Raw genomic sequence first — 118,401 nt, forward strand, 5'->3', positions numbered from 1 at the left:
GTTTAATTACATTTACATTTACATTTTAGTCATTTAGCAGACGCTCTTATCCAGAGCGACTTACAGGAGCAATTAGGGTTAAGTGCCTTGCTCAAGGGCACATTTACGTCATTTAGCAGACGCTCTTATCCAGAGCGACTTACAAATTGGTGCATTCACCCTATAGCCAGTGGGATAACCACTTTACAATTTTTTTTTATTTTTTTTATTATTATTATATTTTTTTTTTTTTGGGGGGGGGGGGGGGGGAGAAGGATTACTTTATCCTATCCCAGGTATTCCTTAAAGAGGTGGGGTTTCAAATGTCTCCGGAAGGTGGTGAGTGACTACGCTGTCCTGGCGTCGTGAGGGAGCTTGTTCCACCATTGGGGTGCCAGAGCAGCGAACAGTTTTGACTGGGCTGAGCGGGAACTATGCTTCCGCAGAGGAAGGGGAGCCAGCAGGCCAGAGGTGGATGAACGCAATGCCCTCGTTTGGGTGTAGGGACTGATCAGAGGCTGAAGGTACGGAGGTGCCGTTCCCCTCACTGCTCCATAGGCAAGCGCCATGGTCTTATAACGGATGCGAGCTTCAACTGGAAGCCAGTGGAGTGTGCGGAGGAGGGGGGTGACGTGAGAGAACTTGGGAAGGTTGAACACCAGACGGGCTGCGGCATTCTGGATGAGTTGTAGGGGTTTAATGGCACAGGCAGGGAGCCCAGCCAACAGCGAGTTGCAGTAATCCAGACGGGAGATGACAAGTGCCTGGATTAGGACCTGTGCCGCTTCCTGTGTAAGGCAGGGTCGTACTCTCCGAATGTTGTAGAGCATGAACCTGCAGGATCGGGTCACCGCCTTGATGTTAGCGGAGAACGACAGGGTGTTGTCCAGGGTCACGCCAAGGCTCTTCGCACTCTGGGAGGAGGACACAACGGAGTTGTCAACCGTGATGGCGAGATCATGGAACGGGCAGTCCTTCCCCGGGAGGAAGAGCAGCTCCGTCTTGCCAGGGTTCAGCTTGAGGTGGTGATCCGTCATCCACACTGATATGTCTGCCAGACATGCAGAGATGCGATTCGCCACCTGGTTATCAGAAGGGGGAAAGGAGAAGATTAGTTGTGTATCGTCAGCGTAGCAATGATAGGAGAGGCCATGTGAGGATATGACAGAGCCAAGTGACTTGGTGTATAGGGAGAATAGGAGAGGGCCTAGAACTGAGCCCTGGGGGACACCAGTGGTGAGAGCACGTGGTGCGGAGACAGCTTCTCGCCACGCCACTTGGTAGGAGCGACCGGTCAGGTAGGACGCAATCCAGGAGTGAGCCGCGCCGGAGATGCCCAGCTCGGAGAGGGTGGAGAGGAGGATCTGATGGTTCACAGTATCAAAGGCAGCAGACAGGTCTAGAAGGACAAGAGCAGAGGAGAGAGAGTTAGCTTTAGCAGTGCGGAGAGCCTCCGTGACACAGAGAAGAGCAGTCTCAGTTGAATGACCAGTCCTGAAACCTGACTGGTTTGGATCAAGAAGGTCATTCTGAGAGAGATAGCAAGAGAGTTGGCTAAAGACGGCACGCTCAATAGTTTTGGAAAGAAAAGAAAGAAGGGATACTGGTCTGTAGTTGTTGACATCAGTGGGATCGAGTGTTGGTTTTTTGAGAAGGGGTGCAACTCTCGCTCTCTTGAAGACGGAAGGGACATAGCCAGCGGTCAAGGATGAGTTGATCAGCGAGGTGAGGTAGGGGAGAAGGTCACCGGAGATGGTCTGGAGAAGAGAGGAGGGGATGGGGTCAAGCGGGCAGGTTGTTGGGCGGCCTGCAGTCACAAGTCGCAGGATTTTATCTGGAGAGAGAGGGGAGAAAGAAGTCAAAGCATAGGGTAGGGCAGTGTGAGTAGGACCAGCAGTGTCATTAGACTTAACAAACGAGGATCGGATGTCGTCAACCTTCTTTTCAAAGTGGTTGACGAAGTCATCCACAGAGAGAGAGGAGGGGGGGGGGGGGGGGAGGGAGGAGAGGAGGGTTGAGGAGGCAGAATCAGGAGATTGGAGGGAGAAGGAATGAGCAGAGGGAAGAGATGAAAGGATGGAAGAGGAGAGAGTAGTGGGAGAGAGAGAGCGAAGGTTGCGGCGGCACATTACCATCTGTGTAGGGGCAGAGTGAGTAGTGTTGGAGGAGAGCGAGAGAGAAAAGGAAACAAAGTAGTGGTCGGAGACATGGAGGGGAGTTGCAGTGAGATTAGTAGAAGAGCAGCATCTAGTAAAGATGAGGTCAAGCGTATTGCCTGCCTTGTGAGTAGGGGGGGACGGTGAGAGGGTGAGGTCAAAAGAGGAGAGGAGTGGAAAGAAGGAGGCAGAGAGAAATGAGTCAAATGTAGACGTAGGGAGGTTGAAATCCCCCAAAACTGTGAGGGGTGAGCCATCCTCAGGAAAGGAACTTATCAAGGCGTCAAGCTCATTGATGAACTCTCCAAGGGAACCTGGAGGGCGATAGATGACAAGGATATTAAGCTTAAATGGGATAGTGACTGTGACAGCATGGAATTCAAATGAGGAGATAGACAGATGGGTTAGGGGAAAAATTGAGAATGTCCACTTGGGAGAGATGAGGATTCCTGTGCCACCACCCCTCTGACCAGATGCTCTCGGGGTATGCGAGAACACATGGTCAGACGAGGAGAGAGCAGTAGGAGTAGCAGTGTTTTCAGTGGTAATCCATGTTTCCGTCAGCGCCAGGAAGTCGAGGGACTGGAGGTTAGCATAGGCTGGGATGAAGTCAGCTTTGTTGGCAGCAGAACGGCAGTTCCAGAGGCTGCCTGAGACCTGGAACTCCAGGTGTGGGGTGCGTGCAGGGACCACCAGGTTAGAGAGGCAGCAGCCACGCGGTGTGAGGCGTTTGTGTAGCCTGTGCGGAGAGGAGAGAACAGGGATAGGCAGAGACATAGTTGACAGGCTGTAGCAAATGGCTACAATAATGCAGAGGAGATCGGAATGAAATGAACTAAACATCTGGCAAAGGAGAGAGTAGGGCCTCCCTCACCAAAACTTCCACCTCAGAAACTATAATTGTTTCACTGAACCACCCGAACAAAAACTCTCCCAACTTCCACTTTTAGAAATTAGAATTGTTGTGAACTACAGCGGTTCAATGTTTCAAGGAATAGACTCAACTTACTTTATTCAGCTAGCTAACTATGACACCATAGCTAACTAGCATGCTAGCATCCAATAACACACAGTTTAGCACCAATACTTGGTTACAACAAGCTACCAATAGTGTGATAGAATTAGATATGTTATTATTATTATTGTTGTTGTTGTTGTTGTTGTTTAATGTCACTATAGTCTGTACAATATATTACCTAATAGATATTGCAAAGGTGACAGCTGCATGTTTACCGTATATACAGATACCAGTTGTTTTGACAAGACAATACTTATTATCTGACTGTTAGATTGTCATATTGTGGGTTCGTAGCAAAGGAGGTTGGTGGCACCTTAATTGGTGAGGACGGGCTCGTGGTAATGGCTGGAGCGGATTAGGTGGAAAGGTATCAAATAATCAAACACATGGTTTGATGCCATTACATTAGCTCCATTTCAGCCATTATTAAGAGCCGTCCTCCCCTCAGCAGCCTCCACTGGTTGGTAGTATTGTGCATACACCCCTGAGCCTGAGCCTTAGTTTCTGTCTGGAGCAGGCAGAGTGAAACCTAACTGTAAGTTTTGGTTCTGTTGCCTGGCCACTCTCCATAATGGGAATGACAAATAGAAACTGCTGGTAGTTGTGGGTGGAGTCCATTTCAACACTATCAACCTGCACTTTGATCCAGCAAGCCATGTCAACATACATTGGCATGTTGATTGATTCTGACATCGAACTAAGAGGAGGAGGGCATTTTGGGATAAACACTGGGCACTAGCACCCTCTCCTCTCCCCAGGACACTTGGGGGAAGTGCACAGCACACTGACACTCCGTACTGTCAGCTCCGTAACACCCTGAGAGTGGTGTGAGACTGGTGGAGGGGTCTTGATACTCTCCAGAAGGCATCCGTCACTGAGACGAGTCCCAGGGAGGATAGTAAGAGAGAACACTGCATGTCAAACTGCCCAAACTCATTAGAACCTAGAGGGATTGACAGCCATCCTCAGCCCCAATGAGGCTCCTAGTTGCCTGGCTGCCTGGGACAACATTGAACAGTATGAGAGAAATAATGAATCACTAAGCCTGTGTCTGTCGCACTGCCTGCCTGCCATTCTCCATCTTAGAGAGAGGGAGAGAGAGAGAGAGAGAGAGAGAGAGAGAGAGAGAGAGAGAGAGAGAGAGAGAGAGAGAGAGAGAGAGAGAGCAAGAGAGAGAGAGAAAGAAAAAAGAAAGAAAGAAAGAAAGAAAGAGAAAGACAGAGAGAAAGACAGAGAGAGAGAGACACTGCAGACAATAATATTTTGTTGAGGCTGTTGGAATTGCTTGCTAATAAAATGACAGTAAAAATTGGTGTCTTAAAGGACATATTTGGATTTACTGTAGGACATTACATTACATATAATAACAGCATATCTCATTGGGTGCCCATGTCTGTACACTTATACACTATTAAGGAATACTGTCATGTCTTCACCAGCAGTAAGTTACAGTCTACAATGTAGTTTTACAATGATTTTCACAGTAATAACCATTGCTCATTGCAATGTCTGGACATTTACTGATATCTAGTGGTAAAGTACTGTTCTCACAACACAGGTACTAGTAGGCATGTCACTAGTTTAATAAATTAAAAAATGTCACTCTAGTTTGTACAGTGTATTTCCTAATAGATATTTGAAAGGTGACAGCTGCATATTTACTATATACATGTATTACATTATATGGGTAAAAGCTGCTATGACAGCATTAATACATGTCTGCGTTAGATCACTCATTATTGTGGGTTGGTACACTACACACACCTGGGTTTCTGCCAGGATGCAGAGGGACATGTGATAGTTCTGGTTTAGGTTTCATTTCCTGGAATATGAAAACTTCATTGTGGGTGGAGTTTCATGCCTTTATAAATCAGTATAACCTCTCCCTTGAGCCACAACCCAGTTAACCTGCTTGATGGATTCTAGTCTTAACCAAGACAGAATAGCACACTGAGTGACACATAATAATGGAAGCCAGCTTGTCTCTCCTGGAGGAACACCTCTCTTGTCCCGTGTGTTGTGACATATTCAGCAACCCTGTGGTCCTCAAATGCAGCCACAGCTTCTGTGAGGAGTGTCTACGGAAATACTGGAAGGACATGGATATGTTCCTGTGTCCTGTATGCAGGAAAGAGTGTTCTTCTGAGGAACCGAGCCGAAGTTTGGCCTTAAAGAGTCTCTGTGAATCGTTCCAGAGAGGGAGTGAAAAGGAGAAAGGACGTGAGGATAACTGCCAGCTGCATGGAGAGAAACTCAAACTCTTCTGTTTGAATGACAAACAGCCCATCTGTGTTGTCTGTCACACATCAAAGAAACATAAAGGCCATGACTGCTATCCCATTGAGGAGGCTGTGCCTGAATTGAAGGTGAGACAAATTTATAAACATGTTTGCCTATATTTAACTGATCATTTTGTAATTTGATTTGTTAACTTTGCCTTTGTTTAAAGACAAGTGTATCCCTCTGTGACTGAATAAAGACATGACTAGCTGAGTACGGTACAATGAACGCCCAACTGACTCCGTTTTGAGTAATCTACGTAAACATTTGGCAAGGTTGACAAGTTCCCTTCTTATGTCATTCTAGAGTGAAATCAAGGCTCCTTTGCAGAACAATTTGAACAAAATGACCACAGCCAAACTGGACCATGAAAACTGTGTGGAACACTTAATGGTAGTACACAATAATACAGACATATTTTTCTAGTATAGATATAAACACTTGAGCAATGTTTAAAGGGATAGTTTACACAATTTACAAAATTACACATTGGTTTCCTTACCCTGTAAGCTGTTTATGGACAAGGTATGACAGCAATCCATGCTTTGGTTTAGTTTCCCTGGTGCTGTTTCAACATTAACATTTGTGGCACAAATTCCATTCAAATCATGGGACTGATATTAGAATTGTTCCTGTCCAAATCAATCCGAATGTATCAATAATGTATTTTTAAGCTCAACAAAGTCAACTATAGATGTTTTGATGCGCAATAAATGATAATATCGGTCCCATGATTTGAATGGGATTTGTTCCACAAATGTTAAATTGTTAGCATGTGGAAACAGTGCCAGGGAAACTAAAACAAAGCATGGATTGCTGTCATACTTTGTCCATAGACTGCTTACAGGGTAAGGAAAACAATATGTCATTTTGTAATTTGGGTGAACTATCCTTTTAAGTTTCCTTCTTGTCTATGGTAGGTCCAGGCCCAACTTGGAGAGGAGCAGATAAGGGGGGTGTTTAAGAAATTTTACCAGTTCCTGGAAGAAGAAGAGGCTGCCAGGATAGCTGCTCTGAAAAAGGAACAACAGCTGAAATATGAAGTGATGAGAGAAAGAACGGAGATGTTGACCAAGAATATCTCAATGCTTTCTGAGACTATTGGAGTTATCAAAACAGACATGGAGACTGATGATATCACATTCCTGCAGGTATGTGGGCCTTAAGTTAATGGCTAGTCAAGGTATTTTTTGTTGGTGAATACAAAGGTTTCACAACTGTCAGTGTACACACCTGTAAACTATGAGGCACAGAAGCATATTTGCAGTGATTGACAGGTTTATGGCCTTCTATCTCAATGCCACCTCATACTGTAACAGTGTCATTTGTCCTTGTTTTTTCTATAGAACTACGAGGCCATACTTATCAGGTAAGTCTCATTTTATTTTATCTCCATACTTTTCCATTCCATTGAATGGAATCACTAATGTTTAATTATGACCCTAGAGCCGATTGTACACCTCCAGACACTTCTGCAAAAGATGAGATGGGGCCAGGAGCATTCATTGACATGGCCAAGCATGTTGGATGTCTGACATTCAAAGTCTGGGACAGTCTGATTAAGATTGTTGACTACAGTAAGTCCAGGGTTTTTCACAATTCAATTCACCAACTCTCCAACACTTGTGAACAGAATATATCTTTCAATAGTTCTGTGAAATGGTCTATCTGTATCTCTCTAGATCCTGTAACCATGGATCCAAACACAGTGTCCACAAGGCTCATCCTCACTGATGACCTCACCACTGTGACGTGCTGTGAGGAAAAGCAGAGTCTCCCAGACAATCCTGAGAGGTTTAATGTAGGAGTGTTGGGGTCTGAGGGCTTCAATAAAGGCAAACATTACTGGGACGTAGAGGTAGGAGACAGCGATAACTGGTCTCTGGGAGTAGCCAAAGAGTCCATCGTGCGCAAGAAGCTAGTAAAACTGGTTCCTCAGAGTGGATTGTGGAGCATCAGATATATTAGTGGGAAATACAAAGCAGGTGTGAAATCACGCACAGAGATCAAGGTAGATGAACGCCCACGAGTGATCAGAGTACATCTGGACTGTGACAAGGGGGAGCTGACATTCTGGGATCCCACTAAGGGCACTACTCTGTACACCTTCAACGATACATTCACTGAAAAAGTGTTCCCATACTTTAGTATAGGCAGTCTTAAAAGCCCACTTCACCTTTGTAAGAGACCACTCACTAAGGTAACTGTGAACTGAGACGTGAGCTGGGGCATGAGTCATATCTGCTCATCGGGCGCTGCACTGCGGATTCCCTCTTCTCCAGCCTCTCCAACCTAATGTGTGTTTGTGTATATTTGTGTGTGTATATCGGAGGGGTTGTGGAAAAAAGCAGAAGAAACATTTCCATCTCATATGGACTAATAAAGTATATATTATCTTATCTTATTAAATCATTACTAAACATAATAGAACATTACACAGTATCATCACAATCATTGTTATGTGTATTCAACATATTCTGTATAATGCAATTGATTATTAGTGTGTTCAGTATGTGCATTCTAAATAATACAAATTCCAATTGAACGTCATGTTGTGCTGTCCATATCAATTTAATATTGTTTTCCCAATGTCCTATCAACCTGTTCAAGTTAATTGAACTCCTATAAACGTGCTTGATTGACAGATGATACATTTTTTTGCATCTACTGCCATTTCAAGTTCTCACCACTAGATGGGTATATCAATCTACACAGAGGATGTACTACAAAGTAGTTTATACAGAAGATCTATACAGAGACAGCCATTCAAACCCAAATGGACTCTAAACTGAACACTTGCCAACTGGAAATGACATCATTTTGATCTGAATCACCAGAGTCCAGATTGAAGAATTCCCTTCAACACATAATGCATCATTGATGTTTCAAAGAGGCAACGTATTGTGAAATCCAACCATTACAATCATTTAAAGGATATACTGATGGATGGAGAAAATGGTCAAGATATGAATAAAAAATACTGTGCATTCATCGCACTGCCTGCCACTCCATCTTAGAGAGAGAGAGAGAGAGAGAGAGAGAGAGAGAGAGAGAGAGAGAGAGAGAGAGAGAGAGAGAGAGAGAGAGAGAGACTGCAATACCATTTGGTTGAGGCTGTTGGAATTGTTTGTTTATAGGATGACACATACCTTGGTGTCTTGAAGGAAAGGTTCAAAGTAAATGGGATTTACTGTAGGACTATTTTCTGTCTATATTTAAAAGTAAATTACACATAATAACAGCATATCTCATTGGGTGACCATGTCTGTATACGTATACACTATTAAGTAATACTGCCATGTCTTCACCAGCAGTAAATTACAATCTACAATGTAGTTTTGCAGTGCTTTTCACAGTATTGACCGTTGCTCTTTGCAATGGCTGGATACCTACTGGCATCTAGTGGTAAAGTACTGTTCTCACAACACATAAGTAATTACTAGTTTGATGTAACCTTTATTTAAATGTTGTTTTATATCCCTCTACTCTGTGTTAGATCACTCATTATTGTTGGTTGATACAGTACACACACCTGGGTTTCTGCCAGGATGCAGAGGGAAATGTGATAGTTTGGATTTGGTTTCATTTCCTGGAATATTAAGTTTGTGAAAGTATTTGTTCACTTTGCTTTTATTTTAACAATCCCATTATGTGACTGAGTAGAGAGTGACTGGCTGGATTAAAGACTGGTCTGTATAACATACATTCCTGAATTAGTTTTACCAGGTTTACAATAATCACTTTTAATTTATCTTTAGAGTGAAATTCAGCATGTGCATTCCACTTTGAAGAAGTAATTAGAAAACATGAACACAGCCAAGATGTGCCATCAAACCTGGGAGGAGCATATACAGGTATCTGTCATAAAAAATTTAAATTAATTTAATACAGAAACATTTGAGCAGTGTTCAAGTTTAATCTTGTCTATTAGGGTCAAGCCCAGCATGGAGAGGAACAGATAAGGGGGGAGTTTAAGAAACTCCACCAGTTCCTGGAAGAGGAAGAGACCGCCAGGATAGCTGCCCTGAGAAAGGAAGAGGAACAGAAATGTCAAGTGATGCGAGAAAGAGTTGAGCCGTTGACCAAGGAGATTTCAACCCTAATAGAGACTATTCAAATGATCAAGGACATGGAAGTTGACAATATCACATTCCATCAGGTAAGGGTAAAGACTTTTTAAATTACAAAGATGTAAATTTCCAACATGATCTCATGAACTCACTGCAAAAACTGATGTTCAGCCAAAAGATGGCAGCATCACACTGCTAGGCTGCTGTCAAATGTCGCATAACGCCTTGAAATTCACAACAAGGTTGGAAATTGCTGGTGAATAATTTCACAACTGTAAATGTGTTATTCCTCTGTGAGTTTTTTCTAAATTATCTCAGTATCATCTGATATAACATAGTGACATATGTCCTTCTTTTTGTAGAATTACAAGGCCATACTTAATAGGTATGTCGTAAATTATGTCCCATTTCATCCCTACTAAATACATGTTACGCTCCATTTACAACAGCACTGATGTTTAATTATTCCCATAGAGCCGAATCCACACCAACAGACACTGCAGATGCTGAGATAGTGTCAGGAGCATTCACTGACATAGCCAAGCATGTGGGATTTCTGAAATTCAAGGTCTGGAAGAAGATGCTTGGGATCGTTTACTATAGTAAGTCCAAGTTTTTCACAAATGTTGTTTTTTAATATCTTGAATATTTTACTGTAGCAAATAAATGTATTTTTCAACAGTTATTTGAAATGGTTTTATCTCCCAACACACCCACACACTTCAGTATTAAAGTACAATATTAAAGTACAATCAACTTTCCCCTTAAGCTTCAGTGACCATGGATCCAAACACAGTGTCTGCAAGGCTCATACTGACTCATGACCTGACCACTGTGACGTACAGTGAGGAGAGGCAGAACCTTCCAGAAAATCCTGAGAGGTTTAAAATGGGAGTGTTGGGTTCTGAAGGGTACAGTAAAGGCAGACATTTTTGGGATGTAGAGGTATGAGACAGCGATAACTGGACGCTGGGAGTAGCCAAAGAGTCAATTGTGCGCAAAAGCCACTCAAAATGGAGCCTCAGAGTGGATTGTGGAGCATCAGATATATTAGTGGGAAATATAGAGTATGTGTAAAACCACGCATCCAGGTCAAGGTGGATGAGAGCCCACGAGTGATCAGAGTACATCTGGACTGTGACAAGGGGGAGCTGACATTCTGCGATCCCACTAAGGGCACTACTAAAAGTGTTCCCATACTTTTACAGTACCAATCAGTTTGTCCCACTGCGCCTTTTGTCAGTTAGCCCCAACTTTCATGGGCAAAATATAAACATGAGTGGAGACAGGTTGCCAGATGTATAATATGTGGGGACAAATATCTACTAACATGCTAATTAGTTGATGTATGAACTGGAGGGACCCCATTGTGTGAACTTTAGTTGAATCCAGCTCCATGTAAATATCTGTAAGACTTGCCTCTTAAAACAAAGCATACTATGGGTATAAGTAGTGCAATTTCATTGATGCCAATAGAATGCATATATATACAAGTTTATATCTCATAATTCTTGTACAAGTGTTTAAAGCAGTTGTTACAGACCCTACACCCAAACGAGGGCACTACGTTCATCCACCTCTGGCCTGCTAGCTCCCCTACCTCTACGGAAGCACAGTTCCCGCTCAGCCCAGTCAAAGCTATTTGCTGCTCTGGCACCCCAATGGTGGAACAAACTCCCCCACGACGCCAGTACAGCGGAGTCACTGACCACCTTCCGGAGACACTTGAAACCCTACCTCTTTAAGGAATACCTGGAATAGTATAAAGTAATCCTTCTACCCCCCTCCCAATGGTTGTCCCACTGGCTATCATAAGTTGAATGCACCAATTTGTAAGTCGCTCTGGATAAGAGCGTCTGCTAAATGATGTAAATGTAAATGTTACTGTATGTAAAAGCGAATAATAATATGCCATTTAGCAGACGCTTCTATCCAAAGCGACTTACAGTCATGTGTGCATACATTTTACGTATGGGTGGTCCCGGGGATCGAACCCACTACCCTGGCGTTACAAGCGCCATGCTCTACCAATTGAGCTACAGAGGACCACAAGATCTACAGTAGTGTCAATAATTAAAATAAATATGCAATGTTTTATTGCATTTCATGTTGTGCTTTTTTATTTAACTGACTGGACCATCCTAATTATTTAAGTGGGTTTAAGTCATTACTCATTTATACATTATAAAATAAAGTTTCAATTTGCTGCCATTGCAGATATTTACCACTAGATGGGGATTTCCAACTACCAGTATACAGTAGAGACCACTGTTGCTGAATGCCACACTGTCAGATTGGCATATAGTCAGAGTGGGCCTACAACAAAAATGTAAACATCAATGGCGTAAATACATTCCCACCGCTATGACATTTTCACATTCAAATAGTAGTGCTCAAGGCATGACAACTCATTACTGAAACATTACTTTTAATTTGAATACATAATTTGTTTACAAAGTCAACAATGACAACAAACACAAACAATGGAGTAACATTCTAGTACCACCAAATAATGAAACCAATGTGAACACAAAGTGGAACTGGTGGTAAAGGGTTAAAGAATGGTCTGTCTGGCTCCACCCCTATAAGGAAGTGTCACACCATAACAGGAAGAAGGAAGTCAAAACAGCTCTTGGCGTCGCAGATAAAAGAAGAGCTTTACGTGTCTTTGGTGGCGGTTCCCTTTAGACGTGCCTTAAATATCAGGAGAGTGTCACTGTAACTTGTGCTATTAAAGCACTCCCAAACTAAACACCGACTTGTCCTTGGACCCAGGCAGTAAGTATGGCCATTTTGAAGTTCAGACAGTATGTTGTTGAGCCCAAATATCCATATATATTCTGTTGGGTAAAGTAAAAGTAAATACTGTACCTTAGCTTACTGAGGCCATTAGCTAACTAGAACACAAACAAGGGCTGGCTCTGGCTCTGGCTCTGTGTTTGTCTAATGCCTGCATCACTGTGCCTTCCTTTGCCCTACATTCCCTTCCAGAGGAGGGGTTACTTTCGTGTGAAGAAGGCATGGCCGCCCGATTCTCTCTCCCAGAGGACGACCTCTGTTGCCCTGTGTGCTGTGACGTCTTCAGGGACCCCGTAGTCCTCAAGTGCAGCCACAGTTTCTGTGCAGTCTGCCTACAGCAGTACTGGTCTGGGAAGGGCTCGAGCCGGGACTGCCCTCTCTGTAGGAGGGAGTTTGTGGACGAGCCAGTGGCCAGCCTCACTTTGAAGAACCTGTGTGACTCCTACATCCAGGAGAGTGGAGCGCTCAGGCCTACAGGGGAGCTGTGTGAGCCAGGTGAGCTGTGCTCCCTGCACGGGGAGAAGCTGAAGCTGTTCTGTCTGCAGGACAAGGAGCCCATCTGTGTGGTCTGTCACACCTCCAGGAAGCATAAAAACCATGAGTGCTGCCCGGTGGAAGAGGCTATAGGCGACATGAAGGTAATCTGATGTTGTGATAGACAGCCCTATAAATATAAATGGAGTTATCTCTAGCTAGTGTTTTATGAGTTCAGAGATTAACATGAAGGTAAAGGGGAACATGCTGGGAGTTTGAGCTAATCTGTTTTATGCCTCTGCAACTGTTTGCCTTTGAAGAACTGATATGTTTTGTTTACTCAATTCTTAGTCCAATTATCTCTCTAATGTTCTTTGTAGGAGGAGGTGAAGTCTGTGCTTACTTGTTTGCAAGAGAAGAGGGAGGCTTTTGACAAAATGAAGCAAAACTACGAAAATACAGTGGCACACATTCAGGTAGTGTTGGTGGTTGGCCATATTATGAAATCAAAATCTCTCATGCTAACACACAATCTAAACAAAGGTCTCATTTCAGGTCCAGGCCCAGTTTGCGGCGAAGAGGATTCATGAGGAGTTTGAGAAGCTCCACCATTTCCTCCAAGCTGAAGAGGCTGCTAGGCTTGCAGCTCTGAAAGAGGAGGAGGAGAGTAAGAGTGAGATGTTGAGGCAGAGTATGAGGGAGATGGACAGAACCCTGGCCTCCCTCTCTGACACAATTAGAGCCATGGAGGAGGAGATGGCTTTGGAGGATATCGCTCTCCTTCATGTAAGCTTTTCTACTTGTGTATTATCTGATACATGAACTGAAGGTGTACAGTGAGGGGAAAAAAGTATTTGATCCCCTGCTGATTTTGTACGTTTGCCCACTGACAAAGAAATGATCAGTCTATAATTTTAATGGTAGGTTTATTTGAACAGTGAGAGACAGAATAACAACAACAAAAATCCAGAAAAACGCATGTCAAAAATGTTATAAATTGATTTGCATTTTAATGAGGGAAATAAGTATTTGACCCCCTCTCAATCAGAAAGATTTCTGGCTCCCAGGTGTCTTTTATACAGGTAACGAGCTCAGATTAGGTGCACACTCTTAAAGGGAGTGCTCCTAATCTCAGTTTGTTACCTGTATAAAAGACACCTGTCCACAGAAGCAATCAATCAATCAGATTCCAAACTCTCCACCATGGCCAAGACCAAATAGCTCTCCAAGGATGTCAGGGACAAGATTGTAGACCTACACAAGGCTGGAATGGGCTACAAGACCATCACCAAGCAGCTTTGTGAGAAGGTGACAACAGTTGGTGCGATTATTCGCAAATGGAAGAAACACAAAATAACTGTCAATCTCCCTCGGCCTGGGGCTCCATGCAAGATCTCACCTCGTGGAGTTGCAATGATCATGAGAACGGTGAGGAATCAGCCCAGAACTACGCGGGAGGATCTTGTCAATTATCTCAAGGCAGCTGGGATCATAGTCACCAAGAAAACAATTGGTAACACACTATGCCGTGAAGGACTGAAATCCTGCAGCGCCCGGAAGGTCCCCCTGCTCAAGAAAGCACATATACAGGCCCGTCTGAAGTTTGCCAATGAACATCTGAATGATTCAGAGGAGAACTGGGTGAAAGTGTTGTGGTCAGATGAGACCAAAATCGAGCTCTTTGGCATCAACTCAACTCGCCGTGTTTGGAGGAGGAGGAATGCTGCCTATGACCCCAAGAACACCATCCCCACCGTCAAACTTGGAGGTGGAAACATTATGCTTTGGGGGTGTTTTTCTGCTAAGGGGACAGGACAACTTCACCGCATCAAAGGGACGATGGACGGGGCCATGTACCGTCAAATCTTGGGTGAGAACCTCCTTCCCTCAGCCAGGGCATTGAAAATGGGTCGTGGATGGGTATTCCAGCATGACAATGACCCAAAACACACGGCCAAGGCAACAAAGGAGTGGCTCAAGAAGATGCACATTAAGGTCCTGGAGTGGCCTAGCCAGTCTCCAGACCTTAATCCCATAGAAAATCTGTGGAGGGAGCTGAAGGTACGAGTTGCCAAACGTCAGCCTCGAAACCTTAATGACTTGGAGAAGATCTGCAAAGAGGAGTGGGACAAAATTCCTCCTGAGATGTGTGCAAACCTGGTGGCTAACTACAAGAAACGTCTGACCTCTGTGATTGCCAACAAGGATTTTGCCACCAAGTACTAAGTCATGTTTTGCAGAGGGGTCAAATATTTATTTCCCTCATTAAAATGCAAATCAATTTATAACATTTTTGACATGCATTTTTCTGGATTTTGTTGTTGTTATTTTGTCTCTCACTGTTCAAATAAACCTACCATTAAAATTATAGACTGATCATGTCTTTGTCAGTGGGCAAACATACAAAATCAGCAGGGGATCAAATACTTTTTTCCCTCACTGTATATCATCAAACTGCCTAAAAACAATGTTTTTGTGTGTTTTTTTAGAAATGCAAGCAGACAATGAGAAGGTGAGTACATTACAACCCCTGGTGGTTTCACTGTCTACAGAACATGAAATGATGAGTACTAACTCCTGCTTGTTCTGGCTGTATAGTGCTCAGTGCAGCACACTGCAGGACCCAGTTATGGTCTCGGGAGCACTCATCGATGTGGCCAAGTACTTGGGCTCACTTCAATACAAAGTGTGGGAGAAGATGCAAGGGATTGTTAAATACAGTGAGTACTGAGTACTAACTGCAGAGTGTTGAACATCACTCGGTGTCAAGACTAGTCTATTTTATTACATGAGACTGAAACGTTAACCTTTTAAGCACTTAAAGTGCTTCTTAATGTGTATTGACACACACAATTACAGTGGTGAGAACCACTACATCATGGTAACTGGCTGGACTTTCTCCTCAGCTCCAGTGACTCTGGACCCCAACACGGCTGCCCCCTGGCTCCTGCTGTCTGAAGACCTCACCAGTGTGAGGGACAGCGATGACAAACGGAAGCTTCCAGACAACCCCGAGAGGTTCGACCCCGACACAGGCGTACTGGGCTCTGAGGGTTTCAGCTCAGGGAAGCATGTCTGGGACGTTGAGGTTGGAGAAAACAGCGCCTGGGTCCTCGGCGTAGCGAAAGAGTCCATCCAGAGGAAAGACAAGGTCTCCTCCGTGCTGAAGAATGGATACCTGTCCGTGTACTTTTACCACAAGATGTACTTTGCAGGGACCTCACCGCTGACGCGACTCAATCTGAAGAAGAGCCCTCAGAGGATCAGAGTACAGCTAGACTGGGAGAAGGGGAGAGTGTGCTTCTCTGACCCAACTGACAACACACAGATCTACACTTTCAAACACACCTTTTCTGAGAGGGTCTTCCCCTATTTCTGGGTTGGCTGTAAGCAGTGTCCTCTGAGGATTGAGCCATTAGAGGTTTCAGTGAAAGCTGTAGATCACACCTGAGAATGTGTTGATACATGATAATGTTATGGCATTTTCTGTCAATCTAAAAACTGTCTTTCTTGACGTTTTATCTGTCATAAGACAAAATCTAATAGGTAAATAACATTTAAATATATGCCACTCGTTGCCTTTACATAAACACTGACATTTGATTTTCTAATGGACAAGTGTTTACATGTATTCTGTGGCGTATGGAATAAAAGTTATTATTATTGTTTTCTGTGTGGAATAAAAATGGAATATACCAGACTTGCTGTGGTGATTTCTTTTAGTATTTTCTAATAAGGTAACTTAGTATTTGTCTGTTACGTTAGTCGTCATCAATTTCAAATAGGTGGGCTAAACCATTTCTGTAATAAGACCTTCAGATGGTATCCCCTGAAATCTACAAACGATCCTGTAAGAATATTGTTTGAAAAATACTTCCAGATCAGTTTTAGGCTTAACTATAAATGCTTTATTTAGTAACTCACCAATCAATTTTTACGAGTAAAACAAAACGTGGACGGATTCATTAAGCCTGAAACACTGCAAGTTAACAGGTAAAAAGTAAGTTCATGTTCTGCTGATGTATCATGCGATGCAAGTCATTTAGCTAGCAAGTCGGCAGAAATTCGAGGACAGGAGAAACACAACAAAAATCATAGGTAAAGTCGCAAAAGCATTTGTATTAATTAGTAACTTTACATTAAATGTCTATTACATGATATCTCTATTCGCGTTTTTAGGATTCCAGCAAATTGGATTTTGGTTATGTGATAAGGAGTGTTTTGCTTTTGTTAAAATTATTAGGCTTTTGTCAGACTGGGAATAGGATTGGGTCATTTATTTAGTCCTTCAAGTACCATGCTATACCAACATAAACTGACTATTTACCCTCAAAAGATATTGAAGATGACAGACCTTTCATCAAACAAAAGGAGGAAGAGGGGGCCTACAACCGTGATCACAGAGGCCTCGCCAAAGTCTGCCAAGGTCAGCTTCCTCACTCCTACTCTACTGGTTATGGAGGTCCCTTCTGACACCAACACCAGTCTGCCAGTGTGGGACGCCATGCACTCCCAACAGGTGGACGTCGTCTGGACTGTGACACCATACAGTATCAATGTTCGCATCACGCCTCTCCTCTCCAAGTCAGGGCAGACTACTTGTACCAGCAATACTCCTATCTGCTCTTCTGGCGAAAGCAGCAGCACCACCAGGATCATCCAGACATCATCAGGCCCATCCTCAGCCCTAAGCCCGACCCAAATGATCATCCAACCTCTACCACAACAAATGACCCCAACCAAAAGCACCCCCAGTGTGCTCCTCACCTTTCCTCAACCTGGAGCGGTCACCATCTCGCCTCACAAGCCCCAGAATATGGCACCAGGCCCAGTCAAAACCACCTCTCTCATCCTCCCCCTGCCTGTCATCATCACCCAGCCCCAGCCTGTCCACCAGCCTACCACCCCAGCCCAAACCCAAGCCGCTAGCACTAATCAGTCCCCTGGTCCATCCAAGACAGCAGTCAGTCTGCCATTCCACACAAACACCTCCGGCAACATCCAGATCTGCGACCACTTTCTCACTTACTTCTGCTGGATGGGGAGCAAGTGCAAGCAGCACCACACGCCATACCCCTTCCACTGGCAGCTATGGTGCGTCAACAGTCACCAGTGGGTAGACTTCACCCCGCACGCCCAGGTTAAACTAGAGAGGGCCTACTGCAATGTAAACTGGGAAGAGATTGGAGTCAAGGAAGGGTGAGTAGTACAGGTAGTAGATGTAAATAATAAAACTGTCCCTCAGTCCTCAAAGTCTGTGATTTCCATGCTTGTTGTTCCTCATAACTCCACCGAGTGGCGCAGCGGTCTAAGGCACTGCATCGTAGTGCTAGAGGCGTCACTACAGACCCGGGTTCGATCCCGGGCTGTATCACAACCAGCCGTGATCGGGAGTCCCATAGGGCGGCGCACAATTGGCCCAGCGTCGTCCGGGTTAGGGGAGGGTTTGGCCGGGGTAGGCTGTCATTGTAAATAAGAGTTTATTCTTAACTGACTTGCCTAGTTAAATAAACGTTAAAAATAATAATAATTACACTAGTTTATCAATGTATAAAATATTGCGCATTTACGGAGTATATGAAGAAGAAAAATATGAAGACGAAAAATACAGGAACTGAGACACACACACACACACACAGGGAAGTGCCAGAGATGACATCCAGGATTTGATACCTGTCTTTTTAACATAGCGCTGCCTGCTACTACACCATAACTCTTAATGGGTTTTTTTCTTCTATGTTTCTGTCAGTACTGATTAGAGCTGGGAATTGCCAGGTACCTCACGATACGACACTTAGGTGCCGATACAATATTTATTTTTATCCCAAAAAACTCCCTAGTCCTTGCCGATGACAAGCATACCCATAACATGATGCAGCCACCACCATGCTTAAAAATATGAAGAGTGATGTGTTGTGTTGGATTTGCCCCAAACATAACCCTTTGTATTCAGGATATACAGTGGGGAGAACACGTATTTGATACACTGCCGATTTTGCAGGTTTTCCTACTTACAAATCCAGAAAATCACATTGTATGATTTTTAAGTAATTAATTTGCATTTTATTGCATGACATAAGTATTTGATACATCAGAAAAGCTTAACTTAATATTTGGTACAGAAACCTTTGTTTGCAATTACAGAGATCATACGTTTCCTGTAGGTCTTGACCAGGTTTGCACACACTGCAGCAGGGATTTTGGCCCACTCCTCCATACAGACCTTCTCCAGATCCTTCAGGTTTCGGGGCTGTCGCTGGGCAATACAGACTTTCAGCTCCCTCCAAAGATTTTCTATTGGGTTCAGGTCTGGAGACTGGCTAGGCCACTCCAGGACCTTGAGATGCTTCTTACGGAGCCACTCCTTAGTTGCCCTGGCTGTGTGTTTCGGGTCGTTGTCATGCTGGAAGACCCAGCCACGACCCATCTTCAATGCTCTTACTGAGGGAAGGAGGTTGTTGGCCAAGACCTCGCGATACATGGCCCCATCCATCCTCCCCTCAATACGGTGCAGTCGTCCTGTCCCCTTTGCAGAAAAGCATCCCCAAAAAATTATTTTTCCACCTCCATGCTTCACGGTTGGGATGGTGTTCTTGGGGTTGTACTCATCCTTCTTCTTCCTCCAAACACGGCGAGTGGAGTTTAGACCAAAAAGCTCTATTTTTGTCTCATCAGACCACATGACCTTCTCCCATTCCTCCTCTGGATCATCCAGATGGTCATTGGCAAACTTCAGACGGGCCTGGACATGCGCTGGCTTGAGCAGGGGGACCTTGCGTGCGCTGCAGGATTTTAATCCATGACGGCGTAGTGAGTTACAAATGGTTTTCTTTGAGACTGTGGTCCCAGCTCTCTTCAGGTCATTGACCAGGTCCTGCCGTGTAGTTCTGGGCTGATCCCTCACCTTCCTCATGATCATTTATGCCCCACGAGGTGAGATCTTGCATGGAGCCCCAAACCGAGGGTGATTGACCGTCATCTTGAACTTCTTCCATTTTCTAATAATTGCGCCAACAGTTGTTGCCTTCTCACCAAGCTGCTTGCCTATTGTCCTGATAAAAATTACAGACCTCTACATGCTTTGTAAGTAGGAAAACCTGCAAAATCGGCAGTGTATCAAATACTTGTTCTCCCCACTGTAAAGTTAATTTCTTTGCCACATTTTTTGCAGTTTTACTTTAGTGCCTTTTTGCAAACAGGATGCATGTTTTGGAATATTTTTATTCTGTACAGGCTTCCTTCTTTTCACTCTGTCATTTAGGTTAGTATTGTGGAGTAACTACAATGTTGGATCTATCCTCAGTTTTCTATCACAGCCATCAACTCTTAACTGTTTTAGTCAGCTTTGGCCTTATGGTTTCCTTCCTCTCCAGCAACTGAGTTAGGAAGGATGCCTGTATATTTGTAGTGCCTGGGTGTATTGATACACCATCCAAAGTTTAATTAATTATTTCACCATGCTCAAAGGGATATTCAATGTCTGCGTTTTTTATTTGGACCCATCAACCAATAGGTGCTCTTCTTTGTGAGGCATTGGAAAACCTCCCTGGTCTTTGTGGTTGAATCTGCATTTGAAATTCACTGCTCGACTGAGGGACCTTACAGATAATTGTATGTGTGGGGTACAGAGATGAGGTAGTCATTCAAAAATAATGTAAAACACTATTATTGCACACAGTGATTCCATGCAACGTATTATGCCACTTGTTAAGCAAATGTTTACTCCTGATCTTATTTAGGCTTGCCATAACAAAGGGTTTGAATACTTATTGACTCGAGACATTTCAGCTTTTCATTTTTGTTTAATTTATAAACATTTCTAAAAACATAATTCCACTTTGACATTATGGGGTATTGTGTGTAGGCCAGTAACACAAAATCTCAATTTAATGCATTTTGAATTCAGGCTGTAACACAACAAAATGTGGAAAAATTCAAGGGGTGTGAAAAAACTTCTGAAAGCACTGTATAATTTTATATCCCGATATGTAACTGTATCAAATGTTTTCCCCATCACTAGCACGGATGTGTTCACCCTGCACTTTGACACCATGACGTTAATGGACGGGGAGAAATACGATCAGGTCAGAAGACTCCAGAACACCACCGACCCAACCAAGAACCCTCACCTCTACACCAGGTGGTGTTTCTTCTGGTGGAATAACCTCAGCTGGACAAAGTACAAAGATGTGAGTGCTTCAAACCTCTCTCTCATACCCTTAGATTTTCACTGAACTTTCACTATGGCTGAATGTGTTTTGTTCATTGCAAAATATAATTCCCTCACAAATGGTCACCTCTCATGTTGGGCGATGTAGGCTTTGACTTACCGGGTTGTCTTGTTGTTAAGGATGTGTCCAAGATCCTTCTGGACAAGATGGATGCTGGGAAGCTGGAGTGTCGTTTCCACATCTTAGAGGTGGAATACAAGGTGGACTTCATCAGTAGGATCCAGACCAACGTCACCACAGGGTTTCAGCGGGCCATCCGATGCAGACCCTACTACCGTTCCCTTAAGTCTCTGAGAAAACATTTGAGGCACGCTTCCATGTTTTGTTTTAACCTTCAGGTGGTTGATTGGTTCAGGTACCTTCCTTTCTAGGCTCTTTTAAACTGTGTTCAATTATCTTAAATCTAATTTACATGCACTTGTTTATGTTATACACAACCTGCTCGTCAAACATCTCATTTCAAAATCATGGGCATTAAAATGGAGTTGGTCCCCCCTTTGCTGCAATAACAGCCTCCACTCTTCTGGGAAGGCTTTCCACTAGATGTTGGAATATTGTTGCGGGGACTTGCTTCCATTCAGCCACAAGACCATTAGTGAGGTCGGGCACTGATGTTGGGCGATTAGGCCTGGCTCGCAGTCGGCGTTCCAATTCATCCCAAAGATGTTCGATGGGGTTGAGGTCAGGGCTCTGTGCAGGCCAGTCAAGTTCTTCCACACCGATCTCGACAAACCATTTCTGTATGGACCTCGCTTTGTGCATGGGGGCATTGTTATGCTGAAACAGGAAAGTCCTTCCCCAAACTGTTGCCACAAAGTTGGAAGCACAGAATAGTCTAGAATGTCATTGTATGCTGTAGCGTTAAGGTTTCCCTTTACTGGAACTAAGGGGCCTAGCCCGAAACATGAAAAGCAGCCCCAGACCATTATTCCTCCTCCACCAAACTTTACAGTTGGCATGATGCATTCGGGCAGGTAGCGTTCTCCTGGCATCCGCCAAACCCAGATTCGACCATCGGACTGTCAGATGGTGAAGCATGATTCATCACTCCAGAGAACGCGTTTCCACTACTCCAGAGTGCAATGGCGGCGAGCTTTACACCCCTCCAGAGGCAGTTTGGAACTCGGTAGTGAGTGTTGCAACCGAGAACAGGCGATTTATATGCGCTTCAGCACTCGCCGGTCCCGTTCTGTGAGCATGTGTGGCCTACCACTTCGCGGCTGGGCCATTGTTGCTCTTAGACGTTTCCACTTCACAATAACGGCAGTTACAGTTGACCAGGGCAGCTCTAGCAGGGCAGACATTTTACAAACTGACTTGTTGGAAAGGTGGCATCTTATGACAGTGCAACATTGAAAGTCACTGAGCTCTTCAGTACGGGCCATTCTACTGTCAATGTTTGTCTATGGAGATTGCATGGCTATGTGCTCGATTTTATACACCTGTCAGCAACAGGTGTCGCTGAAATAGCTGAGTCCACTAATTTGAAGGGGTGTCCACATACTTTTGGTCATGTAGTGTATCTCATAATTGGGGCCAGGAGAAATTCTCCACTCTTTTTCTAACCAGTGGTTCTGTCCTACAGCACCAAAATGTTGATAGTGTCATCTCAAGCCACCTGTTGGCATTTAGACCCTAAAGGGGACGCACCTGTGTGGGAGGGGCTAGAAAGACACTCCTGAACTGTAAAACGACTAACCATGTGTTCATTATGTTGAAATGTATTTGAAAGAGGCTGTATTGTCACCAGTAAAATGATTGAGCTGCAGGTTAATGTCATAGGTCAGGTGGTAGAGAATTATTCAGGGTCCTACCCATAATGCTGGAATCACACCATATTAGTTCTACTTCATCAATAATAACATCAACTACATTCACTAAAACAATCATCTACTTGTCTTGTATAGGACAGGTATCCTGGCCGGCACATCCACTGAGCCTTCCCCGGCTAACTTCAGTGTAGACCCCCTGGAGGAGTTCAGAACCTGGTACCCCCCAGTGTGGACCCCTAGCCCCGCCCCAGACCAGGACTACAGCATGGTGGAGGTGCCAGCCAGCACCCAGGCCTTCCAGAAGGTCCACAGCCTCTTCCACAAGACCCTGTTAGAGACCCGGGTGGAGATAGTCAGCATCCACCAGATCCAGAACGTCCTCCACTGGGACAAATTCCAAAGGTGTGGGTGGGGACTCCCTCTGTCCTTCTTTGATATGGATTCTATCTTTGTCAGAATATACATTTATTTTCCTCATGTACTGTATATGACTGTCATGTGGGAAAGGAAAGGAAAAATGTTGATAAGATGGTGCAACGTTACATCACACAACAGATCAACATAATTGTTATCCAAATGAGATGGAGGCGTTTTATTATTCTGCCCCATTTGACCATGAATAAATGTAATACTGATAAAAAACCTATAGAATTGAAGATGAATACATACATTAGGTGGCATTGTTTGTGTTGTAGGTACAAGGAGCACATGCAGAAGCGCGGCGACACAAAGAAGGACGAGGCTCTGGAGAGGCACCTGTTTCACGGGACCGTCAGGGACTTCATCGAGGACATCTGCCACAACAACTTCGACCCACGCGTCTCCGGAGTCAACGGGTTCACGTACGGCTATGGCTCCTACTTCGCCGGCGACGCGTCCTACTCCAACACGTTCGCTGCGATGTCACCTGACACCGGGGTGCGTCACATGTTCCTGGCCAAGGTGCTGGTGGGAAAGGTGAGCGTGGGCAAGCGCACATACCGCCGGCCGCCACCAGTCAAATCCACGAAGGAGGACTACAACCTGTACGACACCTGTGTGGACCAGCTGGTCAACCCCACCATCTTTGTAGTTTTTGACCGGTGCCAGTGCTACCCCTACTACCTGATCAAATACAAAGACCTGATAGAGGTGGACATCAATGAGTAGGTTTGCCCTGAGGGTGCTAGTGTTTCTGCCTGTGACCGTAACTGTTGTTGTTCACTGGATGTTCATTCCACACCAGACCGTCCTGCAGCACTTTGCATTAAGAATAGATCAGTCAAAACTGTATCAAACAAAATGTTTATGTGGATCCAGTCCAAAGGATAATGTTCAAAGCCTTCCAAAGACTTGGAATGTTTTTAGAATAGATGGGTTTTATAAAGCTTTACAATTACGTTTTTTACAGTAAGATAGTTTGTACAACGTCCCATTTTAAAATGGAATTCTGAATGTAACACTAAAACAAGTTTGATCTGCTTTCAAAATGTTTTAACAATCGAAGCAATTATAGCACTTGGTAATGTAGAAAGAAGAAATTATAAGTTCTAGTTATTGCTTTCAAAACGGTTCTTAATCAACTGTAAAGTTGTTATGTTGTTGAAAATAAATGGATTTTACAAAAAAAAAGTATTAGCCCCCTTTCTGATTTTCTCTATTTTTGCATATTTTTTATACTGAATGTTATCAGATCTTCAACCAAAACCTAATATTACATGAAGGGAACCTGACTTTACAAATAACCCCCAAAAAGTATACTTATTTTATTTATTTAATTAACAAAGTTATGAAACACCCAATTCCCCTGTGTGAAAAAGTAATTGCCCCCTTACACTCAATAACTGCTTGTGCCACCTTTAGCTGCAATGACTGCAACCAAATGCTTCCTGTAGTTGTTGATCAGTCTCACATCGCTGTGGAGGAATTTTGGCCCACTCTTGCATGCAGAACTGCTTTAACTCAGTGACATTTGTGGGTTTTCAAGCATGAACTGCTCGTTTTATAGTCCTGCCACAACATCTCAATTAGGATTAGGTCTAGACTTTGACTAGGCCATTACATTTCAAATGTGTTGCTTTTCAACCATTTTCATGTAGACTTGATTGTGTGTTTTGGATCATTGTCTTGCTGCATGACCCAACTGCGCTTCAGCTTCAGCTCACAGACGGATGTCCTGACATTCTCGTGTAGAATTCTCTGATACAGAGCAGAATTTAAGGTGCCTTCTATTAAGGCAAGTCGTCCAGGTCCTGAGGCAGCAAAGCATCCCCAAACCACCACCATGCTTGACCGTTGGTATGAGGTTCTTACTGTGGAATGCAGTGTTTGGTTTTCGCCAGACATAATGTGACCCATCAAGTCTACATGAAAGTGGCTAAAAAGCAACACATTTGAAGTTTTGGAATGGCCTAGTCAAAGTCCAGACCTAATCCCAATTGAGATGTTGTGGCAGGACTTGAAACGTGCAGTTCATGCTTGAAAACCCACAAATGTCACTGAGTTACAGCAGTTCTGCATGGAAGAGTGGGCCACAATTCCTCCACAGCGACGTGAGAGACTGATCAACAACAGGTAGCGTTTGTTTGGAGTCATTGCAGCTGAAGGTGGCACAACCAGTTATTGAGTGTAAGGGGGCAATTCCTTTTTCACACAGGGGCATTGGGTGTTGCATAACTTTGTTTATGAAATAAATGTAATAAGTATGTAATTGTTGTGTTAGTTGTTCACTCAGGTTCCCTTTATTTAATATTAGGTTTTGGTTGAAGATATAACATTTAGTATAAAAAATATTCAAAAGGTGCAAATAAATGGGTTTTAATGAATACATTCATGCTTCATTACTTCAAAAAACTTACAAGGGGAGTCTTGTTCACTTTACAATATTTACAGTCATATTTCTGAAATTAAATCTAAAAAAATAAAATGTCAGAAAGGTAAGTTATGAATGGAATGCAATTCCCCAAAAGTATCTTGTAGTAAAATTGTATATTTCTCTCTTTTATACAAACAAACCCTTTCCCTCTTTCAAACAGTACATCTTGTGAATTAACTTTGTTTCCTGACACTGACACACATAATCAGTGTTTGTCTTTTTTGGACAGGAATCAAACGCATCCTGCAGGTTCCCCGGGAATGTTCCTAATCGTCCAAGAACAATAATCACAGTCCTAGACAGAAGTGTCTCTTGCACATCCATCCATCTGAAACTTTAATCAAGGGTGACTTTTTCATGGTGTAAAAAATACTGTAAAAGTAATAATCTGGCATTGTTATGTAATTTGAAACTTTTCTTCAGCAACGAGCGTTGTAAAAAAGGCCACTATTTATGCATTTATCAATGAACTAAACTCTACTTAAATAACTTTTTTATGGTCACCTTTTTATTTATTTTTGCACAGATTTGAACTATTTTGCGCCTTGAAAATGTTGCCCCAAAAGTAATTTCCCACGTCTAGTTTTGATTTACATTTGTCAACTAACGTGAATTCAAAGTGAAATCAACCAAACATTTCACCCGGCCATTGGATTTAAAAGTTGGGTATAAAAAAAGACTCCATTTCCTTACGATTTGAGAAAATGAATTGCAATTTTTAAAGGAACCGGTTGACTTTGTCTTTTAGCAAGCTAGGTCTTTTTATTTTGTCTACATTTGCACTTATGGCATAATCAAGTTATCCAATCAGTGTTCCACGTTGATTCAAAGTCATCACCTCAAATTTTGGGGTTGAAATGACAGTGCAAGTGTAGTCTTCTGAACAGAGTAACACTTCCAGTTACAGTACATCTTTTTTTACTTTACCTTTATTTAACTAGGCAAGTCAGTTAAGAACAAATTCTTATTTACAATGACGGCCTCCACCGGCCAAACCCAGACGACGCTGTGCCAATTGTGCGCCGCCCTATGGGACTCCCAATCACGGCCGGTTGTGATACAGCCTGAAATCGAACCGGGGGTCTGTAGTGACGCCTCAAGCACTGAGATGCAGTGCCTTAGACCGCTGCGCCACTCGGGAGCCCATATAAAATGTAGTGTTATTATTCAATCTGCTGTCATTTTAAATGGGTAGACAAATTTGGCATATAATGTAGACTGAGTATAGGGCAACTGAATATTTCTCCATTGTTTGGATTGCTCAGTTTGGATTCCAGGCTAACTCTTTTGTATTCCACACAATGAAATGACATTTAGGCTGACATTTCATGATATTTGAAAATGAGAAGTATGTCCAAACATTAAGGCAAAACTTATAGAACACTATAATAAAATCCTTTCATTGTGCTTGCTGAGCAACTTTATTGACTTTCCCGTGAGGTTTTAACTTGACATGGGGCTAAGACATCACAAAATGTACAAAGGAATTGCAGTAAGAAATGTTCTGTTCCAAACTCCTCAGAATGCTACTGAGATACGTTAGTAAAAGTGTGTTTTTAAAACCAGAAAATAGGGACACATTGGATGGATATGCATGACTTCAAGACTTTCTGATATGCAAATCAATTTGATTACGAGAAATTAATCTTCAACAGGAAGAAAATAAAAAGGGTTGAAATTGTTTTTTAACGTTACAATTATTAAACATCTTGATGCTGCAAAATGGCTGGAAACAAAAGCAACGTGACCATTTGAAGACAGTGAGTTGAATGTTATGATATAGACCATAACGTTTCCAGTTGGTCAAAAGAATTGCATCACAGTGATTGTGGAAGGCAACAGAATGTAAAATGGGGTAAAATAACTATTGGAATCAACATTAAAAGCAACTTTAAAAACATCTGCTAAAAACTAAATACTCATAAGTCCATTAGACATGATTTGAGGCCTATAAAACATTCAATTCTGATATAAATCAAAGACACCATCCCCTGTGACCAGGTCTAGTCTGTTAGAAGTCCCTAACAGGAAGTGCCCACGACAGTCTGGTCTTTGATGCTTGGTGTCCTTCTTCCCTTTCAATCAATGTCAATACACATAAAATCACTAATATACAACAGATAAAGCAAAAAAAAGCAATACAAACAAATTGAAACAGAACTACAGATAAATACAAATAAAAACAAAGGTGCCTTGATTATTTGTGACAAGTTTCCCTTTGCGGATTTCTCTGCTGACAAGGAAAAACCCTATATCCTCCGCCCAAATCCATTTGCTTTTGTCCTCTCTCTCTCTCTCTCACACACCCACTCTCTTTTCCGCTCTCCAAGTCAGCGTGATTCGGGTGCCGTGATTGGACGTACCACATAGGGGTGAGAGGTCATAGTTCATGATTATTTCCATAGTGGCAGACTGCTGGTGAGCTGACCGCTGACTGTACAAGGAAGGCGCTGAGTCCTGTGAGGGGGGAGGTGGAGTGGCGGGTGTTGTGGAGTTGACATTGTCCTGGAGGGGGAGGGAGTGGGTTGAAAAGGCCATGGAGGGAATGGCGAGTTAGGAGTCGTGATGGGGTTGGTCACTCGCAGGCCAGTTTGCTGTCGAAACTGGACAGGCCAATAGCGAAGGCTTGCAGGGCACACATGGGGTAGTTGTAGTCTAAGGTGAATACGTCCTCGGCCACTCTGCCAAACTGCATCACGATGTAGTCCGCTGAGGGAAGAGAGAAGAGATGATTCAATAATGTGAAATCATTATTCCATTCTACCCAAGGAGCGAGAGATAGAGGGAGGGAGAGAGGGAGAAATAGAGAGTGTGAAAAAGAGAAAGAGAGGAAAGAAAGAGTCGAGAGAAGCACTGACGGATCGACTCACGGTCGTTGTCGTGGACGATCTGAAAGTTCTTGACGGAGGCCTGTGTCACGCGGCCGTGGAAATTGAGCACGTAGGACTGGGTGTCGTCATTCCACACGGGGGCCTTGTTGTGCAGCTCGATCAGGTTTTCCAGTGAGTGGTTCTGCCACTTACTTAGAAGGCTGTCCTGCTCCTGGAAACACACACAGCCAACACAGTCATATCATTAGACACCAAACGGAAGAAATAGGACTGAAACAGGGAGGGACAACCTTGACTTGTCCAATAAGAACGCTCAATTTAGTTTTCAGTTGCAAAGCGTTTAAAAAAGGCTTTCCATTGCGTGCCCTAATGAATATGACCCAGACATCCAAACCATCTGATCTGACGTCACTGACCAGTGACCACATCTCACAGCCCTTAGTGGGTTAGCCTCAGTTTCCATTACATTGTTGACTTCAATACTCACTCCATTATTCAGATTGTGCTAAATTATTTTCTATTTCAAGTTGTAAGAATGCCAGAGTCTTAAATCAATCATGCCCTCTGACACGCTCCTCTCCCTTCCTGTGCATAACAAGTACAGTGACTACAAATATTAGGAGAAGTGCATAGAGTTGTACAGTCCCCTGGGACTGACACTTACACTGTTTGGGTGGACAGGGACCCTCTCAAAGTTCATGTTCATGCCTGGGATGATGACGGTCATCTTGCGGGGACCTTTGAACCCCAGAACGTTGGTCTCCTGTAGAGAGAACACAGGAGATCAGAATGTCACAACCTGACAGGGTTCAATTCTATTAGTGTGTGTGTGTGTGTGTGTGTGTGTGTGTGTGTGTGTGTGTGTGTGTGTGTGTGTGTGTACACTCACATAGCAGATGGCTGCGAGTTCCTGTCGTGTGTTGCTCTCCTCCAGCAGAGCTCCAGGGTTCTTACAGGGGTTGGTGCCGTGGTCATACACCGTGAACTTGGTCCCCATCAGGTTGGACCTGCAGGATGACCAGACCAATCACATTAGAGTCTACAGTGTCCCTCCAGCACTCACAATCCCAATAGGGTTATCAGATGCAGCCGAGGGCTCAAAACTATATGGAAATTGTTTATCAGCAAGGACTTAGAATTATATTTAGCAGAGTTGTGACAGAGTGAGATATGGTTGTCACGCCCTGGCTCTGGGGACACTGTTATGTTGAGCCAGGGTGTGTAGATCTATGTTCCCTATTTCTATGTTGGCCTGAGTGACTCCCAATCAGAGGCAACGAGTGTCAGCTGTTTGCTGGTTGTCTCTGATTGGGAGCCATATTTAAACTGTCGGTTTTTCCTTTGGTTTTGTGGGTTCTTGTTTCAAGTTGGTTTAGTTTGACCGTGAACTGTCACGTTACCGTCTTTGTTGTTTTGATCGTGTTTACGCTCAATAAAGAGTATGTTTGCCTGCAACGCTGCGCCTTGGTCCTCATCTGTTCCTGACGATCGTAACAGAAGAACCCACCAAAACTGGACCAAGCAGCGAGTCGAGGAGCCATCACCAGGGAAATCCCTAGCAGATCTCCGTGGCAGCCTCGACTGGGTCAAGCCGAGTGAAGAGCGGAGAGAGTGGACTTGGGAACAATGGATTAAGAGTCTCGACTGGGCCAAGCCAAGTGAAGAGCAGAGAGGTTGGACTTTGAAGCAGTGGGGTGAGAGTCTGGCGAGAACTAGGGAGGCCTGGTCCACGGGGAGGAGAGAACCCCAGAAAATTTTTAGGGGGGGGCTCACGACGTGGACGACGGGGCAGCAGGATGCCGCGATGGAGCGGTCCAGCGGGTGTGCAGAGGAGGCCGCCAGGTTAAGGGGGCCACTGGTCACAGAGGAGAGGGAAAGTGTGGAGGCACGGCGAGAGGTACTGGGGTGTGTTACCAGTCCGGTCCGGCCCGTTCCTGATCCCTGCGTAGGGCCAGTGGTGTGTGTCCCCAGTACGGTCCGGCCTGTTCCTGTTCCTCGCATCGAGCCTGTGGTGCGTGTCGTCAGCCCGGCCCGGCCTGTTCCTGCTCCCCGCACCAAACCTATGGTGCGCGTCGCCAGCCCGGTCCGGCCCGTTCCTGCTCCCCGCACCAAATCTGGGGTGCGTTTCGTCAGCCCTGTCCGGCCCGTTCCTGCTCCCCGCACCAAGCCAATGGTGCGCGTCGCCAGCCCGGCCCGGCCTGTTCCTGCTCCATGCACCAAACCTGTGGTGCGCGTCGCCAGCCCGGTCCGGCCTGTTCCTGCTCCCCGCACCAAATCTGTGGTGCGTTTCGTCAGCCCTGTCCGGCCCGTTCCTGCTCTCCGCACCAAGTCTGTGGTGCGCGTCGCCAGCCCGGTCCAGCCTGTTCCTGCTCCCCGCACCAAGTCTGTGGTGCGCGTCGCCAGCCCGGTCCGGCCCGTTCCTGCTCTACGCATCAAGTCTGTGGTGCGCGTCGCCAGCCCAGTCCGGCCCATTCCTGCTCCACGCACCAAGCCAGGGGTGCGTATCGTCAGCCCGGTCCGACCAGTTGCTACTCCACGCACCAAGCCAGGGGTGCGCATCGTCAGCCCGGTCCGGTCCGTTCCTGTTCCACGCACCAAGCCAGGGGTGTGTATCGTCAGCCCGGTCCGGTCCATTCCTGCTCCACGCACCAAGCCAGGGGTGTGTATCGTCAGCCCGGTCCGGCCAGTTGCTACTCCACGCACCAAGCCAGGGGTGCGCATCGTCAGCCCGGTCCGGTCCGTTCCTGTTCCACGCACCAAGCCAGGGGTGCGTGTCGTCAGTCCGGCTCCGGCCAGCGGGGCCAGACCGGACCAGGGGTACTTTGGGGGGTTGGAGAGGAAGTGGGGATCGGGCCCAGAGCCGGATCCGCCGCCAAGGCGGAGTGCCCACCCGGTCCCTCCCCTGTGGTATGTAGTTGGCTCGGTCGGAGTCCGCGCCTTTAGGGGGGGGTACTGTCACGCCCTGGCTCTGGGGACACTGTTATGTTGAGCCAGGGTGTGTAGATCTATGTTCCCTATTTCTATGTTGGCCTGAGTGACTCCCAATCAGAGGCAACGAGTGTCAGCTGTTTGCTGGTTGTCTCTGATTGGGAGCCATATTTAAACTGTCGGTTTTTCCTTTGGTTTTGTGGGTTCTTGTTTCAAGTTGGTTTAGTTTGACCGTGAACTGTCACGTTACTGTCTTTGTTGTTTTGATCGTGTTTTCGCTCAATAAAGAGTATGTTTGCCTGCAACGCTGCGCCTTGGTCCTCATCTGTTCCTGACGATCGTGACAATGGTCCTACCTCAGTTTCCCCATGAAGCTCTCTCCCTCGCGTGACAGGTCCGTGGGGTCCACTGAGATCAGGTAGTTGGACGTCTTGCTCTTTTTCCTCTTCCTCCCAGCCAGCAGAAACAGCTGAGTGAAACAGAGAGAGTAAACTCAGGGTGAGAGGGAAACTAACAAACCATCATTTTAATCACTATCAAAAAAGGCGTTACTTTTCCTTCATATTCTCATACCATTTAAAATGTAGCTATTGAGGAAAAGAAAATTAAACAGGCCCGTGGAATAAGATGGTAAAAGAAACCTATCTTGACTGTAAATCTATCTAGGTGTTGTCTCCATGTTAATCCACCATGACAGGATGTGAGGTCATACGTACCTTCCTGCCGTCCTCTCTCTCCAGGTGCATAAAGTAGGTGGGGTACAGGCCGCGGTCCATTCCCTTCTTGTCCCGGGATATGCGGCACTTGACGGTGATGCCGCGGGGGGCGGGACGCACCACAAACTGCTCCAGGTTGTCCACTTCGATCAGGGCGCTCTCCGCCGTGGGCGACCCCGGTGTCACGTACTCCTGAGAGGCGGAAAAAGACACACACTGCTACATCACAAAACATACCGGCCAATCACTGTTATAAAGGAGATACGGTCCAGGAGTAAGGGGGACAACATTCATCTGCCATCTTGTTGTTTCAGTGTCTTCATGCATTTCTATGCGTCTTCAAGTGACAACTTTATTTGTCATGTGTAATGAATACATTAGAAGTCTTACTCACAAGCCATAGACACATAGCTATGTAAGTGCGTCTAATGATATGGTTGGACTCACTGTGTTGGACTTGGTGCTGGAGGCAGACGCAGGCCGGGTTGACTCTGTGTTGGGGGACAGCGAGCGGGTCCGGTCTTTATCACCATCTTCCTCACTGGCCTCTTCGTAGTTCATACTGCCTGACAGACCTGGTCAAGGGAGAAAGAATGCGCTATGGGAGGTGTGGCCTACATCTTACACGCCATTGGTTGAGATCAGAGGACCCAGGGTTCTATGCAGACAGGAGAGATCATCTCAGATGCCAAGCCAAGCTGAAAACACCTCCATATCTCCTCAGTAATCCCATAGGTTCTTATTGCCATGACTCAAGGAGAGATTTTTTCTCCTGGGACCCAAAGGGATTAATTTGCATGTAATGGATATGGGCAACGTATTTCTTCAAATGTATTCAGATTTAGTTTTTGATCACATAGCCTTTGATTTGTTCCAACTAAGTCATCATACTACCCCAGTTGAAAATATGAACTGATGCAATATTTCTGCAATCGGAAAAGGACACATATTACAGTATGCAGCTGAAACTGCTCTCTAAAATATTTAGGAGACAGCCTGACCTCAAAACAGCTGGCAGAGGATAGGAAGGAAAGCAGAAGCGAAATAGTGCTGAGTAACTGTTGAGACCCATTGAGGAATAACTTTTCTGTATAGAACAGATGAGACTACCCAGTAACCAGGTTAGAACAGATGAGACTACCCAGTAACCAGGTTAGAACAGATGAGACTACCCAGTAACCAGGTTAGAACAGATGAGACTACCCAGTAACCAGGTTAGAACAGATGAGACTACCCAGTAACCAGGTTAGAACAGATGAGACTACCCAGTAACCAGGTTAGAACAGATGAGACTACCCAGTAACCAGGTTAGAACAGATGAGACTACCCAGTAACCAGGTTAGAACAGATGAGACTACCCAGTAACCAGGTTAGAACAGATGAGACTACCCAGTAACCAGGTTAGAACAGATGAGACTACCCAGTAACCAGGTTAGAACAGATGAGACTACCCAGTAACCAGGTTAGAACAGATGAGACTACCCAGTAACCAGGTTACGATAGAAGAGACCTGTTATGAACCTCTAGCCATCCCAGCAGCTGTCATTATGCCCAGACACCACTGTTAGTCGACTACTGAGCCCTGTATATTTCCACATTGGAAAGAATACTGTAAAATACAAGACAATAGATTCTCCATCTTCAATGTGTTTTATCCATCACTGAGAGCTGGTTTCCTGGAACCAGATTAAGCCTTGTACTAAAAGCACGTCTGGTTCAGTCCGGGAGTATTCGGTGTCCGCGAAACCGGCCCTGATAGTCCAATGTAAAGGGGTTAGTTAGGAAAGAGGGAAATTAGAGAGATGAAGCAGAAATCGTACTGAGAGCTGCCAGCCAGACAGAACCAGCACGGTGTGATCAGACAGGCCTCTGTGGGAGCTGCTCTGGACAGGTGTCAGTAATGCTGCTAATTGGATTGACCAGCTGTGACTCTGGCTGGTGCTGGCTGGCGCTGTGGAATATTTAAATGAGAAAGCATCTTTTAGGTGCGAAAGTAGAATTCAAAGTGAGCAGGGGGAAAATGTTCGCTCTCAAAGTGTTCCATCATTGATGATACATGAAATACTAAATGTTGTGATGCCAGTTTTTCTTCTAATGTGTATTAAAGTCACTTACTCAGCGTATCTTGAAGCCAGAATATGATATCTAGCACTTTACACCCAATGACTAGGTTACTATCAGTAACTATGTCATTCACTGTTGTTGTATCCTACCTCAGTTTCACCTGTGCTCCATAGAGTTAGTGCTGCAGAGAGAGAGAGGAAAGGAGAGAGAGACAGAAACCCAGCAACCTTCACTCCGGCCCCGTAACCATGGGAACGGCAGGCTGCTCTCTACTACCTGACTGGAGTAGTTTCTCCCTGGCAGACAGCGGGCGCTCTGGCCCCTCCTCCGGGCCCTCCTCCAGCCCCTCCTCCACTGCACCTATCAACTGGACCACCCTGCCGCGGGTGGGGTCAGTCAGAGAGGGGGAGGGGCTGAGTGAGATGTCCCACGCCTCTGCGGATAAACGCATATGTATTGGCCAACGTGGCTAGAAACAATATGTACACAGTGGTGTTCACTCCATCTAGCCCCGGAGATGTGTCTAAATGTCAGGGTACTGCCAAACATGAAATACAGATCGTAAATGTCAGCTACACTCTAATAGTGACTCCAAGGCATCAATTAAAACAACACACAAAGTTTTGCAGACTCACTGCTTTTACTAATCAGCCAAATGAAAATGTCAAAGCGTGCTGATAATACAACTTTTATAAAAAAAGATAGAGCTCAATGCTCATGTTGTAAATGGGATAATTTCAAACAACCAATTTCTCTCAGTCTCACAGCACATAAAGTTCTTTACCCTGGAAACTCACTAACCAGTTTTGATTGAATAGCGTCCCCAAGTCAAATCAAAATGGAGGCAGAAGGCTATTATTAATCCTTTGCCGTTTCCATTTCAATTCGTTTCCACTGGGAAATCAAAAATGCAGCCAGGCAGATAGATTCTATCTAAGGCACCGGAGGACAGGCTGTATCTCAGTAGCACTAAGCAGACCCGACATTCATTCATGATGAAGGTTTGCATTATAGAGAGGGGAGTGTCACCTGCCATCTTGTTGCTGTCCAGGAGAAGATCCTTAAAAAACGGAGGCTAATGCAGTAATATACTGCCCTCAATCTGTGTCTCAGGTTTAACTATGTAATACATCTCCCTCCCGGATATAGACCTGGCTATCTTTATTTAGCTTGTCATTTAGCACAGTAACAGTACAAAATGATATTGAATTAGTCTCAGGAAATGAAAGAGACTTCAACACTCATCGTGGACCAGCCAGAAGGAGGTGAGGTGGCATATAGGGGTACTGTGGTAGGTGGATGCTACTCTTGCCTCTTACACGTGATAAAATGATCCATTTCTCACTGCGTCACCATCAATCTCGCCCTCCGCCGGCCGGCTCTATAACTGCACACTGCAGCCCCACAGCCCTGGGAGGAAGTAGTATCCAGAGCAGGGAAAAGGTTTTAGCACTGCGCAATGGCTTTTAACGAGGACAACCGAAAGGACAGCATCAACAGGTTGTGGACCTGCCAGAAGGAGGTGAGGTGGCATATAGGGGTACTGTGGTAGGTGGATGCTACTCTTGCCTCTTACACATGATAAAATGATCCATTTCTCACTAAGACTGTCTCTGAACAAGGATGTTGACCAGATATGCTCCCACGCTCCAATTTCTCACCTGTCCTCCTTTGCTTTCTTTTTCTTCTCACCCCCTGCCTCTCACTCTATCCTGTCTCCTGAGTGGCGAAGTGGTCTAAGGCACTGCATCGCAGTGCTAACTGTGCCACTAGAGATCCTGGTTCGAATCCAGGCTCTGTCGCAGCCGGCCACGACCGGGAGACTCATGGGCGGCGCACAATTGGTCCAGGGTAGGGGAGGGAATGGCCGGCAGGGATGTAGCTCAGTTGATAGAGCATGGCATTTGCAATGCCAGGGTTGTGGGTTCGATTCCCACGGGGGGCCAATAAAAAATAAAAAAAATGTATTCACTAACTGTAAGTCGCTCTGGATAAGAGCGTCTGCTAAATGACTAAAATGTAAATGTATTTCTCTCTCTCTCTCAGTTCAGCCTGTCCTCTCACTAGACTACAAAGTGCCTCTACCAGCCCAGAGGTGTGAAAGTGACACTTATATTGAGTGCCCTGTCTGTGTAGCCGTGAGGCCCGCCAGATCAGCAGACGGGATGTGATCTCTGAAGCTGCTTGGTATTCGTGTGCTGAGGCGACCCAGAGGATTTATCAGGGTAGATGATGATGGGGATATAACTGACTGACTCGCATGTCTATAGCACTACTGCGTATGAGACATTGTCTGTGCTGTGTAGGCCATAGGGTTAGGACTATTTCCTGGTCACATGGTCTGACCATAACTAGGCCCCGGAGTATTTCCTGGTCACATGGTCTGACCATAACTAGGCCCCGGAGTATTTCCTGGTCACATGGTCTGACCATAACTAGGCCCCGGAGTATTTCCTGGTCAGGTAAGGTGTTCAGGAAACCCCCCAGCCTTACCTATTGACAGAACTCTTTAACACTCCACTTTAGCACTCCTGACTCCCTGTCTGACCCCCTTCTCAAGCCCCCCCGGCTCACCTCGTTTCTGCAGCAGCTCGTGGATATCCGTCTTGGGCTCCAGCAGAGTCTCTGTGTCCCCGTCCCGGTCTGGCTCCTCGGCGGGGGGAGACTGGGGCAGCGGCTGGGACAGGGACAGGGGCTGGGACTGGCTCACAGACAGAATCTGGATCTTGGTACCCAGGTCTGGGGCCTCAGAGCCCATGAAGGCAGCAGGGCCGTCGATACCTGCAGGGTGGGGCGCATTCAAAATTATGTTAATGACTTTGTCCTGCTTGTCTGTGTGTTTGAGCACCCAGCTGTCTACTTCTCCAAGAGCTGTCCTGTATTCCTGTGCTTCTATCTGTGCTTCCCTGAGGTGATTTGATTACTTATGCCTTATTACTTAGCCGTCTGCTTGCAGCTGTGTTTCTCTGTAGTACCTCTCCTCTATGTTCATGTCAGAGCTCCTCTTTATAGTTAGCCTTGTGCTATGGAGTGATATGCTGCACTGAGCAGGTGGCTTCAGCTTGCCCTTTTCTTGCCTGGGAGTCTGAATGCTGCTCTGCCTCTCTGAATGTGACTCTCTCCTCCCCATCTGAAGGCCCATCTGGGCATCAGAGAGAACAGCTTCCTGGGTGTCTCCTCAACTACCTTGACTGAGGGAGGCGTTATTAGACACGCACGTGCACGCACGCACACACACACCTCAACATATTCGTTTCCTGACTGTTTGTAGGAACATTTTATAACATTGTATCCCAGTATGTGAGAGACTAACATATGCAGCATGCCAATGTACAGGCGATTGGTGTCAGAAGTGGGATGCACCAATGTTTATAATCCTATTCTATATAAGCACTTTTTCTATAGCCTTGTATTTCCTGACTGGTCTATTCTACCTCGATCTGGAAGGCCACTCTGCTCCTCCAGAGTGAGCTCCATGACTGGCCCTCTCCCTGCTTTCCTGGGCAACATGGGGCCTGGCCCCACCTTCTGCCACCACTCCCTCTCACTATCCTCACCTGACGTACTGCCCTCACTCTGGACTGGAAAGAAAATGGATCATTAGAGTATGCTTCTTCATAGCCAACACCAACAACTGTCTATCTCTGACTGTGGACTTGGGTTCAATCACTCAGCACTGCTTCCTTTTTCCCGATCGTGTGATCTGACCCCGGAAAAATTCAGGGACTTCCTGAACAGGAAAAACTCTTGCCCTTAATCATGCTAGCTAGTACAGTAGCTAACCCCAAGAACCAAGGCTCACCGTCCATGATGACATCGCTGGTGATGCTGAGGCGTGACTCCACTAGCGGGGCCTGCTCATCACTGCGCCGGGGCCTTGAGCGCCTGGGCCGGGCCTCTGGGTTGGGCTGCACCATCAGAGGCTCCTGCCGCTTCCGCCGCTGCTTCTGCTCCAACAGCGCCCTCTTTGGACGGGAGGGGAACAACGACAGTGAGAGTCAGTGACGGGAGTATGGCGTTATACCATGCAAATATTGTCCATCCGTCCCTCCCTGCCCCGGACTGACAGCTGGACTGACAGCTGGTGATAAGGCTCTAGTGATCCTCCTGTATTTGTCCAGGTATATCTGGCCTCTCTTCCCCACAGTCCATGAGGACGCCATCCCTTTCCCTCATTAAAACACTCTTTAATCATAAAGAGCTGGACTGGCTAGCGGTCTGGCTGCTATGTAATGCTACCGTACCTGTAGACTGTGTACTTCCAGTCATTGCGCGAACACTAGTTAGCATTGGCTCGTGAAACTACTGCTAACTTCCTTCCTACTGCATGCAGAGACATAAAAATGTTATCCACGAGTTCATCTGACTCTGGGAAGTAGAACAAGGGCAGTATCCCTTTAAATCCCCCCAGACACTAATCTACATTCAACTTTATACAGACAGCCTTAGACATTTTCCAGATCACTCAAAATGCTGAGTACCAGACAATCAGTAATGACTCTGTCCTTATCAGACATTTGGGACAATTTGATCAAAAGCCACCGGTGGTGGTGTTGTTGTTGTGAAAAACGGTGCTCTCTCTCAGAGTTATCTTCAACAATAAGACAAAACAAATTAGGAAAAAACTCATTATGGTGGCTTGCCAGCTTCGTTTGAGGGGTGTCAAACAAGATACACATGTTTCTACTGTATGGTAACCGTGTCAGAGTGTCCTTGATAGACTCCACATTCTTTGTTGTTGTCTTTTCACCACTCCCACTGTTGTTGGGGGAGAGGACAGACCTTTATTTAACTATTTATCTCTGGCACTTCCCTATGTATGTGTGTGTGAGTGTGTGTGTGTGTGTGTGTCTCAGTTCCTGTATTTTTCTTCTTCATATACTCTGTAAATGCGCAATATTTTATACATTGATAAACTAGTGTAATTATTATTATACCTTTATTTTACTAGGCAAGTCAGTTAAGAACACATTCTTATTTACAATAAATAAATAATTGGTCATTTAGCAGACGCTCTTATCCAGAGCGACTTACAGGAGCAATTAGGGTTAAGTGCCTTGCTCAAGGGCACATCGACAGATTTTTCACCTAGTGGGCTCGGGGATTAGAACCAGCGACCTTTCGGTTACTGGCACAACGCTCTTAACCACTAAGCTACCTGCCGCCCATACAATGACGTCCTACCCCGGCCAAACCTGGAGGACGCTGGGCCAATTGTGCGCCGCCCTATGGGACTCCCAATCACGGCCGGATTGTGATACCGCCTGGAATCGAACCGGGGGTCTGTAGTGACGCCTCTAGCACTGAGATGCAGTGCCTTAGACCGCTGCGCCACTCGGGAGCCCATTCAATGTGAATCTCAAAATGGAACCCCAGATGGCTTTTTAAACAACACACACACATAAGCGTCATGACCCGACCTGGCAAATCATTTAGCCACAGTAAAATGTCATGCTTTTTTCCATCGGTATCTTTGAGACTAAATTGGCAGGCAGAATATGCAACTCTCATAGAAACAGGACAGGTGAGGTATGGTTGGCTAGGCTACATTTATGTCATAATAAAGGTCACAGAATAATGGATCTTTGTATCCTAGCAAAACCAGAGAAAATGGGACATAGGAGAGTAAGCTACTCAGTGAAGGACCTTCAGCAACAAAAGCATCCATTGAAATCACTTTTGAAAAACCTTTTACATGGGTCCTGGAAAAGTAAGTCTAGACCATCATAAAAGATGCTATGAGACAAAGTAATAGACTGCTTCACATACAGCGCAAACAACTCCAATTATAACTACTTAGTAAACCTAGAGTTGGAAATGCTGCTTCCTGTGGAACCCTATGATAACTATGTGCTATGCTGGCTAAGGCTCTGTTCAGTAGGGGGACAGAGAGACTGGGGACATGGGACAGTGACAAGGCAGTGGGCTCATTAGAGCTGACATTGTCACAGCCATCACAAACGTGCTGGGAAACTAGGGACAACAGCAACAAGGGTTGGCCCCCTTTAGATTTCTGGCTAGACAATGCAAAGCACAATGTCTCTATGAATATAAAAATGCTTCACACTAGAGAAATTGTCAATTTCCATGAATTATAGTGACATTCGTCAGCTGGCCCTCCAGTCCTGGTCTCTGGTCAAAGCAGGCGATGGGTTACGTAACTGCATCAATTAGTGGGGAGCATCAAAACAACAAGCGGTGTTTAGTGATGAACTGGGCTGGAAAGAGACGAGAGGTCCTTGTCTCCCTGAAGGCTCATTGGGCTGATTAACCACCACTACAGAAAGGTTTTATTACTCAGGGCCAACGCAACACACACATTCAGGGCCAACGCAACACAGGCGCAAACACACACAAAAGCACTGACACATACACGCACGCATGCTCATGCACTCACACGCAGACTCGTGCACACACACACAAAAGCATAGACACACACGCATGATCATACGTACACACACACACGCACGTGCACACACACACACACACACACCCATGGCCTATTTCTATTTGACACCTGAATCTCAAGGTACACCTGAAAAATATGATTCATTACATACCCAGACTTTGTCTTTGATTAAAATGCAAATAAGACCAGATGAAAGGCCTCTGGGGGCTTAATTGTTTCAGCTTGGATACTGATGGTTTACATTTCAAACAGGCTTTGTTTTAAAGGGATACTTTGGGATTTTGGCAATGAGGTCCTTTATCTACTTCCCCAGAGTCAGATGAACTCATGTCTCTGCACCCAGTATGAAGGAAGTTAGAGGTAGTTTCGCGAGCCAATGCTAACTGTCGTTAGCGCAATAACTGGACGTCTATGGCATCTACTAGCATGCTAGCAATTACCATAGACTTCCAGTCATTGCGTTAACACTAGTTAGCAATTGCGATAACGCTAGTTAGCAACTTCCTTCAAACTGCACGCAGAGACATAAAAATGGTATCTACGAGTTCATCTGACTGGGGAAGTATCCCTTTAAGAGGGGAACAGGGCCCGCCTCCTCGTTTTCTTCTAAGGCTAAAAATAGCAGACATCTGAATGGATTATCATAATGAAACAGACTGTTAATTTGGACACAGGATACAGATTCCATGTAAATAAGAAACAAAAGCCCCACAATGCTTCACGATGAGATCCTATTTTAAAATGTTATCACGAGCCACACATCTGACCCAGGACCGGATGACTTTGAAACCCTTTTGCCTCGCTTAGTCTTCTCTCTTTGCTCTGGGCAGCAGTAGTCTTCCTGTGTAAACTGGCTGGGAAATTCTTGCTAGCCCTATTTGTGTAATCTGTTTTTATCTCACTGGTGTGATATTGCTCTGTAACTAAGATGCTACTGCTGCTGGCATCTTAGCAACGGCCACTCCTGGATTTCACTCATATTAACATTTTTACAGAACGGTTACCTCACAAGAAGTGACAGTAGTAGAGCAGACGTTGAACTGTCTCTCTCACTGACAGAACTCATCAGTGGCAACGACACTTCACTGAGCCAGCTGTAAACAACTGAGTTAACCCTGTCTAAACTGAACAGAACTCAAACCTAGTTCATAGCTTGCTTGCTTGGACTACACTCTTAGAAAAAAAGGTGCTATCTAGAATGCAAAACAGTTATTTGGCTGTCCCCATAAGAGAACCCTTTAAAGAACCCTTTTTGGTTCCAGGTATAGAAGGAACCCTTTTGGGTTCCATGTAGAACCTTTTCTACCTGGAACCAAAAAGGGTTATCCTATGGGGACAGCCAAAGAACCCTTTTGGAACCCTTTTTTCTAAGAGTGTATAACCAGAACATGGAGTATGGCCAAAAAAGCCACAGAGACTGAGCGGGAAATTAGGAATATTTATGCTTTAGGCTACTCATTGTTCAACTATTTGCATAATCAAACAGCAACATAAAGAGTTGATAGAATCTGTTGAATAGGCTACTAGTTCCCAGTGCACCACCATCACACAGATCATATCTCTAAATGATAGAATATCAGAATCATTTTTTTTTTTAAACAGGAGAAAATAGTGTAGGATCCTAGAAACAAAACTGCCCTATAATTAAAACAATCCATTGTATTATTGTCCATTTAAACAAAAGACTGGCACTTGAAAGATTTCAGAGGATAAGATATGAGAAAAGGATATGACTCAATACACTGTTTCATGCACCGTCCTGAGGCTATGGGAGCAAGATATTGTCCAGGCCTAAAACAAGACACAGGAGGCTAATGAAAATATCAGACAATGAGATATCCCACATCCACGGAAGTGTGTCCCACCAGAGACAGGCTATAACAATGATATCACCAGGATGAGCTGAAATCAAATGCTAGCACACATGCACAGTACACACACGCAAGCACGCACATATGCCCACACAACTTCCCATGTTACTCTCAGATCAAAATAGTCAACCATAAAGGACATAAACAGACCAGAGAAAAAGAGGTGCTGACCCACCCTGTCCATTGGCGTCCGGAGTGAGACAGAAAGTGAAAGTGAAGTGCAGAAGTTTCTCTGTGGAGCTCAGGGTTCCATGCTCTGTGAGACCCCGTCACGTCTAAACTCTCCCCCACCTAGCAGCACTCGTGCTGGGCATGCCTCTGTCTCCCTGCCCCCCCCTCTACCCCTGGATTCTGGATCAGGCTTTCAGATCAGACAACTAACACGAGGATAACCACGCAACACCAGCTTCCCTCTCCCTCTGAGTCCGTGTCTCGTCCTCAGCCTGTGAGAGAGTGTGTGTGAGAGAGAACTAGAGTGTATGTGAGTGTGTCTGGGTGGTCACTGTCGCTAACTGAATCAGCGGTCTTAAGCACCCCGGGGCAGAGTGGGGAAGAGAGAGAGAATGAGTGAGATGGAGACAAACAAACAAACCAAAAGTCTTCTCATGCTTTGTTGATTTCAAAAAAGCTTTTGACTTAATTTGGCATGAGGGTCTGCTATACAAATTGATGGAAAGTGGGGTTGGGGAAAAACATACGACATTATAAAATCCATGTACACAAACAACAAGTATGCGGTTAAAATTGTCAAAAAACACACACATTTCTTTCCACAGGGCCGTGGGACGAGACAGGGATGCAGTTTAAGCCCCACCCTCTTCAACATATATATCAACGAATTGGCGAGGGCACTAGAACAGTCTGCAGCACCCGGCCTCACCCTACTAGAATCTGAAGTCAAATGTCTACTGTTTGCTGATGATCTGGTGCTTCTGTCACCAACCAAGGAGGGCCTACAGCAGCACCTAGATCTTCTGCACAGATTCTGTCAGACCTGGGCCCTGACAGTAAATCTCAGTAAGACAAAAATAATGGTGTTCCAAAAAAGGTCCAGTTGCCAGGACCACAAATACAAATTCCATCTAGACACCGTTGCCCTAGAGCACACAAAAAACTATACATACCTCGGCCTAAACATCAGCACCACAGGTAACTTCCACAAAGCTGTGAGCGATCTGAGAGACAAGGCAAGAAGGGCCTTCTATGCCATCAAAAGGAACATAAAATTTGACATACCAATTAGGATCTGACTAAAAATAATTGAATCAGTTATAGAACCCATTGCCCTTTATGGTTGTGAGGTCTGGGGTCCACTCACCAACCAATAATTCACAAAATGGGACAAACACCAAATTGAGACTCTGCATGCAGAATTCTGCAAAAACATCCTCCTTGTGCAACGAAAAACACCCAATAATACATGCAGAGCAGAATTAGGCCGATACCCGCTAATGATCAAAATCCAGAAAAGAGCCATTAAATTCTATAACCACTTAAAAGGAAGCGATTCCCAAACCTTCCATAACAAAGCCATCACCTACAGAGAGATGAACTTGGAGAAGAGTCCCCTAAGTAAGCTGGTCCTGGGGCTCTGTTCACAAACACAAACAGACCCCACAGAGCCCCAGGACAACAACAACAACACAATTAGACCCAACCAAATCATGAGAAAACAAAAAGAGAATTACTTGACACATTGGAAAGAACTAACAAAAAAACAGAGCAAACTAGAATGCTATTTGGCTCTAAACAGAGTACACAGTGGCAGAATACCTGACCACTGTGACTGACCCAAACTTAAGGAAAGCTTTGACTATGTACAGACTCAGTGAGCATAGCCTTGCTATTGAGAAAGGCTGCCGTAGGCAGACCTGGCTCTCAAGAGAAGACAGGCTATGTGCACACTGCCCACAAAATGAGGTGGAAACTTAGCTGCACTTCCTAACCTCCTGCCAAATGTATGACTATATTAGAGACACATATTTCCCTCAGATTACAGAGATCCACAAAGAATTTGAAAACAAACCCAATTTTGATAAACTCCCTTATCTACTGGGTGAAAAACCACAGTGTGACATCACAGCAGCAAGATTTGTGACCTGTTGCCACAAGAAAAGGGCAACCAGTGAAGAACAAACACCATTGTAAATACAACCCATATTTATGTTTATTTATTTTCCCATTTGTACTTTAACTCTTTGCACATTGTTACAACACTGTATATATATACATAATATGACATTTGAAATGTCTTTATTCTTTTGGAACTTCTGAGTGTAATGTTTACTGTTAATATTGATTGTTTATTTCACTTTTGTTTACTATCTACTTCACTTGCTTTGGCAATGTTAACATACGTTTCCCATGCCAATAAAGCCCTTAAATTGAAATTGAATTGAGAGAGAGGGAGGGGGATAGAGGTGCTGCAAGTGTCAGACAGCAATAGAGGTAGGAGCAATGTGTGTGTGGGGGGTTGGTTTTTCTATCCTTGTGGGGACCTAAAATCCCCCAAAGTCCCCACAAGGATAGTAAAACAAGGGGGAAGTTCTCCCTTGTGGGGACATTTCCCACATCCTCATGAGGACAAAGGCTATTTTAAACTTAGGGGTTAGGTTTAGGATTAGGGTTAGAATTAAGGTTAGGGTAAGGGGTTAGTGGTTAGGTTTAGGGTTAGGAGTTAGGTTTAGGGTTTGGGTTATGGTTACGGGTTAAGGTTAGGGTTAGGTTTAGGGTTAAGGTTACAAACTTTAGAAGCCTTTTCAAATACACTACAAGTGTGCTTTTCCTGCTGTACAGGAAAATTCTCAGCAACAAAAGTGATCAAATTAAGATCCTACATCTGTAGGCATAAAGCGCACTACACAGACTCCATCTACTGAAACCTTTCTATGGCTATGTCCCGAATGGCATCCTATTCCCTATATAGTGCACTACTTCGGTAGGCTCTGGTCAAAAGTAGTGCACTATGTAGGGAACAGGGTGCCATTTGGGACACACACATTGAGTCAGTCTATGTGCCTACCAATCATCTCATCCATCTTTTACTCCATTGTGTGACTGTTGCTTAAGTCTGGTTTCTTTAACCAAATCAGTCCGTTTCACTTTAAAGGAGCATGGGTGGTGATAAGGATACTGCAGGCAGGGGGGATTGTAAGGGACAATCATCAGACACACAGACCAGGAAGAACTGTTGGCTGAGAAAGGAGCAGATTGGTGCTTTATCTCTACTATGAGTGCTAAAACAATTCCCTTATGGAAAAATACTTTTCTTTCTGCTAATTGTGCAAACTGTACTTCCTTCGAAAATAAAAGAGTTCAAACACACCCTGTTTTCCCTCTGTTTCATGACAATCAGCCTTATTGTGCTGATGGTCGGTAATACAAATGCTATTACAAAGCCAACAAAATTCATAGCCTGAGTGACACCGGAGGCAGAAAACAAGGTCATTTATACACTCGCTGCCAGTCAAATGTTCAAGCTTGACAGGCTCACAGCTATAAACATGGACTGAGACAAGCCCTCAAAAACTATTCTGACAAAACATGAAAAGACACCAAAAACAACCAAAACATCAAACGCAAAATGCCTCTACATATACAGTTGAAGTCGGAAGTTTACATACACTTAGGTTGGAGTCGTTAAAACTAGTTTTTCAACCATTCCACAAATGTCTTGTTAATAAACTATAGTTTTGGCAAGTCGGTTAGAACATCTACTTTGTGCATGACACAAGTAATTTTTCCAACAATTGTTTACAGACAGATTATTTCACTTATAATTCACTGTATCACAATCCCAGTGGGTCAGAAGTTTACATACACTAAGTTGACTGTGCCTTTAAACAGCTTGGAAAACTCCAGAAAATGATGTAATGGCTTTAGAAGCTTCTGATAGGCTAATTTACCTAATTTGAGTCAATTGGAGGTGTACCTGTGGATGTATTTTAAGGCCTACCTTCGAACTCAGTGCCTCTTTGCTTGACATCATGGGAAAATCAAAAGAAATCAGCCAAGACCTCACAAAAACAATTGTAGACCTCCACAAGTCTGGAAATTGCTCCCAAGGATGAACCAAACGCCTGAAGGAACCACGTTCGTCTGTACAAACAATAGTACGCAAGTATAAACACAATGGGACCACGCAGCCATCATACCGCTCAGGAAGGAGACGCGTTCTGTCTCCTAGAGATTAACGTACTTTGGTGCGAAAAGTGCAAATCAATCCCAGAACAACAGCAAAGGACCTTGTGAAGATGCTGGAGGAAACAGGTACAAAAGTATCTATATCCACAGTAAAACGAGTCCTATAATCGACATAACCTGAAAGGCCGCTCAGCAAGGAAGAAGCCACGGCTCCAAAACCGCCATAAAAAAGCCAGACTACGGTTTGCAACTGCACATGGGGACAAAGATCATACTTTTTGGAGAAATGTCCTTTGGTCTGATTAAACAAAATGTATCTGTTTGGCCATAATGACCATCGTTATGTTTGGAGGAAAAAGGGGGACGCTTGCATGCTGAAGAACACCATCCCAACCGTGAAGCACGGGGGTGGAAGCATCATGCTGTGGGGGTGCTTTGCTGCAGGAGGGCCTGGTGCACTTCACAAAATAGATGGCATCATGAGGAAGGAAAAGTATGTGGATATATTGAAGTAACATCTGAAGACATCAGTCAGGAAGTTAAAGCTTGGTCGCAAATGGATCTTCCAAATGGACAATGACCCCAAGCACACTTCCAAATTTGTGGCAAAATGGCTTAAGGACAACAAAGTCAAGGTATTGGAGTGGCCATCACAAAGCCCTGACCTCAATCCTATAGAAAATGTGTGGGCAGAACTGAAAAAGCGTGTGCGAGCAAGGAGGCCTACAAACCTGACTCAGTTACACCAGCTCTGTCAGGAGGAATGGGCCAAAATTCACCCAACTTATTGTGGGAAGCTTGTGGAAGGCTACCCGAAACGTTTGACCCAAGTTAAACAATTTACAGGCAATGCTACCAAATACTAATTGAGTGTATGTAAACTTCTGACCCACTGGGAATGTGATGAAAGGAATAAAAGCTTAAATAAATCACTCTCTACTATTATTCTGACATTTCACATTCTTAAAATAAAGTGGTGATCCTATCTGACGTAAGACAGGGAATTTTTACTAGGATTAAATATCAGGAATTGTGAAAAACTGAGTTGAAATGTATTTGGCTAAGGTGTATGTAAACTTCCGACTTCAACTGTATATAATATGGACTAGTCTGGTCATTTCTGCATCAGAAATAGAATCCTCATGACATATACCCTGAACAAGTCTCTGGGAGCCGTAGGGTCTGTTGAGTGGATATGATGTTGAACAGGTGCTGTATGTGGCGTAACTAGTTTAATGTGTTTAATAAGGGTAGTCATTACCTGCTTTTCCAGCTTCTGCTGCCTGAGGCTGGTGCTGTCATCATCAAGGGCACTGGGAAGAGACGAAAGACAAAATGGTTACTATCCACTCATAACTCACATCTGACTGAGACATAATACAAGTGGTTCTGTGGTTAATACGAATCTGTTATCTGGATCTCATCTGTTATCTGTTATTTTTCCAATAAGAAACAATTTGCTACAGTGGTCACTAATGAATGCACCCCCGATTGAGATTGGGTGGTATCCAGATTTTCATAACGTTTCTGTTCCATACCGGGGTATACAATATTACCGGAAGTGCACACAAGGGGCCTTATTTCTTTTTTTAAAAGGTATTGAAAATCACACCGTCAGTATGTCTAAATACCCCGGTATATGGTATATAGGGTAAGCCTACCCGGATGTCACTTACATCAATGACACTAATGATTTTCAATGGGATTCCACCAGGGGGCATCACTGCTGTGAATAAGAACTGCGGACAATGCACTGAAATATCCTCGCTGAGCTGGAATTGAACGTTACCAAGGTGTTCGCTTGAAAAAGCAGTTGCACTGCTGCGCATAAATAAGACTGTCATACAGGATTACAGTCATACCTTAGGCTATAACTGTTTGAGCTCAGCCTGAGTGCATGATCTGCATACAAAAAAAAACAAATAAAAAAAGACTGCAACAGAAGGAAATAAAAATGTAGTTGTTAATAGATATCATTTTGGCCACGTAGGCTAACCTGACCAAGAAACGCTTAGGGCTCTAGTTATAAAACTCCTCACTTTCCTGGTGAGGTCAAATATGATATCAGGACTGTATAATGCAGCAAAGCAACAGACAGCAGCACTACAGTGCTACAAAGCAACAGCAAGTCTACATCTAAGACACAGTTCTCCATAGAGTCCTGTCTCTGGCCGTCAGAGTGGTGGCTGTTGTTTGGGACTACTTTTCCTGGACTCCTGTGAAAAGGCCTGCTGGGTACATGTTGCTAAGCTACAGTGGAGAGGGAGAAGAAGGTGGGAGTAGCAGTGGGAGTCTATTCAGAGGCACAGAGAGTTAGAGGAACCCACCTCTACTCTCCCCAGCCACAACAAACCACTCTCACTGCAAGAGCACAGCATGTGGGGAAGTGTGTGATGGAGAAATGGGGAAGTGTGTGATGGAGGAATGGGGAAGTGTGTGATGGAGGGATGGTTGGAGATTGGGAGAAGAAAAAAAAAGGTTCTGCTATCACCTGCTGAAATCTCTCAGAACAATTTTACATCTCTGGGATTCACTCATTTCTCTGTCAGTCCACATGCTCATACCATCTGTTGCTGTAAAACAGCCTGGGCTGTATTATACCAATACATCTCCCATTCAGACAGAGAGTGTTACAGGAGTAGGATAGGAAGAACTTCATTAAGCACATCTCTCTCTCTATATATATATATATCATCTACTCTCTCTATATATATATATCATCTTCTCTCTGTCTCTGTCTCTCTCTCTCTCTCTCTCTCTCTCTCTCTCTCTCTCTCTCTCTCTCTCTCTCTCTCTAAATAAACATAAATATGGGTTGTATTTACAATGGTGTTTGTTCTTCACTGGTTGCCCTTTTCTTGTGGCAACAGGTCACAAATCTTGCAGCTGTGATGGCACACTGTGGTTTTTCACCCAGTAGATGAGGGAGTTTATCAAAATTGGGTTTATTTTCGAATTCTTTGTGGCTCGCTGTAATCTGAGGGAAATATGTGTCTCTAATATGGTCATACATTTGGCAGGAGGTTAAGAAGTGCAGCTCAGTTTCCACCTCATTTTGTGGGCAGTGTGCACATAGCCTGTCTTCTCTTGAGAGCCAGGTCTGCCTACGGCAGCCTTTCTCAATAGCAAGGCTATGCTCACTGAGTCTGTACATAGTCAAAGCTTTCCTTAAGTTTGGGTCAGTCACAGTGGTCAGGTATTCTGCCACTGTGTACTCTCTGTTTAGGGCCAAATAGCATTCTAGTTTGCTCTGTTTTTTTGTTAGTTCTTTCCAATGTGTCAAGTAATTCTCTTTTGGTTTTCTCATGATTTGGTTGGGTCTAATTGTGTTGTTGTTGTTGTTGTTGTCCTGGGGCTCTGTGGGGTCTGTTTGTGTTTGTGGACCAGTTTGTGGACCAGCTTACTTAGGGGACTCTTCTCCAAGTTCATCTCTCTGTAGGTGATGGCTTTGTTATGGAAGGTTTGGGAATCGCTTCCTTTTAAGTGGTTATAGAATTTAACAGCTCTTTTCTGGATTTTGATAATTAGCGGGTATTGGCCTAATTCTGCTCTGCATGCATTATTTGGTGTTTTACGTTGTACACTGAGGATGTTTTTGCAGAATTCTGCACGCAGAGTCTCAATTTGGTGTTTGTCCCATTTTGTGAATTCTTGGTTGGTGAGTGGACCCCAGACCTCACAACCATAAAGGGCAATGGGTTCTATAACTGATTCAAGTATTTTTAGCCAGATCCTAATTGATATGTCAAATGTTATGTTCCTTTTGAGGGCATAGAAGGCCCTTCTTGCCTTGTCTCTCAGATCGCTCACAGCTTTGTGGAAGTTACCTGTGGCGCTGATGTTTAGGCCGAGGTATGTATAGTTTTTTGTGTGCTCTAGGGCAACGGTGTCTAGATGGAATTTGTATTTGTGGTCCTGGCAACTGGACCTTTTTTGGAACACCATTATTTTTGTCTTACTGAGATTTACTGTCAGGGCCCAGGTCTGACAGAATCTGTGCATAAGATCTAGGTGCTGCTGTAGGCCCTCCTTGGTTGGTGACAGAAGCACCAGATCATCAGCAAACAGTAGACATTTGACTTCAGATTCTAGTAGGGTGAGGCCGGGTGCTGCAGACTGTTCTAGTGCCCTCGCCAATTCGTTGATATATATGTTGAAGAGGGTGGGGCTTAAACTGCATCCGTGTCTCACCCCACGGCCCTGTGGAAAGAAATGTGTGTGTTTTTGCCAATTTTAACCATGGATTTTATATTGTCATATGTTTTTCCCCCAACCCCACTTTCCATCAATTTGTATAGTAGACCCTCATGCCTGTCACGGTTTCGGCCGAGGCTGCCTCTCTCCCTTGCTCGGGCAGGCTTCGGCGTTCGTCGTCTCCGGAATACTAGCTGCCACCGTTGTATGTTTCGATGTTCGTTTGCTTTTGTCTGATTGTTGTACACCTGTTATCGTTTAGTGTAATTAGTGTCCTATAAGTTCTCGTTGTGTTTGTCTAGTGTTGTGTGTGATTGTTTTTCTGTCGTGCCGGTAGGCTGGATTATTACTGTTTGCTCGGTTGAGCTATTTTGCACCTTAGTTGTGGAGTATTTTGTCGCACCTGTTTGTGCGCTTGTGTTTTCGCCTACGTGCGGAGCTTTTGCCTCAGGGCAGTTATTTCGTGTTTGTTTTGCTGTGCATCACTAAAGTCTGTTGCCAAATTGAGTCAAAAGCTTTTTTTAAATCAACAAAGCATGAGAAGACTTTGCCTTTGTTTTGGTTTGTTTGTTTGTCAATTAGGGTGTGCAGGGTGAATACGTGGTCTGTCGTACGGTAATTTGGTAAAAAGCCAATTTGACATTTGCTCAGTAAAATTTTTTCACTGAGGAAATGAACTAGTCTGCTGTTAATGATAATGCAGAGGATTTACCCAAGGTTGCTGTTGACGCATATCCCACAGTAGTTATTGGGGTCAAATTTGTCTCCACTTTTGTGGATTGGGGTGACCTTGGTTCCAAATATTGGGGAAGATGCCAGAGCTAAGGATGATGTTAAAGAGTTTAAGTATAGCTAATTGAAATTTGTGGTCTGTATATTTTATCATTTCATTGAGGATACCATCAACAACACAGGCCTTTTTGGGTTGGAGGGTTTGTATTTTGTCCTGTAGTTCATTCAATGTAATTGGAGAATCCAGTGGGTTCTGGTAGTCTTTAATAGTTGATTCTAAGATTTGCATTTGATCATGTATATTTTTTTGCTGTTTGTTCTCTGTTATAGGGCCAAAAAGATTGGAGAAGTGGTTTACCCATACATCTCAGTTTTGGATAGATAGCTCTTCATGTTGTTGTTTGTTTAGTGTTTTCCAATTTTCCCAGAAGTGGTTAGAGTCTATGGATTCTTCAATTACATTGAGCTGATTTCTGACATGCTGTTCCTTCTTTTTCCGTAGTGTATTTCTGTATTGTTTTAGTGATTCACCATAGTGAAGGCATAGGCTCAGGTTTTCTGGGTCTCTATGTTTTTGGTTGGATAGGTTTCTCAATTTCTTTCTTAGGTTTTTGCATTCTTCATCAAACCATTTATCACTGTTGTTACTTTTCTTCGGTTTTCTGTTAGAGATTTTTAGATTTGATAGGGAAGCTGAGAGGTCAAATATACTGTTTAGGTTTTCTACTGCCAAGTTTACACCTTCACTATTACAGTGGAACGTTTTGTCCAGGAAGTTGTCTAGAATGGATTGAATTTGTTGTTGCCTAATTGTTTTTTTGGTAGGTTTCAACACTACTTTCCTTCCATCTCTATCTCTCTCTCTCTCTCCTCGTGTCTGGGATAAGGTCCGTGACACATCACTCTGCTGGAGGATATAAGGGCCTCATTACGTCATCATCACTGCTTCTGAAGGACAGTCACCAAAGGCCAAGAGGAATAGAAAGCAGGACATCATCTATTACATCAACTCAGATTATTACAGACAACAACGACTTGGCCATGTCCTCAGATATCCTCAGAATTATGGATGAAAATCATTAGTAAGTCAAGTTATTACAGATTGAAATTCCACATTCTGTGGCAATAAGAAATGCTACCAATGTCATCGAACCAATGAGTTTTGGACCTGACTTTGCCAGTTGCTTGTCTATTCACTCAACAACAACCCCTGTTAGGTCAACTCAACATTAATGATCAGTCATCTCAGAGACTGCAGAGCACTCTGTTTTAGTGTACTGATTGTTACAGCCCTCTTCAAGTGTAATCAGCCCAGTGCAGTGCTATCCATACAGGCGTGCAGATCTGTCCACAGGGAAGCCATTACATGGCCATGAGACAGTAGTGACGAGTGAAGGATGATAGGGAGGTGTTAATTACACATCCGGGATGGTCATTACACTCTTAGAAAAAAAGGTGCTACCTTAAAGGGTTCTTCGGCTGTCCCCATAGGAAAACCCTTTGAAGAACCATTTTTGGTTACGGGTAGAACCCTTTTGGTTCCAGGTAGAACCCTTTTGTGTTCCATGTAGAACCCTTTCTACAGAGGGTTCAACATGGAACCAAAAAGGGTGCTACCTGGAACCAAAATGGGTTCTACCTGGAACCACAAAAGGTTATCCTATGGGGACAGCCGAAGAACCCTTTTAGAACCCTTTTTTCTCAGAGTGTAGGGTGGCCAGAGGAGGGCAGGGCCAGGGGGAGGAGAGGTAGACTAATTGTCCAGCTAGGGACCTGGGAGGAGACGTAATGGGACTACTCTCCACTGGGAAAAGGCTGGAGACTTGGTGGGTATGGTTACTACCAAAGGGTGTTTGACCTCTTTTGGAATGGGGGGAAAAACATAGTTGGGATACTGTCATTAAACGTACCTGCCTGTAAAACTTACCATTTTTAGGTGGCTCTACCACCCAAAAAGTGTCCCCATTCAACCCTAGAGGTAGAAGAGTGACTGTGTGTGGCCACTGTGGACATTCCTTGATTTCATCCATCTACTTGACACCACAATCAATATGACTATCCGTCTCCCAACACTCAACCTAGTCTCTCTGACAACACAACAGGACAGCTCTTTCTAGTAGACCCTTACACAGACAGTTCTGCGCAAATTTCACTTCAACGGTTGCACTACAGGTTCTTTACCTGGCACTCACCAAAGCAGAGCATTTCTGAAGTCGTCTGTCAACTGACCTATTGGAGCGTACTATGAATAGAAAAAGTATCCTTTGACCATGAAATGACTAGTTGATGGAAGCTGTGGGTGCCTTGGTGGATGGTTAATTACAGGTATTCTAATGGATGGGTGCTAAATGTAGGATCTTAATTTGAGCCAGTTTGCTACAGCAGGAGAATAATCTTGCAGCAACAGGAAATGTGAATTATTATGTGGATTATAATTAATGGACATTTACACAGGGAAAATCAAGTCTGAAATTTCAAAGTGGAAATGACAAACTTCAGAAGCCTTTATAAACCTCAAATACACTCCAAGTTTAACATTTCCTGGGTGATCAAATTAAGATCCAACATCCGTGCTGCTTACATTTGGGTCATTTAGCAGACACTCTTATCCAGAGCGACTTACAGGAGCAATTAGGGTTAAGTGCCTTGCTCAAGGGCACATCGACAGATTTTTCACCTAGTTGGCTCGGGGATTAGAACCAGCAACCTTTCGGTTACTGGCACAACGCTCTTAACCACTAAGCTACCTGCCGCCCCGCTTACCTTGCTGTTGAGGTAGAGGAGAAGCTGGCGGAGCTGGAGGGTCTTCAGGGCCATGGGGTTTTGGAACAGGAAACACAGGACACAGAGAAGAATAGAGTTAGCAAGAGATTTGTGATACCAAAAAAAAAACTAGGCTAAAATGGGATGCTTTGGTACTGTTCTGATACTCTGTGTCAACGCTGGTGTAGTCCTTCAGTTTGAGAAGCACGTGATCTTTCTATTTTACAGGGAAATGTAAATCGATCCTCAGTCCATAACACATATCAAGCAATCTATTTTCATTTGTCTAAATAGGCCTATTTGAGCTAACAGACATAGAACAGACAGTGGCCTGTACAGTAGTACTACGAATGAACACCTATATGACCGTGGCGTGGTGACAGTCACCCAGACAGTGAATGACCATTGATCAGGTGCTGTGTATTTGCTTGATCTGCCACAGGGTATCATCATTCTATACTTTAATCTAGGAATATACTGAGTGTCCTCCACCTCTATCCAACTTGGAGGACACCGTATTTCTGTTCCCTTCACAGGTCTCTACACGGTAATCAATGTTTCATAACACTGACACTGTGCTGTAAAGATTTACTGACTGACAAGCAAACAGAATGCAGGCTAGTAATAGTGTATTACGTTGTCACAAACAAGCTTTAGAATACTCTCCATGTCATCGCATTGTCCTCAGTCTTTTGGTGAAAAGGCTTGAGAATAGGATGAGACTACTGCATTAAGATGAAAATATGATGCAGTTCAAAACGTGTCTCTGGCATTTAGCATAACATTTGAGACTTTATTATCAGACGAGAGACAACAGAGAAGCGTATTATCAAACTGCAATAAAAGGATTCTCATTAATATACTTCACAGCTTTGAATTAATTTAAATCATGTTTTAAAGTTCATCGAATAAAGTCAATTTAATTTCCCCTTCAGCAAATGACTTTCCGGGGTTAAAAAGAAAGACTGAATGAGAGGTAGACTAATTAAACTTCTAATTCCACGGAGGATGGAGAGAATGGCTTCAGTTCCAGTTCAGTGAATGAAATCGCGAGAGGGATTATTCAAAACAGGGTGATGACATGGGTGAGATTAGGCCGTTTTTGATTCCCTGGCAGTCAGATCAGCTCTGCGCCATGTTAAAACTAGAATTTGGCATTTGTTTTTTGTGTGAAACGGCAGCCCTGCTATATACAAAGAATTGAAATGACCATTAAACAGATTGCCAGATCGCAGATTGTGCCTTTAAGGAAACCAGATGAAAAGACACCAGCTGAATAAATGATCAACGCATGGTGAGGTGTAGAGCGTGAACAACACTGTTTAACTAGGCCTAGGATATTAATATAATAATAATAATATGCCATTTAGCAGACGCTTTTATCCAAAGCGACTTACAGTCATGCGTGCATACATTTTTGTGTATGGGTGGTCCCGGGGATCGAACCCACTACCTTGGCGTTAAAAGCGCCGTGCTCTACCAGCTGAGCTACAGAGGACCACATTATAGACTCATACAAGCTAAACGACAGTCTTTTCAACACAAGCAACTTCAATCAAATTCTTTCATGTCAGCTACTTGGTCAAATACTCTTAGCACGTCCTTAGTTACAGCAAACCTCACAATATAACATGTTAGAAAGAAAGAAACTCTAGTTACAGTACAAGAGATGGAGCTCTGAATAAGTAACGACGATGCAACTGACGAAACATGAGCGAGGAAGAGATCCTTAGATCCTTTGTTCCCATTAGTCCACTGTTGACACTGCATTTTACATCATCATGATGATGTGGCCGGTGACACTTTGCTTCTTGAAATTCCAATATCTTGAAAACTTGACTGCTGACATACAAAACATTTTGGAGCTGTGTCAACAGTGGACTAATGAAAAAAAACACCAAAAGATTGTTTTTGAGTGGTTTCCCTTTAACAGCAGGTAAGCCATTCAGCCCAAGGAGAACAGAGAACAGGAGTGTGGGTAGGAGGTAAGAGCAGTGGGAGGAGGAAGAGATGCTCCAAGCCTCTCTGTCGGTCACAGGCACAACAAACATCTGACTCACAGGACACAGACCCATTCACTCTCTCAGTTCCTCTATCATCCTATTTCTCACGCTACAGTACACATTTTGGAAAAATCAAGCACACAGTGTGTGTGTGTGTGTGTGTGTGTGTGTGTGTGTGTGTGCGCCCACGTAGGCCTGCTGTATACCTGTAGGACCAGCGGCTGTAGACAGGCTGGGAGACACCACTCTTTACACTGTCCATGATGCTGTAGCAGCCAGTCTAGGTGTGTGATAGATAAGACAGTCCAGCAGCAGCTCTGGTAATGTATGGTACTCCCAACCCGGTCCAGAGTCAATCTGAAGCTCTACCTGAAGCTCCCACTACAACCCTGCTACCCTGCAGCCTGAAGGGAGTCCCACCCCCGGGAGTGACAGCGCCACACAGCTGAGTGTGAGGTCTCTGAGTAGCAGCCGTTGCCATGACGCCACACTGGAGGCTAGCCTCTGAACACAACACAACACAGTGAACGCACAGGGATTTGTTAGGGGAGTCTAAATGTGGTGTGAGTTCATGCCAAGACAAAATACCTGGCATGAAATCCCTAAGCTTGGTCCTCTGGCTTAGGTACATGTCTCAGTTTCAAAGATGTATCAGCTACATGCTAAAGCTGGACATGACTGTATCAGAAAATGTTTTCTGCTGATTGGGTCTCTAATATATAAAGATGCTTTCAGCAGAATTCCACAGACGTCATTTCCTCTTACTTAGAGGGAGATATTGCACATATCAAAACCGCAGACCATTGACACAAACTGAACGTAACACTATTGGGAAGGTTTACATTTTGTGTGCTTTAGCCTAACCACAGTATCTTAAGTAAAATATTCCAACACTTTTATTTTGACAGAAAATGCCAGAACATGGAATTTGCTTAGTCATAGTAAAATGAACCAAACTGTTTCTTGTCAATGTGAAACCATATTATTCTGGTTTTCTGCCTTTCTACATAGGCTATCCTTATATGCTCCTTGAATCCGTGTCAGTAGAGCTGTTTCTGGATGACAACCGCAGTTACTCCCAATTAATGGAAGTACAAACAAACAACCCTCTCATTGCTAAAACTGGCAAGACGTGGGGCACCTTGGTCCTGTTGCTAGGAGACCACAGGACCTTTAAGTCATATTGTCTTCTGTTAGTGTATGTGTGTGCCAGCGAAGGGAAAATGGCATTCTCCTCAGCTGAGGGAAATCTGGGGAATGATTCACCTGGGAGTAATTAAACATTGTCAAAACAAATGATGGAAACAAGCGCTGTTTGTCGACTGATAAGCACTCGAAGCACCGCCTTATGTCCATATAACCAATGATGAAAACCCAAAGACTGGAACTACTGAAGCTCGTTATCTCATGCATCCAATTCAGTCACAGCAGATTCTTCGGTCTACAAATGGAGTAGCCTACATGATACAGTTGTGAACTAGCCTACCTATTGCAAATACCAGATTTGTTTTCTCTGTCTGTCAGTCCCTGACTCAATTGGGTGGATTGTCCAAGCCACTGCTGAGCCATGTGTTTGGAATGTGCTGGAAAACAGGAAGTAAATTGCACCTCATTTTCACCCCTGTTGAAACAGCTTTCTCACCCACACGTCTTGTACAGTTAGATACTTGAGGTCCAGGTGGTTTGTTATAGGCCTGCCGAGCCATCGTGACATAGGGATACAACAACCACACCTTTATGGAACATGAATTATTGTAAAAGCTTTATTTAAGCTGAAGACACATTGTATTAAGCCAGGAACAATTTTCCTACAGTAGACTGCATGGTAACTGATTTTGAGTGAGACTGAGTGCATGATTATCTTTGATCATTGATCATGTGCACTCTACCTTACAGACACCCTGATTTTCATTTGTCCATCCATGCGCTTGTTCAGTACAGTTTCATGTGCTGTATTTTTCCCTCCACTCTGAGGTGTGTGGTATCAGCCTCTGATGCTGCTGTGATGAGGTCACTTTCAACCTCTCTGTTCAGCTCTTAAAACAGACGCTCGCATCCTCTGCCAATTGAGTCACCCAAGCATGAAACCCACAGCAGAGAGAGAAGAGAGCCTCAGTAGCCTACTCACTGTCTATGCCCTTCCACAGAAAGAGAGGGATAGGCTGCTGGAAAGGGCTTGAGAGATAGGTGAGATGTTTTACATGCCAGGATTTAAAACTCCCTTGTTTCCTCTCTGAATAGACCTTGCAGCTGTGCCATCTGTGTGCATGACTGCTGGACACAAACAAACAGTGTCTGGGTTTGGACATGGTGGCGAACCTGGAATGTTGTTTATGCCTGCCAAACCCCAGGCTCTGGGTTTCCGTTAGCCGGTAAATGACGGCTTTCGGCCCCAAATAAAAGAAAATGAATAGCCAATAAATACAATTGTTACCGGGCAAATTGTCCGGAAATGTTTTTGAATAATCTATTGCAAAATAATGCTTTTTATTTATTGATGGAGATACCAGTCGATGTACTCCAACTTCAAAGGCAACTATACTTCAAAGGCTAATAAATCATCAAGCTGCTGGGACAGTAGTGTCAGTGTGTTTCTATAATAAATCATCAAGCTGCTGGGACAGTAGTGTCAGTGTGTTTCTATAATAAATCATCAAGCTGCTGGGACAGTAGTGTCAGTGTGTTTCTATAATAAATCATCAAGCTGCTGGGACAGTAGTGTCAGTGTGTTTCTATAATAAATCATCAAGCTGCTGGGACAGTAGTGTCAGTGTGTTTCTATAATAAATCATCAAGCTGCTGGGACAGTAGTGTCAGTGTGTTTCTATAATAAATCCTCAAGCTGCTGGGACAGTAGTGTCAGTGTGTTTCTATAATAAATCATCAAGCTGCTGGGACAGTAGTGTCAGTGTGTTTCTATAATAAATCATCAAGCTGCTGGGACAGTAGTGTCAGTGTGTTTCTATAATAAATCATCAAGCTGCTGGGACAGTAGTGTCAGTGTGTTTCTATAATAAATCATCAAGCTGCTGGGACAGTAGTGTCAGTGTGTTTCTATAATAAATAATCAAGCTGCTGGGACAGTAGTGTTGGTTGTGTTTATATTTTAACTCAAGTTAAAGGCGCGAGGTCCTCACAAGGGACTTCAGCTAAGTGTACCCCTACTGGGCAAAATTGGCGAAGATTGTGTTGATTATCCCTGTTTCCAGAGTGCCCGTCGAGAGAGGATTCTTGCTCCAAATCAGAGTAAAGACGGCCTTAAGAACGCACCTTCTTGAGGACAAAGTAACGAGGCTGATGTGCATCAAGCTGCTCCAAGGAGTTGGACAGTTTTGACTTCCCAACAGCAACGGCTCACTTTGAGCAGGCCAAGGTCTGCCGCAAACGCAAGTAAATTAGAGGCAAATTATTGTGTTTGTCAGGCCCGGTCCTAGCAGTTCTGCTGCTTCCCTAGGCAAGATCAACATGTATAGTAGGTCAGACCTATATAGATTTGGAATGGATTGATAGACTAGAGTAGAGTGATGATGTGTATCATACACTATTTGTGCATTTCAGTTGAGCTTATTCAGTAGCACTTTGAAACGAAACATTGAGCTTTGGAAAGAAGTGCTTTTATAAATGCATGGCGCAGGCCTCGTTTCACAGGAGCATTGTAAAATAAGCCTTCTCTCAATGAACCAGCCTTAACTCATTTTGTTTATTTACATATCGAATTTGATTGTCCAACATCAGTTTGATAATTTCTTCATTTTGTGGCCGCCTAGAATGGCCTCTTTCCACTGCTGTGGTGCTGAATGGCAGCTGGAATAGGGAGTGAGGCGGGCCAGCTCTGGTGTCAATAGACAGCCATGTTTTGTTATTAGGCCTAATTAAAATGTTCATGCATTGGCTAAATTAAATTAGAGGCCTAGATTGTATTTGAAACCAGCTGTGGTTTGTTATTTATTAATTAAAATGTTCATACAAATAGCCTATAGGACAGGTCGTTCACAAAATATATTATACAAATATTATATTTTGAAGTTTATTACTGTGTAGGCGACTTGTTCATCTAGTCTAAAGAAATATATAGAAAAAATAATGATATTCATTTATGATTTATAGCAGCGATGTAGACCCAATGGGAAATGTTTTGCTTTTCGATAAAACCTTTCATGTTGGTATAAGAACAGCATTGTACTTTATTTTATAATAACTTTACAGGCTAATTTCTATTCTGCTAAGATTAATTACAATAATCTAAATGTGCGTTTGAGCGCCATGGGATGACTGGATGTTCGGTAAATTAAAATCTTGCCGTTCACGTTGTCTGGCGCCAAATTTTCCTGACGGAAACCCTGCCCAGGCTATATGTCTGTTCCTCACACTAATCCTCCACACACATCCTCTGAAAGACTACACATGCACATAGTTCCTAGTTCCCATCACAATGACGTCACCTCACTGTAGGACAACTTCCCTGCTCTTAGCCCCTAGCTATAACCTACTGATGGCCTGGGGTCTAACTTTCTAAAAAGAGAAAGAAAGATAAAACAGACATCCTTGAAGAGACTTTGAAACACTGCAGTCAATTCTGTTTATTTTTTCTGACTACCCATGGTTTTGTTCCTGCCTTCCTAGTGCGGCGTGCCTACCCATTTTGAAGTGCTCCTTGAACTACAACAGTACATGGTGTGGAACTCAAGCAGATTACATCAAATAATCACAGTCCACATTTGAACAGGAAAGGGTGGGAACTGCTCTCTGATTTTAATCTCCTCTCAGGGTAAAAATGGACCTATGGATTTCACTCTCTGCAGAGCTTACGGTAACCTCCTACGCACACAGCAACGTGCTCTGCTCTCAGGGCACCTCTGGTCAGCACAGTCCTAATGCACAGACATCAAACAGACATCAATAGGAGTGTTGACGGACCATAGGGAGAGTTGATTTCCCTCAGACAAGCCATTACATTAAGCCCAGTGCCCTCAGTTGTGAAACTGATTGAGAAGCTTTAGTGTAGGAGGAGACAGGGAGAGGCATGCTCCAACGTGTCATGTCAGTGTTTCCCCTATATTCATAAAACCTTTTCAGTGTAAACTTAAAACGACTAAAACCAGATATAAAGTATGTAGAAAAGATAATGAGGCTATATATTTTTAAATAAGATCATCTTTGAGAACTAGCATGGGGCCTCCATTGATTTTGTTATAATGTTTGAGTCACTCAGATAGCATAAGAACACAGCATAAGCCATGGCAAAATGTGTAGAATTGCAGGAAATTTGCCTGTCCAGTGTTTCCAGATTAATATGAAATATGACCTATAATTAATTACAATATGAGTACAATTGTTTTCCTTCCAAAAATGTTTAATTAAGTATGCACAGCAGCTTTTCTGTGTTGGAATGGTTTGGGCGTACCCCAACAACAGAATGGTGTGGGCGTATACCGGTCATTAAAAATATTAATACGAGTAGACCACTGATTGGCCAGCTCATTTTTTTAAACGGTCTGTTTGAGATACAAGTTTGAGGTGGGGTTTTTGATTTGTTTTTTTCTCCAATTTATGCTTTGGCCACAAATATGAGTATAGAACGAGTCAACAACATTATTTGGGTATGAGTTAACAGAACATAAACTTTTTAAAGTTAGATTTTCACTGGCCAGTTACTTTAAAATGGTAAATGTTATCTCATTGTCACGGTTTCGGCCGAGGCTGCTCCTCTTCCTTGTTCGGGCAGGCTTCGGCGGTCGTCGTCTCCGGAGTACTAGCTGCCACCGTTCTATGTTTCTTGTTCGTTTTGTTTTGTCTCTTTGTAACACCTGTCCCTTGTTTGTGTTTGATGATGTTCCCTATTTAGTTTCGTTTGGTTGGGTCAGGTGTTATGCGTGATTGTTTATTGTCAGACTGCCTCTGTATGGTATTATTCTCTCGTTATTGCTTGTCCCGAGAGTTCGCACTGCGTGCGCTTTTCTTGTGTATTTCGCACTGTGTTTGTGCGTAATTGTTTTGCGCCACCCGGTTGGGTTGGCGACTATTGTTGTTCACGTGTTTTGAACGTTACTAAAAAGACGGTTGAAGTCATCCTGGTTCCTGCGCTTGATTCCTTCCACTCATCTACACACACCACTCTGACAGAATCACGCATCATCCATGGAATCAGCAGGAGCGACCGCGCAAACAGCCGGGATGGAGGAACGTCTTCGTGGGCAGGAGGATCGTATTAACCAGGTCTGTCATGCCCTGGAGGGGGTGATGAACACTCTTCACCGATGGGAAACCAGCGGGGTACCCACGCCCCCACGAGCCGAACCATCCCCATCGGTCAGTCCTCCTGCCTCATCTCCGGAACCCAGTGGGATTCGGCTCTCGCTCCCGAGGGCGTACGACGGCTCCACTGCCAGGTGTCAAGGGTTCCTGCTGCAAGTGGAGCTCTACCTCGCCACCGTACACCCGGCGCCCTCGGGACACGAGAGCGTCTCAGCCCTCATCTCCTGTCTCACCGGCAAGGCGTTGGAGTGGGCCAACGCTGAATGGAGGAGAATGGACGCCGCTACCACTAACTATGCGGAGTTCTCCCGCCGCTTCCGTGCTGTGTTTGACCATCCACCAGAGGGGAAGGCGGCGGGGGAGCGTCTGTTCTACCTCCGACAGGGGATGAGGAGCGCCCAGGACTTTGCCTTGGAGTTCCGGACCCTAGCGGCCGATGCAGGGTGGAATGAGCGGGCCCATATCGACCACTTCCGCTGCAGCCTCCGGGAGGACGTCCAGCGAGAGTTGGCGTGCAGGGACACCTCGTTGACCTTTGACCAGCTTGTCGACATGGCCATTCGGCTGGATACCCTGCTCGCCACCCGTGGACGTCCCGGGGGGGGTTTGCCCATTCCACTCTCCAGCACCTCCGAGCCGAGCCCTATGGAGCTCGGGGGTGCTGGCGCTAGGGAACGGAGGAGTAGGAACCCGAGGGGGCCCGTTCCCTGCACTAACTGTGGCCGTGGAGGGCACACCGCGGCTAGGTGTTGGGGAAGGTCCCCCGGTGAAGGAGAAGGCAGGTCACGCATTGGGGGGTCCCCCCAGGTGAGTAGGCGCCCTACTTACCCAGAGCTTTCTGTCGTGCACCTAACCTTGCCTGTTTGTTTTCCACAGGTTGCACCTCGTTCCCAGCATAAGGCGCTGGTAGATTCAGGCGCAGCTGGGAATTTTGTAGATCGCCAGTTCAGTATAGAGTTAGGGATTCCCCTCCTTCCAGTTGATAAGCCTTTTCCCGTTCATGCCCTAGATAGCCGTCCGTTAGGGTCTGGGTTGATTAGGGAGGTCACAGCACCCCTTCAGATGATGGCGCAGGAGGGTCATGAGGAGATAATTCAGCTCTATCTGATTGACTCTCCTGCGTATCCGGTAGTGCTGGGTCTTCCCTGGTTGATGACCCATGACCCTACTATTATGTGGCGACAGAAAGCTCTTAAAGGGTGGTCTGCCCAGTGTGAGGGGCGGTGTCTGGGTGTTTCCATAGGGGCGACCTCGGTGGAAAGTCCGAATCTAATGACAGCACTGCATATTCCCCCCGAATATGAGGATTTGAAACTGGTGTTTAGTAAGACTAGGGCGGCGCAGCTGCCGCCTCATAGACGGGGGGATTGTGCGATAGATCTCCAGTCAGGAGCAGCTCTCCCGCGGAGCCATGTGTATCCCTTGTCTCAAGAGGAGAGGAAGGCAATGGAGACGTACATCGCTGAGTCTCTTAGACAGGGATACATACGGGCCTCCACTTCACCCGCTTCCTCGAGTTTCTTTTTTGTGAAGAAAAAGGATGGAGGTCTGCGCCCGTGTATTGATTACCGCGGTCTCAATCAGATCACAGTGAAGTACAGCTATCCACTTCCTCTGATTGCGACTATGACGGAGTCACTGCACGGTGCGCAGTTCTTTACAAAATTGGATCTCAGGAGCGCATATAACTTGGTGCGCATTAGAGAGGGCGATGAATGGAAGACAGCGTGTAGCACGACTTCCGGACACTACGAGTATCTAGTCATGCCATATGGGTTAATGAATGCTCCCTCAGTCTTCCAATCCTTCGTCGATGAGATTTTCCGGGACATGCAGGGACAGGGAGTAGTTGTGTACATCGACGACATTCTGGTGTACAGTCCTACCCGTGCAGAGCATGTAGCCCTGGTGCGCCGAGTATTGAGGAGGCTGTTGGAGCATGACCTATATGTCAAGGCAGAGAAATGTCTGTTTTTTCAGAAGTCGGTCTCCTTTCTGGGTTACCAGTTGTCTGCGTCAGGGGTGAAGATGGAGGTAGACCGGGTGTCAGCTGTGCGTAATTGGCAGACCCCAACCACTGTGAAGGAGGTGCAACAGTTCTTGGGTTTTGCGAATTATTACCGGAGATTTATCCGGGGTTTTGGACAGGTGGCAGCTCCCATAACGTCTCTGTTAAAGGGGGGTCCGGTGCGCTTGCGGTGGTCAGCTGAGGCGGACAGGGCATTTGGGAGACTGAAGGACCTGTTTACCTCGGCGCCGGTGTTGGCGCATCCAGATCCCTCTTTACCGTTCCAGGTAGAGGTGGACGCGTCAGAGGCCGGGATAGGGGCCGTTCTTTCCCAGCGTTCTGGCACTCCACCTAAACTCCGTCCCTGTGCGTTTTATTCAAAGAAGCTCAGTCCGGCGGAGCGGAATTATGACGTAGGAGACAGGGAGCTGTTAGCCGTGGTACAGGCCCTAAAGGTGTGGCGGCATTGGCTCGAGGGGGCTCAACACCCTTTCCTCATTCTAACTGACCATCGTAACCTGGAGTACATCCGGGCAGCTAGGAGACTGAATCCTCGCCAGGCCCGCTGGACTATGTTTCTAGCCCGGTTTGTGTTTAAGATCACATACATCCCTGGGTCCCAGAACGGGAAGGCAGATGCTCTGTCTCGGCGGTATGACGCGGAGGAGAGGTCCGTTGAGCCCACGCCCATACTACCAGAGTCTTGTCTGGTTGCACCGGTGGTGTGGGAGGTTGATGGCGAGATCGAGCGGGCGTTACGCACCGACCCGAGTCCTCCACAGTGTCCAGTGGGTCGGACGTACGTTCCGCTCGAGGTACGCGATCGCCTCATTTGTTGGGCTCATACGTCCCCCTCCTCTGGCCATCCGGGTATCGGCCGGACAGTGCACTGCCTTAGCACGAAGTACTGGTGGCCAACGTTAGCTAGGGATGTGAGGATTTATGTCTCCTCCTGTTCGGTGTGTGCCCAGTGTAAGGCGCCCAGACATTTGCCCAGGGGTAAGTTACAACCCCTGCCTATTCCACAACGACCCTGGTCCCACCTCTCGGTGGATTTTGTTACCGACCTTCCCCCCTCACAGGGGAATACTACCATCCTGGTCGTTGTGGATCGGTTCTCGAAGGCCTGTCGTCTTCTTCCCATGCCGGGTCTACCCACTGCCCTACAGACCGCAGAGGCTCTGTTCACCCATGTCTTCCGGCATTACGGGGTACCCGAGGATATAGTGTCTGACCGAGGCCCCCAGTTCACCTCCAGAGTGTGGAGAGCATTTATGGAACGGTTGGGGGTTTCGGTAAGCCTTACCTCGGGTTACCACCCGGAGAGTAATGGGCAGGTTGAACGTGTGAACCAGGATGTGGGTAGGTTTCTGAGGTCATACTGTCAGGGCCGGCCGGAGGAGTGGGCGAGATATGTGCCCTGGGCCGAGATGGCACAGAACTCTCTTCGCCACTCCTCCACCCAACTAACCCCTTTTCAGTGTGTATTAGGGTACCAGCCGGTTCTGGCACCATGGCATGAGAGCCAGATCGAGGCCCCCGCTGTGGATGAGTGGGTGCGGCGCTCGGAGGAGACGTGGGACGCTGCACACGTCCATCTGCAGCGTGCCATACGTCGACAGAAGACGAGCGCCGACCTACACCGCAGTGAGGGGCCAGTGTACGCACCTGGAGATCGAGTCTGGCTCTCAACCAGAAACCTGCCCCTCCGCCTGCCCTGCCGGAAGCTGGGTCGGCGGTTTGTGGGGCCCTTTAAAGTCCTGAGGAGATTGAACGAGGTGAGTTACAGGTTAGAACTACCTATTGATTACAAGAATATTAACCCCTCGTTCCATGTGTCTCTCCTCAGGCCGGTGGTAGCTGGTCCACTCCAGGACTTTGAGATTGAGGAGACTCCTCCACCCCCGTTGGACATCGAGGGCGCTCCGGCGTACACCGTGAGGTCCATCCTTGATTCGAGACGCCGGATGGGGGGTCTTCAATATCTCGTGGAGTGGGAGGGGTACGGTCCGGAGGAGCGGTGCTGGGTGCCAAGGAGGGACATATTGGACCAGTCCCTGCTGACCGAGTTCCATCGGGGTCATTCTGCGCGCCCTGCTCCGCGTCGTCCGGGTCGTCCCCGAGCCCCGGGTCGGCGCACGGCTGGAGCCGCGCGTCAAGGGGGGGGTACTGTCACGGTTTCGGCCGAGGCTGCTCCTCTTCCTTGTTCGGGCAGGCTTCGGCGGTCGTCGTCTCCGGAGTACTAGCTGCCACCGTTCTATGTTTCTTGTTCGTTTGGTTTTGTCTCTTTGTAACACCTGTCCCTTGTTTGTGTTTGATGATGTTCCCTATTTAGTTTCGTTTGGTTGGGTCAGGTGTTATGCGTGATTGTTTATTGTCAGACTGCCTCTGTATGGTATTATTCTCTCGTTATTGCTTGTCCCGAGAGTTCGCACTGCGTGCGCTTTTCTTGTGTATTTCGCACTGTGTTTGTGCGTAATTGTTTTGCGCCACCCGGTTGGGTTGGCGACTATTGTTGTTCACGTGTTTTGAACGTTACTAAAAAGACGGTTGAAGTCATCCTGGTTCCTGCGCTTGATTCCTTCCACTCATCTACACACACCACTCTGACACTCATCCCCATGGCAAAGTGTGTAGAATTGTAGGAAATGTGCTTTAAAACTGCAACATTTCGTCTCAGCATCCAAGAGGGCCTCTAAAATGTTCGGTGGAAATCCTAGAGGAAACACTGCACGTCTTGTGTCAACATGTTTGCCTATTAATTTTCCTGAGTCATTGTCCAGTGTGCATTGATGTCACAAAGCGAATAGCCAATAATATTGTTTGTTGTGGGTGCAATGGTAATGCAACATTCGTGGGCACGCTTTAAAAATCAAAGACTGTGGAATTCTCTATTGCCTCCAGATAGTCACATAACATTCAGCCATCCTACATTTCAACCCACAATCATATCGGGGGTGGAATGTCATTATTTTGACCAGGAATGCACAGCATAAGGAAAACGTTTGCTAGTGCAATAAACAGTAAGAATCCCTAAATGAAATTCAATTTCACAGGGTGAAATGAGGTTGCAAAAGCAATGCAGGGGATTTCACTTGTGGGTGCTAGCATAACACCCTTAGCTGATCAAAATAACATTGTTTGTGTCTTAATAACAGGGTCATAAACTTTATACTGTTTATGACCCAGTTACTATGACACAAACAATGTTCTTTTGATCAGCTAAGGGTGTTATACTAGCATCCATTTTGATGACAAACTTTCATGACTTTGTTTATGCCTGTTATGATGACGGGTTCAGATAGTGTTAAATAAGAATCGTACTCTGACTGACACATTGTCATGTGTCTATTGCCTCCATGTAGCTTATCACATAACTACCACATCATTAACCATGAACTAAAACATCCATGAACTGAACCATCCAACACCCTTTTCAACATCGGATTGTCTGTCTCATGTTAGGCCTCAACACAGTTCCATACCATCACCATGCTATGATATTAGCTTGATTCACCTGCTTTTGTTAACGTTGTTCATCCTGTCACTTCTTCCGTTTGGGGAGACTTATTTGGTGGTGACCGTGCAGAGTGATGTTGCCGAGATTGCCCCCCTCATAGGCCCCAATATTGTATTTTTTAGCAAGCTGCTACAGTACCCACATTTCTGCGGTGCCGTCTCCAAGGACAATGGTGCAAGCTCCTATGACAAAGCCACAGTAACTCGAGAAATCTAGGGTAATATATGCCCCATCTGATGGCTTTCGTGACGCAATAATGTAACGTTAGCAACCCAAAATATTTAAGGCTCGAGCCTGGCCAGATGGGCTATTTATAACGTCGTTATAGCGTCGTGGATGTTCATGCAATTTGGACATATTTGCATTTTTCAGATGGAACGTTATAGCTAGCTAGCAAGTTAAAATAAAAAAATGTCCAACCCATTCCCGTTACAAAACATTAATCAAAAAGTTAACGAGCAACCCATGACGAATTGTGCGCTTTCTGTTTTACTGTTAACAAGCACGCTAGCTAGCTAGCAATCAATGTAGTTTTCCTAGCTACAATTCACTGACCAGCTCACGCTTCTTTTTCGTGATAAAACGATGCCCAAATGGTTAATGATAAGCGTTTAACTCTGCTTGATTATTGACAAGAAAAATTGAATAGCTAGCTATATTTCAAGTTGTGAAAAATATGTATTTTAGTTTGTGCTTGGTGTTATCTTCTATTGTTGATTCATCACCCTGCCTCTGCTCGTCTCTTCACGGAGCTCGCTATCTTCAGGCAATCAAGAAACGTTAACTAGCTAGGCTAACATTTGCCAAACTAGCATCATAGTCTTCTCGAGCAACAGTGCCTTCTGAAAAAGTGAAGTGACAGACTAGTCTCGCACACCACCACCAGACATACTTCACCCATCCAATTTTGACACAGCATTACTACATGATATCATGGGCAAAGAACTATATATATATATATATATATATATATATTGCTTACCTTATGCTGTAGTAACTCATGTTTATCCACGGTTGCTATGGATCCCCAGCTGGTGGTGGCCTCCTGGTGCAGCAGACCACTTTCCTTGACACGCTTGTAGAATTGTTCCCCAGCCCTAGTTACCGCATATGACTACAACGAACTATGCTATTGGATGGCAGGTTATATAGACTTGAGTGATTGGACAGATTTCTTTGCTTCTGCATTCTATGTTACCACAAATGTAGCTAGTAAATAGACCCCTATATTTATACCAAAGATACTACAGTATTGTAAATCTCACAACGGTACTCATTATGCATGTTCACTACCGGTCAAAAGTTTTAGAACACCTACTCATTCAAGGTTTTTTCTTTATTTTTACTATTTTCTACATTGTGAAATAATAGTGAAGACATCAAAACTATGAAATAATACATATGGAATCATGTAGTAACCAAAAAAGTGTATTTTATATTTAAGATTCTTCAAATAGCCACCCTTTGCCTTCAGGACAGCTTTGCACACTCTTGGCATTCTCTCAACCAGCTTCACCTGGAATGCTTTTCCAACAGTCTTGAAGGAGTTCCCACATATGCTGAGCACTTGTTGGCTGCTTTTCCTTCACTCTGCGGTCCGACTCATCCCAAACCATCTCAATTTGGTTGAGGTCGGGGGATTGTGGAGGCCAGGTCATCTGATGCAGCACTCCATCACTCCTCCTTCTTGGAGAGCCTGGAGGTGTGTTGGTCATTGTCCTGTTGAAAAACAAATGATAGTCCCACTAAGTCCAAACCAGATCGGATGGCGTATCGCTGCAGAATGCTGTGGTAGCCATGCTGGTTAAGTGTGCCTTGAATTCTAAATAAATCACAGTGTCACCAGCAAAGCACCCCCACACCATAACACCTCCTTCTCCATGCTTTACGATGGGAAATACACATGCGGAGATCATCCGTTCACCCACACCACGTCTCACAAAGACACAGCGGTTGGAACCAAAAATCTCAAATTTGGACTCCAGACCAAAGGACACATTTCCACCGGTCGAATGTCCATTGCTCGTGTTTCTTGGCCCAAGCAAGTCTCTTCTTATTATTGGTGTCCTTTAGTAGGGGTTTCTTTGCAGCAATTCGACCATGAAGGCCTGATTCACACAGTCTCTTCTGAACAGTTGATGTTGAGATGTGTCTGTTACTTCATCTCTGTGAAGCATTTATTTGGGCTGCAATTTCTGAGGCTAGTAACACTAATGAACTTATCCACTGCAGCAGAGGTAACTCTGGGTCTTCCATTCCTGTGGCGGTCCTCATGAGAGCCAGTTTCATCGTAGCACTTTATGGTTTTTGCGACTGCACTTGAAGAAACTTTAAAAGTTCTTGAAATGTTCCGTATTGACTGACCTTCATGTCTTAAAGTAATGATGGACTGTTGTTTCTCTTTGCTTATTTGAGCTTTTCTTGCCATAATATGGACTTGGTCTTTTACCAAATAGGGCTATCTTCTGTATACCACCCCTACCTTGTCACAACACAACTGATTGGCTCAAACACATTAAGAAGGAAAGAAATTCCACAAATTAACATTTAAGAAGGCACACATGTTAATTGAAATGCATTCCAGGTGACCTCATGAAGCTGGTTGAGAGAATGCTAAGAGTGTGCAAAGCTGTCATCAAGGCAAAGGGTGGCAATTTGAAGAATCTCAAATATAAAATATATTTTGATTTGTTTAACACTTTTTTGGTTACTACATGATTCCACGTGTTATTTCATAGTTTTGATGTCTTCACTATTATTATACAATGTAGAAAATAGTACAAATAAAGAAAAACCCTTGAATGAGTAGGTGTTCTAAAACTTTTGACAGGTAGTGTACGTTCAATTGAAAAACAACCTATATATTTTTTTTAATTGAATGTGGACCCAGGGTACAAAGAAAACAAGAAGCTAGATAGAGCCACATCCATAACAGGCGCTGAACTACCAACTGCACATGGACAACATGCCAAGTTAACCTGAGCAGCAAAACAATTAAGAGGACTCGATAATATTATGGTCATTGCAACATATCACTTTCAATCAGTGGACCAATTTATTAATGTGGTGTTAACTACAATGTTAACTACAATTCAGTGTTAATTGCAGAACATGATAATAAAATGTCAACATTTACAGTTAAGTTGATTAGATGCTAATCAGTGCCTCGGCACTTGTAAGTTGACCTCTGTCCCTCAGCAACCTCATCAGCCCTTTCCTCCTCCTCCATGTAACCTTGACTCCATAGTCCCTCTCTGGGGTGTCTGTTGCTAAAATCTCTGAAGTCACGGTGTGTGGCGGGGTCAACGGCTGTGACACAGGCAACAGCATGCAAAGAAAGGAGATAGAGGAGGAACCACCATCATGGTGTAACTGTGGAGTCTCTACATCAGGTGGGGAGAAGACATTGTCCGTGCCAGGGGTGTGGTGTGTTACTGAGGCAGGAGTCCAAGCAGAGCATGACGCTGGGCTCGTGTCATGTCTGGCAACATTGGCAGCTGACGTTCTAAGGGGTTCCACACATCTGCTGGAGGTTGATGCTGCACCTTCAGGTGTTATCTCTGACAACCCTCTCCTCTCAGCTGTCCCTTTCCTGAGAGAAGTTCTCAGTTTTGGTGTCTCCGTTTCATCTTGGTTACTTAGGTACTCGGTACATAGAGAACCGACCTTATGCACTTGCAAGCCCTGCTGATCCTCATTGGCCCCAACAGCAGATTCTACAGCTTTCTTTCCACGTGCATGCTTTTGATGGAGAGTTTGGGCTGTTGACCTTCTCTGAAAGGATAAGGATTTGAACTTGCAAACACTACTTTTTCTGGATAATTGAGAACTCCTGTCAAGAATGCTTGTTGCAGAGAGGCACTTCTTCCTCCCTCGCCTTCCTCTGGGTGCAGGGGGCGGTAGTTGATCAAACTGTGGACTCACCTGAAATTGAGTGACAGAGACGTGACATCTTTGAACATGTTTGTTATACATTATTTATAGTCTATGGTTTGAACGGACAACGTTCAGAAGATAGTAAATAATTACATTAATAACATATGATTGATTATGATAACTTTTGATGTGTATGATGATAAACTGTGATTACCCAAGAACAACAGGCTGTGCTGCTGCTCTGTCGTTGCTCCTCAAACAGAAAAGACTTGGGATTGAGTGCGCCTCTCACTTGAGGCACGGTGTGGTATCTGGCACCATCAAGTGGTGGCTCAAAAAACAACAGAGGCGGCTTCTGTGAGTTTGGCAAATATTTTTTCCTTGTTTTACGGGGCATCAGAGATCATGGCTGAGGAGCTGATGGGATAAAGAGAAGGTGAAATATAACGTGACGCAGCAAAGGAATGCAGTATGAAACAGAGTTGGCATATAAGCAACGTTATAACGCTATAGCCTATAACTTGCCTTTGGTTAACTACTAGCTAGTTAACTACAAACACAAAATAACACAACAGAGCGAAGTACCCTTCCATGAACACAGTAAGCCATGCAGCTTATATCACACGACGTACCTGGGTGTATATTGCATGCCAGAAGCAGCTAGCTATCAATGTTTTCAAGAAATAATGTCAGAATCAGAAAGGACAAACATTTAGCAATCGCTTTTCTTCCCTGTCCTTCTCCACTCTTCCTGGTTAACATAATGGTTAACGCTGATTGGTTTTCACATCCACTGGCTTCATCCATTGGATATGCAAAGGTCACATAACCGGAATCGCAAATACTGCGCCAAAATTCAAAATCCCATTCACTTTCACACTGAATGAAAGGAAGTGGAGATATGCCTAGTATATTACATCTACAAACTACCTGTCAACTTTAATTTTCGATTATTGTCATTGTTTAATTAAGGAGTCAAGTAACCCAGGACAAAAGCGCATTGCATCACCATAATATGAAGGTTTGTTGTTTTCAACTTGGTTAAAGTTGCTAACGTTAGCAGCTAGCTGGGAAACTAAACGCGCGACTCGCTAACTACTACAGCTAGCTAGCTAGCTAGCTAGATAACTAGCTATTAGCTAGTTCTGGGAATATTTTTTTTTACATTCTTTGGGTGTTAGCTAGCTAACTATAAACCAGTGGATTAGCAGCTAGCTAATAGCATCATGTTCTAGAAGACGGTGCGTCATAACCATAACGTTAGCTGATATTTGAAAGACTGGTATTTCTATTCTAAAATCATTAGCTAGCTAATATTTAGCTGGCTATTTTTTATTTGTTTATTGCTACAATCAAATATATTAGAGTATAGTTAGGTTAGCAAGTTACAATACTAGAGTAACGTCAGCACAACTATGGAAAACATCAGTTCATGATGTGATCAATATCCGATATAAATTTAATTCGGCGTTGTTACCAGGTTACGCTTGCTAGCTAACGCTACTTTCATTTGCCTATCAAAAGAACCTTGGATAATTTTTGAACTAACTACTTTTGTATCGACAGTCTTGCTTACTTAGTTGCAGCCCATCAACTCCGGTAGAAAGTTGTCATCAGCTCAGTTTAGCTATCATTTAGCCATTTATAGTTAACTAGTTCTAACCTAACCAGCGTTTTCTGCCCCTGGGAAAATGTCGTTGTGGCTGTAACGCTACATTCTAACTTTAATAATGTTACCTTCTAACTGTAACGTTACTTGTTATCTCTTCAGACATCAAGTGAAGTCAAAGGGCCAGCCTCTGTAATCTGAGCAGAATGAGACAGAGCCCAAGAAGGCCCCTGATCCTCAAGAGGAGGAAGCTGCCTTTCCAGGGAAATGAACCAGCAATTGATGAGCCCGATGGACTACGGCGCAAGGAAGCATCCACATCCAAACCCTCAGGTGGCCAGTGTTTTCCTGATGGCATCCGTATCATGGACCATCCCACTATGCCTGGCACACAAGTGGTTGTCATCCCCAAAACTGCAGACCTTCAGAGTGTAATTGGGGCCCTCACTGCCAAGGGGAAGGAGTGTGGCTCTCAAGGACCAAACAAATTCATCCTTCTAAGTGGTGGCGGCTCTATCAAGGATGGTGCAGATTCTTCCTGTCAATCTACCTATATGGGAGGTCGCAGCTCTGGTAGGAGTAGCATAGCTCTTGTCACAGAGAAAGCAACAACAATGGACTGCCTACAGGATACTAAGACTTTAACTACAATTAAACCATGTACGTTTATTTGCTTTCATGATTTTGAGTGAAATGACCCTCCACTTTTCAGGTGTTGTTTAACTGTTTGATGATGAACATTGTTGATGCGCACAGTTTTTATTATTTCACAGTGAATAGGGACCTTGATTGCAGTCCACTAGATGACAGCCTTACTAACATTCAGTGGCTTGGGAGGATGAATACAGACAGTCTTGGACCAGATCCTGGACCAGATCCTGCTAAGAAAGCTGCCAACAAAGAGAATCATGATGCTTGCCAACAGATTCTCCAGGTTTGTCTCCTCTTTTAGCATCTCAGTGTGATTGTCAACGGACGTACGTAAACAGTGATGCTCAAGGAGGGTGTCACCGGCGACATGTTATAATTTTATCTAGTATGTTTCAACAGTGTTGCACTCAAGTGTGATATTAGTGCTGCATGCTTGCTGCATTTGTTGAGTCTTAAAAGAGTAGTGTCTAAATGGGCCAAACAAAACCAACCTCTCTTTTGTTCTGTTTTGCACACAGTCACAAAGTGAGCGAATGGAAGCACACAGGGTTGTCAAAGACCCCTTGTCAGAGAGACCACCCTACTCATACATGGCGATGATTCAGTTTGCCATCAACAGTAAGAAGAGCAGGAGGATGACATTGAAAGAGATCTACACTTGGATTGAGGACCACTTTCCATATTTCAGAAAGGTGGCCAAGCCAGGCTGGAAGGTAAACAGCCACAATAAGCCCTTGGTCACAGATAAAGATTTTATTGGTGCCACTGTAATAGTTGAGGACAAGATCATGTTAAAATAGAAGCAGAAAAATACCCCTTAACTACCCAACAAAAACGTGTATAATTGCCAATGCCATAAGCCACATCCTCTTAGTTTGATATTGTCTATGCTCCTCTGCCAGAATTCCATCCGCCACAATCTCTCCCTGCATGACATGTTCATCCGTGAGACGACACAAGATGGCAAGGTCTCCTACTGGACCATCCGCCCAGAGGCCAATCGCTGCCTTACTCTTGACCAGGTTTACAAGGTCGGCATGTTACCCACTTTTTCTGTTCTAAGTCATATTTTGTCACCAGCCAATCACAACTCTATGGGACTCCACAAAATGACAAATCCCTGCATATAACTGTCTAACTCTGCAATCTACTTTTTGATTCTTATCTTTATGATAACTCTGTCCCTTTTGACCAATTTTCCACCCCACCCCCACAGACTGAGTCTGATCCAACTTCCATCTCGCCTCGGACCATGCAGGTCTATGACCAACACGTAAGATTGTTTTACCCTTTTCCTCTGGGGCAGTCGTCAGAGCAGTCAGTCAGGGAGGACAGGACATGCTTTCCATCTGCTCTTGTTTAGCTCATTAAGCTGACATTTAATTTCAGGGAAGAGATGCGAGGTGTAGGCAGAGAGAGGCAGACATCACAGGACCACCGTACATAGTCAGTAACTTCTCCTACACAGGTCTAACTGATGCTGTCTTCATATGTTGTCTTTGAGAAGACAAAGGGACCATTTAGATTAGAATAGCTCTGTTGTGAATAAGAAGTTAATGTCTCAATTGTCTCCCGCAGCAACAGAAGAGAATTGCTCCTGAAATCAAGAAAACATCTGGCGGTGCCCCTGGTGAGTGAGTGAAAGACATGGGGGGAAACAAGCAGCTGGCCGATTACCAAACCTTTGAGAGTTGGACATTATTGATGTGTAGCTGTTGCCTCATGACTTTCTTTTTTCTCTCTTACATATGTTCAGAGAGGAAGATGAAGCCCCTTCTTCCTCGTGCAGACTCCTACCTAGTCCCCATCCAGCTGCCTTTCACCCAGTCACTCTTCCTGTCCTCGTCCACACAGCTTCCTCTCTCTGCCCCCCAGCAGAAATCTAGCTCCTCAGGAGGGGGCAAGAGGGTCCGTATAGCTCCCAAGGTAAAGTCTCACCATCACCCAGACCTTTTTATTGTGAAGTGCCGGGAGGTTACTTGATTCTCTATAATTACTAAATCAATACATGTTGTGACTGTGTGTTTGGCAGGTTACGTACAGTGATGCCTCCACAGTGATGCTGTATGCTCCTCCCATTGAGGAGATGAAGGAGGAGCAGGTCTGTGTGCCCCTGACCCCCGTTACCCCTAGGGCTGTTCTGACCAACGCCAGGAGGGAAGTCAGCAGCTCCCGTCGCAAGCAGCGCCTCGTCCTACCTTCCAACGAAGAGCCCGTGCTCCTCTTCCCCGACAGCACCTTCTTCGACTCGGGCCTGGCCTCCGACGGCTCCGCGTTCCAGGACGCAGAGCTCGACCCCCGGCCGGAGCCTAACAGCCCCTGCAGGGAGTACTCTTTCAAGACCCCCGTCAAGAGCAGCCAGCCAGCCTCCTCCACCCCCAGCAAGCCACCCACTGTGCTGCTAGAGCCCTGGAGGGTGACCCCGCTGGGCAAGGAGAGAGGTGGCATGCTGGACTTCAGCCCCATCCGCACCCCAGGCTCCAGCTTCACCCCGCACCACCATGACCACACCCCCTTCAGCTTCAGTAGCACTCCTTTTAAGGACCTGCCCTTGTTCAACTCCCCTTGTGAGCTGCTCACCTCGGCACGCTCCTCATCCGCGGCTGGCCCCACCGACACCTACTCCCCGGGGCCAGAGCGTCTGCAGGGCTGCTCCAGAGAGCTCCAGATCGGGGGTCCCTCCACAGCCAACCGCTCCCTTACGGAGGGCCTGGTCCTGGACACCATGAATGACAGCCTGAGCAAAATCTTAGTGGATATCAGCTTCTCTGGCCTGGAGGATGATGATCTGGGTATGGGGAACATCAGCTGGTCTCAGCTCATCCCTGAACTCAAGTAGCCACTGCCGAGCAGAGAGCGCGACCCTTTCCAAGTTCTTTGCTAGATGAGAAGGATGCCATAGTCTCATCATTACCCAAGCTGCTCACATATCGTCTTCCAATCTGTAAATGTGGGAGTTTTCTTTCTTAGGTTTTTCCTTTGTCATTGGTTGCCTTTGTCACTACTAACCTGTCTTCTTCCACTCCTTTTTTCTTTCGCTTGGTTGTGTTTCATGCCACAAGCTTAAGCTACCATATTTTGATAACAATTCACTGCCTCCCACGATAGTCTTCAAGGAACTGCTAGAGAACAGAAAAGTATGTCTGAGTTGTATGTTGATGTTTGTAGCCTACATTTAATATGTATGTTTAATTTGCACATTTTGTAATATGTTTTGCTCTTTCAAATGTAAATGTAAACATAGATTCATCAAACTATCCAGTGAGACTGACACTACCATGCTAGAATATAAGACCTGGTGCCTCCTCTGAAAGTGAGCGAGTCTCCATTTGATGGGATCTCTAAAAGGACGTACAGATGACCAACCACCAATGAGAAATTAATCAAATGACTAACAACAAGGACTGTCTACAGCCAAAGGAGATGCCATTTTTTGATTGACCAAGTCAACACTTATTCTAGTGCACTTTTATAATTTATTCTGGGTATGACACATCAATGTCCAATCTGCTTTGTGAACTTTAAGACTGTTAGTAGTGAGTGATCAACTATGTAAAAGCGTAAAGTAATATGGTGAAGTCTATATTCCTATCTTACTCCCTCTGTGTAGAAAGGAAATATTTGAATAAAGAAAATGTATGTTTGAATTGTCATTGGAAGTTTTTGGGCTAGAAGATTCAACATTTAATGCACAGTTGTTACTTTGTTATGGGAGAGGAAGACTGCATCATTTTTATATGAACAATTCTAAACGATGTATGGCTTTCTACAGTTATTCTCAGTTCCTTTGTTAGCAGTGGTGGACACATTCAGGTTAAAGTTTGAGTAGCATCCTGCCTCCTTGCTAGTGTTTAATATCATGGCATGGGATTGCTGGTGATTGACTTGGCTTCATATTTTTACAGTATTGGTGTCTTTTAAACGTTTAATGTGCCTTCTCTCTTTTTGGGTGGGTGTGCCGACTGTACAATGAAGCCCGGTGACTGCTGCTCCTTTTAAAACATTGGTTGGGTTTAGATGTTTGAATGGTCTTAACTTTGACTAGATTCACAAAGCCTTGGGTTTCATGGCCCCTATAATAATTAAAAGTATGATAAACTGGAAGAGGCATGAACACCACATAATATACAATAACTTTTACATTCTTGTTCAGTATTTATCACACGACCAGTACAGCAGACCCCAGAGCAAGGTTTGGGGAAAAGCTGACATGGGTAAATCTGCCAATTTAGGATGTTTTAAGAAAACCATGTCTGTTTTATGAATCCTATGTACATTTAATAAATTAATAATAATACAGTTTCTCTTGTTTTATTTAAGTACCAAATACCAGTATGTCAACATTTGTTGATGAACCTCATTTTAAATGTAAATAATCCACACAAAACTATCTTGTATTCAAAGCGTAAAAAGCACACCTCCTTAATTCAAGTAAACTAACTTTCCCAGCAGTGAATGTTGTAGAGTTAACAGCTCATTATTTTCCTAATCTAACTAACATGCCTTGGTATTCACATCCATATACAATATGGAGGGCACAGCAATAGGTGTCTGTCTGGTCAGTGTGAGTGAAGAGGTGTCTTCAGTAGGTCTGGACTTCCTGCTGAGCCACCTCCAGCAATATCTGAAGCTGCTTACTGCAGTAGTCTGGAGAATAGAGAGACAGTCCCTTCAGTGACTCGCAACAGCCATTACTATCCCCCACAACACCACCCTCACCTGACATTTCTGCTATCAGTAATTCAGTATGATGACAATGGCATTATAGTGGCATGATAAGGGTGTGTGACTCACTGAAGAGCTTTCTCCATCTGGTGGGCAGGCGTGAGCGGTGGACGGTCAGGTAGTAGACAGGGACTCCAGATAGGGTGAGAGCACAGCTGCCCCCTGTGTTCCAGGGGTCTGAGTACAGAGACAGCCCAACGATGAAGAAGCACACCACTGTGAAGGTGACTGCGATGGCCAGTGGCACCTAGTAGACAGAATAGAATTATGAGCTGATCATAGGAATAAAACCATAGGTAAACTGTAAAGAAACAGCCAACTAGTAAGTACCAAACAAGTGACATAAGTTAATTATAGTAGTCATAGCAACCTTGAAGGGTCTTGGGTGGAGGGGGAAGCGGTAGCGATGGATGAGCATCCCCATGGTCGCCATGGCAATGAAGAGCCACCGAGAGAAGGAAGCAAAGTTGATCAGCTGGAAGATCTCTCCTCTGGCCACCATCACTACCACCAATGGATACTGCAGGAAGGACAACACAAACATCTCAACTGGACCATGAAAGCATAGACCTACCTCATCAAACCAATAAGGACATACCCACAATACAGATGTCTATAAAGGGACTCTAATAGGGTTGACAAGGTAGACTATGGGCAGTAGTATTAGACTATACCAGCAGCAGCACAGCAGGCAGGGGCGTATTTCTACGGATGTGGATCATTGAGAAGAGGACTGGCCAGTGTCCCTCCCTGGCCCCCACGAACAGCATCCTGCACCACGGACAGACAGACGTCTCGTGAATAGAACCAGCCAAGCGTACATTAAGGTGTACGTTTCTGAATTACGAGAGTGCAGCTTTATTACCTGGGTGCTCCAAAGAAGCCACCATTCAGCGCCCCAAGACAGGATACAGCAACCAGTACAGGAATCACAGAGGCCAAGCCGTGAAGAGCACGGTTGGCAAACGTCTGCGATAAACAGACAGCATATATGAGGCTGACATGCAGTTCATTTCACATGTAGTTATTTTCCTTCTCTTGGCTTTGACCATCTGATGCCACAGTACTGACCACAGCCACCGCGTCAGACACAAGAAGCTCCTCTGCTGTCATCATGGTGTAATAGGCCACGTTGACAAGAACATAGCACACAGTCACCGTCACCATGGAGAAGATGATTGCCAGTGGGATGTTTCTGACAAAATAGAGCAGACAAACACAGACATGAGGGTACTTGATTTTTTTGTGTGGAAATAAATGGTCAATCACATCGTTTTTTTTTTTTTTTTAATACCTATTTGGGTTAATGACCTCCTCTGTGACAAAATTCAGATAAAACCTGCAAAGAAAGTAAAAGATGTCAATTTAACAGTTAACAGTTCTTTATGGATAACACAACAATGGTATGACATTTGATTTTCTTGTGCACTGCTTACCATCCACCATAGGCATATAGACCAGAATAAAAGGCCAATGGTAGCTTATCCAGTGTTAGTGTATCAATCTCAAAGCCATTCTGGAAGTTCTCTGTCTGTCCTAGAGAGGGGAGAGAGAAAGACGAGTTAGCTGGTTTGATTGAATAGGGTCCTGGGTATATTGTATGTATCATGTATCATGTTACTATACCAAAACCACTACCCCACCTCTGGCTAATGCCATGATGCCAGGAACGATGATTAGGACCAGGGCAAACATCTTGATGAATGTCAGTGTGACCTGGGTGCGAGAGGCCAGGGTCACACTCCAGCAGTTTATCGCCACCACAAATGCTACAGGGAGAGGGGGAAGATAGGCCTAGTTGAAACAGCGTTCCATTGTAATTATACCATTCACAAAGTCATATAGATTGTATTTTATCACTCACTCACTCCAAGGATGCTGACCAGTTTAATCAGCGCTGTGGGAGGAGCACAAGGGCTGAAAAAGGGTTCCACCACATAACGTCCAAACGCCAGGGACACGTAGGAGGCTACAGCTGGCCTTTACAGTCCACATGGAGTACAGTAAAAGCATTAGACAAACTTGTACTAAACTATACTGTCTCCTAAACTATTCTAAGAGTGTATGAAAAGAGACACAGAGATACAGGCTGCTGACCTGATAAATAAAAACTCTGCCCAGAGTCGCAGGAACGCAGGCAAGGGTCCTAATGTCTCCAGCAGATAGGTGTAGTGGCCCCCTGACTTTGTAAAAGTGGTTCCCAGCTCAGCATAGCACAAGGCCCCTGGACAAAGGACAGAGACAGATGACACATCTCCCACAGGGCACAGGCGTCAGTTCAACGTCTAGTTTTGATTTACATTTGGTTGAGTTGTCAACTAACGTGAATTCAACGTGAAATCAACAAAAAATGTCACCATGTCTTTGGATTTAGGTGAAAAGTTGGGTGAAAAAAAGACTACATTCCCTTACGTTGATTACTTTTTTCAAATACAGTCAGTTTTCCATGTTGACTCAACGTCATCACATTGAATTTCTTGGTTGAAATGATGTGGAAACAATGTTGATTCAACAAATTTTTGCTCAGTGGGCTGGGATATTTTATATTGTATCACTATCTCTATACATTCAGGAAACTGATTTTTTTTTAATATTCACTATTCCGTGCATATCATTAGTTATTGCTGTGCTTATAACTGTGGTATAATAAAGTTAAAAACTTGGGGGAAACTTGGGAAATATCAGCCAGACATCCACCCCCTGCTTTCAGCCCATGCTACCCTTTTGATCTGTTTATTTGGTCAGCCATAGGCTATTACCCTATAAACAGTCTTTATGAATAGTACAGATCTTAATTTGATCACTTTTGTTGCTGAGAATTTTCCTGCACAGCAGGAAATGCAAACTTGTAGTGTATTTGAGGTTTAAAAAGGCTTCTAAAGTTTGTAATTTCCACATTTCAGACTTGATTTGCCCTAATGAAAAATGCATCAACCCCTACAAAAATTGCCATTAATTGTAATCACATAATAATTCATATTTCCTGTTCCTGCAGGCTCCTTTTCCTGCTGTAGCAAACTGGCTCAAATGAAGATCCTATATCTGTATATTAAACCATCAGTTTAATAGTAAACATTGTTAATGTGCGTTAATGATACAAGTAATAGTGGAGGCATGTATGACAATAACCTGTACAGGGAACTGTTATCTTAATTAAATAAGATAAGTCAAAGTTACTTTATAGTTGCAAAGGTTGATCGCATGTGCAAATACCAGAGGATTGTGGACCCTGGCCAGATGATTCAGCTAAGTGTCACGAATGTCGGTGGAATGCGGTAGGCCAGAGTCAAGCGCAGGATACAGAATGAGATGAAGAACCACTTTACTGAGAAGTAAAGAAATACAAGAAAACCTCCAACAACAAGGGAGGAGCAAAACCCGCTCACAAAATGACACTCGTACAATCCAATAAACACGCACACCACACAGTGGACGTGAACAGGTTAAATAGGGAAGACAAAATAACATAATAGGGAACAGGTGTGCAACAACAGACAACAATCAAATGAACATAGAAACATAAAACATAGAGCGGCAGCAGCTAGTACTCCGGTGACGAAGAACACCGAAGCCTGCCCGAGCCAGAAGGAAGGGCAGTCTCGGCAGAATCCGTGACACTAAGTGAATACACAGTTTACTGACAAAGAAAATACAGAAAGTACTAGATTACACTTCTGGGGTAGCCTACACTTCCATTTGGGGAGTGAATGTTGTGTGCTGCCTGTGAATTAAAGGGGCAGTGCAGTCAACAACATGATTTACCAGTGTTTTATATATATTTCCACACTATGAGGTTGGAAAAATACTGTGAAATTTGGAAAATTATGATAATGCCCTTTTAGTGTAAGATTTTAGTGTAAGAGCTGTTTGAAAAGACTGCCAGAAATGTCAGCTCGTTTTGCATGGGTGGAGTTTTGGCCTACCTGGCGACATCACCAGGCAGTATAAGTTAATAGACCAATAACAATAATAGACCTCTCTGCCAATAACAGCTAGTTTTTAGGTTACCTATCTCTCCCATTAGGCTCCTCCAATTAGGTTCCTCATTCAGACCTCTCCCAGACAGAGTGAGAAATTGCTTTTAGCTAAGAAGCTCTTTTTGTATATTTTTGACAATTTTTAATTGAAAACAATCACAGTAAGGTACTTAATTGTTACCAAGAAATGATTTGATATTGAGATAAAAACGGCTGCATTGGACCTTTAACAATACTGAATCAGCCTGATGTGTGAATTCTTAATAAAAATGTTTCAGGATGGATATTATGTTAGCAACTGCCACTCTCAAACATCACAATTATACACCTCCTGCCTTCATAGGTACCCACTACCTCTTTTAAAATGACAGTTGGTACTTACCGAAGGTCGAGAGGACCCCACACAGTGCCCACACCACCAGTGACAGCCCCACACTACCACTGTTAATCAGAACCCCTTTTGGTGCAATGAAGATGCCGCTGCCCACCACGGTACCGATGATGAAGGAGATAGCCGGAAGCAGACCTATCGTCCTTCTCAGGTGGATCACCTTATCTTCTTTCTTCTCCTTCACCTCATCCCCCTCTTCCTTTGACTGAACTCCATCTATGCCCATGCCTCAGCAGCCTTGAAGGTGTGCATACACCTTGTTTAGACAGCCAGCAGACACCAACACCTTCCAGTGAATAAATCAAATACCAAAAGTTACTTTTAAGCAGCAAAAATCCTTTCACATTCCAGTTTTAAGAAAACAGAGAAGTAGTCCCTTTAAGTGAACAAAAAGTATTCTCTCTTTATGAACATAAAAGTATTATCATTCCTTCTATGGATAAACTATAACATTCATATCACTCTTCTTATACTGAAACTACTTGTATGTATCCAATGAAGACTGCTGTATGTAGAGGACGAGTATAGAAGACAAGCTGAGAGACGAGACAAGCTGAGTGGAGCTGTAGGAGCTGAACGGGTAGACTAGTATACCCCTCACACTTGCACAAGGCCCTCTCCCCTGAACTTGTTTTTTACCCCCTCATTGGCTCTTGCAAATCAGATCAGTCAGTAACCACGGAAACTCACCAATCCTGCACAAGCTGGGAACAAAGCCAGCAGTCTTCCCAAGCTTCAACAACATGAGTAATGAAGGCAGTTTAGACGGGTCAAAGCCATGCTGCATTCATTGGACTGAGTGTGAGTGTGTGTGTGTGTACGTGCGTGCATGCATGCATGTGCGTGCGCACTAAAGTTTTTGTGGTCTTTGCGTGTGTGTGTGCCTGTGTGTGTGAAGTTTTGCTTGTGTGCACAGCTTTAAACACGGAATTCCATGGGGCGAGAACCCAAACCCCCCTTGTAGCGGCAGCTGTACAGATGACAGGGGGGTTGCTTTCAACAACAACTTCACAACAGAGAAAGTATACGCGCTATAGGAGCAGATGGCCTTATTGATGTTCTCTCTAATATCCAGAAAATATCAGTATAATTCATTCATAACCAAATCATAACCAAATAACATCAAATGTGGCACAAATTTCAACACTAAAATGGGGTTGAATGCATCGTCAAACAATTGGCTTCTCATTTCTGTCGCTCTGCACACACTCCTGATGAATAACAGCAAGGTCATGTAGTTTGCCCCTGTGTGTGAACTGTGAAGTATTTCTGTCATGAGCAAAGAAACTTCAGAGTGAGACCTCATGTGAGGATTCAACAGTAAACTGTTAAAAAATGTATCTGCTCTCTCATTTCATAACGCTTGGGAGACTGTGGCTGTCCATTTCAGTTCATCCGTCGCTTGGCTGCCTATTGTTAAAAATGTGTCAACACAGCAGGTAACAAAGGCATTATAGCTGCTTTATTTTCATTTGACATGTTTTGTTGTAATTGCATGTGTTGACAATGGGTGCCGGCATTTCTGGGAAACTAAGTGTTGTATTCACAATAACTTATCTGACATGTCACCACTCTACACCACCACATTATGTGACTTGAATAATACAGAAAGGGAAAGTATGCCGTTTCTTTTTTTCTTCTTTTCATGTTTATTCAGCTGAACGTTGTGAGGATGTTTGGGAGAGATCCCTACTGCTATGAAAAATAAGGATTTCAAATTGCTGCAGGTCCAACATCAAACATCATGTCTAATATTTAGTACCTTCTAAAATCGGTCTCTCAACAGAAAATTTAGGAAATGAAAGTCGCTTAACACCCAAGCCTTACTTTGCAACGTATTATTAGCTCATGGTATAGAGATATTTTGAGTTCTACAACTTCATCACTTTCTGTCCTTACAAAAACAGTGATGCAAAGGTGTGTGCAAATGTTCCATTGTTCCAGAGATCCCACAAATCAATTATCATATTCAGTGGTTACATTTATGAATTAGTTAATTAATACTTTAATGTCGCATAGGGAAATCTGATTGCAACATTCCTTTTTCTTTGAATTGCAAGCATATTTTGGAGGGTGTCAAAAGAGGTACCAAAAGACCCACTCATCCCGCACGCCGGGCGAGCTAAATCGAGCGCACATGGAGGTTCGCGTATGAATAAGAACGCAAGTGATTGGCTGCCTTGTGTTCATGAGTAATCTCTGAATATGATTGGTGGCGAGTGCGGAAGTCAAATAAGAGCATGTAGATTGCCTCAGAATGTAAACAAATTTGTACAAGGCAGGTACCACAGTTTTTTGCAATTAAACTTACCACCACCACATAATTGATGGCACGTTTAACATATTGGTAAATACATTACTAATGTTTGTTTGACAGTCGGTGATGCGTCTTACAATTTGTCGGCACAAACAACTAAATAGAAGTAACGTTAACTGCATACAGTACAATGAGGAGCAACTCGTCCACCTCAATGGTTCACACTCTCAGCTTCGGGTCTGTCCGTCAAAGCCCCCCGCTGAGTTCAAATGTTGGACTGACACATGGCCTGTTGGACTCAGCTGCCGAACAGTTAATGGTTCAGAAGGATTTCCAAGCTGCGTTCGACACATGTGAGAGAGGCCTGGAGAGCCTTTTAAACGCGGAGCAAGAGGACAGTAGGTGGGTACTAATTCTTATAATTTGCTCTGCTTTTATGACATGGTCCTTGTTGCATTGCATATTTGGACTAAACCGTTGTCCATCTGACTTTCAGGTATGGTGAGTTGAAGGCTGCAATCTGCATTGTGGGGATTCAAGCATTGGCTGAACTCAATCAGTGGCCTGGTGTACTGGCATGGATTCTGCAGCATTATGAGTGCCCTGAGAAAATACCTGCCAAAATAATGCAGATGTGGTGAGGAAAATTTAATATGGTTAATATGCAGGCACTCATTTCTTGCACACAATTTATAACAGTGCTATACACTGCAGACACTGCACATTGTGATCTATGTTTTCAATTGGCATGTAAATGTATTCCCTAATTCACCCTGATGTCATGTTTTTCTCTCTTCATTTTTGTAGCATACTCCTCTACACCAAAGTGGGTGAGCAAGCTATGATGCAGGAGGCAGGCAATGTTTGGCTGTGCTGTCCATCCAATGGGAGATTGGCAGGATTTGGGACTGTAGCAGAGCTGTATTTACTGCATATTCTAGTGCCTTTAGGTCATATGACAGAGGCACGGGAGTTGGTTTCTGGTGAGGTGGGAGGTATTGCATTCACAGAGGACCAGAAACAAACAGCACTGGATATCGTGGAGAATAAAGAGAACCTCAGCCAAGAACAACCTCCAAGCCCTAGTCCAAACCCCAGTCCTGTGGTGGTGGCTGCTGGACTTAACACACCTCAAGGTGCATCTCACTTACAGTTACATTAACCCTTTGTATTGACTTTAATGCTGCCAGACAGTGTCACTGACTGTGTGTTTGTGCTTTATAGGTGCTGTGATTCAGAAACTTGAGGCCTTGCTTTTCAACAGAGGACTATCAGTAGCCAGTGCTGGGTCATTCCCTCTTCGGAGAGTCTTTCTGGCTGTGGTCCTTCTCTATATGCTTTTTGTCCGGATGGATCCAGGTAAACAACAAAAAACTATATTGTAAGCCTATTATTCAATCATTGAAAGAAACTGTCAACATCCAAATAATGTGGTTGCTTTAGTTAATACTAGTCTAGCACTTAGCATACAGCTTTTGTCTAGCTTTTGATTGCACCTAACCTACCTACAGTATTTAAGCACCTAAGCGCTGAACAGCGATAGATAGATATCAGAACATAAAGAGCAGAAATGTTATGATGATTCTTGGCTTCTCCACAGCTCATCCCTCATCTTTCCCCTGGATCTCACGGCTGCTGCAGATGCTGAAGCAGATGTGGGACGCCATGTTTGCTCCTTACTATCAAGCCAGAGCTCAGAGCTAAGAACTGTAAAACCATACAGCCTGGTGCTGGGACATCATGAGATCACCGTTGACCCTTAATCATGTAAATATGAATTACTGACTGAGATAAAGAGAGAAAATCAGGGGTGCTTTTGTTGCCAGCCACAACAACATGGATACCTGTCATATCAGAATGTGAACAACATGGATACCTGTGAAGGCAGACTGTGAGCAACATGGATACCTGTGAACGCAGAATGTGAACAACATGGATACCTGTGAAGGCAGAATGTGAACAACATGGATAGCTGTGAAGGCAGAATGTGAAAGTAACAGGCAGAATTAATTTCCCTGGTGTTGCAGATTCAGTTGCTCCCATATAATAATAATAATATAATAATAATATGCCATTTAGCAGACACTTTTATCCAAAGCGACTTACAGTCATGCGTGCATACATTATATTTTTTTTTTGTGTATGGGTGGTCCCGGGGATCGAACCCACTACCTTGGCGTTATAAGCGCCGTGCTCTACCAGCTGAGCTACAGAGGACCATATAGGTGTGCGTGTGAGCGAGCGAGAAAGCGATTGAGTGTGTGTGGTGACACACATTTTGTGTTGATATGAATGGCCCAGTCCAAAATAACTGTTATATGTAGGCAAGCTAATTATAAATCAGATGCATGTCAAACAAATTATAACTTTTACTTTGACAGATTTTTAATTGGTAAAATTATAATCTTCTCATTATACATGAGTCCAGTATCTTTCAATAGGGTCTGGCTCCAGCAGATACCTTCTCAGGACACAGACGCTGTGAGGTATACGGGCTCAGACAGGTTGAATGGTGCATGTATTAGCGAGCCAGTGTGTACTAGCTAGCTAGTAATGTGTACTAGCTAGTTAGTAGTGTGTACTAGCTAGCTTGTGGTCCTCTGTAGCTCAATGTGGTCCTCTGTAGCTCAATTGGTAGAGCATGGCGCTTGTAACGCCAGGGTAGTGGGTTCGATCCCCGGGACTACCCATATGTAAAAATGTATGCACACATGACTGTAAGTCGCTTTGGATAAAAGCGTCTGCTAAATAGCATATTATTATTATTATACTAGGTATACTAGCTAGTAGTGTGTACTAGCTAGCTAGTGTATACTAGGTAGCAGTGGTGTAGTGGGGGCTTTTCTTTCAGTGGGTATTGCGTCTTACTTCTTAATCCCCACTGATGCATATCCAAGTAGTATAGTGAAGGTATACGCCGTATCAATTATGTAGTACAATAGACGTTTCAACCCCACCCCACCCGACCCGACCCCATCACATCCCCCTCTTTTACGCTGCAGCTACTCTGTTTATTATTTATGCATAGTCACTTAAACTCTACCCACATGTACATATATATACATACACTAACTGTAAGTCGCTCTGGATAAGAGCGTCTGTAAATGTAAATGTAAACTTATATCTACAAGTATATGCTAACTAAGGAAACAATGGATATGCATTGAAAAAGTTTGGTCCGAAGTCTTGGTTGAATCTTTGTAATGCGCAATTCAGTCATCATGAGCGGTTTGAATGAACATTTCTATAGGCTTTCCCAAAAAACCTTCCCAATTTAATGTTGACTGCAAAGTCAGCCTACCTGGCAGAATTAAATAATGATGGTTTGTATCAATTGGGAGGGCATTTGTTTTGCTAACTCTGCCATGTAGGCCTACATTGTACAGTACAGAAACACGGCTAGCCAAATGGTCTCTTGCTAGGTGAGAAATTGAATTAAAAGGCAACTACACCCTCCAAATATTTTTATTTTTCCCATGGTCGTTTTTCTAAAAAGTGTGGATTTTGAGTGAAAACCTGAAAAAATATAGTAAATCAGAATTTAAAAAACTATAGGAAAACAGCATTTTTCACACAGGGCGCCTTTCCTTCACTGGCAGGCCGTTTTGGATTTTTTGGGGGCAAAACTTGAGTTTACCCACTTCTGAAAAGCACCCCTACACCACTGCTAGGTAGGTAGGTAGCTAGCAGTGTTTCCAGTTAGCCTATAATAGCATTTTCTTTTTTTTTTAAAGCCGATAAATAAAATTGGAACCTGCCAATTGTCCAGGAGAAGAAAATAAAAAAATTGCGAAATATGGTTTTTAGCCTATTCATTGCTGTAAATACATTTGACCAGTCATGCTTATCGGTCTATAGGTTAATTTTGCAGAATTAAATTGACGTGTGTATTATATTCCTTATGTATCACATTCACACCATACAGATACAGAGCCTTTTAGTGGAAAATCTGTCAGACAGCACTTTTATGATGATCATGCTGTTTAATCAGCTTCTTGACATGTGACACCTGTCGGATGGATTATCTTGGCAAAGAAGAAATGCTCACTAACAGAGATGTAAACAAATTTGTGCACCAAATCTGAGAGAAATAAGCTTTTGTGTGTATAGAAAATGTTGCGTTTATATTTGTGTTCAGTATACATATTAGTCATTATCGGAATGACCCTTTAGTCAGGAGACGTGGAGGAGGCCATAGGAGGGCAACAACCCAGCAGCAGGACTGCTACCTCCGCCTTTGTGCAAGGAGGAGCAGGAGGAGCACTGCCAGAGCCCTGCAAAATGACCTCCAGCAGGCCACAAATGTGCATGTGTCTGCTCAAACGGTCAGAAACAGACTCCATGAGGGTGGTATGAGGGCCCGACGTCCACAGGTGGGGGTTGTGCTTACAGCCCAACACCGTGCAGGACGTTTGGCATTTGCCAGAGAACACCAAGATTGGCAAATTCGCCACTGGCACCCTGTGCTCTTCACAGATGAAAGCAGGTTCACACTGAGCACGTGACAGACGTGACAGAGTCTGGAGACGCCGTGGAGAACGTTCTGCTGCCTGCAACATCCTCCAGCATGACCGGTTTGGCGGTGGGTCAGTCATGGTGTGGGGTGGCATTTCTTTGGGGGGCCGCACAGCCCTCCATGTGCTCGCCAGAGGTAGCCTGACTGCCATTAGGTACCGAGATGAGATCCTCAGACCCCTTGAACCATATGCTGGTGCGGTTGGCCCTGAGTTCCTCCTAATGCAAGACAATGCTAGACCTCATGTGGCTGGAGTGTGTCAGCAGTTCCTGCAAGAGGAAGGCATTGATGCTATGGACTGGCCCGCCTGTTCCCCAGACCTGAATCCAATTGAGCACATCTGGGACATCATGTCTCGCTCCATCCACCAACGCCACGTTGCACCACAGACTGTCCAGGAGTTGGCGGATGCTTTAGTCCAGGTCTGGGAGGAGATCCCTCAGGAGACCATCCGCCACCTCATCAGGAGCATGCCCAGGCGTTGTAGGGGGGTCATACAGGCACGTGGAGGCCACACACACTACTGAGCCTCATTTTGACTTGTTTTAAGGACATTACATCAAAGTTGGATCAGCCTGTAGTGTGGTTTTCCACTTTAATTTTGAGGGTGACTCCAAATCCAGACCACCATGGGTTGATAAATTTGATTTCCATTGATCATTTTTGTGTGATTTTGTTGTCAGCACATTCAAGTATGTAAAGAAAAAAGTATTTAATAAGATTATTTCATTCATTCAGATCTAGGATGTGTTATTTTAGTGTTCCCTTTATTTTTTTGAGCAGTGTATATATACAGTGGGGAGAACAAGTATTTGATACACTGCCGATTTTGCAGGTTTTCCTACTTACAAAGCATGTAGAGGTCTGTAATGTTTATCATAGGTACACTTCAACTGTGAGAGACGGAATCTAAAACAAAAATCCAGAAAATCACATTGTATGATTTTTAAGTAATTAATTTGCATTTTATTGCATGACATAAGTATTTGATACATCAGAAAAGCAGAACTTAATATTTGGTACAGAAACCTTTGTTTGCAATTACAGAGATCATACGTTTCCTGTAGGTCTTGACCAGGTTTGCACACACTGCAGCAGGGATTTTGGCCCACTCCTCCATACAGACCTTCTCCAGATCCTTCAGGTTTCGGGGCTGTCACTGGGCAATACGGACTTTCAGCTCCCTCCAAAGATTTTCTATTGGGTTCAGGTCTGGAGACTGGCTAGGCCACTCCAGGACGTTGAGATGCTTCTTACGGAGCCACTCCTTAGTTGCCCTGGCTGTGTGTTTCGGGTCGTTGTCATGCTGGAAGACCCAGCCACAACCCATCTTCAATGCTTTTACTGAGGGAAGGAGGTTGTTGGCCAAGATCTCGCGATACATGGCCCCATCCATCCTCCCCTCAATACGGTGCAGTCGTCCTGTCCCCTTTGCAGAAAAGCATCCCCAAAGAATGATGTTTCCACCTCCATTCTTTACGGTTGGGATGCTGTTCTTGGGGTTGTACTCATCCTTCTTCTTCCTCCAAACGCGGCGAGTGGAGTTTAGACCAAAAAGCTCTATTTTTGTCTCATCAGACCACATGACCTTCTCCCATTCCTCCTCTGGATCATCCAGATGGTCATTGGCAAACTTCAGACGGGCCTGGACATGCGCTGGCTTGAGCAGGGGGACCTTGCGTGCGCTGCAGGATTTCATTCCATGACGGCGTAATGTGTTACTAATGGTTTTCTTTGAGACTGTGGTCCCAGCTCTCTTCAGGTCATTGACCAGGTCCTGCCGTGTAGTTCTGGGTTGATCCCTCACCTTCCTCATGATCATTGATGCCCCATGAGGTGAGATCTTGCATGGAGCCCCAGACCGAGGTTGATTGACCGTCATCTTGAACTTCCATTTTCTAATAATTGCGCCAACAGTTGTTGCCTTCTCACCAAGCTGCTTGCCTATTGTCCTGTAGCCCATCCCAGCCTTGTGCAGGTCTACAATTTTATCCCTGAGGTCCTTACACAGCTCTCTGGTCTTGGCCATTGTGGAGAGGTTGGAGTCTGTTTGATTGAGTGTGTGGACAGGTGTCTTTTATACAGATAACGAGTTCAAACAGGTGCAGTTAATACAGGTAATGAGTGGAGAACAGGAGGGCTTCTTAAAGAAAAACTAACAGGTCTGTGAGAGCCGGAATTCTTACTGGTTGGTAGGTGATCAAATACTTATGTCATGCAATAAAACGCAAATTAATTACTTAAAAATCATATAATGTGATTTTCTGGATTTTTGTTTTAGATTCCGTCTCTCATAGTTGAAGTGTACCTATGATAAAAATGACAGACCTCTACATGCTTTGTAAGTAGGAAAACCTGCAAAATCGGCAGTGTATCAAATACTTGTTCTCCCCACTGTATGTTCAATAAATCCAACATATGCGCCACACAGAACGCACTGCAACTGCCTCTGCAACGCAATGCTGCAAGGCAAACGCAGCGTTCCATTGGAAATAAATGTACTTCTGGTGTACCAAAATGCAATACCTACACAGTCGGTGTGTGTAAATGTATTTTTTAACGCGAGCGGTGTGGTCAGCATGTCACGGATACATCCGCCCAACAAAAGTACAGGTTGCGCGTGCACATACCATCTGAGATGCATGCGCTTTGAGGTTCGCAGACCAGGAGACCTCAGCACGCATAATCTGCAGCTTGACACTTCTCGTATCTTTAGCATGTCTCTTCTCATACCAGCCACTAGGTGCCACTTGCTACACAAAGAAAATAAGAATATTTCTTCACTCTCTGTTGTTTTCAGAGCTCAGGGAGTGTTCACATGTAGGCCTATGTTATGTGAATTATTTAACAAACTATTTTAGTGTCTCTGTGCGTCTCCCAAAAGGTTGTAAGTATTTTGGGATTTAAGTAACGGCCAGAGTCCCGGTCTGCATAGTCAGAGATATTTATTCATTGAGAATTCTGCCATCACAATTTCAGAGTCCATCTTTTATACTCATACGTCATACAAAAAGAAATCCCTCCCCTCTGTAGGCGGGCTGTAGTTTTCCACTCTAAAACTGCTCTACTGACCTTCAGTTCACACACACACATATACACACATGCATACACACATACATACACACACACACACACACATATACACACATGCATACACACATACATACACACACACACACACATATCCTACTCCCTGCATTACTCAGTTATTGCCGTTCTCACAATATTCTGCACCATGTTTTCATAACAGTTTCTCCCCTCCCTAAATTGGGAGGCCTCTTTATCTTAGTTTCTCAGTTGTCTTTGTTGTCTGGCCTAACTCTTACTCACATTGCTAAATAGTGGCTCAATGCCATAGCCTTTACTGGTCCTACACTCACACATTTCTAACACATTATACACAGTTTCAGGGTGTAATAATTAGTCATTAATAATTAATCTATCAGCCTAGTTTAGGTTTTGTATCATCAGAAGTGGTACCTATGTGAAGCTAGCCACAATAAGGATTAGCCACAATAGTGGAATTTGCAGTTCGCCTTCAAAAAGAAAAATCCCTAATTGAAAGTGATGCAAATGGATACAAATAGTGCAATCATGGCATATTTTCATTAGATAATGCTAAATTAAACTAAAGACAATCATTAGTTAATTTGACAAAAATCTGTTGAATATATTTTATATTTCACGGTACAGCCTATGGATTGTGGATCAATAAAATGGGGTATTAGTCTACTCAGTGACATCCACAGAACTCATCTGTGAAGAGTTTACACAAATATTAGTGTCATAACTCTTATTGTAGGACTTTGACTGTAGTAAATCATCAATACACATAGTAGGTTGACAGGTAAGCTTTATGTGGTTCATGTCACAGTGGTTTCAGAGTCCCGCAATATGAGCTATCATGCTAATATTTGTGTAATCTCATCATAATTGTGTTCTGTGGGTGTCACTGAGTAGACTGATACCCCATTTCATTGATCCACAATCCATAGGTAAAGCTGTACAGTGAAATATGAATGTCAATATGCACAATAGGCTGACTGGGGAGGTGATTTCCCACAGTCAAAGTCCCGCAATAACAGCTACAACGCTAATATTTGTGTAAACTCTTTACAGTTGTGTTCCTGAGTGGCGCAGTGGTCTAAGGCACTGCATCGCAGTGCTAACTGTGCCACTAGAGATCCTGGTTCGAATCCAGGCTCTGTCGCAGCCGGCCGCGACCGGGAGACTCATGGGCGGTGCACAATTGGTCCAGGGTAGGGGAGGGAATGGCCGGCAGGGATGTAGCTCAGTTGATAGAGCATGGCGTTTGCATCGCCAGGGTTGTGGGTTTGATTCCCATGGGGGGCCAGTATAAAAATATATATATATATTCACTAACTGTAAGTTGCTCTGGATAAGAGCGTCTGCTAAATGACTAAAATGTAAATGTGTTCTGTGGGTGTATTTGAGTAGACTGATTTGGCTAATCCTTATTGTGGCTAGCTTCACATAGGTAGAAGTGGTTTGTTTTGAATGGAGAGCAAAGTTAGGAAGGCTCAGGTGAACAAGGAGACTGTTGTAGCTGTCTTTTTTGATGTGGAGAAGGCGTATGATATCATGTGGAAGGAGGGTTTGTTAATCAAGCTTGATATTATGGGGGTAGGAGGAACAATGTACAACTGGATAAAGGATTTCCTGTTTGGAAGGTCTATCCAGGTTAGGGTGGGGAAGTCTTTATCAGGTATAGTAATAAATTATGTATCATTAAGGCAAAATGTTGGGAAATGTCAAAAGTAAATATTTGCTCTGATTCATGTGCAGTGTTAATGAGTCTCCAGTCCTTTAGCTCACGTAGCAGACAATACCTGCTTTATGAGGTGCTACAAACCCATGACAGGATTAAACAGATGGGTATTCAGATTAGATTTATTTGGGTTCCAGCCCATGTTGGGGTGGAGGGGAACGAGGCAGTAGATGAACTGGCTAAACAAGCACTTAGTAGTGGGGATGTTGATGTTGAAGTGTCAATGAGCAAGGCAGAGGCAAATAGACTGATATCTACAGTGATGGTGAAGAGATGGCAGGAGCAGTGGAAGAGAGATACTAAGGGCAGGCATTCATTTTAAGTACAGAGGAAAGTCGGGGAGGAGAGGACGGCAGGAAGGGACAGAAGAGAGGAGGCTATTTTTACAAGATTAGGGGTGGGACACAGCCAGCTGAATAAGACATTAAACGTGATAGGAAAGCATCCACCAGGAAAGTGTGATTATTGTCAGGAAATAGAGACTGTGGAGCATTTATTGCTACAGTGTGGGCAGTATCAGAGGGAAAGAGAGAGGATGAGATTTAGTATGAGGGAGAAGGGGATACAGGAAATTAGTTTAAAGAGTATATTGAGTAGAGCGTCATTAGATATAGTCTCAAATATTTTGTTATCTTTTTTAAGAGAAACAGGGTTGGCAGGTAGGATTTAGTTTATCCCCGTCTCTGGCCCACACTCCAGTACGGTAGGTGGCGGTAATGCACCATAACGTTGGATTCCAACCGCCGATAAACCCCGCTGAGGAAGAAGAAGAAGAAGAAGAGGGCAAAGGTCTACTTCGTCAATATGTGCAGTCATGCGTTTGAACCGATTTGAACAGTCAAGGCAGAAGATCTACGGTGACGGATATGGATACAACAGCTATGATCTATAAGGTCCTCTGTGCCCATAATGGGTATTTTGAGCTGGAAGAATTGCGTGCCAACATTAGCACGATAGAAGACGACCTGGAGAGTGTTTTAGGGAATCAGGAGATATTTACCAGCGCTGTCTCCGAGGGAAACAAACTGATAGTTGCCAAGACGAAGATGAGGTTATGCAGAGCCAAGGAATGTAATGGCTGCAGCAATTTACACCTGTGTATATTCTACCTTTATGGAACATGTCGATTCAATGAGAGGTAAACCTTGTTATTCTTTTGGTCAATAGACCTTGTCAGACTCAAGGTCCTGTTAATACTGTTTGTAGATTTGTTTAATATAATGTGGTTCTAAATATTAAGATTTAGAGGCTGCAGTATGTATTTTAGAAACCGTAAAATGTTCTTGAAATGTCATTAAGACGAACTAAATGCTGGCATTTTACTCTCTAGCTAAAACACTTTCTCTAACCATGCAATCATACTTTCAACTGACACGGCCATAACAGATGGGGTGTGTTATAAAGCAACAGCTGTTCAATAGCCATTTCCCTTTTATCATTTGATATTATATGCTCTTCGCCAACATTTTCCTGTTAGTATTATCAATCTCAAAATGCTGATTTTAAAAAGGGAAGTAGGCCTATTGGGAAAGTATCTTGCTTTCTTTGTCATTTGCAGACAAGAATGCCGCTTCTGTCATCAGCTGACGTCAGAGCACAACATCCGAGTCCTGAGAGAGCATCACCTGGAGAAACTGGACAGGAAGGAGCTGTGTACATTACTGTTGCAGAATGACAACACCCTCTTACCCCCAGTAAGCTCGTATTTTCAGGCTCCTTGCAACTTATTGGAAGCAATTTAAAAGCATACACACATAAACATATACTTTCAGAAGATAAATGTTTTATTCTTACTTGCAATAAAGAAAACAAACATTTTGTAAGTAGAATGGGTTCATACTAGAATGTATTAATGCATCTTAAATGCATGACAAAACATATTTTTGAGCTGGACTTGGGATGGGTTGGTGTTTTCTTTAAAGAGTCTTTGCATCATTCTCTTGAGTCTTGTTCATATTTACATCATAATATAATTACCTCCTAATACTGTATATCCTCAAACTGAGCATGTAGATATCCAGAGTAAAGAAACTGAATTCCCCTTTAATACATTTGATGTGCCCTTATCAGGAGTGGTTTGTGTTTGTCTCCAGGTTTGCTTCACATACAACAAAGGTAGTGGAGAGTACGGATACTGTCCTGACAAGGAGAGCTGCAGAAGACTCCACGTCTGTGAGCGCTACATTACAGGAACCTGTGCTGCGGACGTGGACTGTGGCAGGTCTCACGACTTCTACGAGCCCCACCCGCTCAACACCCTGCAGCAGAGGGGAGTACCTAATGAACTGGTGCCATCCATGTTGTCCACCTACCGTAACATCCAGGCCATTCAGTATGAGGAAGGCTCTAGACCTGTATGTCATCCTCCCCTGCCACCACCACCACCACCACCTCCCCCACCCCCTCAAACCTATCTTCCAGCCCCCAATGTTTTCCAAAGAGAGACCCACTACATCCACTTGCAGCCAATCATAGTACACTCACAAGTGACCCCTTCAATGCTCCGTAACCTCAAGTTAAAATCCCGTCCCTTTGTCCAGACCAAACCCAAGAGCCATACTAAGCCATCCTCATCAGCTTCACACCAATCAAAGTCCGCTAAACCGCCTCCACCAGCTTCACACCAATCAAAATCCTCTAAACCGCCTCCACACCAATCAAAACCCTCTAAACCGCCTCCACCAGCTCCACAGCAATCAAAATCCTCTAAACCGCCTCCACCAGCTTCACACCAATCAAAATCCTCTAAACCACCTCCACAAGCTCCAGACCAATCAAAATCCTCTAAACCACCTCCACCAGCTCCACACCAATCAAAATCCTCTAAACCGCCTCCACACCAATCAAAACCCTCTAAACCGCCTCCACCAGCTCCACAGCAATCAAAATCCTCTAAACCGCCTCCACCAGCTTCACACCAATCAAAATCCTCTAAACCGCCTTCACCAGCTCCACACCAATCAAAATCCTCTAAACCAGCTCCACACCAACCAAAAGCTACCAAAGCAACTCCATCAGTCAGGCGAAGATGAATATTTGCAGAAACCAGAAATCATATATGTTTAGGGGTTCACAGTGGAGCACTTTTATAAGCAGTCTCACTTAAACCCTTATATGATTTATTTCAGCTTTTTTTACATACACTCAATTAGTATTTGGTAGCATTGCCTTTAAATTGTTTAACTTGGGTCAAACGTTTCGGGTAGCCTTCCACAAGCTTCCCACAATAAGTTGGGTGAATTTTGGACCATTCCTCCTGACAGAGCTGGTGTAACTGAGTCAGGTTTGTAGGCCTCCTTGCTCGCACACGCTTTTTCAGTTCTACCCACACATTTTCTATAGGATTGAGGTCAGGGCTTTGTGATGGCCACTCCAATACCTTGACTTTGTTGTCCTTAAGCCATTTTGGCACAACTTTGGAAGTATGCTTGGGGTCATTGTCCATTTGGAAGACCCATTTGCGACCAAGCTTTAACTTCCTGATTGATGTCTTGAGATGTTGCTTCAATATATCCACATCATTTTCCTTCCTCATGATGCCATCTATTTTGTGAAGTGCACCAGGCCCTCCTGCAGCAAAGCACCCTCACAGCATGATGCTGCCACCCCCTTGCTTCACGGTTGGGATGGTGTTCTTCGGCTTGCAAGCCACCCCCTTTTTCCTCCAAACATAACGATGGTCATAATGGCCAAACAGTTCTATTTTTGTTTCATCAGACCAGAGGACATTTCTCCAAAAAGTACGATCTTTGTCCCCATGTGCAGTTGCAAACCGTAGTCTGGCTTTTTTATGGCGGTTTTGGAGCAGTGGCTTCCTCCTTGCTTAGCGGCCTTTCAGGTTATTATTATTATTTTTAATTTTTTTGTCATTTAGCAGACGCTCTTATCCAGAGCGACTTACAGGAGCAATTAGGGTTAAGTGCCTTGCTCAAGGGCACATCGACAGATTTTTCACCTAGTCGGCTCGGGGATTAGAACCAGCGACCTTTCGGTTACTGGCACTATGCTCTTAACCACTAAGCTACCTGCCGCCCAGGTTATGTCGATATAGGACTCATTTTACTGTGGATATAAATACTTTTGTACCTGTTTCCTCCAGCATCTTCACAAGGTCCTTTGCTGTTGTTCTGGGATTGATTTGCACTTTTCGCACCAAAGTACGTTCATCTCTAGGAGACAGAACGCGTCTCCTTCCTGAGCTGTATGACGGCTGCGTGGTCCCATGGTGTTTCTACTTGCGTACTATTGTTTGTACAGATGAACATGGTACCTTCAGGCATTTGGAAATTGGCTGATTTGTTTTGATTTTCCCATGATGTCAAGCAAAGAGACACTGAGTTTGAAGGTAGGCCTTGAAATACATCCACAGGTACACCTCCAATTGACTCAAATGATGTCAATTAGCCTATCAGAAGCTTCTAAAGCTATGACATCATTTTCTGGAATTTTAATGACTCCAACCTAAGTGTATGTAAACTTCCGACTTCAACTGTAGGTGTCTTTTCTCATGCTGAACAAATTTGCCGGAAGAACCCATAAGGCCCGTCAGGGTAGATTTTCCTCTATATTGGACATTTTGGAAAACCTTTGAAAAACGTATTCTCATGAACCATAAGTCCAAATAACACTAAATGTAGGCCCATGGTGTATCTCTTAACGTACATTGAGAAAAGCTAAGAAATGGCTGAGTTATTGATAAATAAGGAAATCAAACGTGTCCATTTAAATCCTTTGTAAATCCACTTCACAATGGCTTATTAACTTAACTATTTAGGGTCATCAAGATGTTACCATGACGAACCATGTTAAGTTTGAAATCTTAAATAATAAGGAAACCATTAACAATTTACTCATTTGACTATGTAATGTAATGCTTAAAATAATCATAAAAACATATTCTCATGGACTAATCTCATTCTTCACTCCAAATTTTGTCTTTGGACTCACAATAGTCCCTAAAGAGTTGGAGAACATAATGTTGATGCATTCGAAGATGGCCACACTGTACCAGTAGATGCATATTAGCACATATGCTAAAAATACTTCCGAAAACTTCTCATGAACCATAGGATCAAAACGACACCACATTTGGAATGTAGGCCCATGGTACATGACCCAACTTATTTTGAGAAAAGCTAAGGGATTGGTCAAGTGTTGGCTAAACTATTGACAAATCAAAAATCTGATTTTACGTGTCCATTTAAACCAATGTAAATCTACTCGACAGTGGCCTATCAACTTGAAACTTGTCATCGCTATTAAGGAAGAGTAGCTTGGAGGATCCTAATAAATACTAAATATACTGAATTTGCTACTGATATGTCAAAAAACAAGGAAACTATTAACAACTAATTCTTTGCAAATGCAACGCTCATTTATTTATTTTTATTTTACTAGGCAAGTCAGTTAAGAACAAATTCTTATTTTCAATGACGGCCTACACAGGCCAAACACGGTCGACGCTGGGCCAATTGTGCGCCGCCCTATGGGACTCCCAATCACGGCCGGTTATGATACAGCCTGGAATCGAACCAGGGGGTCTGTAGTGACGCCTCAAACACTGAGATGCAGTGCCTTAGACTGCTGCGCCACTCGGGAGCTAATGCTCAATCATCTGCAATCATCTTTTCTTCATGAACCATTCGTCAGATTCTCTCCAGATTTAGTATTTATTACATCAGTCTTTAGTGGTTTTGAGAAAAAATTGTTTGCTGCATTCAATTATGGCCGCAGTCTACCTAAAGATGCACGTTAGCACATATGCTCATGCTTAAAATCTTCTCATAATGCTTTCACTGATTTCACATGAAGGAAGATAGTTCCTACATGATGAAGTGCTTGCTTTGTTATCCAACTGATCTTGTTATTCAACTGCTCGCAGTTCAGTGGAGGCTGGTGGGAGGAGCTATAGGAGGACGGGAATGGAATTTTAATAACTGGAATGGAATGAATGAAAATGAGTAATATTTGAAATTATGTTGCCTTCTAACCTAAATACACAGGTGCCTTATCTATCGAGGGGTTATTTATACTGTAAAAGTAGTGTACGATTATTTTATGATAATTATTACTGTGATCAGTTATTTTCTAAAGCACTTTTATGCATTTCTGTAATGTATAGAAACAGTTGTTTTGTACTAAGTCATTATTTACCTTTTAACTAATTATCTGCAATCTGATTGGCCAATGCTTTACTTGTGTTGGATAAACTTTATTGAAACAGGAAGTGACAGACAGTCTTGCATTGTGTACAATGTGGTTTGAACCTTAAGTCATCCATCTCCATCCAGTCCTTGCTCCTACAGAAAGTCACTCTGTCCCTGCAATTTACTGTAGTTTCTTTTTGTACCTTGACCTTATGAAATTATTTAGTGATTCATCTATCAATAAAATATATAAAATGCAAATAAAACAAGCCTCATTGTTTAAGCACAACTTGCTATATAGGATCTTAATTTGATCACAGACGCAAATGCAAACTTGTACATTTACATTTAAGTCATTTAGCAGACGCTCTTATCCAGAGCGACTTACAAATTAGTGTATTTGAGGTTTAAAAAGGCTTCTAAAGTTTTTTTATTTCCACTTTAAAAATGTCAAACTTGAATTCCCCTAACAAAAAAGTTATCAACCCCTACAAAATGTAATTATAATCCACATTTCCTGTTGCTGCAGGATTGTTTTCCTGCTGTGAGAAACTGGTCAAATGAAGATCCTACATTTGTTTCATACTGACAGGACATACAGGATTTGAACCCTTGGAGAAAACTGAGCCCGTTTGACAGGAGCATTATCACTCTGCGCCACACCAAAGCTCTGCTTAGAATTTCATGATTTCTTGATAGTTTCCTAGACTATATCAGAAGAGAGCAGCCTTCTGAACTCACAACATTTGCACTTCTAATATTTCTTTATCAACGTGTGAGCCCTACTGTACAGATGTAGGATCTTAATTTGAACCAGTTTTCTACAGCAGGAAAATAATCCTGCAGCAATAGGAAATGTGAATTATTTCATATATTATATTCTATATTATAATTTCCATATTATATGTTGATTATAATTATGGAAAGGTTTGTAGGGCTTGATACATTTTTAGTTAGTGCAAATCAAGTTAATTTTCAAATTGGAAATTAAAAACTCAAATACATTTCTTGCCAACGTGGTCTCAGAGCATTTTGTATTATTCTGTACGTAAATCCGAGGCACTCCATTTAGTATGATATGTTAGGTTTCGTATGGTATGTATTAATTTGTGGATGTCCATCATCCATTTCGTGTGATATGTCACGAACTGCAATTCGTACAATATGTTACGAATTTTAATACGTACAATATGTTACAAATTTGATATGTTATGAATTCCAATTTGTTGTGGCTAAGGTTAGCTAGGTGGCTAGGTTGCTAGCGCTAACGTTAGCTCGCTGGCTAACGTTAGTTAGGTTAGGGTTAGGAGTTAGGTTAAAGGATTAAGGTTAGGGTTAGTGAAAAGGTTAGCTAAAAGGGTTAGGGGAAGGGTTCGCTAACATGCTATGTAGTTGCAAAATAGCTAAAAAGTAGTAAGTAGTTGCAAAGTTGCTAATTAACTAAAATGCTAAAGTGTCCGTTATGAGATTCAAACACAATTCAACCCTAACTTTTGGGTTGCTAGATATTTGCGTTATACACCCATCCAGCCACCCGGAACAACCACCCTCCTTTCGATTTTGCCTTAAGTACATTTACATTTTAGTCATTTAGCAGACGCTCTTATCCAGAGCGACTTACAGTTAGCACATACATTATTTTATCGAACCCACAACCCTGGCGTTGCAAACACCATGCTCTACCAACTGAGCTACATCCCCTGCCGGCCATTCCCTCCCCTACCCTGGACGACGCTGGGCCAATTGTGCGCCGCCCCATGGGTCTCCCGGTCGCGGCCAGCTACGACAGAGCCTGGATTCGAACCAGGATCTCTAGTGGCACAGCTAGCACTGCGATGCAGTGCCTTAGACCACTGCGCCACTCGGGAGACAAGTATACTATCTTATGTAACCATACCAAACGTAACATATCATACTGATTTCAATGTCCCGGATTTACATTTACTATGTTACGTCTAGTCTATGAGACCAATTCTCAGCAACAAAAGAGTGATTAAATGTAGATCCTACATCTGTACTACTTTAAGACATCCTAAAATGGTAAATGTAAAGTAGTACAGTACGGCTCACACACGTGCTCCAACACATACCTTTATTGGTAAACAAACAACAAATGAATATTGCCACTGTCTTCACCAAGGCCTGGTCAACCTTAACAGCAACGATTCGAAATGCGTAATGGCCAGCGAACAATCCAGGGCAAACAATGGCAGAAGAAAACAAGACCCATTATGATCTATGATGTTCACAGACATAGGCAAGCACATTTTCTGTGCCAATTCAACAGTTATTCATTTGAATTTATGGAAATATTGCGTATACACAGTAGTGGCATCCCACCTTTTCTGTAGGCAGTTCTATTTGCACCACATAGTCTCCAGTCAATGTTGTCTCTGCAAATACTGTCAACATGTTGAGTCAATCCCATAAAAAAGCTTTCTCATTGATGCTTCTTCCTGAGGATTTGATCATCTGAGCTTGAATTAACCTAATTTATTTCAGTGTGGAATCATTTACAATAAGTAAGACTAACAAAGGTGCCATTCAAATGGTAAATTCCATTAGAAGCTGTTCAGTAAGTAAATATTGATATAACAATCTCTTTAAGAAACCTACAGCGCTTAAGTTCCATTGGCCAGGGTTTAGCACTCTCCCAACAGTGGGTATGTGAAACCCCACTGTCATTTTCTCATAAAGGGCCTTGATTTCTTTGTATTGTTTTGTTGAGCTTGACAACATAACTCTCTGATGAAAACATATTTACAGTAAGACAAACTCATCATAAGCTCATTTATAATATTACAAGCTTACAGTGGGGGAAAAAAGTATTTAATCAGCCACCAATTGTGCAAGTTCTCCCACTTAAAAAGATGAGAGAGGCCTGTAATTTTCATCATAGGTACACGTCAACTATGACAGACAAAATTAGAAAAAAAATCCAGAAAATCACATTGTAGGATTTTTAATGAATTTATTTGCAAATTATGGTGGAAAATAAGTATTTGGTCAATAACAAAAGTTTCTCAATACTTTGTTATATACCCTTTGTTGGCAATGACACAGGTCAAACGTTTTCTGTAAGTCTTCACAAGGTTTTCACACACTGTTGCTGGTATTTTGGCCCATTCCTCCATGCAGATCTCCTCTAGAGCAGTGATGTTTTGGGGCTGTCGCTGGGCAACACGGACTTTCAACTCCCTCCAAAGATAATCTATGGGGTTGAGATCTGGAGACTGGCTAGGCCACTCCAGGACCTTGAAATGCTTCTTACGAAGCCACTCCTTCGTTGCCCGGGCGGTGTGTTTGGGATCATTGTCATGCTGAAAGACCCAGCCACGTTTCATCTTCAATGCCCTTGCTGATGGAAGGAGGTTTTCACTCAAAATCTCACAATACATGGCCCCATTAATTCTTTCCTTTACACAGATCAGTCATCCTGGTCCCTTTGCAGAAAAACAGCCCCAAAGCATGATGTTTCCACCCCCATGCTTCACAGTAGGTATGGTGTTCTTTGGATGCAACTCAGCATTCTTTGTCCTCCAAACACGACGAGTTGAGTTTTTACCAAAAAGTTCTATTTTGGTTTCATCTGACCATATGACTTTCTCCCAATCCTCTTCTGGATCATCCAAATGCACTCTAGCAAACTTCAGACGGGCCTGGACATGTACTGGCTTAAGCAGGGGGACACGTCTGGCACTGCAGGATTTGAGTCCCTGGCGGCGTAGTGTGTTACTGATGGTAGGCTTTGTTACTTTGGTCCCAGCTCTCTGCAGGTCATTCACTAGGTCCCCCCGTGTGGTTCTGGGATTTTTGCTCACCGTTCTTGTGATCATTTTGACCCCACGGGGTGAGATTTTGCGTGGAGCCCCAGATCGAGGGAGATTATCAGTGGTCTTGTATGTCTTCCATTTCCTAATAATTGCTCCCACAGTTGATTTCTTCAAACCAAGCTGCTTACCTATTGCAGATTCAGTCTTCCCAGCCTGGTGCAGGTCTACAATTTTGTTTCTGGTGTCCTTTGACAGCTCTTTGGTCTTGGCCATAGTGGAGTTTGGAGTGTGACTGTTTGAGGTTGTGGACAGGTGTCTTTTATACTGATAACAAGTTCAAACAGGTGCCATTAATACAGATAACGAGTGGAGGACAGAGGAGCCTCTTAAAGAAGAAGTTACAGGTCTGTGAGAGCCAGAAATCTTGCTTGTTTGTAGGTGACCAAATGCTTATTTTCCACCATAATTTGCAAATAAATTCATTACAAATCCTACAATGTGATTTTCTGGATTTTTTTTCCTCAATTTGTCTGTCATAGTTGACGTGTACCTATGATGAAAATTACAGGCCTCTCTCATCTTTTTAAGTGGGAGAACTTGCACAATTGGTGGCTGACTAAATACTTTTTTCCCCCACTGTATGTAAGATACAGTACAGTATGCTATATGCTTTTTAGTTATGTGTTTTACGTGTGCTTGCTGAAGGCAAGACCACTCACAAAAAATCATATATACTCTTATTAGCTTTCAGCAAGGTGTGCTTGCTGAAAGCAAGACCATTCTAGCACTCTTACATACTCTTATTAGGTGTGCTTGCTGAAAGCAAAAAAAATCATACTCGTTCTTATTTGCCTTCCGTTGCCATCTGTAGTGCCTACACCAAAACAACTTTAAAACGTGCATGCTGACTGTCTTCATTTTGCTTGAAAATAACTTTTGGATACTTTTCACACTACAACTATAATTGCATGAATTCCAATGTATTTCAATGGACATTGGTATGAATGGAGAAAATTCTAGTCGCTACTAGTTTTCAAACCATTTAATCTAGAAATACCAATCCAACTTTAAAACGTGCAGACCGGTCTTGAATAGTGTGCTTGTATACAGCTTTTTGATACCATATATACTTTACCTATAACCATTTTGAATTTGCATAAAAGCTCCATAGGCTTGAATGTGAAGTATTTGGATTCACCACTGCGCTTGAATCCTTAAAGCTACAAACACCAAACCAACGTTGACATGTACAGAGTGACTCATCTTAGATTGTTGTCAAAAGATTGTTGATGCTTTTTGTACTTTTTTAACTATAACCACTTTAAATTAGCAGAAAAACTCCATAGACTTCAATGGTCAAATTGGATCCCCCACTGCTCTTGAACCGTTTATGCTACAAGAACCAGACTGACTCGATGTATATTTCTTCTCAAAAGCCTATAACCATTTTCAATTTGCACAAACGCTCCATAGGCTTCAATAGTAAAATGTGGATTTGCCAATTCTCTTGAACCATATTAGCAAAAAGAGAAAGAAAAAATAACCAATGTTAAAATGTGCAGCTTGTCAATAGATGGTTGATTATATTTAGACTTTATAAACTATAAAGTTTTTTGCATTTTATCTTCTTTATTTTGGTAAGATTTAGGTTTTTAGACAATAGACATAGGCTGCAGTCCAAACACGTTATTTTTACCCCCTCAGCCCTCGTGCTAGCCACTTTCCTTCAGGGGAATCCCCATAGAAACCAGATGCAGTTTGATTGCCATCTTAACTGGAGGTCCAATTCAAAAACTTTGCCCCCTCTGGGAGCGAGTGGGAGCTAGTGAAGAAGTTTGGTCACTTGTGGGGTTGATATGACCCACAATTCAGTGCAAACTGTAGTCACATGTCAAACTCTGGTGGCCGCGAAGTGTCAAATTTAATCAACACGGCTGCATTTTCGGCATGTGAGACCAAATTATGACACTAGCTTGCTCAAAAAAATACACTGCTCAAAAAAAAAAAGGGAACACTAAAATAACACATCCTAGATCTGAATGAATGAAATAATCACACAAAAATTATCAATGGAAATCAAATGTATCAACCCATGGAGGTCTGGATTTGGAGTCACCCTCAAAATTAAAGTGGAAAACCACACTACAGGCTGATCCAACTTTGATGTAATGTCCTTAAAACAAGTCAAAATGAGGCTCAGTAGTGTGTGTGGCCTCCACGTGCCTGTATGACCCCCCCTACAACGCCTGGTATGCTCCTGATGAAGTGGCGGATGGTCTCCTGAGGGATCTCCTCCCAGACCTGGACTAAAGCATCCGCCAACTCCTGGACAGTCTGTGGGGCAACGTGGCGTTGGTGGATGGAGCGAGACATGATGTCCCAGATGTGCTCAATTGGATTCAGGTCTGGGGAACGGGCGGGCCAGTCCATAGCATCAATGCCTTCCTCTTGCAGGAACAGCTGACACACTCCAGCCACATGAGGTCTAGCATTGTCTTGCATTAGGAGGAACCCAGGGCCAACCGCACCAGCATATGGTTCAAGGGGTCTGAGGATCTCATCTCGGTACCTAATGGCAGTCAGGCTACCTCTGGCGAGCACATGGAGGGCTGTGCGGCCCCCCAAAGAAATGCCACCCCACACCATGACTGACCCACCGCCAAACCGGTCATGCTGAAGGATGTTGCAGGCAGCAGAACATTCTCCACGGCGTCTCCAGACTGTCACGTCTGTCACGTGCTCAGTGTGAACCTGCTTTCATCTGTGAAGAGCACAGGGTGCCAGTGGCGAATTTGCCAATCTTGGTGTTCTCTGGCAAATGCCAAACGTCCTGCACGGTGTTGGGCTGTAAGCACAACCCCCACCTGTGGACGTCGGGCCCTCATTCCACCCTCATGGAGTCTGTTTCTGACCGTTTGAGCAGACACATGCACATTTGTGGCCTGCTGGAGGTCATTTTGCAGGGCTCTTGCAGTGCTCCTCCTTGCACAAAGGCGGAGATAGCAGTCCTGCTGCTGGGTTGTTGCCCTCCGACGGCCTCCTCCACGTCTCCTGATGTACTGGCCTGTCTCCTGGTAGCGCCTCCATGCTCTGGACACTACGCTGACACAGCAAACCTTCTTGCCACAGCTCGCATTGATGTGCCATCCTGGATGAGCTGCACTACCTGAGCCACTTGTGTGGGTTGTAGACTCCATCTCATGCTACCACTAGAGTGAAAGCACCGCCAGCATTCAAAAGTGACCAAAACATCAGCCAGGAAGCATAGGAACTGAGAAGTGGTCTGTGGTCACCACCTGCAAAACCAGTCCTTTATTGGGGGTGTCTTGCTAATTGCCTATAATTTCCACCTGTTGTCTATTCCATTTGCACAACAGCATGTGAAATGTATTGTCAATCAGTGTTGCTTCCTAAGTGGACAGTTTGATTTCACAGAAGTGTGATTTACTTGGAGTTACATTGTGTTGTTTAAGTGTTCCCTTTATTTTTTTGAGCAGTGTATATACACTCTTGGTAAAAACATTTAGAACACCTACTCATTCAAGGGTTTTTCTTAATTTTTTACTATTTTCTACATTGTAGAATAATGGTGAAGACATCAAAACTATGAAATAACACATATGGAATCATATATCCACCCTTTGCCTTGATGACAGCTTTGCACACTCTTGGCATTCTCTCATCCAGCTTCACCTGGAATGCTTTTCCAAAAGTCTTGAAGGAGTTCCAACATATGCTGAGCACTTGTTGGCTGCTTTTCCTTCACTCTGCGGTCCAACTCATCCCAAACCACCTCAATTTGGTTGAGGTCAGGGGATTGTGGAGGCCAGGTCATCTGATGCAGCACTCCATCACTCTCCTTCTTGATAAAATATCCCTTACACAGCCTGGAGTTGTGTTGGGTCATTGTCCTGTTGAAAAACAAATGGTAGTCCCACTAAGCCCAAACCAGATGGGATGGCGTATCGCTGCAGAATGCTGTGGTAGCCATGCTGGTTCAGTTTGCCTTGAATTCTAAATAAATCACAGACAGTGTCACCAGCAAAGCACCCCCACACCATAACACCTCCTCCTCCATGCTTTACTGTGGGAAATACACATGCAGAGATAATCCGTTCACCCACACCGCGTCTCTCAAAGACATGGCGGTTGGAACCAAAAATCTCAAATTTGGACTCCAGACCAAAGGACAAATTTCCACCGGTCTAATGTCCATTGATCGTTTTTCTTGGCCCAAGCAGGTCTCTTCTTATTATTGGTGTCCTTTAGTAGGGGTTTCTTTGCAGCAATTTGACCATGAAGGCCTGATTCACAGTCTCCTCTGAACAGTTGGATGTTGAGATGTGTCTGTTACTTGAACTCTGTGAAGCATTTTATTTGGGCTGCAATTTCTAAGGCTGGTAACTCTAATGAACGTATCCTCTGCAGCAGAGGTAACTCTGGATCTTCCATTCCTGTGGCAGTCCTCATGAGAGCTAGTTTCATCGTAGCGCTTGATGGTTTTTGCGACTGCACTTGAAGAAACTTTCAACGTTTTTGAAATGTTCCGTATTGACTGACCTTCATGTCTTAAAGTAATGATGGACTGTCGTTTCTCTTTGATTATTTGAGCTGTTCTTGCCATAATATGGACTTGGTCTTTTACCAAATAGGGCTATCTTCTGTATACCCCCCTACCCTGTCACAACAACTGATTGGCTCAAACGCATTAAGAAGGAAATAAATTCCACAAATTAACTTTTAAGAAGGCACACCTGTTAATTGAAATGCATTCCAGGTGACTACCTCATGAAGCTGGTTTAGAGAATGCCAAGAGTGTGCAAAGCTGTCATCAAGGCAAAGGGTGGCTATATGTGTTTAACACTTTTTTGGCTACTACATGATTCTATATGTGTTATTTCATAGTTTTGATGTCTTCACTATTATTCTACAATGTGGAAAATTGTAAAAATAAAGACAAACCCTTGAATGAGTAGGTGTTCTAAAGCTTTTGACCGGTAGTGTAGATGACATTGATTTTAGCGTTGGCAAGTGGGAATGACGCTCAAATTAGCTTAGTCTCATTGTAAGGAGCCTATAAAAAGTAGCTAGCTTCATAAACATATTTTTTGGAATTCTGAAATGTATTGGATTAAATTACCAAACTATAAAACTAGCTAGCCAGCTATGGGTAACTGTAGCTAAAAAGATTTAGGTTGGTTGTTTTTAAGCTCAACTTCAAGATTTCCACCAAGGACGTTGCCTCGCTGATCATCAATCTTAAACTTTTTCAACTATTAGCATTTCAATTTTGCATAAAAACTCCATAGATTAGAATAGTACACTTAGAATTTCAGATGAGCAGACTGAATCAACTTAGATTGCTTCAATAAAGCTTTATGCTACTATTTACCACAGTCAGTAGTAATACCACAACTATTGCAGTAACTACTACTACTACAACTACATCCACTACTGCTGCAGTCGCTACTACTACTACCACCACTAACACCACTACCATTACTACTAGCCCACTATAACCCACTATAATAACTCCACACCTACACATCACCCCAGAATAGGTCACTATAACTAACCCATAGCCTATCCTATTGTCATGAATGAGCCTGGTCATTGTGGCCTGATGACTCCTCCAGTCCCCCAAACGGACTGTTAATACTGAAACAAAGAAGAAGCAGAAAAAGAGGATCCAACAACAAGCTGCTGAAGAGGCAGGAAGGAAGTGGCAGGTGCGGGTAGACTATAGATGTTCCTCTGCCGGAGGGTGGAAGTTCATCTTATATAGCGTCATCCTCGTCGAACTCAAGCCCTGGGTTAGAGCCACAGGAGGTTGGCGGCGCCTTAATTGGGGAGAACGGGCTGGTGGCAATGGCTGGAGCGGAATAGGGGGAATGTTATAAAATACATCAAACACATGGTTTCCAGGTGTTTGATGCCATTCCATTAGCTCCGTTCATTATTATGAGCCGTTCTCCCCTCAGCAGCCTCCTGTGGTTAGAGCTGGTGGAGGTGCCAAAAGGCACATGGGCGTTGAAGCAGTTGTCACCGCGGATCATCATCACAAGTGAAGAAGACAATGTGTTACCTAACTCTGTTTAGACATCACGTGTAAAGGAGACAATGTGTTGTATGGCTGTATTTAAGAGAGGCATAAGCTTGGGCAAAATGTATAAATAACAATGTAAGCGATCGGGAAAGGGCAGATGCTGGGGCGGACAGCGCAGGAGCAGATTGATTTGTCAGAAACTTGAAGATTTTGGGTAAGTACAGAGTGTAGCCCTTTCCTGCAGTCAAATTACCTAGTGGCCTCATGGGTGGAATATTATTAATCTTTTTCATAATTAAAATCAACAATATTTCAAAATACCTGACAAAAAACCTGTGTTTCTGTGTCAAACAGTGTTATATTCCACTCTTCTGTGATGTATATAAAGTGTAATATTGGGATGCAAACTCTAAATCAAATACATTTAATCTATATGTCTGACATGGTACAGATGTCTTCTTTTTTTTACGCCCATAGCCATGTGTGTGAGGTGTATACTTTTGTTTTTTTGTTTAAGACTACCAAGAAACACTGTGTGACCCTGATTTAGTCCACTGCAGTAAAATGTGAATTACTACTGTTAGAAGCAACTGTAGAAAGAACCAAGTGTTATTGCTATACAAACTAATCAAAATGTATCAGTTGTGAAACTGAGGGACCGAACAATACGTTTTACTGTTTTTCACTAACTAGTTAGTCTGTTGGTTGAATAAAGTGTTCAAAGGAAAAGAACACTGACAACAACCTTAGTTTAAAGGGCTCTACCTTAGGTGGCCTGCTGCCAGACCATATTGTGAGCCCGAGCAGGATACCAAAGGGGAAGAGCGGGATACCAAAGGGGAAGAGCGGGATACCAAAGGGGAAGAGCGGGATACCAAAGGAGAAGAGCGGGATACCAAAGGGGAAGAGCGGGATACCAAAGGAGAAGAGCGGGATACCAAAGGAGAAGAGCGGGATACCAAAGGGGTAGAGCGGGATACCAAAGGGGAAGAGCGGGATACCAAAGGGGAAGAGCGGGATACCAAAGGGGTAGAGCGGGATACCAAAGGGGAAGAGCGGGATACCAAAGGGGTAGAGCGGGATACCAAAGGGGTAGAGCGGGATACCAAAGGGGAAGAGCGGGATACCAAAGGGGAAGAGCGGGATACCAAAGGGGTAGAGCGGGATACCAAAGGGGTAGAGCGGGATACCAAAGGGGAAGAGCGGGATACCAAAAGGGGAAGAGCAGGATACCAAAGGAGAAGAGCAGGATACCAAAGGGGGACAGCAGGATACTAAAGGGGGCAACTGTGTTAAAGGCACACTTAAAGGAGCACTGGGAGTCTAGCCTGTAGAGCTTCAGTCCTCTACCCAGACAATTATAAAATGGAGGAACAGCCTCTAGCAGGAGTGACTGAGATTATGCACGCTTATAATAAATAGTATTACCCCGTGGCGTAATGTAGCCTGCGAGCACAGCTACAGTAGCGCAGTAATAACCGCACTAAGTATTAAAATAGTAAAGAGCAGACTATAACTAAATATCAGACAAAAAATAGCCCCCGCTGACACATAGTATACCATGTCATAAACTACTTGTGAAGTGTGGTCAGTAAGAAGGAGTAAGCCAAGAGGGGTGACCCGGTTGTTTTGAATGGAGCTCAGCACTGTGCTTTAGAATACAACTAGTTGTCGGAAGACCACTCACCGGAAAATAAATGTATCCCGCGGGATAATCCAGGCCTACAACGACTGGTGAGAGTTGACCCACCCTGTGTGATCAGTTGAAGATCCACAGGCAGTAACTACTCACGCGTGAGTGAACTTAATAGGGATGTTTGGGAGATGGCCCGTACTAGTCACCTCGACACTATGAAAACTTTACTACTACTACTACTACTACTACTACTACTATTTCACAACCATAAATACCTCAAGACTAGCAAGCACACACATTTACTTCAGGAAATGTAATTTTCTAGTTATTATTTTCCTTCTTCCAACAGCTCTTGCGCTTAAACTGCTTTGGCTATCAACACTAAACCAATTTAAGAATGTGCAGGCAGACCATCTTCGGGTTGCTATTTAGACTTTTTATAATAAAACCATATTTGCATAAAACCCAATTAATGTCAATGGCCATTGACTTGAATGGTAAAAATATAAGACGCTACTCCTCTTGAACTGTTTATGAAAATGTATGCACTCACTAACTGTAAGTCGCTCTGGATAAGAGCGTCTGCTAAATGACTAAAATGTAAGCTATCAACTCCAAACCAATGTTGAATGAAATGTGCAAACTGGCCAACTTAGGTTGACTGTCAAAGGTGTTTTAATACTATGTATAGGTTGTTTTTGAACCATAACCATTTTAACTTTGCATAAATAAAAATAAATAAAAAAGAAGAAACCCGCACACTGCTCTTGCTAGTATCACCGCTCTTTATTAAGCTTTACGTATCGGCCTCAAGGCATTCCTCAGAGCTTTTGTGAGTGTTTACAACTTGCACCCCTTTGTAGACACTGCTCCACCCACATCAGTTCAATGCACCGAATGGGGTTGGAGTCGAGCGAAAACAAGGAAGTGTTACCAAATATAACAATGTGCACCTCACAAGTATTCCTATAAAGTGTGCACATAAAACGCCCCAAACACATCTGCAAAACCACAATGAGGACAAGCCTTCACAAATCATTGGGCACAGTGCAAGAAAAAACGCCAGAGCGGTCTGAATTGATGGCATTCATTCATGTTCACATTTACATCATAACATGCATGGGCATTTCATCATTAAGACTGTTATGTTCTGTTATTTACTGATGTCCCCTTTAAGAACGGAGCGCCCTTGCTCATGCGCAGTGTTGCTCTATGTTATTCTTGTACTAACTCGCTTTAGTAAATGTGAAGCTCCAGTTCACTTCCTTGTATTCGGAGTCTTTCTTATTATATCAATTAGTAATAAGAGCTAAGACACTACAAAGGCGACGAGGATGACGAGAAGGGAGTGCTGAAGAGAACGAGGCGGCAGAACAAATATTGCAAAATCACCTACCACCTAAACCACTCCTCATCGCAGAATGTTTTCGTTTACACAAGAGAGACCAGAATGAGGGGGAGGGTGTTAGTACATATCAAATCAAATTGTATTTGTCACATACAGTGGGGAAAAAAGTATTTAGTCAGCCACCAATTGTGCATGTTCTCCCACTTAAAAAGATGAGAGAGGCCTGTAATTTTCATCATAGGTACACGTCAACTATGACAGACAAAATGAGAAAAAAAAATCCTGAAAATCACATTGTAGGATTTTTAATGAATTTATTTGCAAATTATGGTGGAAAATAAGTATTTGGTCAATAACAAAAGTTTCTCAATACTTTGTTATATACCCTTTGTTGGCAATGACACAGGTCAAACGTTTTCTGTAAGTCTTCACAAGGTTTTCACACACTGTTGCTGGTATTTTGGCCTGTTCCTCCATGCAGATCTCCTCTAGAGCATTGATGTTTTTGGGCTGTCGCTGGGCAACACATACTTTCAACTCCCTCCAAAGATGCTCTATGGCATTCAGATCTGGAGACTGGGTAGGCCACTCCAGGACCTTGAAATGCTTCTTACGAAGCCACTCCTTCGTTGCCCGGGCAGTGTGTTTGGGATCATTGTCATGCTGAAAGACCCAGCCACGTTTCATCTTCAATGCCCTTGCTGATGGAAGGAGGTTTTCACTCAAAATCTCACGATACATGGCCCCATTCATTCTTTCCTTTACACGGATCAGTCGTCCTGGTCCCTTTGCAGAAAAACAGCCCCAAAGCATGATGTTTCCACCCCCATGCTTCACAGTAGGTATGGTGTTCTTTGGATGCAACTCAGCATTCTTTGTCCTCCAAACACGACGAGTTGAGTTTTTACCAAAAAGTTATATTTTGCTTTCATCTGACCATATTACATTCTCCCAATCCTCTTCTGGATCATCCAAATGTACTCTAGCAAACTTCAGACGGGCCTGGACATGTACTGGCTTAAGCAGGGGGACACGTCTCGCACTGCAGGATTTGAGTCCCTGGCGGCGTAGTGTGTTACTGATGGTAGGCTTTGTTACTTTGGTCCCAGCTCTCTGCAGGTCATTCACTAGGTCCCCCCGTGTGGTTCTGGGATTTTTGCTCACCGTTCTTGTGATCATTTTGACCCCATGGGGTGAGATCTTGCGTGGAGCCCCAGATCGAGGGAGATTATCAGTGGTCTTGTATGTCTTCCATTTCCTAATAATTGCTCCCACAGTTGATTTCTTCAAACCAAGCTGCTTACCTATTGCAGATTCAGTCTTCCCAGCCTGGTGCAGGTCTACAATTTTGTTTCTGGTGTCCTTTGACAGCTCTTTGGTCTTGGCCATAGTGGAGTTTGGAGTGTGACTGTTTGAGGTTGTGGACAGGTGTCTTTTATACTGATAACAAGTTCAAACAGGTGCCGTTAATACAGGTAACGAGTGGAGGACAGAGGAGCCTCTTAAAGAAGAAGTTACAGGTCTGTGAGAGCCAGAAATCTTGCTTGTTTGTAGGTGACCAAATACTTATTTTCCACCATAATTTGCAAATAAATTCATTAAAAATCCTACTATGTGATTTTCTGGATTTTTTTTCCTCAATTTGTCTGTCATAGTTGATGTGTACCTATTATGAAAATTACAGGCCTCTCTCATCTTTTTAAGTGGGAGAACTTACACAATTAGTGGCTGACTAAATACTTTTTTTCCCCACTGTACACGTGTTTAGCAGATGTTATAGCGGGTGTAGCGAAATGTAGCAGAGTTGAAGAACCTGTCTGAGCATTGCCAGTTTGGAGAGAACCTAAATGACACATTATAGATAGGGATAGATGCGTTTGTGGACTGAAACATGAACACATTCAGAAACGTTTGCTCACAGAATCAGATCAAATTTTTGCAAAGGCTGTTGCAATTGCTGTAGCTATGGAAATTGCGACCAAAGATGCAATTGAGTTGCAAAGTAAAATAAATACTGACCACCTATCACAAACTTCCCTGCACAAGTTCACGCAGCCGACCACGTCCCCGTGTGGCCGAAAAATACAACAGGCGTGACAGATTGTCACAGAGCAGAGGACTGCCATTTCAAAGACGAAATTTGTCACAAATGCAAATAGAAGTGGGCACATTCAAAGAGCATGGAGAGGTAAATACAGTCACAACAGGAAAACTGAGAAAATGAAAGGCTCTGTTAATGCACTAGCAGAGAACAGTAGCAGTGATTCAGATGAACAATTAATTGGTACAATGGACTTAAACACAGTGACTTCTCCCAGCAGTAGAATAATATGGGTAACACCAGAAATTGACGGCAAACCCCTCAAAATGGAGCTGGACACATGATCTGCAGTGTCTATAATTTCCATGACTGTTTACAATGAACACTTCAAGGCTATCAAGCTGAAGAAAACAAATGTGTTGCTGAAGACATACTCAGGAGAGAGATTGAGCCCAATGGGGTGTTGCAGGTCAGAGTGAGTTATGGGGAGCAAACACAGCCGTTGCCGCCCTATGTGGTGCCGGGAATTGCCCCCCCATTATTTGGCAGGGAATGGCTGTCCAAAATAAAGCTGAACTGGTGTGACTTGAAAATGCTCCACATATCCCAGCCTAAAGAGAAAGGCACAGACCAAACACTGGAACACTTGCTGAAGAAATACAACACCGTTTTCATCAGATGGGAACAGTAAAAGGCTTCTGTCATGAGAATTTCTATCTCTAATTAATCAAACTTAATGCTCTGAATAATTCCCAGAGGGTGTAAATTCTCTGGTTTAATCATGAATTAAACCAAGGTCCGCTACCAGCAAGAATGATCTGTATTTTTATTCATGGAGAGCTCTCCCGCCCAAATACATACATACAGATTTATACCCCTTGACACACAAAGGCATTTTGCTCCGCCCACCTTTAGGAGGCTTTCTTAAACAGTTTCCTCAGTCTCCTTCACCCTGGAATGTTTAGTCCCGCCCCCCTCTGTTAGTGGGTTGACACTACATTCTAATTCTAACACCGTTTACACATTTATACTGTATTTGGGGTGAAATCCTTTAGTCATTATTCTTAAAATACAAATTAATCTATCAGCTTCAGAGCCAAACTCGTACTGAGAGATGATGCAACCCCAAAATTCTGCAAAGCCAGATCTGTTCCATACTCCCTGAGACCAAAGTTGGAAGCGGAAATCGATCGCTTGCAGGATACAGGGATCCTGACGAAAGTGGACAGAAGCGAATGGGCCACACCCATTGTTCTATTGTAAAGAAAGACGGGTCTGTTAGAATGTGTGGGGACTTCAAGGTAACTGTGAATTCAATGTTGCATGTGGACCAATACTCCCTGCCACGTCTGGATGACATCTTTGTTGCACTAGCTGGTGGGAAACACTTCAGTAAAATCGACCTGAAACAGGCTTAACTGCAGCTACCAGTTGAAGAGAGCTCAAAACAAACAAACAAACAAACAAACACACACACAAAGGTCTATACAGGTATAACTGCTTGGTTTTTGGCATTGCTTCAGCCACAGCCATTTGGCAACTAACTATTGACCAGAGTTTGCAAGGAATCCCAGGAACCCAGTGTATCCTGGATGACATGATCATAACAGGACGCACAGACAAAGAGCACCTGGCTAACCTGAAAGAGGTCCTGAGAAGACGGAAAGAGTATGGACTACAGGGCAAACGTACAGAAGTGTGAGTTCTTCAGAGACAAGATTGTCTTCTGTGTGCATGAAATCGACCGAAATGGATTGCACAAAACACAGGACAAAATCGATGCAGTTGTACAGACACCACGACCGCAAAATGTGACAGAAGTGAGATCTTTCACTGGACTGATCAATTACTACAGAAGATTCCTCCCAAACCTTTCAGCAGTACTCCAGCCTCTCAATCAGCTCCTGGAAAAGAATAGGACATGGCAGTAGACAGCACAGTGTGAAAATGCGTTTCTTGAGGCAAAACATCTCATCACATCTGAACAGGTCCTGATGCATTATGACCCCAAACTGCCAGTGAAGTTGGCTTGTGATGCGTCCCCTTATGGCTTAGGGGCCGTCCTTTCACACACACTGAAAGATGGGTCAGAGAGGCCAGTGGCCTTTGCGTCACAAACATTGAATGATGCAGAGAATAACTACTCACAAATCGACAAAGAAGCATTGGCGCTAGTGTGGGGCGTCAAGAAATTCCATGCATACCTACAGTTGAAGTCGGAAGTTTACATACACCTTAGCCAAATACATTTAAACTCAGTTTTTCACAATTCCTGAGATTTAATCCTAGTAAAAATTCCCTGTTTTAGGTCAGTTAGGATCACCACTTTACTTTAACAATGTGAAATGTCAGAATAATACTAGAGAGAATGATTTATTTCAGCTTTTTATTTCTTTCATCACATTCCCAGTGGGTCAGAAGTTTACATACACTCAATTAGTATTTGGTAGCATTGCCTATAAATTGTTTAACTTGAGTCAAACGCTTTGGGTAGCCTTCCACAAGCTTCCCACAATAAGTTGGGTGAATTTTGGCCCATTCCTCCTGACA

At 43.9% G+C, this 118,401-nt stretch overlaps 8 protein-coding genes across 8 annotated transcripts; 5 read left to right on the forward strand and 3 right to left on the reverse strand.

Moving 5' to 3' along the window:
* The first annotated feature begins 5,044 nt into the window (after positions 1-5,044).
* On the forward strand, positions 5,045-16,476 carry LOC311140070 (uncharacterized protein). The gene is made up of 16 exons (XM_084175027.1): positions 5,045-5,519; positions 5,740-5,826; positions 6,354-6,584; positions 6,780-6,802; positions 6,880-7,010; positions 7,116-7,645; positions 9,365-9,592; positions 9,866-9,888; positions 9,978-10,105; positions 10,273-10,452; positions 12,417-12,940; positions 13,157-13,252; positions 13,332-13,562; positions 15,266-15,288; positions 15,375-15,496; positions 15,683-16,476. The coding sequence occupies exons 1-16, from the start codon at positions 5,121-5,123 to the stop codon at positions 16,225-16,227; spliced, it is 3,501 nt and encodes a 1,166-aa protein (XP_084031153.1). The 5' UTR covers positions 5,045-5,120; the 3' UTR covers positions 16,228-16,476.
* Positions 16,477-17,121: 645 nt separating this feature from the next.
* On the forward strand, positions 17,122-23,928 carry LOC311139674 (protein mono-ADP-ribosyltransferase TIPARP-like; the record flags this gene model as incomplete). The annotated part of the gene is made up of 5 exons (XM_084174595.1): positions 17,122-17,975; positions 20,797-20,965; positions 21,127-21,331; positions 22,920-23,181; positions 23,475-23,928. The coding sequence occupies 5 exons, from the start codon at positions 17,122-17,124 to the stop codon at positions 23,926-23,928; spliced, it is 1,944 nt and encodes a 647-aa protein (XP_084030721.1).
* A 3,100-nt stretch (positions 23,929-27,028) lies between these two features.
* On the reverse strand, positions 27,029-69,188 carry LOC311140482 (tubby-related protein 3-like). Its single transcript, XM_084175558.1, has 12 exons — positions 69,053-69,188; positions 54,285-54,326; positions 47,857-47,908; positions 37,975-38,137; positions 36,747-36,953; positions 32,556-32,683; positions 32,109-32,300; positions 31,749-31,861; positions 29,354-29,471; positions 29,129-29,227; positions 28,504-28,675; positions 27,029-28,342 (listed from the first exon to the last, which is right to left on the reverse strand). Exons 1-12 carry the CDS (start codon positions 69,070-69,072, stop codon positions 28,209-28,211), a joined length of 1,440 nt encoding a protein of 479 aa, XP_084031684.1. The 5' UTR covers positions 69,073-69,188; the 3' UTR covers positions 27,029-28,208.
* Positions 69,189-71,109: 1,921 nt separating this feature from the next.
* Positions 71,110-72,695, reverse strand: LOC311139125 (uncharacterized protein). Its single transcript, XM_084174016.1, has 3 exons — positions 72,579-72,695; positions 72,161-72,363; positions 71,110-71,994 (listed from the first exon to the last, which is right to left on the reverse strand). Exons 2-3 carry the CDS (start codon positions 72,341-72,343, stop codon positions 71,218-71,220), a joined length of 960 nt encoding a protein of 319 aa, XP_084030142.1. The 5' UTR covers positions 72,344-72,363; positions 72,579-72,695; the 3' UTR covers positions 71,110-71,217.
* A 74-nt stretch (positions 72,696-72,769) lies between these two features.
* LOC311139216 (forkhead box protein M1-like) lies at positions 72,770-77,851 on the forward strand. The gene is made up of 9 exons (XM_084174121.1): positions 72,770-72,967; positions 73,718-74,215; positions 74,329-74,489; positions 74,725-74,919; positions 75,109-75,237; positions 75,423-75,479; positions 75,785-75,836; positions 75,963-76,132; positions 76,239-77,851. The coding sequence occupies exons 2-9, from the start codon at positions 73,762-73,764 to the stop codon at positions 77,043-77,045; spliced, it is 2,025 nt and encodes a 674-aa protein (XP_084030247.1). The 5' UTR covers positions 72,770-72,967; positions 73,718-73,761; the 3' UTR covers positions 77,046-77,851.
* A 910-nt stretch (positions 77,852-78,761) lies between these two features.
* LOC311139498 (cystine/glutamate transporter-like) lies at positions 78,762-83,525 on the reverse strand (the record flags this gene model as incomplete). The annotated part of the gene is made up of 12 exons (XM_084174379.1): positions 78,762-78,853; positions 79,001-79,178; positions 79,302-79,451; positions 79,606-79,702; positions 79,797-79,900; positions 80,003-80,126; positions 80,226-80,270; positions 80,368-80,467; positions 80,575-80,700; positions 80,796-80,900; positions 81,018-81,155; positions 83,291-83,525. The coding sequence occupies 12 exons, from the start codon at positions 83,523-83,525 to the stop codon at positions 78,789-78,791; spliced, it is 1,467 nt and encodes a 488-aa protein (XP_084030505.1). The 3' UTR covers positions 78,762-78,788.
* A 2,060-nt stretch (positions 83,526-85,585) lies between these two features.
* On the forward strand, positions 85,586-87,596 carry LOC311139534 (peroxisome assembly protein 26-like). Its single transcript, XM_084174418.1, has 5 exons — positions 85,586-85,958; positions 86,053-86,193; positions 86,364-86,692; positions 86,781-86,915; positions 87,157-87,596. Exons 1-5 carry the CDS (start codon positions 85,747-85,749, stop codon positions 87,258-87,260), a joined length of 921 nt encoding a protein of 306 aa, XP_084030544.1. The 5' UTR covers positions 85,586-85,746; the 3' UTR covers positions 87,261-87,596.
* Positions 87,597-95,669: 8,073 nt separating this feature from the next.
* Positions 95,670-101,261, forward strand: LOC311140586 (uncharacterized protein). Its single transcript, XM_084175708.1, has 3 exons — positions 95,670-95,999; positions 96,420-96,555; positions 96,955-101,261. Exons 1-3 carry the CDS (start codon positions 95,728-95,730, stop codon positions 97,891-97,893), a joined length of 1,347 nt encoding a protein of 448 aa, XP_084031834.1. The 5' UTR covers positions 95,670-95,727; the 3' UTR covers positions 97,894-101,261.
* Positions 101,262-118,401: the final 17,140 nt, after the last annotated feature.

This window comes from Coregonus lavaretus, assembly GCF_964263955.1.
Source record: "Coregonus lavaretus genome assembly, chromosome: 13".
NCBI classification, from domain to species: domain Eukaryota; kingdom Metazoa; phylum Chordata; class Actinopteri; order Salmoniformes; family Salmonidae; genus Coregonus; species Coregonus lavaretus.

Bases quoted from the DNA above. Each gene is read 5' to 3' on its own strand.
- LOC311140070 (XM_084175027.1), top strand. From the start codon at position 5,121: ATGGAAGCCAGCTTGTCTCTCCTGGAGGAACACCTCTCTTGTCCCGTG. The intron at 5,827-6,353 runs GTAGTACACAAT...TGTCTATGGTAG, and splicing joins ACTGTGTGGAACACTTAATG to GTCCAGGCCCAACTTGGAGA. The intron at 7,011-7,115 runs GTAAGTCCAGGG...GTATCTCTCTAG, and splicing joins GATTAAGATTGTTGACTACA to ATCCTGTAACCATGGATCCA.
- LOC311140482 (XM_084175558.1), bottom strand. From the start codon at position 69,072: ATGAGTTACTACAGCATAAG. The intron at 32,684-36,746 runs GTGAGCCGGGGG...TCCCTTGACCAG, and splicing joins CGAGCTGCTGCAGAAACGAG to GTCTGTCAGGCAGTATGAAC. The intron at 29,228-29,353 runs GTGAGTGTACAC...TTCTCTCTACAG, and splicing joins AACTCGCAGCCATCTGCTAT to GAGACCAACGTTCTGGGGTT.
- LOC311139125 (XM_084174016.1), bottom strand. From the start codon at position 72,343: ATGCCCCGTAAAACAAGGAAAAAATATTTGCCAAACTCACAGAAGCCG. The intron at 71,995-72,160 runs GTAATCACAGTT...ACTCAATTTCAG, and splicing joins GCACAGCCTGTTGTTCTTGG to GTGAGTCCACAGTTTGATCA.
- LOC311139216 (XM_084174121.1), top strand. From the start codon at position 73,762: ATGAGACAGAGCCCAAGAAGGCCCCTGATCCTCAAGAGGAGGAAGCTG. The intron at 75,837-75,962 runs GTGAGTGAGTGA...ACATATGTTCAG, and splicing joins AACATCTGGCGGTGCCCCTG to AGAGGAAGATGAAGCCCCTT. The intron at 76,133-76,238 runs GTAAAGTCTCAC...TGTGTTTGGCAG, and splicing joins GGGTCCGTATAGCTCCCAAG to GTTACGTACAGTGATGCCTC.
- LOC311139534 (XM_084174418.1), top strand. From the start codon at position 85,747: ATGAGGAGCAACTCGTCCACCTCAATGGTTCACACTCTCAGCTTCGGG. The intron at 86,194-86,363 runs GTGAGGAAAATT...TCATTTTTGTAG, and splicing joins GCCAAAATAATGCAGATGTG to CATACTCCTCTACACCAAAG. The intron at 86,916-87,156 runs GTAAACAACAAA...GCTTCTCCACAG, and splicing joins TTTTGTCCGGATGGATCCAG to CTCATCCCTCATCTTTCCCC.
- LOC311140586 (XM_084175708.1), top strand. From the start codon at position 95,728: ATGGATACAACAGCTATGATCTATAAGGTCCTCTGTGCCCATAATGGG. The intron at 96,000-96,419 runs GTAAACCTTGTT...TGTCATTTGCAG, and splicing joins ACATGTCGATTCAATGAGAG to ACAAGAATGCCGCTTCTGTC. The intron at 96,556-96,954 runs GTAAGCTCGTAT...GTTTGTCTCCAG, and splicing joins ACAACACCCTCTTACCCCCA to GTTTGCTTCACATACAACAA.